At 43.4% G+C, this 144,179-nt stretch overlaps 1 protein-coding gene and 1 long non-coding RNA gene across 2 annotated transcripts; one reads left to right on the top strand and one right to left on the bottom strand.

The window, feature by feature from the left end:
* Positions 1-52,554: 52,554 nt before the first annotated feature.
* LOC307103374 lies at positions 52,555-97,287 on the top strand. The gene is made up of 3 exons (XR_013813812.1): positions 52,555-52,665; positions 88,942-89,076; positions 95,831-97,287. It is a non-coding gene; the product is annotated as an uncharacterized lncRNA (long non-coding RNA).
* A 10,403-nt stretch (positions 97,288-107,690) lies between these two features.
* On the bottom strand, positions 107,691-128,845 carry MYLIP (myosin regulatory light chain interacting protein). The gene is made up of 7 exons (XM_079777674.1): positions 128,559-128,845; positions 127,237-127,427; positions 115,227-115,412; positions 113,539-113,736; positions 112,878-113,042; positions 111,365-111,785; positions 107,691-110,017 (listed from the first exon to the last, which is right to left on the bottom strand). Exons 1-7 carry the CDS (start codon positions 128,643-128,645, stop codon positions 109,928-109,930), a joined length of 1,338 nt encoding a protein of 445 aa, XP_079633800.1. The 5' UTR covers positions 128,646-128,845; the 3' UTR covers positions 107,691-109,927.
* Between the last annotated feature and the right edge of the window lie 15,334 nt (positions 128,846-144,179).

The following is a 144,179-nucleotide window of genomic DNA, read 5'->3' as shown; positions in this document are numbered from 1 at the left end:
TTTTAGGCAGAAGCATGTCTCGGAGAGAGAGCAAACAGAATGACGAAGGTTCTGAGTAGGTGGCATATGTTTGGTAAACTATGTGAAAGTATTTTAGAATCCTTTCAAATCCAAGGTGCTGCCAGGCCTCCTGGTGATAAGTGCAGGGAGACTGTTTATTCTGTCGCTTAGTGTTTTTCAAAGCTGTGTCCCGTGAGCTATCAGACTCTCCGCATGCGAAAGCGTGGCTTAGCGTTGAGAGCGTGATGAAAGGAATCTCGCCCACTCTGGTTTCCAATGTCTGCTCCCAGCTGGACGCCAGGGCTGCTGCCTTCCTGCCTTCCTGCCCGAGGCTGCCTGGGACACCAGCAGGGAGAGCTAAGCTTTTCACACAGCTATTGTGACGCTGATCATTAACTTGCTTTTTATTCCTTTGAGGTTATGGAGACTTGGGTCCTAGCCGGCTTGGCTCAGTGGATAGAGCATCAGCTTGCGGACTGAAGGGTCCCAGGTTCGATTCCGGCCAAGGGCACATGCCTGGGTTGCGGGCTCCATCCCCAGTAGGGGGCATGCGGGAGGCAGCTGATCAATGATTCTCTCTCATAATTGATGTTTCTACCTCTCTCTCCTCCCTTCCTCTCTGAAACCAATATATTTAAAAACAAACAAACAAACAAACAAAAACTTGGAGGGAAAAAAGGAGAAAGCAAGCAGGGAGCATTTCAACACTCTGTTCTCCTCTCCTCTGCCCTGCTTTTGACGTCTTATAATTTTTAAGGAAAGGGGTCCTTTCCTGAAAGCCCAGCACAGGAAGAAAGTGAACGCTGAACCACGCTGAGCTCCCCAGGCAGCATTTTTTCCCTTCAGTACAAGCACGGGGCAAACTCAAATCAAATCTGGTCTCCTGGCTCCCCACCTACCCCGAAGGGAATCTACACAACTAGCTTCTCTGGACTTTCCAGACCAAGAGCATACTTTCCTCCCTGTGTTCTTGATTTTTCAGGGCTGCACTTACTAAATCGGCTGCAAGAAAAATAGCCCCAAACTCAGCCACAAAAGCAGCTAAATATCTAAATAGCACCTGGTTCCTGCAGACGTTTAAGGAGACTATGATGTTCCCCTCCTGTGTTAGTGCATGAAGACCTCACCACTCAGCTCAGATCAATTCACCTGCAGCTCCTGGGATGTGCGAAATCTGGTAGCTGCTGCTCTTCCACTTGGCTCACTGACCCTCAGCCCGTTTCCTTAATAAGCCGCTTTTGTCTTTGCTTCTTCTGCTTCATAGAATATTTCCCCCTACCTACTACTCCTCAAGAATAAAAAATATCCCATTGTTAACAACCAGTAAGAAATAATCTTCAAGAAACCCAAATCTCTCTTCTTCTGAAATGTTGGGTTATCGTGCATGTATGTGTTCATGTAGCTAACATAACATCGGACATAAAGTAGATCGGCATGAAACAGCCCTGCCTATGGCTAGCTCAAGTGTCTCGTTCTCCATAAGCAGCAAATTCAATGTATACCAGAGCACAGAAACACACATGCGTATCAGGGGCAGGCAGAAGAAATAAATGAGGTAACTTGTCCTGGTATAATTTGCCATTTCTTGGCTACTTCTCTTAAGCTTGGAGGAGAATAGAAATAAGGCTGAGGGGATTCTAGAGTCATTGTCAAAGTGTTCTGGACAACTCCTGACTTTGAATAGAGTGGAAGCAGGAAGACAACAAAAGTGTTTCTGACATAGACTTTCTCACAGGTGAGTGGCTCTCACCTTCGCTTCCCCTGGGGACACTGGGCAATGCCTGAGGCATTTGTGGTCGTCCTAGAAAGGCAGAAATAGAGGCATCTAGTAGGTAGAGGCCAGGGACGCTGCGCAGGGGCTGGAATTATTCATCCCCAAATGTCAGTAGTGCCAAGGTTTAGAAACCCTACACAAAATAGACAAATTGTCACTTTTGAATTTTTTCAAGAATCCCTTGAAAATTTTATAAAACTATGTATTCTCCTGCATATTTTAAATTGATACCTAAAATTTTAAATCATAGGTGTAGTTGCAAAAGATGTAATTCCTAGCTTATTTCAAGAAAAACGGTTATATCATTTTCAAAACATCAAATGAAAACCAACGCCATGACTACTTGTAACCCATCATCGTTTACATGAAAAATACATTTAAAAACTCTACTTTTAGAGTCTAAATTTTATATTGTGACTTTTTGTCCTTGAATTGCTATTTTCATTCCATCTCCCCTCAGGAGTTTGTCCTAATGTAATCCATTTCCAGCTGATGAAGTGAATTGCATTGGGATTGTCAACGTAAGAAACCTTCAAACCTGCAGAGAATTTTTATGAGTTTATTTGAGCCAAATTGACACAATTGCTGGGAAACAAAATCTCAATGGATTAAGAAAATACCCCCAAGAAGGGTGATTTGGCAGCTTATTTTATACATTAAAATCAAAGGAGGAGAGACATAAGGAGGGTTACATGAAATCCATTGGTGATAGATTAAGGAGACAGGAGAAATCAAAGCACAGAAATCTCTGGGATTGGATAAAAAGGTAAAATGGAGAGACACATGCTTCTTTTATATGGGTGGGTACAGGATCGTTAGTAACATTTAGGGCACACAGCGATGGGAACACTGTGGCTATCAATATAACAGTGAGGGTTCTGTGCTCTGGTGCCAGTCGTTGTGCCTAGGGTTCTGAAAAGGGGGATTACACTGATATTTCAAAAGTATGTTATCTTAGATGCAAAAAGACAATAGAGTCCATCAGTAGATAAGTGCATAAAAAAACTGTGGTACATTTACACAATGGAATACTACTCCGACACAAAAAAGAATGAAATCTTACCCTTTGTGACAGCATGGATGGACCTGGAGAGCATTATGCTAAGTGAAATAAGCCAGTCAGAGAAAGACAAGTAGCATATGACTTCACTCATATGTGGAATCTAATGAACAAAATAAACTAACAAGCAAAAGAGAGACAGACTCATAGATAGAGAGCAGGCTGACCATTGTCCAGGTGGGGGCTAGGTGGGGGCAGGGTGGAGGGATTGAGAAAAAAAAGAAAGAGAGAGAGAGAGAGAGAGAGAGAGAGAGAGAGAGAGAGAGAGAGAGAGAGAAAATCTCATGGACATGGGCAACAGTGTGGTGATTGGAGGTTGGGGAGGCTGGGGGAAGGTGGGGAAGAGTATGGGGGGGTAAATGGTGATGGATTGAGACTTGACTTGAAGTGGTGAGCACACAATACAGATGTACAGATGATATGTTGTGGAATTGTGCAGCTGAAACCGCTATAATTTGTTAACCAGTGTCACCCTAATAAATTCAATGAAAAGGAAAAAAATGACAATACACAGGTTCAGTTAAGGCAGTGGTATTAACTCGCGAGCCTTGGTTTGCTGTTGACTAATGAGTTTGCCAACCACTGCTGTAAGGCATTACCCTTACCCAGAAGTTTTGACTTCAGGTTAAAGACATTAGTACATTATTAAAATGTTTTTTAAGTGTTTTTCCCTAAGGCAGTGGTCGGCAAACTCATTAATCAACCGACCACTGATAAGGTAACGGTTGGTCTTTGTCAAGGAAGCTACAAGCCTAGGACATGACTACCTGTCATGACTTGCTCTTAGTTAGGAATTTTTATGTTCAGACCACCCTGTGTGGTTACTTTCAGTCTCTGAGTTTGTGAGGCCCGCCGTGCAGGCCTCCCCTGAGCTTGTCGGGTTTAGTATGTGCTTCCTTTTTCATCTACAGGATAAGAGGCTTTTCCTGATCTCCCCATCACACTTCTCTGCCACTAAATCATATAAATTGAAACTAATGTTTTGTTTTCCTATTTTCATAATGATTTCAGCATTAAAATTTTCTTTTGGGTTACATTTTAAGTTCAACTTTCATTAGACACAATCAATCAAAACAGCTTAAATAAATTGCACATATAAATAACTATTAAGCATCAAAAGTTGCCTGTTTTGTTGAGACTATGGGTCTGGATGGCTAGATCCATTCAGATGCTTAATGCAGCACAAGTGTATTTCTCGCTCGTCCTGCTGTTCCCTCCAGAAAGAGGCCTCACCTCGCTCACGGAGATCACTCTGCAGCTCGGGCTTCGCTTCGGGAGGCTTCAGCTCATCAGGTGTTTCCATGACCGCTGAGGCAGGAGAAAGGAAATGTGGCAAATAGTGCCACAGCTATAAAGTCTCTGCCTGGAAGGGATCTGTGCCCCTTCCATTCTCACTTTATCAGCCAGTGCAAGCCACATACTAGCCACATCTAACTCCACAGGGAGGGGGAGGGGGAAACTTCCACATGGCTGATAGAATTTATTCGAAGGCCTACATAGTAAATGGACCCCCCCCCGCCCCACACACACACACACTCCTATTAATTTGTTGTCTGCGTACAAGTACTACTTACTGCTGGCATGAGACAGAGTTCAGCATTCCTATTATTGTGTTTGTCTTTAAAGACAGAAGTTATGAGAGACTTTGGTCACATAGTAGATGGGAATGAAGGAGAATTGTCATAGCAATGACACTCATTTTTTTTTTTATCTCCTCTGAATTATATGCTAAAAGTCTAGCAGTGATCTAGCACTAACATTAACTTAAAATAATACCCACAAGCTGAAAACTTGATTACAACCTTTTAAATTTTTCTTGAAAGTAAAAACTAAGAAACCAAAGTTGTCAAAGGATTTGTACCCCCTGGTAAGAATTATCCCCTTGCCCAACACCCACATGAACATTTCACAGGGCACCCAGGGCGATACAGCACAGTGAAAACCAGGCAAGGGAGGGGGATGACTTCTTTGGGGAAGTAGGGAGCCTCAGTTGTGCACTTGTGAAAGGGTGAGAGTGGGAAGAGAACCAGACCTCCATCACGGGTGTTCTCAGGCAGATCAGTTTTAGACAAGAGCGTGGAAGGACGTTGAACATAATGATGGAAATGGATTCCCTAGGAATACCTTAGCATGACCCAGGAGCACAAGGACCCCAATGTGAAGCAGGCTGCATTAAAATTCCCTGCTTGAGCCCACGAGAGAATACATCTCCTTCCACTGTTTCATGCACTATCTTACTGTGTATTTGAAGTTCTTATTTATTCTTTCATTTAGTCAATATGTATTGATTCAAAAGACTAGAAATTTAGTAGTGATATGTGGCTTAGGAGACCTAGATTATTTTTTTATATGTTTTATTTTTTTTAATTAAATTTTATTGGGGTGACATTAGTCAACATGAACATAAAGGTTTCATGTGTGGATTACTAAGTCACAAAATCTGTATATAGCTCCATGTACCCACCACCCAAAGTCAAACCTTCTCCTGTCACCTCATATTAGAACCCCTTTCTCACCCCACCCCCCTCCCTCTGGCAACCACCAGACTGTTGTTTGTGTTCATAAGTTTCCATTTTATATTCCACATATGAGTTAAATCATATAGTTCTTAGCTTTCTCTGTCTGACTTATTTCACTTCGCATTATGTTCTCAAGGTCCATCCATGTTGTTGTAAATGATGCTATTTCATCCTTTGTTATGCCCGTGTAGTACTCCATTGTGTATTTTTACCACATATTTTTCATCCAGTCCTCTATCGCAGGGCACTTGGGCTATTTCCATGTCTTGGCCACCATGAATATGCTGCAATGAACATAGAGGTGCATATATCTTTCCATATAAATGATATCGGGTTTTTCGGGTATATACCCAGAAGAGGGATTGCTGGGTCATATGGTAGCTCTATTTTTAATTTTTTGAGGAATTGCCAGACTGCTTTCCATAGTGATCGTACCAGCCTACATTCCCACCAACAGTGAATGAGGGTTCCCTTTTTCCCACAAGCTCTCTAACACTTGTTATTGCTTGTCTTGTTGATAATGGCCACTCTAACTGGTGTAAGGTGTTATCTCATTGTAGTTTTAATTTGCATTTCCCTGATTGTCAGTGAGGTTGAACATTTTTTCATATATCTATTGGCTGTTCATATGTCTTCTTGGGAGAGGTGTATTTTCAGGTCCTCTGCCCACTTTTTGGTTGGATTTTTTTTGTTTGTTTGGTGTTGAGCTTTACAAGTTCTTTATATATTTTGGAAATTAAAAAACCAACATAGTTAAAATGGCCATTTTACCCAAAACAATAATCATGATGTGATTTAATTCAATCCACATCAAAATTCCAATGTCAATTTTTTAAAGAAATAGAATGAGAAATTATCAGATTTGAATGGAACCACAAAAGACCCAGAAGAGCCAAAGCAATCCTGAAAAAAATAAAACACAAGGTATCATGATACCTGACTTCAAAATATACTACAGAGCTATGATAATCAAAACAGCATGGCATTGGCAGAGAAACAGATACACAGATCAATGGAACAGGATAGGGAGCCCAGCTATAAAACCACACGTATATGGACAGATAATTTTTGATCAAGGAGCCAGAAATGCCCATTGGAGTAAAGATAATCTCTTTAGTAAAGAATGCTGGGAAAACTGGAAAGCCACATGCAAATGAATGAAACTGGATTGCAATTTGTCCCCATGTACAAAAATTAATTCAAAATGGATCAAAGACCTAAACATAAGACCCGACACTGTAAGTTACATAGAGAAAAATATAGGTACCAAACTTATGGGCCTGGGTGGTAGAGAACATTTTATGGACTTTCCCCCAAAGGTAAGGGCGGTAAAGGCAAAAATAAATGAGTGGAACTATATCAAACTGAAGAGCTTCTGCACAGCAAAAGAAACGGACAACAAAACAAACAGGCAGCCAACCAGATGGGAGATGATATTTGCAAACAGTAGCTCTGACAGAGAGACCCAGATTCTTATGTGGCCTTTCTTCTATCATGCTTTCTAACAAACCATGTGACCATGAGAAAAACACTTTATTTTGGGGGAACTCAAATTTTATCATCTCTAAATTAAGGGCTAGAATAAATATTTTCTAAGGTCCCTTCTTGCTTTAACATTGAATCCTTTATTCTTTTACCACCTGTCTTAGTTTGCTCAGACTGTCATAACAAAATACCACAGACTGCACTGCTCAAACAACAGACTATTATTTCTTACAGGTCTGAAGTTCTGGAGACTGGAAGTCCAAAATCTGTTCCAAAATCATTGCATTTTCACCTGGTCTCTTCCTCTCCTTCTCGGGGGACTAATCCCATCACCAGGGTCCCACCTTCATGAACTTGTCTAAACCTAATCACCTCCCAAAGGCCTCGTCTCCATAGACTATCACAGTGGGAGTTAGGGCTTCAGCATATGAATTTGGGGAGAGGGGGACACAAACATTCAGTCTATAACACCCTTTAACAATTTGTCATGGTAACAGAATGTAGGAAATGCACCAAAAATACATCTATTTCAAACTCAATGGTTCCACTCCATTTGATTTCTGAGCACCTGGTGAAACATGCCTTAGGAGGATGGCAGAACTGCTTACAACAAACAGAGTCTGACAGCCTAAGGGCAGGAGAAGGTCTCCTTTAATTCACACACCCAATAATTAGCCTCAAAGAAATCAAAAGTTAAAAGTAACTATTTAAAAATTTTAGCATCAAAGCAGGGAGCTTTGCAACATACACCATTTCTTTTGGAGTATTGCTGTCACTTCTTAGCATGGGAATGCTCTGGTTTTATTTTTATGATTCTGTGTTGCCAGGCTGTTGATGCTAGCCAGCAGCTCACTTTTTAAAAAAATTTTCTTTATTGATTAAGGTATACATATATGTGTGTGTCCTTATCCCCCGATCATGCCCTCACCCACCTGGTGTCTGTGTCCATTGGTTAGACTTATATGCATGCATACAAGTTCTTTGGTTGATCTCTCCCCTTTACCCCCACCCTCCCCTACCTTCCCTCTGAGGTTTGATGGTCTGATCGATCTGTCTCTGGATCTGTTTTTGTTCATCAGTTTATGTTGTTCATTATAATCCACAAATGAGTGAGATCATATGATATTTATCTTTCTCTGACTGACTTATTTCGCTTAGCATAATGCTCTCTAGGTCCATCCATGCTGTTGCAAATGGTAGGAGTTCTTCCTTTTTACAGCAGCATAGTATTCCATTGCATAGATGTACCACAGTTTTTTTTTTGTTTTTTTATTTATTTTTTTTTAAATTTCTTTATTGATTAAGGTGTCACATATTTGTCCTCATCCCCCCATTCCCATCCCACACCCCTCCCCATGGATGCCCCAACCCCCTGTTGAACTTAACCATTGGTTAGGCTCTTATGCATGCACACAAGACCTTTGGTTGATCTCTCCCTTCTCCCCCCACCCTCCCCTATCCTCCCTCTGAGGCCCGATAGTCCGATCGGTGCCTCCTTGTTTCTGGTTCTGTTCTTGTTCATCAGTCCATGTTGTTCATCATTTCCCCTAGATGAGCGAAATCATGTGTCACTAGAGATGTACTTATAAGAATTGAATGTGCGACGGGCAATAATAGTTATGCTGACAGGCAAAAAATCAGTCTGTAGTGAGTTTCTTTCTGGACCAACAGTTCTTTTGAGACCCAATATCAATGTCCACCAGTTCCTTATGAGTACATGTCGGCACTGACCCCTCAGCTCTGGATGGTGGACAAATGGTGATAATGCAGGTCCGACTCCCTCTGGTTTGGTCTCGGCCGGACCCAGGGGGGGCACGGCTTCACCCGGACCCGGGACCCAGGCTCACCCGGATCCAGGGGCCCGCGGCCTCACCCGGACCCGGGACCCAGGCTCACCCGGACCCGGGACCCAGGCTCACCCGGATCCAGGGGCCCGCGGCCTCACCCGGACCCGGGACCCAGGCTCACCCGGAACCAGGGGCCCGCGGCCTCACCCGGACCCGGGACCCAGGCTCACCCGGATCCAGGGGCCCGCGGCCTCACCCGGACCCGGGACCCAGGCTCACCCGGATCCAGGGGCCCGCGGCCTCACCCGGACCCGGGACCCAGGCTCACCCGGATCCAGGGGCCCGCGGCCTCACCCGGACCCGGGACCCAGGCTCACCCGGATCCAGGGGCCCGCGGCCTCACCCGGACCCGGGACCCAGGCTCACCCGGATCCAGGGGCCTGCGGCCTCACCCGGACCCGGGACCCAGGCTCACCCGGATCCAGGGGCCCGCGGCCTCACCCGGACCCGGGGCCAGGCTCACCCGGATCCAGGGGCCCGCGGCTTCACCCGGACCCGGGGGCCAGGCTCACCCGGATCCAGGGGCCCGCGGCCTCACCCGGACCCGGGGCCCGCGGCCTCGCCCGGACCCGGGGGCCCGCGGCCTCACCCGGACCCGGGGCCCGCGGCCTCGCCCGGACCCGGGGCCCAGGCTCACCCGGATCCAGGGGCCCGCGGCCTCGCCCGGACCCGGGGCCCAGGCTCACCCGGATCCAGGGGCCCGCGGCCTCGCCCGGACCCGGGGCCCAGGCTCACCCGGATCCAGGGGCCCGCGGCCTCGCCCGGACCCGGGGCCCAGGCTCACCCGGATCCAGGGGCCCGCGGCCTCGCCCGGACCCGGGGCCCAGGCTCACCCGGATCCCGGGGCCCAGGCTCACCCGGATCCAGGGGCCCGCGGCCTCGCCCGGACCCGGGGCCCAGGCTCACCCGGATCCAGGGGTCCGCGGCCTCGCCCGGACCCGGGACCCAGACTCACCCTGACCCAGTTCCCAGCCTCACCCGGACCCAGGGGCGCGCAGCTTCACCCGGATCCGGGACCCAGCGGGGTTTCGTCTTCTTGATCCCATTTCCTGTTGGTCAATTCCATCTCAGTAATTCCTTCGGCCATTTTCTCAGAGCTCCAGGGCAGCCACCGCAGAACTCGTTGGGCGGCGGGCTCGGCGAAGCTCCGGTGTGCCCGGTGCGCGGCAGTGGGCTGGTCCGGGGTGGCTGCGTCGGCCCTTGGGTCTGCAGCGGTGGCCAGTCACCGAGCGTGCGCACCTGGCCGCTTCCGGGGCGTTGAGATTCTTGAAGGACTCGGAGGTCAGCAAGCGCGGAGTCTCCCACCCCATGACTCCCAGGGGCTTGTCTGTCCGTGCTCGGCAGCGAGTGGGGCCTTCCCCTCAGTCGGAGACTGCCGGGGGAACTGCGCCGAGCACGTTCCAGGCCGCCACTGTGTCGTCTGAGCCGTAGTTCTTAAAGTGTGATCTTTGGGTCGCCGGCATCAGCATCATCCCGAGTACCCCTCTCTTTTATTCTAGTTGTAGAGCGTCTGCTCAGTCAGCCCTCCGGTGGTTCTGGATGGTGTCTGCTCCGCTCTCCCGTCGTAGACTCAAAATTGTTGTGGTAGGCAGCAATCAGGCTTCCGCCCTATGCCTCCATCTTGGTCTTCCTTTGTATAGTTAAGTCTTGATTGTTGTTGGTGTCGCTGGGAGGAATTGTCCTCCAGGCCAATTGGCCGTGCAGATCCTCTGTGTCTATAAAGGAAGAGTTGCTGTGTAGGAGACAGATTTATGGGCCGGGTCTTGGTGCAGCAAGGCTTTGGCGCTCATTGATTCTGCCTCTGGAATGTGTCCTTTATGCGAGTGGTTGAAGTCTGGTGTCATCTCACACCGACCACTAGATGCCCTCGTTTCTGGGTCTCCAATGGTGTGTAGGTCAGCTACTACCTGAGACCACTCAGCAGGACTTACGGCCAAAACTGCAGTTTCCTCCTCCTGTCTGAGCGTCCCTAGAGCAGTCCGACTAGAACCGCAGTTTATCTGGTCAAACTGCCATAGGGCAGGCCACCCACATGCAAAAGCCGTTGCTTGGAGCCCAGGTGTGCCTGCAAGACGTGCGGGGCGGACCTGCAAAACGAGCGGGGCGGGTCCCAGGGCGGGGCGGGTCTCAGGGCGGGGCGGGGCCTCAGGGCGCCACCAGGCCATGGCGAGGCGAACCGCACTGGCTGCAAGTCTGCTTTTTCTGTTTTCCACGTTTCCAAGCCCCCTCATTCCGCACTCCAGCGCAGCAAACACTGATTGCTGGGCGCACCTCCACAAGGAAGTCACTCCCACTCTCCGACAGGAAGGCCGAGAGTCCAGCCTCTTCCCGCAGGCGTCTGGGGAGCTAATCTCCCCTAGGGTTGGAACAAAAGCCACAAGTCCCTTCCCCCGACCCACGCGCCTCCGCACCTCAGCTTCTCCAGAGTTCGCTCTTTCCTCTTCTTTCTTAGCTGTAAATCCACCATTCAGCCAGCTCTCCTGTGGTTCTGGGTGGCAGACGCTCTGTGCGCGGCGAAGTTCCTTTGTTTAACTTTGAAATTGCTGTGCGCGAAGTTCCTTTGTTTGACTTCGCTGCCTTCTTAGTTCTCCTCTCTCAAAATGGCTAGAGGACTTGAGTGTAAGACAGGAAGTCTTAAGAATCCTCTAAGTCGGTGTTGGCGGTCTCCGGGGCCCCGAGGATCTCAGTGGGGAGCTGGGCCAGGTCGGTGACGCGGGTGGGCCCGTCTCGCAGAAAGATGGTCTCTTCCTTCACCGAGAGCCGCTGCGCCGAGTCCGCGGCCGCCGCCACAGCAGCTGCCGCGGCGCCCACGAGCTCATGGCCCCGGCTGCGGTGCTGGCTGAGAGGAGCCGCCGCCCGGTCTGGGGAGACGCGAGCAGGAGTCGCCGCGCTCACCAGTCCATCTTTTAGTTGTTTTTCCAAAACTGCCATGCGAGGCAGCAGATCAGCCGTTCACCTCCGCCGCCATCTTGGCTTCTCTCCCTGTACCACAGTTTTTTGATCCACTCATTTACTGATGGTCACTTAGGCTGTTTCCAAATCTTAGCTATTGTAAATTGTGCTGCTATAAACATATGGGGTGCATATATTCTTTCTGATTGGTTTCTGGTTTCTTGGGATATATTCCTAGAAGTGGGATTACTGGGTCAAATGGGAGTTCCATTTTTAGTTTTATGAGGAAACTCCATACTGTTCTCCACAGTGGCTGCACCAGTCTACATTCCCACCAGCAGTGCATGAGGGTTCCTTTTTCTCCACATCCTCACCAGCACTTGTCATTTGTTGATTTGTTGATAATAGCCATTCTGACAGGTGTGAGATGGTACCTCATTGTCATTTTGATTTGCATCTCTCAGATGATTAGTGACTTTGAGCATGTTTTCATATGTCTCTTGGCCTTCTGTATGTCCTCTTTCAAAAAGTATCTATTTAGGCCCGTTGCCCATTTTTGATTGGATTGTTTATCTTCCTTTTGTTAAGTTGTATGAGTTCCCTGTAGATGTTGGAGATTAAACCTTTATCAGTGATAACATTGGCAAATATATTCTCCTATGCAGTAGGCTTTCTTGTTGTTTTGTTGATGGTTTCTTTTGCTGTGCAGAAGCTTTTTATTTTGATGTAGTCCCATTTGTTTATTTTCTCTTTAGTTTCCATTGCCCTAGGAGCTGTGTTGGTGAAGAATTGCTTCAGCGTATGTCTGAGATTTTGCTGCCTGTGGATTCCTCTAAGACTTTTATGGTTTCCCATCTTACGTTTAAGTCCTTTACCATTTTGAGTTTATTTTTGTGTATGGTGTAAGTTGGTGGTCTAGTTTCATTTTTTTTTTTTGCATGTATCTATCCAATTTTCCCAACACCATTTATTAAAGAGACTGTCTTGACTCCATTGTATGCTCTTGACTCTTTTGTTAAATATTAATTGAGCATAGTGGTTTGGGTTGATTTCTGGGTTTTCTATTCTATTCCATTGGTCTATATGTCTGTTCTTGTGCCATTACCAGGCAGTTTTGAGGACAGTGGCTTTGTAATATAGCTTGATATCTGGTATTGAGATCCCTCCTACTTTGTTCTTTCTCAGGATTATTGCAGCTATTCGGGGTCTTTTTTTATTCCATATGAATTTTTGGAGAGTTTGTTCTAGGTCTGTGAAATATGTCATTGGTATTTTAATGGGGAGTGCATTGAATCTATAGATTGCTTTGGGTAGTATGGGCATTTTAATGATGTTGATTCTACCAATCCATGAACATGGTATGTTCTTCCATCTGTTTATATTTTCCTCTATCTCTTTTTTTAATGTCCTGTAGTTTTCCAAGTACAGGTCCTTTACCTCCTTGGTTAAGTTTATTCCTAGCTATCTTAATTTTTTTTTTTTGGTGCAATGATAAATGGGATTGTCTTCTTAATCTCTCTTTGTGTAAGTTCACTATTGATGTATAAAAATGCCATAGATTTCTGGGCATCAATTTTGTATCCTTCTACATTGCTGAATTCATTTATTAAGTCTAATAATTTTTTGATGGAGTGTTTAGGGTTTTTTATGTACCATGTCATCTGTGAATAATGACTGTTTTACTTCCTCTTTTCCAATTTGGATACCTTTTATTTCTTCTTCTTGTCTAATTGCTATGGCTAGCACTTCCAGTACTATGTGGAACAGGAATGGTGAAAGTGGGCATCCCTGTCTTGTTCCTGTTCTTAAGGGAAATGGTTTTAGTTTTTGTCCATTGAGTATGATGTAGTCTGTAGGTTTGTCATATAAGGCTTTTATTATGTTGAGATATGATCCCTCTATTTCCACTTTGCTGAGGGTTATTATCAAGGAAGGGTGTTGGATTTTGTCAAATGCTTTTTCTGCATCGATTGATATGACTATGTGATTTTTATCTCTCAAATTTTTTTATGTGATATATCACACTTATTGATTTGCGAATATTGTATCATCCTTGCATCCCCGGGATAAATCCTACTTGGTCATGGTGTATGATCTTTCTGATGTACTGCTGGATCTGATTTGTTAGAATTTTGTTGAGGATTTTGGCATTTATGTTCATGAGGGATATTGGCCTGTAAATCTCTTTCTTTGTGTTGTCTTTATCTGGTTTTGGGATTAGGGTAATGCTGGCTTCATAGAATTGAGCTTGGAAGTGTTCCTTCTTCTTGAATTTTTTGGAATAATCTGAGGAGGATAGGTTTTAGTTCTTCTTTGAATGTTTGGTAAAACTCTCCTGTGAAGCCATCTGGCTCTGCGCTTTTGTTTGCTGGAAGGTTTTTTTTTATGACTGCTTCAATTTCCTTCTTAGTTATCAGCCTGTTGAGATTTTTTAATTCTTCTTGATTGAGTTTTTGAAGGTTGTATTTTTCTAGGAATATTCCATTTCCTCTAGGTTGTTGAGTTTGTTGGAATAGAGTTGTTCATAGTATTTTTTTTTTTTACAATCTTTTGCATTTCTGTGGGGTCTATTGTTACTTTGCCTCTTTCATTTCTGATTTTGTTTACTTGGGTCCTCTGTCTTTGCTTCTTGGTGAGCCTGGCTAGAGGTTCATCAATCTTGTTTATCCTTCCAAAGAACCAGCTCTTGGTTTCATTGATCTTTTGTGTTATTTTTTGGCACTCTATGTCATTTTATTTCTGCTCTGATCTTTATTATCTCCTTCCTTCTGTTCACTCTGGGCTTTTCTTGTTGCTCTCTTTCTAATTCCTTAAGTTATAGAATTAGATAATTTGTTACCATTTTTTCTTGTTTTTTGAGGTAGGCCAGTAGAGCTATAAACTTCCCTCTCAGGACTACTATCACTGTGTCCCACAGATTTTGGATTGTTGTGTTTTCATTGTCATTCATTTCCAGGATGTTTTTAATTTCTTCTTTGATCTCTTTGGTAACCCAATCATTGTTTAATAGCATGCTATTCAGCTTCCAAGTGTTTGAATTTTTTTTATTGTTTTTATTGTAGTTTATTTCTAATATTATGCCATTGTGGTCTGAGAAGATGCTTGATATAATTTCAATATTCTTGAATTTGGAGAGACTTTGCCTGTGTCCCAATATGTGGTCTATCTTAGAAAATATCCCATGTGCACTTGAGAAGAACGTATATTCCATGGCTTTGGGGCAAAATGTTCTGAGAATGTCAATTAAGCCCATCTGATCTGGTGAGTCACTTAGGATTGCTGTTTCTTTGCTGATTTTTTGTCTAGAGGATTTATCCAGTGGTGTCAGTGGGGTGTTAAAGTCCCCTACAAGGATTGTATTGTTGTCAATCTCTCCCTTGATATCTTCCAGGAGGTTTTTTTTTTTATGTATTTGGGTGCTCCTGCATTGGGTGCATATATGTTTACCAGGATTATATCCTATTATATCGATTCCTTTAGTATTATGAAGTTGCCTTCCTTATCTGTTATTATGGCCTTCACTTTGAGGTCTATTTTGTCAGATGTAAGTATTGCTACCCCAGCTTTTTTTTTTTTTTTTCATTTCCATTTGCCTGAAAGATATTTTTCCATCCCTTTACTTTCAGTCTGTGTGAGTCCCTTGTTCTGAGGTGGGTCTCTTGTAGACAGCATATATATGGGTCATGTTTTCTTATCCATTCAGCCACTCGATGTCTTTTGATTGGAGCATTTAGGCCATTGACATTTAAAATTATTTATTGATAGGTACTTGTTTGTAGCCATTTTTATTTTTTGTGCCTTCTTCCCTTTTTATTTCTTCTTTTTACACCAGTCCCTTTAGCATTTCTTGCATTGCTGGCTTGGTAGTGATAAACTCCCTTAGCCTTTTTTTTTTTTTTGTCTGTGAAGCTCCTTGTTTCCCCTTCAATTTTAAATTCAGTTTACTAATTTTATGTTCTTATAAATATATCAAAATAAAAAATTTACAGAGATCTATCTAGATAAAAATACCTCAAACTCAGATTTTTAAAATGTTGCCGTTTCTAAAAATTGCATTATAAGAGGGAGAAGAGTGCTTACCAGCCAGGAGCTGAGGACCCCTATGCCCCAGTCTCTTAATCATCCAAACTACAGGCTTTCTCCTACATCTGGGCACACCTGGCAGGGCTTTCAAGCTCGGCCTGTGCTCAGCAGGGGACGAGGCTCAGGGAAGAGGAGGCATGGTGTTGCTCAGCAGATGGGGACAGAGTGGAACTTTTAGATAGAAGGTAGCAAATTTTGAAAAAATTGTTTGAAAAGAGTGCTAGTAACACATTTGAAAGAGGTAACCATATTTGTCTAGGAAGAGATTTTTGCTCTATAAAAGGTTCTGATATTTTCCTGGGAGAGGAAAGCATTAGGATCTCTCTGTTAGCTGAACTTTTACATCTTAGACTGTGTAATGTGGAGACTGTTGATTAAGAGGAAGGGGACTGACCCGCTCATCATATTTCCCCCTTCTGTGGGTGTGCAAAGTGGAAGCATTTATGCTGATGTCTTATGAGGCTGTGCTAGGCTCTTACTCAATTGTCCTCAAATAACTCCCTCCAGTTTCTAACCAGGCCCTTGAGTTTCCCCTCCCCTTTGAAACTGGGCTGGCCCTGGATATTGCTTTCACCTATAGATGCTTCAGAAAGGATTCTCCAGCTCTAAGCCTTCAGGAGGCCTGGCAGCTTCTATGTTGTCCTCTCAAGAGCCTGAGCCTGTTAAAAAAGAACAATGTGGAGAAGTCATGTGAAGAAAGAGAGGCCCTGAGGTTTAACAGAGAAAAAAGCCTAGCAGAGTCCTGCTCCCATCTGACCCACTAGCTGAATGTGGTCATGGGAATGACTGCCGGCAGGCCAGCAGGACTGCCCCGCTGAGCCCAGGCCAGATTGCAGAATCATGAGCAAATAGAATGACTGCTATTTTAAGCCACTAATTTTTGAGTTGGTTTGTTGTGTAGCAATAGATCATTGAAAATAACTATAAATATGCCGTTCCAAGGATTAGAACTGGTCACCACTGCTGGAAGAGACTGTTTGGGTTGAATTGTGTCTCCCCCCACACCCCCACTCTCCGCCGCCTCCCTTGAAGATATATTGTAGTCCCAACCCCAGAACTGGTGAATGTGACTTTTTTTGGAAATAGGGTCTTTGCAGATGCAATCAGGTTAAGATGAGGTCATTAGGGAGGGCCCTACTCTAATATGGCTGGTGAACTGGGAAGAAGAAGAGATAGAGACCCAGAGGAGATGCTATGGGAAGACAGAGGCAGAGATTGGAGTGATACATCTAGGGCCAATGAATGCCAAGCATTGTGAGCTGTTGTGAGAAGCTAGAAGGAAAGCATGGGGCAGAGTCTCCCTCTGGGCCCTTAAGCCAAAGAACTGTGGTTCTCTGTTCATCCTGATCACTGGAAGGGCCTCAGAACTCAAGCAAATTTACTTTATTTTTGCTTTGAAGTTTTAGTTTTTTCCTTTCTACCTTGTTCTCTCGTAGTGGTACAAGTTACATGGTTGATGTTTGCATACATGTTGGAGAATACATCCTTTAAAATGAGAACCTTGGGCTGAATCTATGATAAGAGAAATTTCCTAGCAAGGACATTCTCTATTAAGGAATGACTCCATTAATCCCTGAAAACTTCCTTGCTACTAATACAAGATGTACATCTGTACATTTTTGCCACAGACAAAGGATCAACCATTTTTCCATTCTTTAGTGGAACAGAAATTTTACAGTTGAGTGACTTTTTTGTGGAGTGACTTTTTTCATGGACTATTTTGGTAGAGAACTAGAAAAAATTATATAAATAATATGTTATAGTAATATTATATATTATGTGAAATTATATATTATATACAATTATATATTATTAATGATAAGGTTATATGCAAACATGAACACACCCACTTAAATTCTCAATTTTAGAATTTTTCATTATTATCTTTTATACTAAAAATCTTTATTCTTAAAATTATAAAGATAATTTTTTGTTTTCTAAACAATACAAGAAAATAGTTTCAAATAATAATACAACACAAAGAGTAAAATTACTGACTAAAATGTTCAAGAATTTTTCTGCAATTCTTTTGTTTTTAGGCTGTATCCCACAAAAGATGTTCAAGCAAATTATTTTGTTCCTGAGTCCTCCATAATCACCCACTTTAGATGGCTCTGTAATTACTTATCTGGTCGGCATTTAGTTCAATTGTTTCTGTTCCTTTTCAATGTGAGGGATTGGCATTCCAACAGCTGGCAGTTCCATTTCACAGGAGAGAGAGGCTTGCGGATACCAGGCTGCTAGTTTTTCTTGCTGGAGATAGTCAGCTACTGGCTGAGAGACAGGAGTCCACTCCACCGGTCCATTTGGAGATATATACAAGGGTTACCTTTCACCACCATTTGTTCTTTCTTCAATTACTTAATATAATTATAAATACAAGACTTGCATTATACAGGCATGATTTCTGTTTCAACAAGCCAAAGCTGACAACTATTTTAAACTTTTCTAATAATTTTAGAAGCCAGTATTTTTATTTATTCATTATTATTTTGTAAATTCTACTAAAGTCAGTTCCATTCATAAATATTTTAAATCACCCTTTCTCTACTAAGTTAATATATCATGTTATCCTAAGGTTTGCAGTAGATATATCTAAGGGATTCTCCCAATTAATTTTATCCTGACCCAGTGCTAGTCAATTTTTAAATTTTCCTGTAGGGGTACAAAGGAGGTATTTTGTTGCACTGAATTCCACATAATTAGCAAATAACAATATATAAAAATTCAGCTTTTTAAGTTTTGCCTCAAATCCTCCTTTGATTCATGGGTCAGATTTTACCTTTTATGTTATCTGTGCCCTTATTTTAATTATACACAAACCTAGTGCAGAACTCCAATTTCTCCAGAGGCATTTGGATGAATATAAATATTCATTACTTTAGTGGCATATAATATAAAATTCCTAAAGCCAATTAATAATGCTATAAAATATGGTTAGAGAATTTAAAAATTAAATACAAAATTAATTCAATAACTAGAAAGTGTCAGATGTTACACTACTGAACTAGCCCCAGAAATCTCCCATGAAATCTTTTCTATAGCTTAATTTCTGGATTACCTGAGTTCTGCTAGAATCTTTTCAGATCTAAATCTCCCTCAGAGAAAACGTCAACGAAATGGTAGAGTAATTGCTTTTCTTTAATGAGTAAGCATAGTGATTTACTCCCCTATGGTATATAGCAAACTTTATACAGTGAACCTTAAGTTTTTTTAAATGTCCCAACATCCTATCTAATAAAGAGGAAATATGCTAATTGACCGTCACTCCCTCAGAAAGATGGTATCGCCCACAGCCAATAAGAGGGAATATGCTAATTGACTGTCGCGCCCTCAAAGATGGCGGCACCCACAGCCACAAGATGGTGGTGCCCAGTCCCCACAGCCCTGACAGGGCAGCAGGCACATGGCATGGCCGGGCCCGCCCCCAGGTGGGTCTGGCCGCTCTGTGCACCTGCCTCTGGAGTCCCCCAGTCCCCTCAGCCCCGCAGCCGACCAGGGCCAGCCCGAGGGATGACCAAACAACTGAACAAGCAGGCTGCATGGGGCAACCAAGCCAGTGGGGGGGCCGTGAGGGGTGACCAGGCCAGCAGGGGGGGCTTTTGGGGGCGACCAGGCCAGCGGGGGGGGGGGGGCAATTGGGGGTGACCAGGCTGGCAGGGAAGGGGCAGTTAGGGTCAATCAGGCCGGCATGCAGAGGCAGTGAGGGGCAATCAGGCTGGCAGGGGGGACAGTTAGGGGAGACCAGGCAGGCAGGCAAGTGAGCGATTAGGAGCCAGCGGTCCAGGATTGTGAGAGGGATGTCCGACTGCCGGTCTAGACTGGCAGTCAGACATCCCCCGAGGGGTCCCAGATTGGAGAGGGTGCAGGCTGGGCTGAGGGGACCCCTCCATGCACAAATTTCATGCACCGGGCCTCTAGTCTATCTATATGAAAACCTAATATGCAAATCAGTACCTATGATGTGTACTGACCACCAGGGGGCAGATGCTCAATGCAGGAGATGCCCCCAGCCCACAGACCCTGACCGGCAGTGGTGGTGGGGCGGGGCCACCAAATGGGCAGCCAAGGCAAGTGCCAGCAGGCCCCCTCCCCCCCATTGGCCAGTTGCCCCACAGATCAGCCCTGATCACCGGCCAGGCCTAGGGACCCTACCTGTGCACGAATTTCATGCACCGGGCCTCTAGTTGTTTATAAATATGGTAAGTATTCAACTTAAAGTTACAAATCTAAGTGTGATGAAGACTGTTACTTGTCCCCTAATATATATTTTCCCTTTCTTCTATAGCAGTGGTCGGCAAACCGCAGCTCGTGAGCCACATGTGGCTCTTTGGCCCCTTGAGTGTTCTAATGCCACTTCTTCAAAATAGACGTGCCCAAGCCAAAAACCGACTTCTGCGCTTGGGCCACAAAGTTTCAATTGCATTGTACGTGCGCGCCCACACGTGGTATTTTGTGGAAGAGCCACTCTCATGGGGCCAAAGAGCCTCATGTGGCTCTCGAGCTGCAGTTTGCCAACCACTGTTCTATAGTAATGGAGTCCTTGATTTTTGTTGGGTGCATCATCTCCTACAAAACAGACCCCATTTTCCAACCTCTCATTTACCTACATGTGGCCATGTGACCAAGATCTTCTTATAGGCATTGTTGTGGACTAAATTGTGTGCCCACCCCCAAATTCATATGTTAAAGTCCTAACTCCCAATACCTTAAAATGCTGTTCCCATCCAGATTGATTCCTTGATTTGATTATTTTTCTCTTAAGACCTTTAAATATCTTTTCTGGTAAACTCTAAAGAACTTTGCACTTGATGGAATCCTGACATGTTTTCACCGACTGCCTGCCTCTTAAGACCATGCTGCTCTCACAGATATTGAAATGGTAGCAAATGGAATTTGGGATTTCTCTCATGGCATTATCTGACTGATGAGTCCCAACTTTCAAGGTCATGCTGCTGACAGGACACACCTGGGTTTGAACCCACCTTCATCATTTGTTAGCTGTAGAATAGTTACTAGAAAAGTTCCACATCCATTCTGAGCCTCTTTTCTCATATGAAAGTGCAAAGAACACTAATACATATTTCAAGGAATTTACGAGAAAATAAAATAAAATAATGTATTATATACGTAGGCTTTATCATTGTACCTAGAATATAGCACTTAATAAATGGTAGCTGTAATTATATGTTATTATTAATATTATATCACTAGAGGCCCGGTGCACGAAATTCATGCACGGGTGTGTGTGTCTCTCAGCTCAGCTTGCACCCTCTCCAATCTGGGACCCCTCGAGGGATGTCCAACTGCCCATTTAGTCCCTCTCACAATCCAGGACTGCTGGCTCCCAACTGCTCGCCTGCCTGCCTTCCTGATTGCCCCTAACTGCTTCTGCCTGCCAGCCTAATCACCCCCTAACCACTCCCCTGACAGCCTGATTGATGCCTAATTGCTCCCCTGCCAGCCTGTGTGCCCCTAACTGCTCTCCCCTGCAGGCCTGATCACCCCTAACTGCCCTCCCCTGCAGGCCTGGCCCCCCCAACTGCTCTCCCCTGCAGGCCTGGGTCCCCCCCCAACTGCCCTTCCCTACAGGCCCGGTTGCCCCCCAATTTCCCTCCTCTGCCAGCCTGGTTACCCCTAACTGCCCTCCCCTGGAGGCTTGATCGCCCCCAACTGTCCTCCCTTGCAGGCCTGGTCCCTCCCAACTGCCCTCCCCTGCTGGCCTGATTGCCCACAACTGCCCTCCCTTGCAGACCTGGTCCCTCCCAACTGCCCTCCCCTGCTGGCCATCTTGTGGCAGCCATCTTGTGTCCACATGGGGGCAGCCATCTTTGACCACATGGGGGCAGCCATCTTGTGTGTTGGAGTGATGGTCAATTTGCATATTACTCTTTTATTAGATAGGATATGAAAATAAACTCAGATGAGTTAGCAAGGAGTGTAAAAATGTGTGTACATGTTAAAGATTAAATTAGACTTTCTCGTACATTTCAGTCTTCCTGCCTTGGGCCCCTGACACCCAAACTCCTGAGAAGTGTTTGTCATCCTTGGAGAAACTCTAGCACGAGACTTTTTCTCATGTGAAAATGCCAACGCCTCTGTGAGAAGTAAAGGTTTTTAGTGTCTTGGTCTTCTTCTGAGCTGAGAATGCAAGCATGAAAGGCCTCTGAACGGGAGGGGCTTGGGACTTGGGGGAGGGCAGTTGGAGCGTTATGTGGAGAAGCAGCAAAGACTTGAGTATGTTTCCTACTCTTAGTTCGGCCAAGGGTCTGTTCTCTAATCACTATTTTCTCTCACCTCTTTTGTTGCATTTGTCAAATGCTGTCTCCTTCAAATCCATAGCATTTCTTCCTTCTTTGTTGCCCTGGAAACAGCTCCCCTTATCGAGCCAGGAGGGTTTTATTGATTTCTCTACCTTCTTTCAACCTCTCTTTAAAAATAGAAACATCAAGTTAAAATCCTGCCTTCTGAGAAGTCCTCCTTGAAAAACTTGAACACTTACAAATATGCATATTTGTTCACTTTCTTTTTAGTAATGAAACAAACTCCCATTTATTTTGGTTTGTGCATTGTTTTCTCTCCCTTTAATCAAATTTAAGATGACCTTATTTTTTGTGTGGCATCTAGCATATTTGATTGAATGTGTTCTTTTAGTACAGTTATATTAACATTAAGATTAATTTGTGACATCTTCTCTCTCTCTGACCGATGGCTTCATATAGAAACTTAATGCATGAACGCTGACTACACACCACCCTTCCTATCAGGGAAGGAATCCCACATCTAAAGGAGCTATGCATCTAAAGTAATATTTCATGTAGTAAAATTCTGATGCAAGTAAGCCTAATGTAAGGCCCCACATATAACCTGAACTTAGAAGAGTCTTTGAATAATTATATTTCACATCTGGAAGCATTCTCAGAGGTCACTGAAGCCTTAGATTCTTAGGGGTAATTACTTTAATCAAGAACAGAAATTAATTATATAGCGAAAGCTACTTCCAATTAGAAAGGAAATAGAAAATTCCCCTAAAACATGATTGATTGATTAAAAAGGAATGCGCACACATCCCATCTCCATTATTAATATTACTAGGTACACCTGTGCACAAGAGTTCACAGGCAGCATATTGCTGTTCCTCGCCCGGCTGACTCCCCTTAGCTCTTCTGCAGCCAGGGGAGGGGTGGGAGAAGTGCTCCTTTCGAGCCCCCAGTCCCCACGCTGCATCTATGCCCCACCCCTACTCAGGAGAGACTGTGGGGCCAGGCCTGGCTGGCTGACTGTGCGCGGTGAGTCAGTGTGGGTCCACACCTCGGGGGCTTGTCCTTTTGAGTCCCTTCCTCTCTGGGTCCTGATACCCAAGTTGGAAAGTTCTTCTTTCTTTCTTTTTTTTTAAAATATATTTTTATTGATTTCAGAGAGGAAGGGAGAGGGAGAGAGAGAAACATCAATGATGAGAGAATCATTGATTGGCTGCCTCCTGCAGGCCCCCTACTGGAGACCGAGCCCACAACCCAGGCATGTGCCTTTGACTGGAATTGAACCCGGGACCCTTAAGTCCGCAGGCCAATGCTCTGTCCACTGAGCCAAACCAGCCAGGGAAGAAAGTTCTTTCTTTGATGTTTCCTAACTTCATCCACCCTGGGCTTTCTTTCTTCTTTCTTTCTTTTTTCATTTGAGCACCTTACCACTTTATCTCCTCTTTACCCAGCCCCTGTATTTTCCAGATTCAGGGAGAGGGAAATAGGCTCTCTAGGCTAGCATGCTGAATTTTGGTCTCACTCTTAATTCTGCTGGTTCTTTTCATTGTGGTTTCCGCTTAGGATTGGGCTAAGAGAGGCGGGGTTGATGAAGAAAATACACGCACGAAAACAAATGTTACTTTGAATATATCTCTGTCAAATGATTTTTATAAATTAGATCATTTTAAAACTGAAAAAAGATAAGTTTTTGGTCCAGTTTGTTCATCTCATACTTTCAGGCCAGTATTGTTTCCAGAACAGTGTGCTGCCTCTTATGTAAGAGCTCCATTATGATGGTAAAAGTTCCTAATCAGCCATAAGTAAATTATACTGGTTTTTAGGATATTAATGAAAACGGTACTATCTTGGGTATTTGCCTTCTTCTTGTACCAGAATTGTTTCCCAGAGAATTCAGAAAGAAATATTTCTTGGTCATTCCAGGTAGTTGGTTATTTGTCACCAAACTGAAGAAGTGGCTTAGCAGAGATGCCCCCTCCGGGTCAGTGTGTAATAAAGCAATCAATCATTCAACAACCAAGTTATGTTACTCCTGCTGAAAACTGCTACTGGAGCTCAGTGTTTCTGAGTACACTGGCAAGAAATGCCAAGATGCTTATCCTTAGCATACAATGAAAGCGATTTCATTTTACACAGCTTCTTGGCACTCATTATCTCCTTCTGGTCTAGGAGGCCAGAAACCCTTTTTTAAACCTTAAATCTCCACGTCACATCCTGTATGAACCTCAGGGGGTTCTGGAAGAAACTGAAAATAGAATTCAAATAACCAGGCTTCCAACAGGCCTGTGTCTTTGCAACTTTTATCCCCTTGGCTCTGGAAAGATTCTGTGGGGTAGTGTGCTGTATGCACCACTAGAGGGCGCTTTGACACTTGCTTTTGAAGGTACAGTTTTTTAGCATCCTCAAGTTGCAATCATCTGCATTTGTTGCTGTGCCCCCACATTTAGTAATATTTTGTGGTAGCACCAATGAAATGCTCTCCCTGTATAACAGTGGCTCTCTGCAGTCCTTAACAAATATTGGTTGAGAGATAGTTACAATGGAGTCTAGCTAATTAACAAGAAATGGATGAATTCTAAATGCAAGTATCAGAAAAGGACTCAAAAGAGCTGGTACACTATGGTTTGGTTGTCTTCCTTAGTAGGAAAGCACCCAGAATAATAGTGTGACTTACTAGAAAAATAGGGCAGACATATAGGGTAAGCCCCCCCTTCATAAGTATGTGTCTGAAACAGGTAAATTTAGATTCTACTGAGGAAGAAGGGCAGACAAACACTGGAAGATATATATATTGACCAGGAGTAGAAGGATCAAAAGAACTTGGGTGAAGTAGGTCTATTGAATACTGTAAGGAAAAAAAGAAAGGCAAAGCATTTTAAAAGGTTTAAGGTCAGCAACGTCTTCTTCCCTCCTCACCCTATAGTCTAGAGGTCACTGCATTGAAACACCTGAGGAGAGGACTAAGCAAGTATCAGAAGTAGAGGTGGGTTCTAAAGTCAATTTCTTTAGACAGAATTGGCTAATATTTAAAAGGACAGTGGGTGGAAAGTTGTCACCATGCACATACTGATAAACTTGAACAAATTCCCAACACAATAAAAAAAACCCACAGAAATGGGAGTTGAAAATTTTGGAGAATGGCCATCAAGCACCATTGAACTCTGCAAAAAAAGGTATACATGTATTTTATATATATATATATTGATTTCAGAGAGGAAAGGAGAGGGAGAGAGAGAGAGATAGAAACATCAATGATAGAATCATTGATCGGCTGCCTCCTGCACACCCCCTACTGGGGATCAAGCCTGCAACCCGGCCATGTTCCCTTGACTGGAAATGAACCCAGGACCCTTCAGTCTGCAGGCCGACACTCTATCCACTGAGCCAAACCAGCTAGGGTAAGCTATAGGCGTTTTCATGGTGGCCCAATGACCTTGAATGACCCAGCCTCCCCATTTTGACTGCTTGTCTCACTCCATTCTCTCCTTCCCTTCCCACTTCCAGAACACAAACCTCTTTTGTTGCAGGAATAATCTACCCACTAAGAGTTTCACCTTACATTCTCCTTGACAAAAATTCCACATGTCACCTGTGACTGGGCATTATGGCTATTTTTCAGGTTACCTCCATTCATCGTGATCTCTACCCCCATTCCCATGGGCCGCTTCAGTGGGGGTGGTCTCCCATCTCCAAATGTGTCTGTACTGGCCTTTCGGTGAGACTTTTGGAAGTCAAGGCCACTTGTTTTTGTTGTTGTTGTTGTTGTTGTTGTTGTTGTTTGTTTTTTATATCCCCTCATAAGCTTAGAAGAGTGTTCTCTACATAAAATCATAATATTTTAGAAGTGGAACTTAACTGTCATCTAGTTTATCCTTCTATCAGAGAGTTAGCGTTGAATGCCCAAAGACTGTTAGGATCCCAACAACCTTTTAAATTTCCTTTGTGAGAAGTTTAAAATGAAGCTACTGAAAACATTAGTGTAGAGGTTTTTACATGAACAGAGTTTTCATTTCTTTGTGATAAATGTCCCGGATTGAAATTGCTGGGTTATATGATAGCTGCATGTTTAGTTTTTTAAGGCGCTGCCAAACTTTTCCAGAGTAATTGAACCATTTTATGTCCCCACTGCCACTGAGTGATCCAGTTTCTCCACAGCCTCAGCAGCATTTCCTGTTGTTGCTATATTTTATTCCAGTTATTCCAGTGGGGTATAGTGACCTCCCTGTGGGTTAAGTTTGCATTTTTTTTTTTTAAATAAAAAAGAGTCTCTATGCGGTCTCCATTTCAGTCCTCGGGTATCAAGGTTCTCTCCTGCGAGTTTTCTGTTGGTTATTCAGGAAGTTTTTCTGTGTTTTTTTTTTTTTTTTTTTTTTTTTTTTTTTTTTTTTTTTTTTTTTTTTTTTTTTTTGTGTGTGTGTGTGTGTGTGTGTGTGAGACCTTGACATTTCTGAAGATTACAGGCCAGTTATTTTAGCATGTCTCTCAGCTTGAGTTTATCTGATGTTTCTTCCTTAAGTTTGCATTTTTCTAATGGCTAATGATGTTGAACATATTTTCATGTGTTTATTTTCCATCTGTGTATCTTCTTCAGTGAAATGTCTCTCCATGTCTTTTTTCTTTTTCCCAATTGGGTATGTTTCTTTAACCATTGAATTTGTAAAATTCTTTATATATTTTAAATATAAATCCTTTGTCAAATATGTGGTTTGCAAATATTTTCTCTCAAACTCTAGCTACTCTTTTCATAAGCAAACGTTTTTAATTTTGACAAAGTCCAATTTACCATTTTTCCTTTTTGAATCAGGGTTTTGTTGTCAGGTCTAAAATTACTCCGTCTAGCCTGAGACCCTGAAGACTTTTTCTGATGAGGGCTTATAAAGTTTTCTTAAATCTTTTAAGCTAAAAAAATTATGTTATTTCAGCATGTATTAACTCTTTGTTTGCCTTTGTGTGTGTGTGTTTACTAGGGAATTATAATCACTACACCATAGATGTGTTTTTAGTCCCAGCTTTGTAAGCAAATTCCCACTCACCCCCACATGCTTTCTGGTTGGTTGGAGAGAACCAAAGGAGAATTCTTAAGATGACATTGAAAGGAGTTTCTTGGGTAAAATAGGAATTTTGGGGGGTGAAAAAGGCAGGTTTAGGAAATTTTAAAAATTAAGAGGCCCAAGGGAAAAAACACAGGGCTACAGAGTTGCAAAAGGGTACATTTCCATAAGACAAGGGAGCTGGGAGTAGCAAAAGGTACATATTTACAGAATAAAGGGAAGGAGGAAGAAAGCCCAGAGGGAATAGAGAAACAATAAGGAAGGAGGGAAGGAGAGCCTCCCTGTCCCATGAGAGGTTGGACCTTTGAGCTCAGGAGTTGCTATAGTGACCAAATCAGAAGGGGATAGTGACCAATCAGAGGGGATATCAAGGCACACAGATCTGCAGCCTTTATAAACCGTAGGGAAAAGGGATTCAGTGGGACTCTTTCCCCCTCCCCATGTGGGAGTCTGTGCTGAGGGATTCTTTCCCCTTCTCCACATGGGAGTCTGTACTTGTTCTTCAATAAATTTCCACCTGCTATACCACCTTTTGTCCGTGGTTTCATTCTTTGACTCCACCGGACAAGAGCCAGGGAAGCCGTCCTGCCCAGGGGAATACCGCGTTCCTGTCCAAAAATCCCGTATCAATATCTCTTCCCTTCAGTAAAATGGCCAAGCTATTGTACCTTTTGTGAGGTGGTGGTGACTGCTTTGGGAAGAACCCCACTTTAGACAATGAAAGGTCTAGGAACTCCCAAATGAGGTGGAGAGAATGTAAGAGTTTGAGAACCCCTGACCAGGGATAGAATATCCTTTATCCAGAAGCACAGGCTTTACCCATCCTAAAGACATTTGTCACGAGATTAAAATGCTAATTCAAACACTGCCTATAAAAACCAACATCAGCATATGTTTTCAGAATTTCTTCATCATTCCATTTTCAAGCTCCTATCCCAAACAAGATGGTTTAGTCTTTAAAATTGGCTACATTAGCATGCACAGCAGTGTAAAAATTTGTTCAAATGTTAATGCAAGCAATTGCTGTTAATTTCCTGTTTACCCTAATCCAAAATGTGAAACTCTGTTCTTTCAGCCAGCATTATTCTCTAGCCAAATAGATCTCCCTCCGGGCTCCCTCCCCACCACCTCCCGTGGTTCCAGCCTCTTCCTTTCACTCAGACTCTTATTCTTTTCATTTCTTCGGTACTCCCACTATTGTGATTCAATTATTTACCAATGGCTTCTTCTTTACATTAAAACAAATATAATAAAACTTCTTTACATCAAATTGTCTAAACATTAAAATTTAATCTACATGGAACAATAATTATCCAGTACTCTATTCTATTTCCTAGCTGTGTTTTTCGTAGGGATGATTTTCTTCAATATCATCTAAGTTTTCAAGATATAATTCATGTAACATAAAATTCACCACTTAAAGTTTATAATTCGGTGTTTTGTAGAGTATTTGCAGGCTGTGCGATGTCCATGAAGGGGCTGAGGGGATGGATGAATGAAGGGCTTGCAGGGTGGAGTGTGAGGAAGTGGGCAGCCATTGATGATGTTGAATATTTCTAAATATAGTAATAAATATTTCTAAATATAGAAATGCAGAGGTGATCAAATCATGGGAGGGTGTGATCACCTCAATAACCAAGATGGAAATGAGAGGAGCAGAGGTTCCGGGCAGGTGGATAAAGACAGTCAGTCAGGGGGTCCCTGTCCAAAGCCACTGAGGACCCTGCAACCTAACTGTGCTGGTGAGACTCGGGGTCAGAGACGAGTCCATCACTCCTCCGCTGGACAGTTTGCCCCAGGCCCACGGGCCTCCTCACTGTTGTTGGCACAATCATGGCCTCTCCACCACTGAATTGTTGCTCACCCTGTCTCTCTCTCCTGAATGCACCCTAGAGCTCATCCGTCTTTCATTGCCCCGCTCATGTTCTCTGTGACATTTTCTCCAGCAATCCTGCCTACCAGCGCATTTAACCGAAAACTTATGATGCAGAAGTCATTGTATGCTTGCCAGCAGTCTCACCACTGGGCTGTTGCTGATCTTGATCTTGAAGCCTAATGAATAACCCTGCCTCACCTGTGTCCATCAGCAGCTTCCAAGCGATCATGTAAAGGACCCTTACCAGGTACATTAGTTTGCTAGGGCTACTGTAACAAACACCATAGACTGAGTGGCTTAAACAATAGACATTTATTTTCTCAGTTCTGGAGGCTGGAAGTCCCAGATCAAGGTGCTGGCTGGGTTGGTTCCCGGTGAGAACTCTCTTCCTGTCTTGCAGATGGCTATCTTCTCGCTGTGTCCTCACATAGCCTTTCCTCTGGGTGCACTGGCAAGATAGGGGAGAGGTATTTCTGGTATCTCTTTCTCTTCATATAAGGACATCTGTCCTCACATCTGGCCCCACCCCTATGACATCATTTAACCTTAATTACCTCCCTAAAGGCTCTGTCTCCAAACACTCTCAAATTGGGGCTTAGGGCTTCAAGAAATTAGTTTTAGAGAAACTGATGGGGAAATGGGACATTTGGGGGGTGAGGGGGCTGGCGATCTGAATCTGTGCCAGTAACTTAATGTACATTCTTGGTAGCCTAATTAAGTCACTGCCCCTTTCTCCACAATCTGGTCTGGCGGGACCTGTTTTCCTGATTGCTCCCGATTTGCAAGGGGGCCATAAACAAAGAATGTAAGAGCTTAGCTACAGGGGAGGTCACTGGCACCACCCAGACCCAGCATTTAGATACAATCTAACTTCCCCATTCTCAGGAGGGGCTGTGGAAACCCACCACAAAAGCATGGTAGTTAGGAAACAGATAGAAAACAAAGAAACCAAAGGGTATAAAGGGAAAAGCTTCCTCCATATTCAGGGGCTCAGGATTTGGAGAACTGACCCCGAGTCACTGCACTAGTACATGTGAAACATCTGAAAACAAATGGGTTTATCTTGGACCTCCAAGTACTCCTGTGTATATTTCGGTCGCCTGGTAAATTCTGTAACAACCAATTCAGTCCACAACACTAGGAAAAGACTGGGGATCCCTCCCACAGGGGGAAAAAAAAAGATCTAGAAAAATAAGACTTAACTTTATCCATATTTCCATGGACTTAAAAAGTTGGCTCAGTGGAATAATTACACAGACACATTATAAATCAGTCATCTTCAATATATCATAGTGAAAGATGAAACACACCATTATGAAAGATGAAACAGAGGGCCGGAGACCAGGGACCAGGACAGTCTTTATTGGAGAGAAGACCCTGCCGGCTCCCTTCCAGAGGGAAAAAGAGAGGCTTAGGGCACTCAGCACACGCTGATTGGTGGTTTCATGTAAGGTACATGATTAGGGACCTAGGGACTTAGGAATTAGGGGCTTAGGTTATTTGGCAGGTGCTGATTGGTGGTTCAATGTACAGTCCATATAAAGTGTTCAGGAATGTCCGGCTGCAGGTGGAGTTTACGTCATACTCTGTCCATCAGTTGCGGGAAGGGAGGATCTATCACATTGTAATTTTGACATACTATTTAACTCATTGCACATTTTTTAGACTGACATCTAAAAGTTTTTATCACAAGTTTTAAGTTGTTGCAAAAGGTGAAATATTCAGTCTGGTGTGTTATAAATATTGCAATTTTAAAATAAAACTATAACATCACTCATTTAATCATCACCTTTTTAAAAAATTACAAATCCTTATTTTAATGACCATACATTTCAAATTACTTCTTTTTCTCCTTGAAATTGTATTTCAATTCTACTTCCCCATAGAATTATGTCCTATTATAATAATACATTTTATACTTCAGAGTTTTTTTTATTAATTACCCTATTACATTTTTCAACAAAAAAGTGAACTTAATTTTTTAAAGTGTCCGTGATTAAAGGTTAAGATGTTAAAATAAATCTGAATTGAGCTATTAAGAATTTATTATTGTTATATAATACATTAAAATCCTATCTAATAAAGAGGTAATATGCTAATTGACCCTCACGCTGTCACAAAGATGGCGGCGCCCACAGCCAATAAGGAGGAAATATGCTAATTGACTGCTCACCCTCAAAGATGGCGGTGCCCACAGCCAATAAGGAGGGAATGTGCTAATTGACCGCCCTGCCCTCAAATATGGCAGTGCCCACAGCCACAAGATGGCGGCGCCCAGTCCTCTCAGCCCCGCCAGGGTGGCAGGCACGTGGCAAGGCCAGGCCTGCCCCCAGGCAGGCCCAGCCACTCCGTGCGCCTGCCTCCAGAGTCCCCCAGGCCCCTCAGCCCTCCAGCCACCCAGGGCCGACCCAAGGTGCAGGAAAGCCTCGGATGATGGCTGCCCAGCTGCCCAGGGCCTGCCCAAGGCTCAGGTAACCAGGGTCGGCAGAGGCTTGAGCTGCCGGCAGTGGCAGCAGCAGAGGTGTGATGGGATTCGCTTTCCTCCGATCGCCGGGTCGCCTTTCACCCCTGAGGGCTCCCGGACTGTGAGAGGGGGCAGGCCGGGCTGAGGGACCCACCCCCCCTCCAGTGCATGAATTTTCATGCATTGGGCCTCTAGTAAAAATATAAATAATTATACTTTGAATATGCTAACTCCATATAAAAAGTAAAATTTTTATTAAAAGTTCATTTGTTAATGAGTATTTCCCCAATTGGTCACATATCTATAAATGAATAATAATTATTTATGGAGCTCTGAGACATAATTAACATTAATTCTATTTCTATTATTTTATAAGTAAATGTACTCACTGAAAAAAAACTAGCTCATGTGGTTGGATGAGAATTCATATATTCTTGAATAGTAAGTTACTCAGTGTTTTTAACTCTGAATTATATGCCAAGAATCATGTGGTGATGAACTCTCACCCAAAATTCCTTTCAGTGACTTATTTATCAGCTAACAAGTCCATTTGGTACCCCTTCACTTTTGCTGAAAGCAAATTGGTAATTCAATTGCCAAAGGTTTATTACCAAGTTATTTAATTATTCATATTGGCTCTTTTTGTTGTTGTTGTTTTGGTCGCTCTGAGAAGTTCTTACCCCCCAGCACAGCGTGCCTCCATAGGACTTGGCGTGTGGGAGAGGTAGAGAGAGAAGCCTGCCAGGGTACACAGGGAGGCCTGAGCGCAGGCATGTTCTCAGAGAACTTGTGGGCACTGAGAGGTGGAATGAATTCCCCTAAATAATCACCACCTGTGTATTTCTTCTTGGGAAAGCTGTACCCCAGTTGCGAGATGGAGGCTATAGACAGCATAATATAGAGTTGGGGTTGAAGAGTCAAACAGAAGTTTGAATTCTGACTGCCATATACTGCCAGCGTGACTTAGATTTCCTCTTCCATTCTATAGAGATAATAAATGTACCTATTACTTAGTGTTTTTGTAAAAATATGCAAAATGCCTAGAACATAAAAAGAATAACTGCTCAACAAAAGTCCTCTCTCTCTCTCTCTCTCTCTCTCTCTCTCTCTCTCTCTCTCTCTCTCTCTCTTCTATATGCCAGGTTTTCTTCAAATCATTTTACATAGATTATTATAGATTATCTTATACTAGTGGCCCAGTGCATGAAATTTGTGCACGGGGGAGGGGGGGTGTCACTCAGCCCTGCCTGCACCCTCTCCAATCTGGGACCCCTCAGGGGATGTCCGACTGCTGGGGGATGTCCCTGTGGGATCAGGCCTAAATCAGGAACAGAGGCAGTTGGACATCCCTCTCATAATCCAGGACTGCTGGCTCCTAACCGCTCACCTGCCTTCCTGCCCAATCGCCCCTAACACTCTGCCTGCCCACCTGCTCGCCCTCAACTGACCCCCCCCACTGGCCTGATTGCCCCCAAATGCCCTCCTCGGCCAGCCTCATGGCCCCCAACTGCCCTCCCCGGCCAGAGGCCCTCCGCAGCTGGGCGCAGAATGCTTGCCTCATCGCCAGGGCGACGACACAAGTGTTCTGCACTCAGCCTGGCCAGGAGGCCCTCCCTTTGTGGCCAGGCGTGGAACGCTTGCCTCATCATCGTGGCAACGAAGCAAGCATTCTGCCAGGCCGCTCATGCTGCCCACTCTCAGCAGCTGCCCCCTGGGACCGGGGGACTCTGACGGGGCTGAGAGGACTGGGTGCTGCCATATTATGGCTATGGGTGCCGCCATCTTTGTGATGGATTAATGGTTAATTTGCATATTACCCTTTCATTAGATAGGATAGTCTCCCAGCAACTCTATGAAATATGGACTTTTATTATTCCCACTTTACAATTGAAGAAATTGAGGCATTGATGAGATTAGATCTCAATGTTACACATCTAGTAGATGGTGGACCATGAATTCAAAGCCAGACAGCCTGACTTCAGAGCCTGCTGTCTCAGCCATGACCCCTCACAATAGGTGGCACAAGAAGTCCGATTCTGTCCCAATGCTTAGAGCACATATGTGTTGGCCAGTTCTCTAAGAAGAGTGAAAACTCTTAAAATAGCAAAGTTCCATGAACTGTAGTTCAAAAGTTTGCTCAACCATAACAAAGTCAGCTTTTGGTGGAATAGTTTGCTGTCTCCTGAAGGTTTGCTATCCAGCAGCTCCTAAACAAAAGTCCTGCTTGCCTGATGCATGATCTCTAGAAAGCTAGGTGGGGAAATGGCCATGAACTAAGGTCCTTTTGCAGTATTTTTAGGGATTGTCAGATTTCTCCCCTTTCCATTTTAGCAAAGTACAGACTGGCTCCTGGACAGCCTCCTATGTCCAGGGCTTCAAATTCCCCAAGAATTGGTCTAACTCAGCCTCATCACCTCCTGCTGAGGTTGCTAGGGTCCAATTTCTATGCCAGGAACTACTGAAATGTTGGTTGGTTAAACCAACCCTGTATTAAGATCTTGAGGGACTTGGCGGGGCTCAGTTGCATGGTGTTACGTTTATTTTCATCAGACCAGCCGTTGCAGCATGGGCAGTGTTGATGGACTAGGCTGACTTTGCCTGCTGTTCAAGAAACTTGGAATTGGAGCCTTTTGCAGAGCTCCTATGGGCATTAGGGAGGGGGTCAAGGGTGGTAGGGGTCATGTTTGCAAGTAAGAGGAGCCAATGGGGAAGCTTGATTCTTGACTGTGCCCAACTGGCCAATGAGACAGCCCAGTGTGGTAGCTGGCTGTCCAGGCCAGGAGTCTGGCTAGCAACCATCTTCTACATCTGGCAGCACTGTGGCCTGTCTCTGTGGCAGTTTATTTTGGGCTTCACGGCTATTACCCGGAGTCAGGAATAATGTCTTTCATTCTGAGACGTCTAAACCCCCAACCGCAGGCGTGTTTTCCTCTAGGGCAGAGGGCAAATGCAATTACATCTGTGACCAATTTGCGCAGCTGGGAGCTCAGCCTCCTGACAGAAATATTTATTTGAGATTCAAGTCTCCAAGGAGCTGGGAAACCATATAGAAAGTGAGGTCCAGCCAGCATTTGTTGTCCATGCTCACTAGTCTGAACTTTGAGAACAAAACACAACAGAAAGTGTTAACTTTGTCTTTTATAAGCTAAAAATGTGACCAAGAGGTTTTTTGAGGCTTAGAGGAGAATAAGAATATTCAAATAAGATATGGTTGCCATTGACCTTGTACAAACAGCATGCATGTCACACATAGAACTAGTGAAAGAACTAGTGAAGGTAAAAAAAAAAATCCTGATTTCCAGTTGTGGCTCTACTACCGCTAACCATGGCCTCCTGGGCTAGTCACCTCACTCAGGTACTTTCTCTATTATGTGGTAGAAGTGCAGTATCCAGGCCCATGAGCTTTTTAAGGATCTAAAAATTTGCTTGGGACTGGAAAGAATCACCCCCAAATTCAAAAGAGAAAATTGCTAAACTGAAAAACACTGTCTATTAAACAATGTGTTATTATGTCCAGCTCACTAATTTTTAAGTATACCTTTTTTAAAATGCATTAATTTAAAAAGAGTTTATTGGGTTAGGTTTTCTCACTTTATAAATCCCCAAGTAAGCTGAGAATCACTGTTAATTATAAATGATGTGTCAAATGTTATTTAAAGCAAGATGATGAAAAGCTTGTCATTTTTTAAATTAAACATTAAATTTAAAGTAAGTGCTTTTTAAGGTTTAATATTTAATGTGGGATGGGGCACAAAGGTCTTCCAATATCCTGGAACTTCACCTGTCTAGCCTTTAGTTGCCTGCTCTCGAGTGGATGACCTGTGAGGTTCCCTTCAGCTTTAACATGCATGGAACATTGGCAGAGAAATTGTAATCAGATAGATTCTCAACAAGGTTGAGCTAATCTTTTGGAGGCTAAGCTATGCCAGAAAGATCTGTTAGTGTTGTAACTGCTGCAGATATTCTGGCTGAGAACAGGAGTAAGCATGCAGGTGTGTTTACCTGTGGCCAGCTTTCTGCCTTGGCAAAGAGCTACCAGAATCTTGCACAAACCACAATTTAACTAGCAATATCAAGTGACAGGCCCCTGTGCAGGGAAGCTCAGGTGCAGCAACATCCCATCACCACCTCTGTCCTCATCAACACGGCACTTTATTTTATATATATATATTTTTATTGATTTCAGAGAGGAAGGAAGAGGGAGAGAGAGATAGAAACATCCATGATGAGAGAGAATCATGGATTGGCTGCCTCCTGCCTCTTTTTGAAAGTAAATTGACAATAAATATGAGGGTTTATTTCTGAACTCTTGATTCTATTTCATCCACCTATCTGTCTGCCTTTACGTCAATACCACAATGTCTTGGTTACTGTAGCTTTGTAATAAGTGTTGAAGTTGGGAAGTATGACTCCTCCAACTTTGTCTTTTTTTTTTTTCTTTCAAAATTAGTTTGACTATTCTGGGTCCTTTGAATTCCATACATTTTAAGATTAGATTTTCAATTTCTGCAAATAAATAAGCTTGGATTTTGATTGGGATTACATTGACTCTTTTTTTAAAAAATAAGTCTTTATTGTTCAGATTATTACAGTTGTTCCTCTTTTTTCTCCCTATAACTCCCCTCCACCCGGTTCCCACCCTCCCACCCCCGCCATGCCCTTACCCCGGCCCCCATTGTCCTCGTCCATAGTTGTTCGATTTTTGTCCAGTCTCTTCCCGCACACCCCATACCCCCTTCCACCTGAGAATTGTCAGTCCACTCCCTTCCTATGCCCCTGATTCTATTATATTCACCAATTTATTCTGTTCATCAGATTTTTTATTCACTCGATTTTTAGTTTAACTTGTTGATAGATATGTATTTGTTGTCACTTTGTTGTTCATAATTTTTATCTTTACCTTTTTCTTCTTCTTCCTCTTCTTAAAGAATACCCTTCAGCATTTCATATAATACTGGTTTGGCAGTAATGAACTCCTTTAGCTTGTTCTTATCTGTGAAGCTCTTTATCTGCCCTTCAATTCTGAATGATAGCTTTGCTGGGTAGAGTAATCTTGGTTGTAGGTTCTTGCTATTCATCACTTTGAATATTTCTTGCCACTCCCATTTGGCCAGCATAGTTTCTGTTGAGAAATCAGCTGACAGTCGTATGGGTGCTCCCTTGTAGGTAACTAACTGCTTTTCTCTTGCTGCTTTTAATATTCTCTCTTTGTCTTTTGCTTTTGGCATTTTAATTATGATGTGTCTTGGTTTGGTCCTCATTGAATTCCTCTTGTTTGGGGTTCTCTGTGCATCCTGGACTTGTAAGTCTTTTTCTTTCACCAGGTAGGGGAAGTTTTCTGTCATTATTTCTTCAAATAGGTTTTCAATATCTTGCTCTCTCTCTTCTTCTGGCACCTCCATAATTTGGATGTTGGTACGCTTGAAGTTGTCCCAGAGGCTCCTTACACTATCTTCATATTTTTGGATTCTTTTTTCTTTTTGCTTTTCTGGTTGGGTGTTTTTTGCTTCTTTGTATTTCAAATCTTTGACTTGGTTCTTGGGATCCTCTAGTCTGCTGTTGGATCTCTGTATATTATTCTTTATTTCAGTCAGTGTATGCTTAATTTCTAGTTGGTCCTTTTTCATATCCTTGAGGGTCTCACTAAATTTCTTGGAGATTTCTAGAATATTCTTGAGTAGCTTTATAACCGTGGTTTTGAACTCTATATCCAGTAGTTTGCTTTCCTCCATTTCTTTCATTTGTGACATGTTTCTTTGTCTCCACATTTTGGCTGCTTCCCTGTGTTGATAGAGTGGCTTTATGTGCTAGGTGTCCTATAGGGCCCAGTGCTCAGCCTCCCCAGTCACCTGAGGTGGACACTCTTGGTGCACCCCTTTGTGGGCTGTGTGCACAGTATTGTTGTAGTTAAGCCTTGATTGCTGTTGGTATCACTGGGAAGAATTGACCTCTAGACCAATTGGCTGTGAGGATCAGCTGTGTCTACACTGGGAGAACTACTGTGCTGGAAACACCTTTATGGGGAAGGACTTGCTTCAGTGGGGCTTTAGTGCTCACTGAGTCTGCCCCCTGAGTGTGTCTTTTATGGATCTGAAGAGTTGTAATCTGGTATGGTCTCACTTTGACCACTGGGTACACTGACTCTTGGTTCTCCAAGGAGGTACAAAGTCAGCCACTGCCTGATGCCACCCAGCAGGAGCTACAGAGAGATCTTCAGATTCCTCCTCTTTGTTTGGGGTTTGGAGGTGCCCAGATGAGGCGCAGCTGTGAAGCAATGCAAGCTGCTGATGAGCCTTAGGCCTTCTTCTGGAAGTTCTGGGGCTCTCTGACCCAGCTGCAGTTTGTTAGGTTAGGTTGTAAAAGGCTAGGCCATTCATATGCAAACACCTCTACGCACAGCTTGGGTGGGGTTGTAAATTGGGTGGGGCGTGGTCTCAGGGAATCACGGGGTGGTGCAAACAGCAATGGTTGCCATTGGCCCTGCCCCGGATAGGTCCCTGGGTCTCTGTGTCCCGCGGCCCCTGTGCAAGAACAATGAATGCTGCGACAACCTCTGAGAGAAAGTCGCCCTTTTGTTTCAGCCAGATGCCAGACAATCCAGTTTCTCCCCATATGAGTCTGGGTCCCCAGAGTCTCGCCCAGTACTGGAATTCAGAGCAGTCGGGAATTTGTATCTCTCTCCTGATTGAAAAAGACCACAGCATACCCAGTTGCCAGCCTGTTTCCGCATGCGCCTCTGTACCTTCACTCTTCCACACCTCTGCACCTTCTACCAGTCTTTTCTCTTTCCTTCTTGTTGTAGAACTTCCACTCAGCCAGCCTTCCCGTGGTTCTGGATGGTATCTGTTTTGTCTTTTAGTTGTAGTTTTGATGTGGTTGTGCGAGACAGCAAGTTCAGGTGTTTACCTATGCTGCCATCTTGGTTCCTCTCTGCATTGACTCTTTAGATCAATTTGGGAGTATAGTCATCTTAACAATATTAAGTCTTTTGATCCATGAATATGAGTGTCTTTCCACTTTTTATATCTAATTTAACTTTTTTCAACAATGTTTTGTAGTTTTCAGAGTGTTGGTTTTATTACTTTTTTGGTTAAATTTATTCATAAGTATTTTATTCCTTTTAATGCTATTATAAATAAAATTCTTTTCTTAATTTCAATTTTGATTTGTTCATTGCTACTGCATAGAAATATAATTGGTTTCTGTATTTTCATTTTTTATCCTGTAACCTTGCTGAACTCATTTATTAACTTAACAGGTGTTTTTAGTGGATTCCTTAGGATTTTCTATATATAAGATTATGTCACCTAAAAATAGAGATAGTTTAACTTTTTCCTTTCTAATCTGGATATCCTTATTTTGTTCTTGCCTAATTGCCCTGGCTAAGGACGTAGTTTTGTATCTCAGTTATCTGAGAAACTGAATTTCTGTTACTAGCCTTCACAGAAGAATGAATTAGGTGCCCCAGCTCCTTTAACCAGGCAGTTACTTCTTCTTGTTTTAAAATCCTTATTGGAGGATATATTTTTATTGATTTTAGAGAGAGGAAAGGGGGGAGAGAGAAACATTGATGTGAGAGAGAAACATTGATTGGTTCCCTTCCATACATGCCCCAACCAGGGATCCAACCTGCAACCTAGGTATGTGTCCTAACTGAGAATCAAATCTGCAACCTTTTGGTGCATGGGGTGACACTCCAATCAACTGAGCCACCCAGCCAGGGCCAGGTAGTTAATTCTTAATATATAGTCTACAACCCAAATCAAAAAATATATATTTCCCATGGCATATTTTCAATAGAGCTATACAAGTGTCCAGCACTAATTAGGGGTGTGCTTGTCCAGGTTCTTCCACTCTTTCCAGGTTGGGGGTTGGGACATTAGGAAAAAAAGAGAAGGGGTTTTAGACATGAAACCCTTTCTGTCAGGGCTAATAGTGATATGGAGGAGCTCGGAGAGGAAGAGATTGGGACTCACACATAGACAGAACTGCAGCCATGATCGGAACAAACCTCCCAGCTTCTTTCTACCATCCATATTTGCCACTGCACATTGAAACAGAAAAGAAAGAAAGAAAGAAAGAAAAGAAAGAAAGGAAGGAAGGAAGGAAGGAAGGAAGGAAGGAAGAAAATCACTGATTTTCAGTCTACCAACCTAGTGAGCCATTTCTTTTCAGACTTGGGGTCAACAATTTCTGTAAGCCATCCTGATTGATGAGGGAAGCTCCAAGTCAGGCATGTTTTTCTGGTACGTTCCAGCACTTTATGCCTCCAGCACATCTCTGGTTGGCTGGAGTAGAGAAGATATCCGAACAGATCTCTGAATTTGTGCAATTTTGTGGTGGCTGTTTGCTGGGAGGTGGAAATAGACCCTGCTCCCTCATTGGGAGCAACATCATGGCATCCATGACTTCAGGAACAAGTTGAAATAAACATCTTGGTTCATGGGCAAACTGTGCAGAGCAGGCTTTGTGTGGGAGCCTGCAAAGGTAGAAAAGCTATTCAAAGGTTGCCAGAGCCCAGGAATAGACTGGCTTTGATGAGGCTTATGGACATGATCCAATTCTTAGCAAAATCCATGCCCAGCCTCCCTAAAGTGCACCATTGAGAAAACGGCTTGAAAATAGGTTGAATGACATGGGGAGCAACATTGGTAGAATGGCTTTAATGAGCCAAAAAATGTGATTTCAAATGCCCCTGTCTCTGAGTGCCACTGCCTGGCTTGAAATCTGTTCATTGGAGCAAACTCAGAGACACGACGCCGTGCGTGTGCAGACTGTAAGCCAGTGAGTCACCGTCACATCCAAGTCCAGAAAATTACCCAATGTGAGGAAAGATATGTCTGAGCTGAAGCGGAGTTGTTCAGAGAGAGATCTTCTCTCGTGTCTCCCGCAGGGACAGTTTTTGGCTGGGCCTTGCTGTTTGCTCCCAGGGAAGGGAAGATGCCGGGGAGGGAGGAGTTGTTTACACTCTGATCCTGACTATTCAGGGCTGATTATCCATTTCATGGATTCACTGGCCTTGTGCCTCTCTTACTTCTTAAGAGATTTCTGACTTTTGGTGATGTTGTTGTTCAGCTGACACCAAATTCTAGAAAGAATGAAAAGTGAATAAAAATAATGTTACCATATGTCAGCAATTCCTATTAAATTATCTGATCAGGGAAAGGGAGCAAGCTGTGTGACTAAAATAGAATCTGGGACTTTCGAGGGAGCTTTCCTTTTCTGCTCTCTGTACACAGTGTCTGGGGCCCTTACTACTGTCAGGTCTTCCTCGCAGATTTCCTGAGAGAGCTCCATAGGGCAGGCTCCCAGAGAGAGCGCAGCCAGCTGGGCTCACAGGAAGGAATGTTGATTACAGAGAGCGTCAAGAAAGGCAATGCGCCCTGCAGAAACATCTGGCCTCTGACTCGGCTTGGAGGAGAGCTGCTTATGGATCATCAGTAGGCTGCAAGCCCCACCTAGTTCCTAGACCACCAAAGCTGATCAAACACTTTGTAATGATGACTTGAGGGGGCCAGTGATAGATGCCCAGAGGGAAGAAGCAAAACACAGAGCTGTGAGGACATTTGGTAAGGCCAAGCCTCAAGAAAGTCATGGAAATGGAAAATGAACATATTATTCCATAGAAGTTGGTTTAACCATTTGGGAGGGAAGTGGGGTGACCTTTCATAAAGTTGGTGGCAGAAGAGTCCTATGACTTAAAAAAGTTTTTTTTATAAAAGTTTCTTAGAAGGAACTCAATTTTTTTATATTAACTTACTAAAGGCTTAGGACAGATGGATTAATATCATTACTTTGAATTGTAATCTCTTCATTAGCTTCTCTCACTTGCTTTTCTTGGTGACCTTTTGTATTTTAAATTTGTGAATGCAGGTAATAAATGATTGTAATTATGTTTTAAGTTTGTAATTAAAGTCTTTAAGTTATTAAAAAAAAAAAGAGCTTTTCAGACGTAGTTCTTTACTGCATTTGTCCTGTCTTCTAATCTCACCTCTTAATTCAAAATTAAAGAGTTTTTATTGCAATTGAAACAGAAAAGGAATTATATTTCCATCTTAACTCCTTAACCTTGCTCTTGAATTTTTTTCCTTTGTTATCAAATTCATGGAAGTTCAAGGCTTTTAGTTCAAATATCTCTCATTGTTACAGTTGAGGTTGACAGAAGCACCCGCCGAAGACAAGATTTATTGCCAACTAGAATAACTGGTCCTAAAAGCCCCCACGTTTCCAGGATGTTGCAGGAGAAAACAAATTTGACAATAATAATAGTCCTTAAACTTTGGTCCCAGATGACATTGAGATTCTAATAAAATTAATGGTCCTTCTTCCCAGAAAATTCCACATAGCCCAAAAGCACAGATTCCTTACAACATTTCTATCCTAGTTAGAGTCTCCTGAAGCAACAACTGTGGTCTACAGCAACATCCTTGGGAAATGAGCTTTAAAGAGGATTTGAAAATCTTTTCTTTATCATTGACATAAAAAAATGAAGGACTGTCAAAAAAAAATAGGAAAGGAAGGCAGTGGGAAACGCAAACAAAAAGGAAGTGCAAAAAGTAACAATAAATAAAAATAATTGGGAAAAATGCAAAGAGAAGATTGTGGGAAACCTCTTGTGGGAGTTTATCCTGTTTTAACCTCAGCAGCACCTATGGAAGGAAGGACCTTGAGTAAAATGGCTGCAAAATTGCTCTTGGGAAGCAATGCAATGATGCCAATAACAGTTGGAAGCAAACAAGTGAGTTGACAGCTGAGAGGAGAGTGTCTGGATTCAAAGGCCCCAGCGGGAGTTGCTCTGTGACAGAATCAGACTTGACAGGCAGAGGCGTCTACTTCTGCTGTCATCTCCAAACAGAGATCTTGAATGACATATTTAGTGTGCTCCTGAGATGCCACCGTGTGTCAAAGGAAGAGCAAGCATATGTTCAAGCCACAAGGGAAAAATTACCCTGCGTGGTCAAGATGATGCAGACTTCTTTCTATCCCTGATGAAACAGGGGCAGCTTTTCCCTGCTATGGAACGGTTTGGTGAAATGCAAATTGATTACATATGCATGGAAAGTGCCTACTGTATTTAGAGACACTGGACCTTGGGCACTTGCCACAGAACTGGCCACTGACCTAGCAATAGCATATATTAAAGGGGTTGGCAAAATACATGTCTTTAGTCAAGCAGTTTGAAACGGGTAGATTCGTGTGGAGGAGTCTGTTACTTGATGCTTCCTAAAATAGCAGCAAATGAATCAGGAGCTACTAACAGTTATGCCTTGCTCCAAGTGCAGGGCGTTGCTGCAATGATGGAGATAAAATTCACAGACACACATTACTATGAGTTTTCAATGACAGCACCATCTCACATTTCTGTCTGATTAATACTTGCCTTGATCAGAATTAGAAAATGTTATGTGGAGATTGTTTAAAAGTGTGATCAGAAATGTGGCGAACATGCCCTTATAAATTTATTCCCTGAGATATTCCTTCTTCTCCAAACACATAGCAATGATATAGAAAAGAAAGAAGGAACATTAAAAATATATAAGTCTAAAAACAAAATCAGAAAGGCATTTCGCATTGTTAAGGGAGATGCCAGCTGCTGTCACAGACAAACTGAAATCTCGGTGGTATAATACAGTAAGAATGTATTTCTCACGCCAAGTAATTTCACCCAGGTGTCCAGGGGACTGCCTTCCACCCAGTGATTCAGGGACCCAAGCTCCTTCCATTTTGTGGTTCCTTCGTATCTTAAGATCTCAGAGGCCTTCATATCCAGCCAATGACCAGGAGGTAAAAAAGAGCGTGGAACGTGACATGGAAGGTTTTTTGAGACAGGCTAGAAATGCCATGTATCACGTCTGCCCACATTTCTTAGCCGTAACTCAGCCATATGGCCAAACCTAATGCAAAGGAGGTTAACAATGTAGTCTAGTTTTGTGCCCTGGAAATAGAAGAAACAGATTTTAGTAAACACAAAAATGTCTGCCTATATAGTCAGACTTGTTTAAGGTCCAAATATCTCCATGGAGATACACATCTCCATAAACTAGCAGCAGAACATAAACACAGAACAAAAAGCAGGAAGTAAAGCCACTGGCCACTGCACTGCAGGAATGTGCATATCAAGGTTGCCAAAAAGATTCAGCTCCTGAAAGGTACACAGGACTAAAAATATGTCACATAAATTGAGGGGATGGGGACAGGCTTGCTGCTTGAAATCTGACTGGGGCTCTCTGACTCAAGAAAAAATAGACAGGAAAATACTGCCTGGTGAAACAGCATGTAAAATACTTTATATCTGGGGAGGTGAATGAACATGGACACAGCCTCTTAATCAGAAATTGAGGCCAGTTCCCACCTTCGTCTGTGCCTTATCACTCTTATCAAGGGCAGGACTGGCACATTCAGACTTGCAATGACGGAGGATGGAGGCCGTTGCAAACCCCTTAGACAGGGAGGGGTCTTAGAAAGAATGATATGGGGAAAAATTCACATGTAAACTTAACCTGCAAATCAAAAATCAAAACAAATGGAGGAATTCAACAATGAAAAGAAAAAAAAAAAAGCTTCCAAAATTAACAATCAGAAAATAGATTCTGGAAAAACTTGTAAAGTACATTCTGAAAAAGACCTTAAAATAGTTACGCCCAGAACACTTAGATAAAGAAATTATATCCATCCCTAACTGGTTTGGCTCAGTGGATAGAGCGTAGGCCCGCGGACTCAAGGGTCCCAGGTTCGATTCCAGTCAAGGGCATGTACCTTGGTTGTGGACACATACCCAGTAGGGAGTGTGCAGGAGGCAAGCTGATCGATGTTTCTAGCTCTCTATCCCTCTCCCTTCCTCTCTGTAAAAAATCAATAAAATATGTTTAAAAAAAATAGAAAGAAATTATATCCATGACATAGAATAATAAATTATACTTCTAGAAATCAGACAAATCTAAATAAAATGGGAAGATACGAAAAAAATCAACTAAAAATCTTAGAAATGTAAAACATTAATTTAAACAAAAATTATCACTGAAAATTTTAAAATATTTGAAGTTTGAAAAAAAGTGAATTACTGCATATTAAGAACGAAGGATACACTTTAAGTGGTGGACATAAATCTATTAAAAACTAAGAAAGACCTAAAATAAATAGGTTAAGGTTTAACTCTGGAGGCTATAAAAGCAGTAATAGAGTAAACCAAAGCCAGCCGAAGAAAGGAAATCATCAAGCTGTGAGGGGAAGTGAGGATTGCCACCACCATGTCATGCTGGCTAGAATGTGGGAAGGGTGAGAGCTGGATAAACCACCTGAGAACATGGAAGAAAAGCAGTCAATTTCAGGATGACATAAACTCTGGTTCTTGACACCACGAAGCCACCAAATCTGCCTGGACTGCTTGAATTTTTAGGGGAGGGAGAAATACACTTCTGTCACTGTTAAAACCACTGTTCTTTTAGCCTTTGTACATCTAACATGTACAGAGCTACGTCCAAACTAAAAAAATTATAAAGAGTCAACTCAGAAATATAAAAATATGAGGGAGGATGGGTGCACTATTGTTTATTTTATTGTAATATTATAGCATTGATATGAACTTTAGTGCCCTCAAGGATGGCTTTCATATACAGAACTGGTTGAATGTTATCCCATGCACCGAGAGGTCACTGATTTGATTCCTGGTCAGGGCACATGCCAGGGTTTCAGGCTTGATACCCAGTAGGGGGCCTGCAGGAGGCAGCTGATCTATGTTTCTCTCTCTCTCCCCACCTCTCTCTTCTGCTCTTTCTAAAAAATCAATGAAAATATTAAAAAATATATATGCAGAACTGATCATTCAGATTTATTTATTCTTTAATGATTCATATTTAATTATGAGCATTATAATTTCAAAATCCCAGTTTACCTTAGAAATTGTTTTATTCAAGTCTAATTCATTTTGCTACAAATTTAAGACACCATACCAATAGAGTATATCACTCTAATAGGCCAACATTTATAAATATGTTGTATTTTGTTTTCTTTCTAGTATTTTTGTGCTTAGACTTAACAAACAAAATGGTCTCAAGTACTTAAATAACTCTTAAAAATATTAAATTGAACTTGGAAATATTGAAAAATGTAAGTTTGAAAAATGTCTTCAATACATAAAATGCCAGGTATATGTATATATTTTATCTTTCTTTTTCTTTTTCTTTTCTTTTTGCCTTTTTTCTTTTTTAGGGTATTAATGAAAGCATACACAAGAAAAAAGGAGTAGAATACTCATCGCTAAGATTAAACAATAATTAAGGGTTTTTTTGCCCTTTTGGTTCACCCAAGCTCTTTCTGTTTCTTTGAACCTGCCTATTTTGGATATTTCATAAGAATGGAATCATACAATGTGTCACTGTTTGTAAGTGGCTTCTTTCACTTAGTATAATGTATTCAAAGATCACCCATTTTGTGACCTATAGCAGTAGTTCATTCCTTTTTTAAAAATATTTTTATTTATTTCAGAGAGGAAAGGAGAGGGAGAGAGAGATAGAAACATCATTGATTGGCTACCTCCTGCACACCCCTCACTGGGGATTGAGCCTGCGACCTGGGCCTGTGTCCTGACCAGGAAATAAACTGTGACCTCCTGCTTCATAGGTTAATGCTCACTCAAATCACTGAGCCACTCCGGCCAGGCCAGTAGTTCATTCCTTTTTATTGTTGAATAATACTTCTTTGTATGGATTATCATACTGTTTATTCATTCATTTCTCAATTGATGAATATTTGGACTGTTTGCCACAAATAAGTATTCTTTTTTTTATCCAAATATATTTTATTGATTTTTTACAGAGAGGAGGGAGAGGGAGAGAGAGTTAGAAACATCGATGAGAAAGAAACATCAATCATTGCCTCCTGCACACCCCCCACTGGGGATGTGCCTGCAACCAAAGTACATGCCCTTGACCAGAATCGAACCTGGGACCCTTGAGTCTGCAGGCCGACGCTCTACCCACTGAACCAAACCAGTTAGGGCAAGTATTCATTTTTATGTGTATGAACCACCTTAAAAACATGCTTGTAACATAGATTATTTCAAACATATGCAGAAAAAAAGAGAATAATATAATAAATTCCATGTACTTAGCACCCAGCTCAACAATTGTCATTAGTTATTTCTTTTCTTTATATTATCACCCATTTCCCCAATTGCATACAATTATTTTGAAACAAATCCTTGACATCATATGATTTCATTTAAAAATATTTCAATACTAGTATTTATCTCTAATGACAAAAACTCTCCTTTTACAACACAATTATAATATCACTAGAGGCCTGGTACATGAAATTTGTGCACAGGTCGGGGGGAGTCCCTGAGCTCGGCCTGCACACTCTCCAATCCGGGACCCCTCGGGGAATATACAACTGCCTCTCGCAATCTGGGACCACTGACTCCTAACTGCTTGCCTGCCTGCCTGCCTACCTGATTGCCCCTAACCACCTCTGCCTGCCTGATGACCCTAAGTGATCAGTGTTCCTACTTTTCTGATTATAGATATTACTAGAGGCCCGGTGCACAAAATTCGTGCACAGAGGGGGGGGTGTCCCTCAGCCCAGCCTGCACCCTCTCCAATCTGGGACCCCTCGAGGGATGTCTGACTGCCCGTTTAGGCCCAATCCTAGGATCGGGCCTAAACGGGCAGTTGGACATCCCTCTCACAATCCAGGACTGCTGGCTCCCAACTGCTCACCTGCCTGCCTTCCTGATTGCCCCTAACCGCTTCTGCCTGCCAGCCTGATCACCCGCTAACCACTCCGCTGCCAGCCTGATTGATGCCTAACTGCTCCCCTGCCAGCCTGTTTGCCCCCAACTTCCCTCCTCTGCCGGCCCGGTCACCCCTAATTGCCCTCCCCTGCAGGGTTGATTGCCTCCAACTGCCCTCCCTTGCAGGCCAGGTGCCTCCCAACTGCCCTCCCCTGCTGGCCATCTTGTGGTGGCCATCTTGTGTCCACATGGGGGCAGGATCTTTGACCACATGGGGGCAGCCATCTTGTGTGTTGGAGTGATGGTCAATCTGCATATTACTCTTTTATTAGATAGGATAGAGGCCTGGTGCACGAGTGGGGGCCAGATGGTTTGCCCTGAAGGGTGTCCCGGATCAGGGTGGGGGTTCCCTTGGGGCATGGGGCAGCCTGAGCAAGGGGCCTGTGGTGGTTTGCAGGCCGGCCATGCCCCCTTGCAACCCAAGCGGCGGCCCTGGTATCTGGAATTTATTTACCTTCTACAATTGAAACTTTGTAGCCTGGAGTGGAGCCAAACCTCCTGTTTGCTCTGTGGCCAGCAGCCATTTCTGTTGGGGTTAATTCACCTTCTATGACTGAAACTTTGTAGCCTTAAGCGGAGGCCTGGGCCCGGCCAGGGTGTGCGAAAAGCTTTGCTTTCTCCGCTGCAGCGGGCAACCTTGGCCTGCTCTCTCCAGCTCCGTGGCTGCCGCCATTCTGTTTGAATTTGTTTACCTTCTATAATTGAAACTTTGTAGCTTGAGTGGAGGCTTAGGCCTGGCAAGGGCATGCGGAAAGCTTGGCTTCCTCTGTTGCCTGGGAAACCTTGCTCTCTGTGGCTGTAGCCATCTTGGTTGGGTTTATTTGCATACTTGCCCTGATTGGCTGGTGGGCGTGGCTTGGGCGTAGCGAAGGTGTGGTCAATTTGCATATTACCCTTTTATTAGGTAGGATGATATAGATTTTATAGATATGATTTTAGTTTGTTTTCTTGTGTTTTATGGTCTGTTTGAAATAGAATATAAAAAGGTCTATATATTATCATTGATTAATAATAATTTCTTAAGTGTCTTTAATGTGCAGGTTTTCCCTTCTTACACTTCAGCTATTATTATTGTTATGTGTGTTTTTTAAAACTGGTCCTTTTGTCTGATTTTCCTCTAGTCTGGATTGCATCTCATGGTGTCACTTAGCATGTGCCTCTGTCCTCTGTATTTCCTGTGAGAAAAAGAAGATTAAAGAGTCTAGTTGGTTTCTTCAGCACCCATTATATACAGGTAGCTGGTGTGGAATACTTCTACCAAGAAGAGTATAATGTTTCATTTTTTATGTCATCAGCCGTGTTGATCATTGCCTAGAAACACTAATTCATTAAGAGTTTCAAACTGTGATATTTATATTATTCCTTCTTCATTCATTAGTTAGATTACTTCTGTAAAAAAGAAACTTCCCATTGTTGAATATTTGATTACATGAGGTACAGTTTTTATAGAAAAAAAGGGAAAAAGCTTGATTCTTTTTCTCTACTGACCCAATGCATTACATAATGCATTGGTTTCCTAGAATCTTTAAAGAATTATCAGTATGTTGCTGTTTTGATATTATTATGTAATGATGGATTTAGAAATATTTTATGTGTTTAAATAAATATATTTTATGTGTTTAAATCCATTTTAATTATCATCCTTATTGATTCTCAAATTTGTCCCTCTTTACCCAATAAGAACTCCTGAGTCCCTTGGACCCAATCCCAATAGTTTTTGATATATTTCTTGCTATTTGGTAAGATAAAATGTCCTAGGCTCATCTTGTACATTTCCAGCACCAGACCTAGAATGCTCTTCATTTCTTCATCTCTTGTTTTCCTTTGTTTTGTTTTAAGTGGGAAAGTGGTATTTGGAAAACATGATCTAAATATTACCTTTTTGAACTTAATCCTATCTAACAATGAGGGAATATGCTAATTGACCATCATGCCCTCACAAAGATGGCAGCACCCACAGCCAATAAGGAGGGAATATGCTAATTAACTCCCACGCCCTCAAAGATGGCGGCGCCCATAGCCACAAGATGGCGGCTCCCAGTCCCCTCAGCCCCACCAGGGCAGCAGGCATGTGGCGCAGCTGGACCCGCCCCCAGGAGAGTCTGGACACTCTGCACGCCTGCCTCCAGAGTCCCCCAGTCCCCAGGGATGGCCCAAGGCTTGCCTGTGCTTCAGATGGTGGCTGCCCAGCTGTCCAGGGCTGGCCCAAGGTGCAGGTAAGCCTTGGATGGTGGATGCCCAGCCACCCAGGGCCAGCCCGAGGCGCACGAAAGCCTTGGATGGGGCTGCCCAGCCGACGCCCTAATGCAGGCAAGTCTTGGATGGGATGGTGGCTGCCCTGCTGCCCAGGGCCACCCGAGACTCAGGTAACCAGGGCCAGCCGAGGCTTGAGCTGCCAGCAGTGGCAGCAGCAGAGGTGTGATAGGGACATCGCCTTCCCCTGATCGCTGGATCACCTCCCACCCCTGAGGGCTTCCAGACTGTGAGAGGGTGCAGGCCAGGCTGTGGGACCCCCCCACCCCTCCAGTGCATGAATTTTCATGCACCGGGCCTCTAGTATAAGTATAATATCCTGGGGCATCAATGAAATATTTCATGTGACTAAAACATTTATATTGAATTTTGCCAACTTACTCTCTGAATCTCAATCCTATCTAATAAAAGAGTAATATGCAAATTGACCACTCCAACACACAAGATGGCTGCCCCCATGTGGTCAAAGATTCTGCCCCCATGAGGACACAAGATGGCTGTCACAAGATGGCCAGCAGGGGAGGGTAGTTGGGAGGGACCAGGACTGCAAGGGAGGGCAGTTGGGGGTGATCAAGCCTGCAGGGGAGGGCAGTTAGGGGTGACCAGGCCGGCAGAGGAGGGAAGTTGGGGGCGACCAGGCCTGCAGGGAAGGGCAGTTGGGGGGTACACAGGCCTGCAGGGGAGGGCAGTTAGGGGTGACCAGACCTGCAGGGGAGGACAGTTAGGGGTGACCAGGCCTGCAGGGGAGGGCAGTTAGGGGCAAACAGGCTGGCAGGGGAGCAGTTAGGCATCAATCAGGCTGGCAGGGGAGTGGTTAGGGGGTGATCAGGCTGGCAGGCGGAAGTGGTTAGGGGCAATCAGGAAGGCAGGCAGGCGAGCAGTTGGAAGCCAGCAGTCCTGGATTGTGAGAGGGATGTCCAACTGCCCGTTTAGGCCCGATCCTACCGGGATCGGGCCTAAACGGGCAGTTGGACATCCCTCAAGGGGTCCCAGATTGGAGAGGGTGCAGGCTTGGCTGAGGGACACATACCCCCTGTGCATGAATTCCGTGCACCGGGCCTCTAGTTTTCTTATAAAATGCAGACTGTAATAATCGTTATTCATAGGTTTCTGGTGCAGATTAAACAAGACAATACATGCAAGGTATCTAGAATAGTGCCTGAGAGTGAACATTTAGTAAATAAATGTAAATTATAATTTAACATCTAGCCTTAGCTTTATATGCATATTTACATATATGGCAATTTATCTTAAGATTACAATATTATTCTTTGACAGCTTATTGCTCCTTTTGATTACCTCTCCTGACACTCCAAATTTCCCTGACCTGATTCGAGCACTCAAACTCTCATACAGCAGGGCTCAATTATGGAAGCCAGGAGAGAGAGCAACCAACTCCAGTGTTATTTTTTGTTTTTTGGAAGGCCATCTGCTACCATGACCCATTTCACAACATGCAAATTCATCAGCCGAGTGCAATTTCCCTTCAATCAGTGGCCCAGTAAATATAATTACAGTGCTAATTTTAAATTCCAAATGGTCAGCTCAGGTTAAAGAATGCCCATTCATCAGTCAAGATCCTACAATTAATTGAGAAAACAAAGGGTCCACATGCCAGGGTTTTGACAGAAAAATCAAAACAAGTTTGTTTCCCCTCACCTCTTAGGCCACGGCACATAACAAACAGATGGTTCAAATCTTTCCCTTTATTTATTTATTTATTTATTTATTTATTTATTTATTTATTTGTTTATTTTTGCATTGAAAAGAGCAATTTGATGCTGCAGCGAATGGGTAAGGAAATTTACCTTCACAAATCTGGTCCTTTCAGGACTGGGCTGATCTCTTTAATGGGAATGGGTTGGCCTATCTATGAAAAAACTTTATGTAAAACCCACATTAAGAATAAAATTACTTTGTGATAAATAAATATTTTCAAAATAATGTATTGGTTCCCTACAACCTCTAAAGAATATCAATGTGCTGTTGGATTGGATAATGTACCAAAAATTGCTTTGCGAGGTATTATCAGGACAATTGGTGGAATTGGTGTATGATTGATTGTACATTAAAGTATTTTGTCAATATTAAATTTCCTGAATTTGATAACTGTTTTGTTCTTAGAAAATAGATATTTAGTAAAAGGAGTAAAAAGATATGATGTCTTCAAAATACTGTCAAATTTAGAAAAAAAATTAATGTGTGTGCGTTTGTGTGTGTGTGTGTGTGTGTGTGTGTGTGTGTGTGTGTAGAGAGAGAGAGAGAGATTTCCAAAAGCCAACCTCAGAAACGAGTCAAAGGGATCTCTTGCCTCTTCCCAGGAAGACATGAGCTCCTTGTGCCTCAGGAGCCCTTACAATTAGGAAGCAACCATGGTTAGGAGATTGCTGCTAACTTTCACCATGCCTGCTACAATTGGTACCAGTGAGATGAATGCCCCATGCCCTGCCTGATAGCACCATGTAGCAACGACGGATGCCAGTGAAAAGCATACAGCTCCATTATCCTATCGCCAGTGAAAACATCAGCAGTAAGGCCTCTACCTCATTTCTGCCTTCCAAATCTCATCTAACTTGGGAATCACAAATCCCAGCCAGAACTCCAGATATAAGGCAGTCTGGAAAATGTAGTTTTTCGGTTTCTAGCCTCTATAGTAGAGAAAAGCACACCAGAAGGAGGTTGGAATAAAGGTTAAGTGCTAATATGAGTACTGACTGTCTTTTAGAGGTAGGAGGATTAAGTGAGATAATATATCAAATACATAACAGTTTCTGCACACAGTAGTAGTCAATAAATAGTATAAATATTAAGTCTGCAGAACTTAAATAGTCATCTTTGCGCTACAAAGCTGTACTGCTACAGTTTTAAAAATTAAATAGAACAATATTTTTTCCCCATCATTCATGGACTTTCATGAGAATGGAATATGAGAGTGAAGGGTATTCCTTATTCAAAAGGTCATTAACATTCACAGGTGGCCTGCAATATTCCAGGTGGTATGTTCCTAATTTATCTTCTTTTACTCACGTGTTCCTCACCACTCCATTAAGATCTTGTTATAGAATTTCATGTGGAAGCTGAATAACTTGCTCAAATCCCGTGACTGGTAAGAGGCTGGGATTTGATACAGACCCGGATCTGCTGACTTCAGAGCATGTGACTTCCATTAAGTCATAGAAAAGAGCATGGGTGTTCCTAAGGGGCCAGTAGGACTGGCTAGAGAAGATGAGGCACAGAACTCGGTACTGATCTACAGGATGTAGACTATCAGCAGTGTTTCTTCATGCGTGGTTGGGTTGTTTAATGGAAAGGTAAGTAAAGGGCTTAGACCCTTGCCTGACCTGTGCCAGAGTAAGTGGTCCGTAAATACTAGCTAGTATGAGTCTTGTGAAAGGATGTTTAAACATTGACTGGATGGTAAGATTAGCTGGCTTGCATCATACAGAGCATCCATTTCTAAAAAAAAAATTGTAAATGACTCAATAATAATAAAAGGAGTTCTCTATGTGGCTCGACATTGCAATGATAGAAATCTCTAGCTTCTAGGTATTTCACCATTTACCAGCATTGTAACTTTGGGTGAATCACTTAATCTATCTTGTTCTGTTTCTTCATTTGTAAGTGGGAATAATAATTCTATGAACATCATAGGGTTGTTACGAGGATTAAGTGTTTAACATATACAATATGTGCTTTGTTCTTACTTTGGTTACTGTTTGCTTTACCAAAATGGGATACTACATATAATTTTCTTCATCTTCCTTTCCTTATCCATTAATATCTCATGAAAATAATTTTAAATCATTTGGCATAATACCAATTCACTCGTCTAAGTGGCTGTATAATATTTATAATATGGATACATAGTAATTCATTTAGAACCTCAGCTTTATTTATAGTTTGTCTCTAAGAACAATGCATTAAAAATCTTATGCATGTGACTGTTGTTTGAAAACAACAGTTTGGTGCACAAATTGGAGGTCTACAGCTCCGTGGATCTTTAAAGACAGAACATACTCATATAATTAGCACCCGGGCCAAGAAACTGAAATCACCAGCCCCCAGAAGTAATGGGCCTCCTCTGGTCACTGACAGCCAGCCTCCGACCTCCCTGAATTGTGTGTGTGTTTTGAACGGTATATAAATGTAATCATAACCTTGTACTCTCTCATGCCTGGCTTTTTTATGTGAGGTTCATCCATATTGATGCGTGGAGCTATAATGTGCTCATTCTTATTCCTGTACAGTTTACTATCACATGAATATGACAATTAACTTGTCCATTCTACTCCTCATAAGTGGTTGGATGCCTTCCAGGTTTAGATTTATATAAATGGTACTTCAGTCAACATTCTTCTACATTTCTTCTGGTAAACATATATGTCTACATCTCTGCAGGGCATACACGAAGAGTGGTATTGCTACATCACAACGTATACATATGTTCAGATTTAAAAGACACTGACAAACAGGTTTTCAAGGTGATGGTATCAATTTACACTTCTACCAGGAGTGTATGATAGTTTTGGTTCCACACTCTTGCCAAAACTTGTCATTTTTCTTGTACATAAGTTTTTAATATCTATGGGATACATGATCAAAAGTGGGATTGCTGAATCAAAGTTTATATGTAGTTTCAACTTTAACAGATGTGGCAGATTTTTTCCAGAAAGTTTGTGACTGTACATTTTCCCCAGGAGTATAAAAGAATATTCTTCTCTTTATGTCTCCATCAACAATAAATATTATTGCTGTTTTTAATTTTTGTCATTCTGATGGATGTAAAATAATATAACACTGTTATTTTAATTTGCACTCTCTACTATTAGTTCATTTTTATATTTGTTGGTCATGTGGGTTTGATCTATGAACTATATTTTTTAAAATTTATTTTTATAAATTTGTTTTTAATTCAATTTATTGGGGTGACATTGATTTTCAAAACCATTCAGGTTTCAAGAGTACAACTCAATAAAACATCATCTGCACACTGCATTGTGCTCCCATTGCCCCAAGCAAAGTCTCTTTTTGTCCCTATCTTCCCCTCCCCCTTTGCCCACCTCCACCTACCCCTCACCCCCTCTGGCCATCACCACATGGTTGTCTGTATCTATGTGTTACTATATATGTTTTTTGGGTAATCCCTTCACCTGCTTTCTTTATGATAGAGGGAATGTCATTGAGTTTGTGACCTATAACGAAGGATTGAAGGACTGACTTGCTCAGAGAAGAAACGGCCTAAGGGAAATTCTTTTAGCAGTCTGAATATTTAAAGGCTCATGTTCTGAAGGATTCCTTGTATTCTACCTATCTTTTGAAGGACAGAATTGAGACCAATGAATGGAAGTTATGACATATTTTAAGTTAAATTAAGAAAAACCTTCAAAACAATAGGGTCATCACATGAAAAAAATAAAAACAAACTTTCTCTGAGGCTGTAAATGATCTGTTCTTACACGTGTTTATAGTGACGCTATCTACACGTGTGTATGTGTGTGTGTGTGGAAGGGTGTTGGAGGGGACTTTGCTGAAGTAGAGATGGACTTGGATGAATGGTTCCAGAGCCGGTTTATGCCTGACAATCAAATGAGAAACTTGAAAATGCAGATTCTCAGTGTGCTGCCTTGAAGATTTTATTAAAGAAAGCCTAGGGAGAGGCTTAGAAATCCGTAATTTTAAAACACTAACCATGTGATTCTGATGTAGTCTGTATACAGATCAACATTTGAGAAACACAAGACTAGATAACCTCTAGAATCTCTTTGGATTTTAAAATGATCTATTTTATCAGCTCCTGTGTTAGTGATGTTATTTACACAAAACGTGATAAGAGGCAGGTAACAAAGGAATGTAAACAACCCCATCCATAGCTCTTTGCCCTTTCGGACTAGCAGCTACCCAAGGAAATATGAGAAATATATTTCCCCCTACAAATGAGTATGTCTTAACTATAATCCTCATACAAACAAAACTTCCTGTGAAATTATGAGTTGCAGGTTAATAATTTGTAGGCAAAGCATCTTAGGAATTTTGCAGTTGTGTGTGTGTGTTGCGGGGAGGGGGGGATTGTTCATTATCTCAGATGTTACTTCTGTAAGGACACTACTCAAGCCCCTATTTAAACTGAGCGACATTAAAAAGAATGAGCGCTATGGTCATGGGTCTGATGTGGGCCTCACCTCCGTCTCCTTATCTCCAAAGTTCCGACAACAATAGAATATTTACTCTGCGGAGATTGCCTCTCAGGATTAAATGAGATGTCAGATAACGTGTCTAGTGCAGCACTTGGCACATACACAAAAGTACTTAGTATCTATTACTTCCTTTCTGTTCTTTCCTTTATAGTTCCAGCAAAAGTCACTTTATTTTTAATACAGCTTTCTCTCTTCTTTCTACAATTCAGGAAGTCAGAAAGTACGTTTGTTTTTTTGGCACAGTGGTTTAAAAATATTACAAGCATTTAAAAATATTTGGCTTCTTTTTTTTGATAATGAACGAAGGTACATAGTGTTTTAGCCCTAGATGTTGATAAAACATTTCAAGGATATTTAAAGGAAAGTATTTATATTCAAGGAAGAGAAATATTTGGTCTTAGTAGGAACACTTCAAAGGTCATAAAAGGAGCTATTTTCAGAGTATCCTCATCTATCCCAAAAGTACTGAATAAGTTAGACCATTTTTTAACTTTCAACTAATTATTTTGGGTTTCAGCTATTTCCTTAGGTCTAATATCCAGTTTAATATGTTTAATTTTATTACTAATTTATCCTACTAAAGTAAGACACTTAAGCCATAGTTTTCCCAAGTGTCTACTAAAAGCATAGAAATTTGGACCTTGGTCACTGAACCTTGGGTTGTAGTAGGGGCAGCTACCTCTTAGTGTAAAAGGAAACATCCAGAACTATTTCCTTTAGACCAGGTGAACAAATAGGTAAGTCAGGCTCAGTTTCAACCAGGTTCCCAATGATAAGGGATCTGTCTGGTTAGTTTTGTAAAATAAGTGCATGGCACACAGTAGGTATCTCAGATAAACAAATGAATGAATAAATACAAAAGAATTAGGAGCTACAATTGAAAACAAACAAGACTGAAGTGAAAGAGTTAAAAGTTTCTGATTAGTTTGGGTCTAGGAATATGGAAAACCAGAAGATCCCAAACAGGCTTCTTATATCTTGGTTCAATACAATGGCAGATTGTCCGGCAATGAATGAAGAAAACATTCTTTAGAATTCTTCTTGCAAAAGCACTATATACATCTGCAAGAAATACTTTAATAAGCCCTTTGAGGTAATAAGTGAGACCCCAAGGGACCTGGTGTGGGTATAGTTGCCAGTATAAGGCAAGGGAGAAGGGATTTATTTATGCTTCCAGAATGATGAGGGGAAGCAAAAATGGAATGGTAGAGGAGCCCAAACTTGCCAAAACACTCCTGTGCTGTGATATGAATAAAGTCTAGTAAACCATCGCAGATGCTTGCTGCTCTAGTTGAACTTCTTGCTGAAATGAGAGAAGAGATGGTTTGACAAGCTGTTTAAGGTGACAAAAAACAGAGGCAGTGGGCCTGGAGGCAAGAGAATTGAGGCTGAGAGATGCAGGAGGAAACTTGGTACAAGAATTTGCAGAATTTGTGAGGAGGGTTTTGGATTATCTCAAGCAATAGAATTAGGATTTAGACACGATTATCAGATCTCTGGGTGGCAAGGTGCAGTGAGACTCTGCTGACATCTTGATTATATGAGTAGTCTTCAAGAAATTACATTCTTAGAGGGAAGTTGAATTTATAGGTAGGTCTTTTCCTGTCCCAGGCAGTGGTGCTTAGTTTATTGAATTAATATCCAAGCATTTGACATCCATTGTGGTCCAGAGACTATGCCAGGCAAGGGAGATTCAAATAGTCATAATAATAACAATACTAATAATAAACATTACTATTAACATGCATTAATAAGATATATGTACACACATTTTTTTCTTAAGAGTTTACAATCTAGTAGGATGAATAAAACAAGCTTACTAATAATATCAGTGCAAAGAAATACCCAAGTACCCTGAGACACAAGGGCCCAAAAGAAGGAGAAGTAACTTCAGGCTGGGAAGAACTCATGAAGGAGGTGGCGTTTGAGTGGATAGTGAAGCATGAGTAGGGAGTCAACAGGCAGAGGTCTTAAGTGAGGGCATTTCAAGTATCTCAGGTAGCAAAAGTAAAGAAACAGAGATGAGAAGAGGAACAATATTTTGAAGAAAGTAGTACAGATCCATTAGGCTGAGCAGAAGGAACACAATTTTCTTCTTGTGGTTCTTGACCCCAGGAGTCTATCCATCAAACTATCCCTATTTCTCAGAAGAGCCCAGTCACATTCTTTGCCAAATTATGACCAACATTTGACAGTTGCTGAGAATATTCACTTGGTGACTGATCTAGACCCAGTACTTTTATTTTTGGCTCATTTTACTTGTGTCCTGGGATAAGACAAATTCAACTTAGATTTGTTACCTAAGTGATTATCATACCCTAAAACTAAATGCCCTGGGCCTTTGGGCTTACTGTGTCTCTCTGTACTGGAATTTTCAGATATTCGAAGTTTACTGATGCAGGGATATCCTTCCCCTTCTCCATAATATCCCAGACACACAAGAAATGGACATTGCTTCCAACAAACAAAAACAAAAACATGGTCTTAACTTTTGTGGGAATTCTATTGGAGAAAATCAGCAGAGTATCAAAGCAGGTCTCCCATCTGATCTTTCTTTCTGACATCTGCACCAAATAAGCAGTTGTTCCTTTGGACTTTTGGATGGTGCCAGGATTTAGTAAATGTTGCTAAAAGCCCCAAATTAAGCTGGTTGGTTGAGGCCAGATGGGTAGCTCATTCCTCTGCAGGGCGATGTTATAGCACACTTACTTTTACTTCTGGCTAGAGTACCCCAGTTTCCTACCCCAGACCTCTGAACACCCATGGCTTGTCCCTGGAAAACTTGAAGTTGGGCTTAAAGCCTTGTTTGTTTCCTTTCAAGTGTATGTTCTGGACTGAGTAGTGAAATCTACTCAAAGTCCATACTGCTGGAACTCAAGCTTGTATTTTATGAACTCGAATGGTCTGTGTTCCTGGAAATGATTCCACCCAAAACCAAAATGAACAGCCTACTCTGGAGCATGCTTTGCTTTCAAAAGCCTCAGTATTTTTAAGCATTTCTCCAAGAATGTAGCCCTTTTCTGAAATCCTTTGCACAGAAATGCAAGCCTCTGAAAAGAAAATAAAAACATTTTCAAGGTGCTAAATTTTAGATGTAGTTTTTCATTGGTTCCAATATGGTTCCCTCTCTATTGCTATGGTAAGGTTAACCCTGTCATTCTTATTTGGCAAGTTTGGGCTCTATATTTTTTGGATTTCTATATTTTTTGGATTTCTTTCATCCCCACTGTATATTAGGATACATTTTATAAAAGACTTTTGTTTGACCACGCACTTACGATGACAAAATATTCTTGCATGAATAAATTTGAATAAGTAAATGTTTGTTCCCCAAGCATGAAACAGCCATCATTGTAAACATTTCAATTAAATTCATTTCGAGTCACCTCAATTAAATCTTAATTATTATAAACCAATAAAAAATAAGAAGCTGGATAGAGAGACCACACTTTTCTTTTGCTCCACAGGTGTCCTTCTGGTGGGAATGTTGGACCAGAAGAGCAGGTTGGGTCACTATGAATAGCCAAGCATATACACTTAGGGCTACAGGAAAGACAGGACAGCCTTCAAGCTGAAAACGCTTAATTCTAAATCAAGGACTTGTTCTTTCTTATCAATTTTCAACTTAAAGAACTTATACCTCTTCATGGTTTCTGTGGTGGAGAGATGAAAGGGGAGACTGATCTTTTAGAAAGGGCAGTTAAATAATAAAATGAAAAACCATCAAGGAATCCAGTCTTTTCAGTGATATGGGAAGTGTGGTCATAGTCGGCAGTCTCTCCAGGCAAGTCCTCCCTCTCCAGTGACATTTTTATCTCCTATAAGTTCAAGACCAGGCCATTTCACTAATGTGAGGTTAGCATAAACTCAACCAAGTGTAATTAAAACTCTGCAGGAAAGCTAGGCCTCATTAACAGATAACCACTAGAAGGGGCAGGGCTGGCAGAGAGCTGTATTCAGTGGTGTCTTGCAACAGGACAGAGTCATAAGATGATGTACCCAGTCACTCTGGATGCCATTGGCTCTCTCACTTGAAAATGTATGTCTTTGTTTCTACACACATGACAGTATTTCTGATTGCATGTTATATAGGGTGTCTAGGGACTTGGTGCAGTTTGAAGTACTATGACATCATAAGAAACAACTAAATTCCTTAGAACCAATGCTTTATGTTGCGCCTAACCATTTCAATAAATGGTTATAATCCTATATAATAAAGAGGTGATATGCAAATTGACCATCACTTCACACACAAGATGGCCGTCCCCATGTGGACACAAGATGGCCACCCCAAGATGGCCAGCAGGGGAGGGCAGTTGGGGGGAACCAGGCCTGCAGGGGAGGGCAGTTGGGGGGGGGACCAGGTTGGCAGAGGAGGGCAGTTAGGGGCAATTGGGCTGGCAGAGGAGCAGTTAAGGTATCAATCAGGCTGTCAGGGGAGTGGTTAGGGGATGATCAGGCTGGCAGGCAGAAGTGGTTAGGGGCAATCAGGCAGGCAGGCAGGCGAGCGGTTGGGAGCCAGTAGTCCTGGATTGTGAGAGGGATGTCCGACTGCCTGTTTAAGCCCGATCCCAGGCAGTTGAATCTCCCTCAAGGGGTCCCAGATTGGAGAGGGTACAGGCTGGGCTGAGGGATACACCCTCCCCCTGTGCACGAATTTCATGCACCAGGCCTCTAGTTAGTCATAATTCTGATCACCAATCACCATCATCCTTAGAGAAATATAGGTTTTCATATAATAAAGTTAACGGTACTTTTAATGAGTATTTCTGCTTTTACCTACCCTCAAATCTACAAGAAAAAAAAATCAATTTCTCAGGCATTTCTGTTTGTAATCACAAAACCTAACCCTCTGTAAGTTTTAGTATGGGGGCCCCAGGTTTCACAGTGTAATTTAAGTAGATTCTGAGTTGTAGTTTTCTTAATGAAAAAATAAACAGTCTGGATAGCCCTTTAAGGATGAAAGGAGTTATGTTAGTTAGGGTGTGCATCTTGAAATTGGCACCAGGGCAGTGGACTCTTTTAATGCCAGTGGTCTTTTTTGGCATCTGCAAGGGGGAGTTCAGAAATCTGGAGAAGGGGCTGTGTGTAAATTAAATAAGAGTCCAGAGACAAAACATAATTTTGAAAGACATTATAGGGAGTCAGATGAGACTTAGCTAAAGGAACTAAATTCTCCTTGTCTCAGGACCCCTTGCTTTTTATTAATACAAATTGTCCTAAGGCAAGGTGGAGATATACACATCAAAGGGTAGGGTTAGGTACAGAATCCATTGTCAGATTGTCAGGTTTGGGAGAAACTGCCTTTGGCTGTTCAGGTGTTTGGCCAATAGGAGGCAATAGCATGTAGATTGAGATGCCCTCAGCTGTCTGGCAGCAAGCAATCAATTTATGTATCCTTTTCAGGTTTGGGAAAATGCCTTTTAGCCATTCCCAGATGATTCAGCCCTGCTGACAAGCTGGAATTGGCTTCCGGCACTCTTTGGGCTCTAATGCTCTCCTACCCACTCGCTTCTTGCTTCCCTTATATGTTACAAAGTTTCCTTTAGGTCGAACAACCTACACTTCAGTTTGGTGCTCATCTTGGAGTATCTATGGTAGAGGAGAAATCTTGAGACTCTCTCTTTACATAGCACTTATATTTCTGTAACTGTTCTAGTCTAGGCTTAGAACCCGCAAGTGTGTCTCAAGAGACCCTCACCTTTGCATGATTCCAACTCAATCAATCTAATTCTCACCCATTTGGATTAATTTGACACTTTCTGACATCCACATGGCAGTGTCTTTTCCCCATATTATCTTGGATATTACTGAAAGCTGGTTTGCCGCAAATATATAGCATGTCCAAACTTCTCCCATTGCATTTTCCTTGGCATTCTCATTTTGATTAATTTGAAAGAGATGTCTCAAACTTACTTTTGGCTCTTGTTTTTAAAGGTACTAATTTTTTCCATGGGCAACTCTGGTTGCTTTAATCAAAAGAAGTCTGAATGGTTTCTTTGTAAATGAAAGAAGGATGCCAAGCTTTCATCTTAGTACTCTGGGCCCCAAGGCAGTTAATTACAAGCAGAGTGTCTCAGTGAACTGTATTGTCCTCATGTTTCAAAGAAGCTCATTGGGTGGAAGACACTTTTCTTGAGTGGAAGGATGAAATGCTCTGAGATTCCTGAGGCCAACTTTTCTCTGGCATCACTATAGAGAGACAGAGCTTCTAATCACAGAAGACCATTTGATACCCCACCACACTTTCAGACACAAAAATGGGCAAACCTGAAAAAAGCACATACTTTCCAGTTACATGTAATGAAAACCATCTGGACACAGTTCATTTTTAAATCATCCAGTTGGGAAGGGAATTGGTTCTGTTAATTTTTCTCACTAACCTCAACTCACATTGGCTGTCAAGCAGTCATTCATTATACCAAACACAGCACATGGAAGACACGAGGAAGTCTGCTTGCCCTCCCCTTCCTCACTCTCTACATAGCCTACGGGGATAGCTCCATTCAGCTCCACTCACAGTAGGCTGTTCTGGGCAAGAGTTTGGACCACTAGGTGGCACTGTAATGATTTGGCCCTATGATGGTGATTTATTTCATCTTTTTATGAAATACTAGTGGCCCGGTGCACAAATTCATGCACATTGAAAGGAAATTAGTTAGAAGAAATATTTTAATATCGCTATTTGCCCTTTCTCTATAATAGAAGTGTCAACCAAATTCATGATAGAAAATGACAGATCAAAACACACATGTGCGATTGGCACCAGCAAGAGCTTTATATGTATTGCGCATGCAGGAGTCAACTTAGCCTTTTATAGATATAGAATAAACTTGCTTAATTAGACCTGCTTTCTGATGTAACTAAACTTTTTCCAGCCCAGTGAAGCACCCCAACTTCTCTTTCAGGTAATTGTCAGTAACACAGCAGTAAATATCAACATAAAGCAGATTATTATTATAGATCACGCAGGGAGAACAAAGAGTGAAATATTTAACTGCAGCAGTGTTTGACTATATTCTACACAGTGAGAAAACCTGAAGTCATTTTCAAGGTCCACCATATCTTATTTATTTTCAGTAGGGTCAAGTTTCTAAACTTACTAAATCTCCGTTTTCCAGCTAATGAAAAGAAAATAGGATTCCACTGAGTCTCCTAGCTACCTACTCCAGGATTTCTGTGAGGATCAAATGAGATGAGACACGTGAAAACACTTCACAGACATTTGGTTAAAGTGTGAAATGTTCGCACCTGGCTATAAAGAAAATTGTAGTCCTGGGATGAAGAAACTGCAAGGAGGCTAGTCGTCGCTAGGGACAGGAAGCCGGGCATTGCTACATGACGTCATTACCTGGCGCCCACAGCCTCCATTTCCTGGGCTGGGCTGGACTGTGGCTGCATTTTGCACCATGGGGTCTTGGCCGCATCAGCTGCGATTTGGTGGGCTGTCACTCTGGGGTGGTGGTGGGGCCTGTATTCTACTTGGGGGAAGCTGACTGTTGCTTTGTGGGCACCAGATCCGCGATGCCATTTCTCTGTGTGCATCACAGCAGCTCCTGCATTGAGTGTCTGCCCCTGGTGGTCAGTGTGTGTCATAGTGACTGGTCAGGTGGTCGGACACTTAGCATATTAGCCTTTTATATATATATATATATATATATATAGATATAAATATATATAGATCTTATATTGATAACAGTCTATTTTAAGCTTATAACAACTTAACTTAAAATATATACAAAACTCTAGATATGTACATTCTCCCCCTCCAATTTATGGCTTTGATGTCACAATTTATATCTTTTTACATTGTGTGACAAGTTATTATATCTACATGTTTTTTAAACATGTTTTTTCTTTTAACCTTTTATACTAGAGTAACCTCCCAACATTACTACCTTAGAGTATTCTGAATTTAACTATATATTTACCTTTATCAGTGAGTTTTATACATTGGTATATTTTCCTGTTACTAATTAGTGTCTTTTTGTTTCTGCTTGAAAAACTCCCTTTTACTTTTTTTTTTTAAAAGGTCAGTCAGCTTTTGCTTGTGTAAAACTCTCTGTCCTACAATTCTGAAGGACAGCTTTGCTGGATAGAATAGTCTTGGTTGGCAGTTTTTTCTTTCAGTACTCTGAACATGTCCTGCCACTCCCTTTTGGCCTGCAAAGTTTCTCCTAAAAAAAATCTGCTGATAGTCTTATTGCGGTTATCTTGTATGTAACAAGTTCCCTTTTCCTTGATGCTTTTAAGATACTCTTGTTATCTTTAACTTTTGACAATTTAATTATAATGTGTCTTAGTGTGGGTCTTCTAGGATTCATCTTGTTTGGAATTCCTTAGATTTCTGGATCTGGATGTCTATTTCTTTCCCCAGGTTAGGAAAGATATCAGACATTATTTCTTTCAATAAGCTTTCTGCCCCCCTTTTCTCTCTTTTCTCCTTCTGGGACCTCTACAATGCATAATAGTCTCAACTTATTTGTGTTTTTGCTTTCTGTGGTTTCAGTTACCACAGTCAACTACAGTCTAAAAATATTAAATGAAATATTCCAGTAATAAACAATTCATAAGTTTTAAATTGTGTGCCATTCTGAATAATATGATGAAATCTTGTATCATCCCACTCCATCCTGCCTGGATATAAATTATCCCTTTGTCCAGTAGTATATCTATCTGTATATACTATCCACCTATAATCACTTAGGAGCCATTTTGGTTATCAGATTGACTTTCCTGATTCCTGTGCTTGTGTTTGAGTAACCCTTACTTAAAAATGGCTCCAATGTGTAGTGATGCTGGCAATTTGCATAGGCCAAAGAGAAGCTGTAAAGTATTTAAGTGGAAAGGTGAAAGTTCTCAGTTTAACAAGGAAAGAAAAAGTAATCATATACTGAGGTAGGTAAAATCTATAAGAACAAATCTCATCCAACTGGCATGGCTCAGTGATTGAGCATTGACTTATTACCAGGAGGTCATGGTTCGATTCCTGGTCAGGACACATGCCCGAGTTTTGGGCCTGATTCCCAGTGGGGGGGGGGGGGGGGGGTTGTAGGAGGCAGCCAATCAATGATTCTCTTTCATCATTGATGTTTCCAACTGTCTCTCACTCTCCCTCCTCTCTGAAATCAATAAAAATATATATTTTTCTCTTCTCTCTGTCAAACTGTGAAGATGGAAAAATAAATTTTTGGTAGTTTTGTTGTTGCACTTCAAACTGTAAAAGTTATGACCACAGTATGTAACAAGTGCTTATTAATATGGAAAAGGCATTAAATTTGTGGGTGGAAAACATAAACAGAAAACATTTTCCATGTTTGGTACTATCTGTAGTTTCAGATATCCACTGGGGTCTTGGAATGTATCTTCTGTGAATAAGTGGGGGACTATGTATATTGGTGTGCCATAAATTTCTTAAACTTGCTTCACTCTTTTTTATTCTTTTTCCTTTTTGCCCCTCTGACTGAATGGATTTCACTGCCCTGTCTTTGAGTTTGTTGATCCTTTCTTCTGTGTGGTCTAGTCTGCTGTTCAACCCCTCTATTGAATTTTCAAGTTCAGTTATTATATTCTTCAGATCTGTGATTTCTGTTTGGTATATTTTAGTATTTTCTATTATTTTGTTTAAGTTCTCACTTTCCTCATGCATTGTTCTTCTGACTTCAGTGAGTCAATCAATCTGACTCTTAGTTTTCTCTCAAACCTGGAAAACACCTTGTTCTTGGTGCCATCCAAGAGTTGAGGGTTTATGAAACCTATCAGTGTCCCAAAGGGGAGGATTTCAGTCAGCACCCAGATGCAGATTGATTAGAACCAGACCTTCAAACAGCAGCTGGAAAAGTGTGTAGTTAGGCCACTTCCAGGGAAAAACTGAAAGATGGGCATTTTTGCTTGCTTTCTCTGGGCCTGGTCCAGGTATTATGCCATGAGGGTACCCCTGAACCCATTAAGAACTGCTTCTTTGTTTGCTACTGTCCTGTAGGATTCAAGAATGCAAGCCCTGTTGGCTCTCAGAGCCAGCAATTTAAGGCCCATCCCTTGGGTAACAACCACTAAAGGTGTGGCTTCAAACATGTGTACAAGCTCTTTCTAGGGAGATACTTGTGACTTGGAGAGGATTAGAGGGAGGGGGCAGGGGAGGTGTCCACAAGCTCCCCTGGTCTCCAGGGAGGATCTTGATTAAGTAGTTATGGATTAGTGAGGTTCCCTATAGACTAGATAATAGCCTGCTCCATTGACCACAGGTCCTAAACCCCATTGCAGAAAGGAATCAATTCTAGAACCTCCACCAGAATGTCTAATTGGTTGTGGGAAGGGCCTTGGAATCTGGTGGCTCAGAACTAACCTTTTTGCCAGTGTCCCACAGAGAAGAAGTCCATTCAAACCCTGAGTAGACCTACAGTGGTTTCAGAGTCACCAGCAACTTTAGTTAAAAGTGATGGCTGTGTACATGCCAATGGACTGAGATCCTTACTGAGAGGCAAAGTCTAAATCATAGAAGTCTAAATCATAATTCCTTTAAAGTAGTGCACAGAAGAAAAAGAGATCCTTCTTATTTTTTATTTCATTTTCTTCCTCTCAAATGTCTGATGGGAAAATTTTTTAACAGTGACTGATAATTTTTATTTTTTCAATTACCACTGACATACAATATTATATTTGTTTAAGGTGTACAAGATAGTGATTAGATATTTGTATAACTTAAGTGCTTACCCCAATAAATCTAGTACCTATCTGATACCATACATACCAATTACAATATTATTGACTATATTCCCTATGCTATACTTTATATCCCCATGACTATTTCAGAACTACAAGTTTGTACTTCTTAATCCCTTCCCCTTTTATCCATCCCTCTAATGCTCCTCCCATCTGATAATCATCAGTTTGTTCTCTGTGTCTATGAGTTTGTTTCTGTTTTGTTTGTTCATCTATTTTATTTTTTAGATTTTACATCTAAGTAAAATCATGTGGCATTTGTCTTTCTCAGTCTGACTTATTTTACACAGCACAAATACCCTCTAGGTTCATTTGTGTTGTTGCAGATGGCAAAATGTCCTTCTTTTTTATGGCTAAGTCATATTCTCAGGTGGGAAGTTTTTTATCTGTTCCCTAAACAATAAAAGAAAATGCTCCTTATTTTCAGGAAATAAAATCCTGGAAGATGTATTAAACTTGCATCTTTTGACTCACTTTTGGTCTTGCCTAATTACATCAGTAATGACCAGGACTAGAATATAAAGAATTCTACAACTATAAAAAGGTTGAATCCCAACATATTCATTTCTTTTTGCTTCTAGTGCCATTCTCCACCAGGAAGCACAATGATGATGTTGATGGCTGACCCCCCAGAGCAGGAGTTGAACATGTATCTTCAAATTGTAGTTGCTGCTATAAGAAGTGGCAACTTTAACTTAAGTCAGAAATATTCTTGGAATAACTTCTTTCCCAGTTGATCTTCCTCATTCCTTGACCTGCTTTATGTGTGGGAGGCTGGCAACAACCTCTTTTCTGAAGATCATTTGTTTCCCCAAGGGACTAAATATATATGTCAGTTCAGTCTGACATGGAAAAACCATAATATGTCTGGGACTTCCAAGTCACCTTAATAACATTTTTTTTCCAGTTCAGTTCAATGACCTCTAGGTGGTGGTAAAGATTCCAACCAATTTTTCTGACCAGAATAAACAGCTAATCCTTACATTGCTTTAAAGGATCTTAAAGAGTTAATTGACAGGACTCAGAGGAAGTTGACTTTTTTTGTGTTGTTTCAGTATCACCAGTGTCCCCCAGGATCCTCACTAAAAGGTGTATTGCACATGTCAAGGAGCTCTGAAAGCCAAGCATGAGATTGAGAGCAAGGCGTAGAAAATGCTTGGTTTTATTTAGATCTCACTTGAAGATTTAGGCAACATATTTTAAATCCAAGTTTTAATCAAGTGAAAAACAACAACACATAATTTCCTGTTTTTAATGGCAAGATATTTGGTCATCAACTCCAACTAACGGGCATTAGTTTGATGAGTAAAGGAAACAAGCTTATGTTAAATTTCTTTCAGAATATGCTTTAAAAATGTTAAGAGGGAAAAAAAAACATGTTTAAGGAACATCTCTTAAGCTAAAAAATGTTTTGCACAGAACAGGTGATATTAGTTCATAAAAACTGGTGTCCTAATTTGTTCTTCAACTTTAATTTAGGAATTTAGGAAAGGAGTACACATAAACCTTGCCTTTCTGGAGCTCAGCTTGTCAATTTCCAGACACAAGCCCTAGATACCTTGGGAACTTCTACAGATTATTTTTCACTTTCCCCTCTTACTTTGGTGGTGTGAGTAACTAGACTCTGAATAACATTTCTCAGTGCGTCTTAAGCTAACTGCTCAGAAGGGCCTGGCCCAGGGCCTTTGATAAAGGTTTCAGTTCACCTCAGGAATTAGGACAAGGGACACGCTACACTAACTATCAAGCTTTACCTGCTATTCTTATTTGTTGACTTAACTAGACTACAGCAATATGTATTCCTTCCAGCCACTTTCATTATAAAAAAGCAAATGCTGTAGTCAAACGCATGCATGACAAGCTGTAACTGCTAAGAGAACGGCCAAGTTGCCATAAGTCATTCGGCAGATGTTTTTGAGCACCTATCATGTGCAAAGTTCTCTGCTGGGATTGCTGGCCAGGCTGCTGCTTCCTGCTGATAGATATAACGACCCTTCCAGATTTTATCTCTTCCTCCCAAACAATCTTCTGCCTCCATAATTTCAGTTCTCTAACTACATCTACTTGCTATTTGGGGGGGGGGGGGGGGTCTGTAACACTCATTTTCCACTTTCATATAGACCTATTAGATGTAGTTTATTTTTCCATTTAGCCCTTAATCTTGAATCCTGTGTGTTCAATTTAGTGTGTGTGTGTGTGTGTGTGTGTGTGTGTGTGTGACACTCTCAGAAAATGCCTTGCCCCTCTCTAACTCTGTATCCTTGCAGGTAGATGCTTAGAACCTCTGACCCTTAAATTTTGGTGGAGACCAGGCACTGACTAATATGATGAGCTGCATTACAAGTTTTGAAGAGAGAGGATTTAAGAAAACCAACATTCACTAAATGCCTACTAAGCACTTTCTCACATGTTGTTCGTTTGTTGTCACAGCAAAGTGGAGCATTGCAATAAAAAGAGCATGGACTTTGGGACAGGCAGACTGGAGTGGGCCTCCTGGTTAAGCTACCTCCTTACTTACTGACCTATTGGGCAAGTTACTTATGGACAGAAGATTCCTCAACTGAGAAACGGAATCCCTACAACAACTCAATTTAAATTGTTGTATGAAGAACTGAGTACTTCAGGGGCACTCAATTTGTTCTTATTTCCTTTTTCTGATGCAGGAAAGTAGAGAATGTGTTATAGATTCAATATGTATTTTTTATAAAACCTACCCACAGCTTTAATGAGACTACAAAAACTAAATTGTATATTTCAACTGCTTCAGTAAAACTGGATTCCAATATATTTCTACTTTCATGGAAATAAATTTAGGTTAATTCCCTTCTCCCATTTTTGCCTGACGGGTGCAACTTTATATATCCTCAGGATGAAATGACATTTTCAAGGATGTTTATCTGGGTCCCTTGGAAGAGAGAACTCATTTTTCCTAGAGAAAATCAGGTACAGATATTACATTTCAACCTGTAAGATTTTGATGTTGCCATTTTTTATATAAAAGATTCATTTGGCTAAGAAAATTAGTTGAAACTTTTCAAACCTCTATCTTACATTGTCTTGAAAATGGCAATAATATATCAACCAGAGTTATTTTATCTTTCTCACTCATGTGTAATTTTAAAGGTCTCCAAAAAGGTAGACATGAGGTATGAAATCAGAACTGGCATGGGGCAAATGGCCAGCACAGAGGACATTTACTTTTGGTGGGTTCACCTGACTTAACTTCTATGCCTTTCTCTCTGCTCTTCTATAGTCTAGTCCTTTTTTGTCACCCTCTATTTTTTTTAATCCTTACTTGAGGATATTTTTTCCCCATCAATTTTTAGAGAGAGTGGAAGAGAGGGAGGAGGGGGAGAGAGAGAGAAAAATCAATGTGAGAGAGACATATTGTTTGATTGACATATTGTATGTGCCCTAACCTGGGCTGGGGATTGAACCTGCAACCAAGGTACATGCCCTTGACTGGGAATTGAACCTGAAACTTTTGGGTCTGAGGGCTGATGCTCTAACCACTGAAAAAACTAGTCAGGGCTTGTCATCCTCTATTTTAAAATCCCTATAAACCCAGGGAGTGCCTATCCTTTAGTGCTGTCTCCCCAATCTTTTCCCCTGACAAAATCTATTAATTATTTTATTTCAGCTCTGTTCTACTTGGAACAGCTATGGCAAACTAATTCATCTTATTGATTCAGAAACAGTTTACTGTATTACCCCTTGGGGGTAGAAGAAGGAAGGAAATTTGAGATCTAATATAATTGATGTAAGTTGGATATGCTATCTCATTTTTATCTGACAACAGCTATGTGAGGCATATATTTTAATTTCCTTATTTACAGATGAGAAACTTGATTCCTTGAGAAGCAAAGTTGCCCCAAACGGCAGGGGTAGAATTTGATTCCAGGTTTTTAAGATTCCAGAGCATGTACACTGTTCACCTCTGTACTCTCTGAGGGGTTTGCATTTTGCCTGGAATCAAGTTCTTGATCACAAAGGTCATAGAACCCTCAGCAGGAAAGGAATCACCCTCTTCATTGAGCCCACTCCCCTGAGCTAGCCAGATCCTAGTAGAAACCCTTTCTTTCCGTTTATTCTAATTCAAGAAATGCCCCCCACCCCCGCCTTTTAAGAAGCAACACAATGAAAGAATCCTTGGCCTGCTATTTTTTTCCTTTGAACAAGAATATTTAACGCAAGTGCAACCCGGTGGGGAGAGAGAGTGGACACCCTGGGTGTTGAGCAAGATGATGAGGAAGAGCAGAGTCTCCTGTGGGGCAGCACAGAAGCTCCCAGACCAGGCCCCTTGGAGACTTAGGTAAGCCTGCTTCCAAGTGGGTAAAGCAGAGGCTCTGCAAAGTGCCCTGGAAAAGCTCCTCTTCCAGCTGTTTCTTCAGGCTCTCATTGGCCAGAACTTGCTTAAGGAGGAAGAAACAAATAACTCCCTAGAGTTCAGAAAACTGAACCGACTATATGTCCCTAATGGGATAGGAAACCTAGGGTGTTTAAACAGCAGTCCTGTTTTGTTTTGTTATAACTGAATGAACTGTCCTAATTCTTTGAGGTCAGTGTTCTGTCAGGTGATTGCTGGAGAGTGTGGACCAAATGGATCTGAACCAAATCACCAATTGGGAAACAGCTCAGCATTTTCTTCTAAACAAGCTAGTGGATTACTTTTTAATGAAACCATTTGTGGATTGAGGGGCCAGGTGAGACAGGAAGGAAAAAGAATAGAGGGGCATGGAGTTTTGAAGGAGCTTGTGCCATTTTAAAATCAACACTGTAGGATGTTTGTGTTAAGATTTTGTGAAATGACTTAAACCAACTCATGGGGTAACATACTAAATATTTAAACTTTTCTTCTCTTGTTGTTGTTGCCCTTCTTCTTCTTCTTCTTCTTCTTCTTCTTCTTCTTCTTCTTCTTCTTCTTCTTCTTCTTCTTCTTCTTCTTCTTCTTCCTCTTCTGGGTATATAAATGCTGTTGTAAAGAAGAGTGCACTTTGTATAGACAAATGCTGCCTGTTCTGACACTCGAGGCCTGGGTGTTTATAGTTAACACTCTGGAAAGTAAATAGGCTTGTGTTCTGGAATTTATTGCTACCCTTTCATCCCTCCAAACAAATTGGGGAGTGTTATGGACACCTGCTGGACTGGCAGGATCTGTAGAAAGAAAATGCAACACCAGAGACAGTCACCTTTCAAAAGAGCATATTCAATCTAATATGTAGTCCTTGAGTTCCAGCTCAAGATCTTGAATTCATCTCATCCATGTCAAAAAAGGAAAAAAAAAAGTGGTGTGTGTTTGTGTGTGTGTGTGTGTGAGGGGGGGAAGTGGGGTGGGCGCTGATGATGTAAAATGTTAAATGATATCAAGAGAATATATACAGCAATCTCTAGACTATAGAAAAATTCCAGTTTGTCCAGACTATGAAGAAACCCACGTTTCTTTAAGAAAATAAGTTGGGCATTTGCGAGATGAATACAAAGAGAGAACTTTAAAAATTAAAGAGACTTAAGAGACATGTCAACCAGTGGCAATGTATGGATCTTCTTTTTATTTTTTAACATTTAAGGAACCATATTCTTTTTTTGATTTCAGAGAGGAAGGGAGAGAGATAGAGAGATAGAAACATCAACGATGAGAGAGAATCATTGATTGGCTGCCTCCTGCACATCCCCTACTGCGGGAGGGGGCGGGGGGAGGATTGAGCCTGCAACCCAGGCATGTGCCCTTGGCCAGAATCGAACCTGGGACCCTTTAGTCTGCAGGCCGATGCTCTATCCACTGAGCCAAACTGGCTAGGGCTGGATCTTCTTTTGATCCAGATGAAAACAAAATATAAAAATAAATGAGTAGCCCTAGCCTGTTTGGCTCACAGTATAGAGCGTCGGCCTGTGGACTCAATGTTCCCGGGTTCAGTTCTGGTCCAGGGTACATGCCCAGGTTTCAGGCTCAATCCCGGTGTGCAGGAGTCAGCCAATCAATGATTCTCTCTCATCATTGATGTTTCTCTCTCTCTCTCTCTCCCTTCCTCTCTGATATCAATAAAAATAAATAAATGAGTAAATAATACAAAGAAATATTTATGAGGCAATGGGAAAATTTGAATACTGACTATTTGAACATACTAAACATTGCTGATCTGTTAGATATGGTAACAGAATAGTGGTTTTGTTTTAATAAAGAGTCCTAATCTTTTAGAAATGGATATGGAAATATTTCTAGGTGAGCTTAAAGTCTTAGATTTGTTTGAGAATATAGTAGTGTGATATTTAGGGTGTAGACTAAAGTATATGTCCAAAGAGATTGGCTTAAGGGGATAATTACTGAGGCTGAGGGTTCATTATACTATTCTCTCTACATTTGTATACATTTGAAATAGTACATATTAAAATGTTAAAGGGAAAAGGCCATTAAATCATGCTGTGACCTGTTGAATGACAGAGCTACCCTCTCTAAAAGCCTGACAGCATTCGGCAAGTACATGCCCCTGAAAGACTGAGAGAATGTACCCCTTTTAAAATCATTTTTGTTATTCACACAAACTCACTGTCTTGCACCAGAATCAAACCACAAATGGTGTTTTGTTTTGTTTTGTTTTAATTCAACTTACAGAAAATATGGTAGGAAGTAACTGAACAGAATCTGGATGTAAATGAAAGGGAACTAAAACATGATAAGGACTTTCTATATAGCCAAGGCTAAGATGCCAAGTGAACTGAGATACACAGCCAGCATGGGGTAGCCTGCTATGCCCCAGGCCCCACAGCTATGTCAACAATGGCCAGTGTTTATGACATCCAGGCCCCGGTGATGTTTGTGTCTTTTGATTTGTGCACTTTGGTATGTCACAAAACTATTCAGGATAGTTTTGCTTTCTGGTTGAAAAAAATCAATTCTTTTGCAATGGATTTTATTGCAAATTTCTTGAGCAAGCTCCCCATCCTTAAATAGCTTTGTAGAACACAGCAAAAATGCCCTTCATGTCTTTCAAATGTATCTGAGGAATTGGTCCTGGTTCCTCTTTATAGAGGGACATTTTGAGGAAGATTCAGTTACATCTTCTGGGTGGTGATTCCAAAGAGAGGGCTTTATCTCCATGTTGGACAAGCAGAATAGCAGGGCAATAAAGGCTAAGGCTCCTAGGAGGTCCCTACTCATGGACCAATGTTGATGATTGAACCAAAATGTTTTCTGGGGCAGACTGTGGAAAACAGGGGCCAGTGACAAAAGGAATCTGACGAGTGTGTCTCGACCTGGAGCCACCATAGGCTGACCAGAAAGCAGCCTTCCACAGACCAGCTGAAGAAGCCTCATGGTAGTTTCTGTCTTAATTTGCAGGTGTGGCCCATCAAGTCCCCAAAATAAAAAAGTAAAATAAAGAGGGAGAGACAAAAACAAGCAAAGGAAAGGAAAGGAAAGGAAAAAAAAGGAAAGGAAAGGAAAGGAAAGGAAAGGAAAGGAAAGGAAAGGAAAGGAAAGGAAAGGAAAGGAAAGGAAAGGAAAGAAAAAAGAAAAAAGAAAAAGAAAAAGAAAAGGAAAGTGGGCTGCTAACCAGAAAATGCTCGGGAAAGAAAGATAGTGTGTCCTGGACTCTGCATCTGCACCTTTTTTTTTTTTCCAAACAAGTTCCCCATTTCACTCCACCTACCACTCTTCCTCAGCAGAACAAGCCTAAATATACTTCTAAATGAAAAGACAAATTTTTTGAGCTAACACCAGTGAGTAATTTGAAAAAACCAATAGCGAATTCCAGGGGCCGCAGGCCATTGGCTGGTCAGCCCCGCCCCTGATTGGGGTGGGGGGCGGCTTGGGGGAGGGGCCACGGGCAGTTGGAGATTATCAGGGCCATTATAATATCCCCTCTCTATATAAAATGCAAGCAACCAGAACACCAAAACAACCGAAACAACCAATTGCTATGGTGCCCACTGCAGCCAGTGAACCGGCCGATCGGGGGATGGGGCCGGCCGGCCAACCTCCTGCAGCCCTTCCCTCTGGCTGGCCCCACACCCAATGGGTCCCCACCACCCCGATTGGCCGCAGCCCCTCCCCCTGGCTGGACCTGCCCCTGATCACCCCCTCAACCCGACCAGGGGCAGGGCTGGCCAGGCAATGGCCTGTGGCCCCTTCTCTCAGCTGGCCTGGTCCCCAATGGGCCCCCACCACTCCAATTGGCTTGTGGCCCCTCCCCCAGCCAGCTCTGGCCCTGATCGGCCCCCCCCACTCTGATCAGGGGCAGGGCTGACCAGCCAACCACCCATGGCCCCTCCTCCAGGCTGTTGGCCCCCAATTGGCCCTTCCCACCCCAATCGTGAGCAGGGCCCACCAGCCAATCACCTTCAGCCCCTCCCCCCCAGCCAGCAGGGCCCTGATCAGGCCCTAATTGGGGTGGGCTGGCCAGCCAACCTCCTGCCATCTCCTCCTCCTGACAGGCCCAGCTCTGATCCGCCCCAATTGTGGCCAAGCCAGTTGGACCCAACCCATGCACGAATTCATGCACTGGGCCTCTAGTCATATCTAATAAAAGAGTAATATGCAAATTGACTGTCACTCCAACACATAAGATGGCTGCCCCCATGTGGTCAAAGATGGCTGCCCCCATGTGGACACAAGGTGGCCGCCACAAGATGGCCACCATAAGATGGCTGCCACAAGATGGCCAGCAGGGGATGGCAGTTGGGAGGGACCAGTCCTGCAAGGGAGGGCAGTTGGGGGCGATCAAGCCTGCAGGGAAGGGCAGTTGCGGGGGACCCAGGCCTGCAGGGGAGGGAAATTTGGGGGGGGGGGGACCAAACCAGCAAGGGAGAGCAGTTAGGGGCAATGAGGCTGGCAGGGGAGAGCTGTTAGGGGTGACCAGGTTGGCAGGGGAGGGCAGTTCGGGGGGACCAGGCTTGCAGGGGAGGGCAGTTGCGGGTGACCAGACCAGCAGGGAAGGGCAGTTAGGGGTGACTAGGCTGGCAGGGGAGGGCATTTAGGGGTAACCAGGCCAGCAGGGGAGGGCAGTTAGGGGCAATTGGGCCAGCAGGGGAGCAGTTAGGCATCAATCAGGCTGGCAGGGGAGTGATAAGGGGGTGATCAGGCTGGCAGGCAGAAGCAGTTAGGGGCAATCAGGAAGACAGGCAGGTGAGCAGTTGGGAGCCAGCAGTCCTGGATTGTGAGAGGGATGTCTGACTGCCCGTTTAGGCCCGATCCTACTGGGATCGGGCCTAAACGAGCAGTCAGACATCCCTCAAGGGGTCCCAGATTGGAGAGGGTACAGGCTGGGCTGAGGAACACACCCCCATGCACGAATTTTGTGCACTGGGCCTCTAGTATATAATAAAAGGCTAATATTCAAATTGTCCCCTCACCAGGAGTTCAACCAGGGGGTGGGGCCAGCCAGCCAACCGCCTGCAGCCCCTACCCCTGGACGGCTCTGCCCGTGATCACCACCCCCTGATCGGGGGTGGGGCCAGCTGACCAACCACCCACAGCCCCTCCCCCCAGCCAGCCCCACCCCTGATAGACCCCCCAGTTGAGGGGATAATTTGATATTAGCCTTTTATTATATAGGATATTATAATGGCCCTGATGATCACTTTTAGGTCAGTATGGCTGCTGAATCTGGTTGAGACCGGTTTTGTTTGACTCAACTACAGCAAATTGGGAGGGGGGAGTAGAGGAACAGAGAAGGTCACATCAGAGAAGGTCACATTTGGGATGTTCCAGCTAAAATGGAAAAGGGGAGGGGTAGAGGTTGAGGCCTTTGTTCCTGGTCCTAACCTGTCTGCTTCACTGTGACTTCAGGCTTTGCCAAACAGGGATAGAGTCAGTAAGAAAGATTTTGCATGGACACTGGAGTGTGAAACCTGAGGCCATTAAAATTGTGGCATTATTCTGAATCCAATGCAGACTAGCAGGAAACCCATCAGATAGTTTCATCTCAGCTGGCTTTGTTCTATTTATCTCTGGAGAGCCATATACCATGAATTTATTTGGGAAAGAGGGGCAGTGTTAAAGAAGGCATATTGTTGACTGCCCTGTTTTGTAAATATTCTTTAATATTAATACACTTTTGAAATAAACATTTCCCATAAAGGCAATTAAAAGGCTGAATTTCTAAATGGGGAAAAAAAAGTTGTTTTAGAACAGACCAAGTACATTTATTAAGCATGTATGCATTCATTCATTCATCTATTAAATATTTTTATAGTACCTACTATCTATACTAATAAAAGAGTAATATGCTAATTAGACCAGGAGACCTTCCAGACGTCCTTCCAGACAAAGCCTGCAAACCGCCGGCCTGCAAACTGCCCCCAAATGGCCCTCAGCCCCTCGCCCAGGCTGGCCATGCCCCCCAGCGGGGACCCCCACCCTGATGTGGGTGTAGCCCCTCGCCCAGGCTGGCCATGTCCCCCAGCGGGGACCCCCACCCTGATGTGGGTGTGGCCAGCCTGAAAACCGCCCCAGAGCCCTCACCCACACCAGCCCCACCCCCCAAGGGGACCCCCACCCTGATCCAGAACCCTCTTTAGTGCAGACCAGCTGGCTGCCACCTGTGCACCAGGCCTCTATCTATACTAATAAAAGCGTAATATGCTAATTAGACTGGGAGACCTTCCGGACATCCTTCCAGACAAAGCCATGGTGGCAGGGCCGAGTTAGAGGCAATTAGGGGTGATCAGGCCAGGAGGAAGGGCAGTTGGGGGTGAGAAGGCCAGCCCAGGGGGCAGGTGGGGGCGAGCAGACCAGTAGGGGGGAGCAGTTGGGGGCGAGAAGGCCAGTGGGGGGGCGGTTGGGGGTAAGCAGGCTGGCAGGCAGGTGAGCAGTTAGGAGCCAGCCATCCCAGATTGTGAGAAGGATGTCTGACTGCTGGTTTAGGCCCTGTGGGATCCAGGCCACTAGACCTAATATATAAAAAGCTAGGGGCCGTCATGACCTAAATGACTGGATGGACAACCAAACAGCAGTCTGATGGCAGGAGGGAGCTGTGGGTTCACGTCCAAAACGTCCAAACAAAGGTCACCAGGAGGTGCATGAAGGCGGGGTGCCTTGCATGTGCAGTGGGAGGCAGAAGGAGGGAGGTGGGGCGTCAGTCTGGGGAAACTTTCTCAGACTTGCTTGGTGTTGGGACTGGGTGCATCCGACCTCATGGCAGGCTCCACGGAGTTGCCTGGTGGCCGAGGGTGCAGAGCCGGTGTGCGGGCATGTGGGTGTGTAAATGAGTGTGGACCCAAGCGACACACACTCACACACACACACTCACATGCCCCCACCCACACAGGGCCCTCAGCCATGCCACCTGCACCTCCCTGAACTTCACCTTCCAGCCTGGATCCTCCTGGTCCCGCACCTGGTGGCCTGTCCCTGCCTAAGTTTTCTCAGTAACACAGCATGCGGGATTTGGGAGTCAGGACTGGGAGCAACGGCATGGTCTCCCCACCACCCGCTGTCCCCATCCGCCCGCCCAGGGAAGGGGACAGGGAAGGGCGCTGGGGTCTCTTACCACTCAGGGTTGGCAGGGACACAGCCAGAGGGGGACACGACCGAGCTGCCCCGCCCCGCCCCGTGGCCTGCCCAGGGCTGGCTCCACCCCATGTGCACTGCCCCAGCCCCAGAGCGCAGGGGGCATCCAGGCACACCCCTCCCCCAGCAGGGAGGGTCCCCGCTGCACTTCCACCTCCTTGGGAAACTTTGCCTTTCCAGCTCTGTCCCTGCAGGAGAGCTGTAGGGGTACCGGATCCCTTTCCTTCCTTCAAAAGTGCCCTGCAAAGCGTGCAGACAGCTGTGCCGGGAAGGGGTCGCTCAAGTTCAGCAAGAGTTTGCGATTTGCCAAAGGCATGTTGAACAGTTTTCTCTTACCCAGTTTGTGGGAGTGTAATCTGATTTAAAACCAATGGACTAAACAAACAGAAGCACTTTCTAGAAAGTCAATTTGGAAATGTGGATCAAAATTCAAGTGAATTAGCTTTGGGCCAGGAGTTCCATGTCTGTGAATGTGTCCTAAGTAAATAGTCAAATAAGCAATTATGTTTGCTGCAGTTGTTGATGCCAGGGGAAACTGGAAACAACCTGCCCCACAATAAAGGGTTAGTGAAGTAAACCATAGTAATGTCAAACAGTCAGGGATAACACTGTAGCCATTAAAAATTATGTCTGTACATTCAATTTGTTGACATGAAAAGAAGGCCATAGCCAAATATTAAGTGGAGGGCAGGGGAAGCTCAGAAGAGGGCATGTATATTTATATGTATGTATATTTTATATATATACATACATATATACATACATATAAATAATAATGGGAAATAATAGTTTTAAAAACAGTGATTCTTCCTGAGCTCTGCAATTGTGAGTGTTAGCAAATTGTGTTTCAGGTGTGACAGGTGTCCTCTGGTGTCCCATACACATAGACATCCTTGCCTGTGGGACAGCCTGAACCTTTGCCTCACCTGCCCCTTTCTGCTGTGGCAACGGCTCAATCAGACATTCCCTTTTATAGGGCTGGTTTCCTTTTCTCTTTTGCCCAAACCACGCCTTTCCAACAAAAGAATATTAACCAAGCAATCCTAACAAGTTTGTTGCCAACTGCAACTTATGCCCTTTTATGCAAATGTTGTTGCTTTCAAGCCTACCAGGTTGTATTTCAAAACTTTTATTTTTCTGCAACTTGACCATTTTTTATTTGCTTAAAATATGATGGAGTAATTTATTTTTTTTATTTTTTATTTTTTAAATATATTTTATTGATTTTTTACAGAGAGGAAGGGAGAGGGATAGAGAGTTAGAAACATCTATGGGATAGAAACATCAATCAGCTGCCTCCTGCACACCTCCCACCGGGGATGTGCCCACAACCAAGGTACATGCCCTTGACCGTAATTGAACCTGGGACCTTTCAGTCTGCAGGCCGATGCTCTATCCACTGAGCCAAACTAGTTAGGGCATATGATGGAGTATTTTAAATACATATAGAAAAGTAGAGAATAATATGACAAATATTTATCGATACTAATAAAAGGGTAATATGCTAATTAGACCAGACATCCTTCTGGAAAAAGCCATGGTGGCGGGGACCGAGGCAGAGGGGGGAACCAGGCCAGCAGGGGAGGGCAGTTAGGGGTCATCACGCAGGGAGATAGGTGAGCGGTTAGGAGTCAGCAGTCCCAGATTATGAGAGAGATGTCCGACTACTGGCAGTCAGACATCCCCTGAGGGGTCCCAGAATGGAGAGGGTGCAGGCTGGGCTGAGGGACCCCCCCCCCATGCACAAATTTTGTGCACCAGGACTCTAGTCCTAATATATAAAAACCCAGGGTCCGTAACATCCAAAATGACTGAAGGCTCGACCAACCAGAAGTCAGTGCTGGGTTGCCATGGTGACACAGCACTGACTGCCCACCACTGCGGGTGCTGCAACCCAGCATTGACTGCCGAGGGGGCTGCAGATCAGGCCCAAAGTGAGGCCCGGGAGAGAGAGGCAGGGTCTGATCCACAGCCTCCATGGTAGCTATTGATCAGCCCTTGCCTCTCTCTTTCTCTCGGGGCCTGGCCAGCAGCCATGCTTCTCTTTCTCTTGGACCTCAGCTGGGGCTGCTGTTCAGCCCCACCTCTCTGATCAGGCCCGTTGATAGGCCTGGAGACGCTGACTGGCATAGAAACTGACCAATCAGAACCAAATCTGGGTGAACTGCGAAGGCAGAACCTAAGGTGGGGGCTGCAGAGTGGTTTTAAGGGCAACAGCTGTTTGGTGTAAGGTATAAGAAAGCAGTTCAATTTTTTAATGACCAGTTTGGCAGTATAGTGCATATGGCTGGCTATCAGTCCAGTTATAGAGATTATGTATTTTTGTCTTCCAAGAGCATCTCCTCCTGATGAAAAAGTCTTCCCCCTTTATTTAAGCAATCCTATCCTATATAATCTATCTTTACTACTAAAAGGGTAATATGCTAATTAGACCGGGCCGACCAGCCATCTTCCGGACATCTGACTTCCTTCCGGACAAAGCTATGGTGGTGGGGGCCAAGGCAGAAACCGTTAGGGGTGATCAGGCCAGCAGGGGAGGGCAGTTGGGGGCGAGATCAGGCTGGCAGGGGAGGGCAGTTGGGGGCAAGATCAGGCTGGTAGGGGAGGGCCATTGGGGGTGAGATCAGCCTGGCAAGGGCAGGCAGTTAGAGGTGATCAGACAGGCAGAGGCAGTTGGCGGCAACATCAGGCCGGCAGCGGAGAGCAGTTGGGGGTGAGATCAGGCCAGCAGGGGAGGTCAGTTAGGGGCGATCAAGCAGGCAGGCAAAGGCAGTTAAGGGTGATCAGGCAGGCAAGCAGGTGAGCAGTTAGGAGCCAGCAGTCCCAGATTGCCAGAGGGATGTCCAACCACCCATTTAGGCCCGATCCCACAGGGTGCAGGCTGGGCTGTGGGAACCCCCCCCCCCCCCCGCCCGTGTACAAATTTTGTGCACCAGGCCACTAGTCTATATTTATAAAAGCCTAAGTGACCAAATGACCAAACGACAAACAACTGGTCAACCAGTTGCTATGACATGCACTGACCACCAGGGGGCAGACACTCAATTCAGGAGCTGCCCCCTGGTGGTTAGTGCGCTCCCACAACCAACCTCCCACAGCCAGCCAAGCTCCTGCAGTCCCTCCCCCAGGCAGCCAGGTAGTCAGTGCACTCCCACAGCCAACCTCCTGCAGTCCCTCCCACTTTCTGGCCGGCCCCGATCAGCCCCGATTGGGACTGGGCAAGATGGCTCCGATAGGCCCCAATTGCCGGCCAGGCTGAGGGACCCCACCCATGCACGAATTTGTGCACCAGGCCTCTACTGTTCTTAATAATGCTGCCAGGTTCTGAGGTTACCTAGAGGACACAACAGCCACTTACAAGGAGAGGCACTGAGTTAGGATGTGCTAAGGTTTACTTCCATTAAATTAAATTAAAAACCCATTGTTATTTAAGCATTTATATAATTATAGGCAGCCATTATCTGGGTTGTTTTCCAAAGGCCAAATTTGACTCACTGAGTCTTTGATTACTGAGACAAGGCAGCAGCACGGCAACATGAAACATCTCCACAGAACAAAGCTCACCAAAGAAACTATTACACAGGAGGTTTAGCTCAGGAAAGAGCAAGGGAGAAATAGCTCGGGGTACAAAGCTCTTTATCTCAGTTTCCAAAGTGCAGTGATTTAACATTTTAAAAGGCTGCTCTGGGGAACAGTTTTCCCTGAAAGTGTCATTCATACATTTATAGTCAGAAAGTACAACCGAACCATGAACATCTTCCACGCTTGGAGAGGATTTTTCTGCTTTTACTTAGGTATTAGATTAAAATAGCATTTACCTCTCATCAAGCCTGCAGACAGGATTACATTTGAGCCTGGGTCTTTTATTTTTAAATGTGAATTGTTAACCAGAAGAGGAAACTGTTGTGAGATTTGGCAACTTTTGTCCATGATAAAATGAGCACCTGAGGCTCATTATGAGGCTAGCTGTAAATATTAAGACTGTCACCTCTGTCCCTTGCACTGACAAACATTTTAGTGGTTGTTTTTTCTGGTCAAATCCAGCTGCTCAAGAGGTTTTAATATTTATTTCTTTACTTATTTCTCTCCTGAGTTTCCTGGACTTTTCACTCCTTAAAAGAAAAAGAGAGAGAAATAGACTAAATCAGAACCCTTTAGATGCTTCTCTGTGCTATAGAACAGAAAGAGTTTGTCCACCCCGTGCTAGCAGAGCCAAATACTAAACACCCAGAATTTCAATGGAGAAATAGCTGGCTATTTTATTACAAATGGCACTGTCCAGGAGAATGATGCCACATATTATGAGAGCTCTTGTTTAAAATCTCTCTCTCTCTCTCTCTCTCTCTCTGAATGAAGTAGGCTTATAGTTGTGAGCTTGCAAAACACAGAGTTTATTCTTGCATTATTATTTACTAGAGGCCCGGTGCACGAAATTCGTGCACGGAGGGGGGTTGTCCCTCAGCCCAGCCTGTACCCTCTCCAATATGGGACCCCTCAAGGGATGTCCGACTGCCCGTTTAGGCCCGATGGGATCGGGCCTAAACGGGCAGTCGAACATCCCTCTCACAATCCAGGACTGCTGGCTCCCAACTGCTTGCCTGCCTGCCTTCCTGATTGCCCCTAACCACTCTGCTGCCAGCCTGTTTGCCCCCAACTTCCCTCCTCTGCCAGCCTGGTCACCCCTAACTGCCCTCTCCTGCAGGGTTGATCACCTCCAACTGCCCTCCCTTGCAGGCCTAGTCCTTCTCAACTGCCCTCCCTTGCAGGCTGGGTGCCTCCCAACTGCCCTCTCCTGCTGGCCATCTTGTGGTGGCCATCTTGTGTCCACATGGGGGCAGGATCTTTGACCACATGGGGGCAGCTATATTGTGTGTTGCAGTGATGATCAATCTGTATATTACTCTTTCATTAGATAGGATACCTCCAAAGCACAATGAGTAAGAATCTGAAGGTTTATGTGGCTTCTATTTGGTTTCTAGGACAAAGTTCTTTCCTTTACCCACCACTCACTTCTCTCCTTTTACTCTTGAATGTTAATTTCAACATAATTTTTGTAACACCTCTTGAAAAGGATCCCACCAAGTTTTTGATAGTCCACATGATAAAACTTACAGAATAATACAGCATGAGACTTTCATTCTCTCACTAACTTCTTCATATAACTGTAATTCCTCAACCTCTAAAGAATGAAAAAGGAAAATAAAAGTGCCTTCTCTCATTCCAAGGCCTTTCTCAGTCAGGCAACCACAAAAAGAAAGAATGAGCCTACAATTCATGTCATGAAATCTCTATCAGGCATAATTTAAATCAAATCCCATCATGCAAAGTCTGGGATACTTAAAATGTATAAGAGAACAGTGGTGACCTGGGGGAGAACTTATGAAACCTTGTCTCCTGCTTTTGCTGACTATTCTTTTCCTTATGCTAGACTCCAAGTCCCTATCGGGGACTTGGTCAGGCGGCTGTGGGTGCTAACCCACGCCACCTGGATCCGTGATCCGGTACCTGGGCAGGCCTCTGCGGGTGCTAACCCATGACGCCTGCCATGGTCTGTGATCCATGATCGTGGACCTGGGCAGCCTGCTGCAGGCTTTAACCCACGCTGCCTGCCCTGCTCTGAGATCGGTGATCACGGACCTGGGCAGCCGGCTGTGGGCTTTAACCCACGCTGCCTGACCTGGTCCATGATCCCTGATAGGGGCTTTAAGTCAGCTGCCACTGGCAATGGCTGACTCGAAGCCCTTATCCAGGACCTGGTCAGGCGGCTGTGGGCGCTAACCCAAGCTGCCTGCCCTCGTCCGAGATCGGTGATGGCGGACCTGGGCAGGCAGCTACGGGCGCTAACCCTCGCCGCCTTCCCTGGTCCGTGATCCCTCATCATGGACCTGGGCAGGCGGCTGCAGGCCTTAACCCACGCTGCCTGCCCAGCTCTGAGATCAGTGATGGACCTGGGCAGGCAGCTGTCCTGGTCCGTGATCTGTGATCGTGGACCTGGGCAGCCGGCTGCCGGCCTTAACCCACGCCGCCTGCCCAGGTCCGCGATCGGGGATGGCGGACCTGGGCAGGCGGCAGCGGGCGTGAACCCACGCCGCCTGCCCTGGTCCGCGATCGGGGATGGCGGACCTGGGCAGGCGGCTGCCGGCCTTAACCCACGCCGCCTGCCCAGGTCCGCGATCGGGGATGGCGGACCTGGGCAGGCGACAGCGGGCGTGAACCCACGCCGCCTGCCCTGGTCCGCGATCGGGGATGGCGGACCTGGGCAGGCGGCTGCCGGCCTTAACCCACGCCGCCTGCCCAGGTCCGCGATCTGGGATGGCGGACCTGGGCAGGCGGCTGCCGGCGTGAACCCACGCCGCCTGCCCAGGTCCGCGATCGGGGATGGCGGACCTGGGCAGGCGGCTGCCGGCGTGAACCCACGCCGCCTGCCCAGGTCCGCGATCGGGGATGGCGGACCTGGGCAGGCGGCAGCGGGCGTGAACCCACGCCGCCTGCCCAGGTCCGCGATCGGTGATGGCGGACCTGGGCAGGCGGCAGTGGGCGTGAACCCACGCCGCCTGCCCAGGTCCACGATCGGGGATGGCGGACCTGGGCAGCCGCCTGCCGGCCTTAACCCACGCCGCCTGCCCAGGTCCGTGATTGGTGATGGCGGACCTGGGCAGGCGGCTGCCGGCCTTAACCCACGCCGCCTGCCCTGGTCCACCATCATGGCTTGGATCTCACTGACATGGGTGCTGCCCTTTCCCCCGCCATCTTTGCTGGTTTAACGTGTATATTTGCTCCTGGTTGGCCGGTGGGCGTGGCCGGTGGGCGTGGCCGGTGGGCGTGGCTTACGGGTGTAGCGAAGGTGCGGTCAATTTGCATATTACTGTTTTATTAGATAGGATTAACTAGAGGCCTGGTGCACGGGATTTGTGCACTGGTGGAGGGCGTGGCCTGCGGGGATCAGCCCACTGTGGGAGCACCACTCATCCCAGTCAGCCGAGTGGCTGTGGACGGGCCCTCACTGTGGGAGGGCACTGACAATCAGGGGGCAGCTCCTGCATTGAGCATCTGCCCCCTGATGGTCAGTGCACACATAGCGACTGGTTGACCAGTCATTCTGGTTGTTCCACCTTTCGGTCACTGGGCTTTTATTATATAGGGTTATTGTATTACTTTCCATATGAAAAACTGTAAACCTTTTTGCAGATAGACAGATAGATGTAGAGATTTTTTAGAGCTAGAATTTAAAACTGAGTTTAATCAAAGTCCTAAGGACCTTCAGTTTCAATTCTTCCCTTATGATCATTTTTCAATCTTCAGGGATAAGGGTTGATGACAGCTCTATCTGAGAAGGGACAGAGTTTTGGGGATTAGAGGAATGAAACTGTTTTACACATAATTGGAAACAGTCTTGGGTCCCAGGCCGAGAGTCCTCAGTTTGAATCATCATCAGGTTGCTAGTTTTAGCTGCCCTCAGGCACAATTGTAAAGGCAGAAATATCCCATTAGTATCCTGATGCCACAAAGGAGTAAAACTAATATGGGCATTCCCTAGTAGCCGGGAAGAGAAGTGAGCCAGTGGATGAATGCATCCACATATAGAAGGTTATCAACCTGTTCTGTGGCTGTACTCATGTGGGTTAACAGATCATAATGTTAGTCTCATAAGCAGAGATACATGAACAACAATCTTATCTGATGAGGGCATATTTTCCCCTAAATGTGGAGTAGGGGAAGAGGAACCCCACTTCCCTTGGTGACTTGCTCCATCCATTGTTCCCAGTCCGAGATGTTAAATGGGTGTATAAAGGCATGCCTGCTGCACTAGATACAGGTAGTAGTCCACAGTCCCAGCAATCAGATTGGTTATACATTTTTACATAGGTGGTAGCCCATAGATGGCATTCATTACCTGTAACAGGTGAAAATGGAAAGAAGAGAAAGTTAGAGATTACAAAACAAACAATTATCTTGGATATCAATCAGAGGGTGTTCTTCATTTTGGAGAAGTCTAGTCCAGGTTTTCAGATGTTTTCCTTCTAAAGAGTATCTTACAGTCTGAGATGGCCTTGTAGGAATGCTCAGGTGGTTGAGCAGCAGTTTCTGAGGGTATTGTCTCTCAGGTGAGAGGTCATAGGTATGGAGCAGGCTTAACTTCAGTGACAGTGGTGAGAATTCAGGGCTTGACTCTTTCTAGTTTAACAGAAGAATAAGTGGTTAGTAAAATCTGATAAGGTCCCACCCACTTAAGTTCAAGTTTGTCATCAGGATGTTTATTTTTCCAGAACTTTAAAAGTACCCAGTCTGTAGGGTTGAAATGGTCTAATGAGACATCTGTGGGGTACTTCATCCTGTTGGAAGCAAACTTATGAATAGTAGTTAAAGTTAATCCCAAGGACTGTACATACCTTATAGTGTCCAGTTCTTTAATCTTTAGGTCATCAACATTTCTAAGATTTTCTCTAAGACATAGAAAGGGCCTCCATATAATATTTGATAAGGACTTAATTGAATCCAGCTTCTGCGAGCTACTGTCATCCTCAGCAGGGCAATAGGCAATACCTTATCCCATTTTAGGTTAGTCTCTTGGCACCATTTAGCAGTGGTTTTTCTTAACATGTGATTCATCTTCTCTGTTGTTTTTTCCCCCAACAGATTGTGGCCTCCAGGAATTTCCATTGTGTTTCTAATTGTTGAGAAACCTCCTGGGTCACCTTGGCAATCAAGGTGCTCCCACTGTCACTGGAATAGAGGAGGGCAGTCCAAACCTAGGAACCATTTCTTTTAATAAGGCTTTTATTACTTCTGAGGTCTTCTCTGACCTGCAGGGGAATGCTTCGACCCATCCCACAAAAGCATCTACACAAACTAGCAGATGTCGATAATTTCCAGTTGTTTTGGTCATCATAGTGAAGTTAATTTGCCAACCTTTTCCAGGGCCCAATCCTTGGCGCTGGACCATCTTGTCTTCTCAGTGAGGTCCTGTTTGAGGATTATTTCTGACATAGATAATGCATTTCTAAGTTATTTTTTGAACAGTTATTTGCGTATCTGGCCCAGTAATGCATTTCTACATCCATGGGAATGAGGCATCCCATCCATAATGGGTGCTCTGGTGGATGGTGCTGTTTCCCCCATCAGGTGTTTTGGGATCAAAGTGATCACCTGTTCATTGCTCATCCATTCCTCTTTCGGGTTAAGTAGAATAGCCTCATTCTTTTGTTCTTTCTAAGTCTTTTAAGGAATATTCAGGTGGGGCTAGCTTTAAGGCAATGTCTTAGCTTTAAGAATAAAGGCTGCTGCCAGGGATACTGGAATTTTAGTTTGGCACAACAGCTTGGCAGCTTGATCTGCTTTATTATTTCCTTGGGGAATTAAGCCATTGGTCTGCTGATGATTTGGGTAGTACATGATGATGGCAACCTACTTAGGTTCCATAATGTAACTGCCTTTAGGGGATCTAATATCTCCTGAGAATGTTTAATTTCTTTTCCTCCTGATGTAAAAAGTCCTCTTTCTTTCTGAATTGATCCACGGGCATGTACTACCGTAAATGTATATTTGAAATCAGTGTAGATGTTGACTCTTTTACCTTTTTCCAGGTGTAGGGCTCAAGTTGGGGCCAATAATTCAGGCTTCTGGACTGAAGTACCTGTCCCTAGGTTTCCTGAAGAGTCACCACGCATATCCTGTTTTCCAATTTCCCATGTCCGTAAAGCTGCTTCCATGGGTAAACATCTCGAGATCAGGATTCTTTAGCAGCAAGTCAATCAGGTCTGATGGCTAGAAGAGACTTGTGCAATTATTTGAATACAATAATGTTTCAGTCTCTCTGGCTCAGAGGAAAGCACGGTGGCTGGGTTTAGAGTGAAAATAGTCTTGAGAATGACATTAAGATTGTCTAAAAGAATGGCCTGGTACTTTCCCGGTCGACTGGAGGTCAGCCAGTATCCTATATTTTTTGTGCTAGTAAGGGCAACACACTGTGTGGAGTATGTACTGTGTTGGGTGGTCCCAGGGTGAACTCCTCAGCTTCCTGTAGAGGGCCAAAGGTAGCAGCCATGGTCTTCGGACAAACTGGTTATCCCTGAGCACTGTGTCCAGCTGTTTTGAGAAATTGGCCACTGGCCTTTAATATTTTCTAGATACCTGTCTTTCATGTACAAACAAGTCAAAAGGCTTTCTTAAGTCTGGGAGGCCTAGGGCTGGGACTATCAAGAATTTTTCTTTAACAGCATTGAAGGCCTTTTGGCATTCCCCAGTCCAGTCCAAATCAAAGGCTCTTGATCTTTTCCTTTCAGTGCCTCATAGAACAGTTCTGCAATCAAGCCAAAGTTTGAAATCCAGATCCTACAAAAGCCAGCCATTCCTAGAAATCTCCTTAGCTGCCCGAGGGTGGAGGGCATTACCATCCTGGCTAAGGTTTCCTTCCTGTCTGGGAGAAAGTTTCTTTGTCCTCAGAGGACTTGGATATTTGGACTTTCTTTTTTTTGGGAAACTTCATATCCCCATTCAGCCAGGAAGTTCAAGGTTAGAATGGTATTTTTGTCAGAAGCCTCTTTGCTGAGATTGGCAATTGAGAATGTCATCAACACATTGGATCAGTGCCCCATTATCTGGCCAAAGTTCCCTTAAATCTCTAGTTAAAGCCTCTCCAAACAGGGTGGGGAGTTTTTGAGCTGCTGGGGGAAAACTGTCCAGTAGTTCTGTTGTTTAACTTGAGAGTCTGGGTCCTCCCATTCAAGTGCAAACAATTCCTGAGACTCAGGGCTGAGAGGAATGCAAAAGAAGGCATCTTTAAGTCCAGCACTGTAAGCCAACAGAATTCCCCAGACAAGGTGGTCAGCAAAGTGTAGGGATTAAAGACCACTGCGTGGATGTCTTTCACTCTCTGGTTAATGGCCTCCAAGTCCTGAGCAAACCCATATACACTAGTGCCTGGTTTCTGCACTAGTAAGATGGGAGTATTGTACAGTGAATGACAAGGCCAAATAAGCTGGTACTCTAAGAGCTGCTACCTGCCTGGCTGGAATGGCTCAGTTGGTTGAGTTGTCATCCTGGGCACCAAAAGGTTGCCAGTTCAAGTCCAGGTCAGGATACATACCCAGGTTGCAAGGTCAGGGCACGTATGGAAGGCAACCCATTGATGTTTCTCTCTTTCTCTCTCCCTTCCTCTCTCTAAGCATGTCCTTGAGTGAGGAGATTAAGGAAGAAGAAGAAGAAGAAGAAGAAGAAGAAGAAGAAGAAGAAGAAGAAGAAGAAGAAGAAGAAGAAGAAGAAGGAGGAGAAGAAGGAGAAGAAGAATACTGACATTTATGGTTAGATTTCACTCTTAGCTTGTTCTTAGAGAATACTGTTTACGTGTGTGTGTGTGTGTGTGTGTGTGTGTGTGTGTGTGTGTGTGTAGCAGGGGGGGAGGGGGGTTGTTGCTCATGCCCTCAATTGTATGTGGATTGGGGCTGTAGTTTTTGCCTTTCTAGGTCAGCCCTTTGCCCGTACTTCCAGAGTTACTTTTAGAATCTTTTAGGGATCTCGGCCAGAATTTCTTTCTTGGTTAAGGTCAATAAAGCTGACTGCATGGCACAAGCTTTATCTAGAGGCACCTCAGTGTCCAACTGGCAAGGGGCAAAGGTTATTTTGGCATTCATTTTAGTTAATAAGTCCAGTCCTAAAAGTGGCACCGGTCAATGAGGCATACTATTCTTCCAGCTAAATGGTCCAACATCAGAAAAGGAGTATGCATCCAGACCATCCCTGTCAGTTAGCCATGGACATGAAATCTTCCTATTGGTACTTGTCTAATTGGGAATTGCCCTGTCTGGATTGGAGGAAACTCTTGACCAAATCTAGTACCCCTTCAGGTGCGGGAGCAATGGCCATTCCTGGTCCTGTCTGGTAGAGGCCCCTCTCCCGCGGGAGGCTGTGGTGAGGAGCTGCAGCTGCATCTTCCACAAGGTGGTGGAGCAGAGGCAGCCTCGGGGCATTATGCTGGAGTCAGAATGAGTCATCCTCATTCTCAGGAGACTCCAGCAGAACTGGCCTAACCAGTTTATCTGTTTGTGTCATAACTTTACTAGTACATTTGCTCATTTGAACAGACCTATGCTGATATAAAAGCATAAATGCTTCTACATAGGAGATTTCACCTCATTTTTCTCTCTTTTACAAAATAACTTAAGTTGCATTATGGTACTATAATTTAAGGAGCCGTTTTCTGGACAATGTGGCCTGGCCACATTGCAAAGGAAGAGCATTCTCGTGGCCCAGTTTTGTAAGATGCACCCCAGGGGGTAGACATAAGTTTTCCCATGACAAAATTTTTTCTCACAATTACTTCTACCACTTCCTGAACTTTTCTTAGTTTTCTCCCTTGCTATCCATTCAGAGTTTATCAGCTTTTTTTAAGGACAAAATTATCATCTCTGATTCTTTCAAAAACTATATTTTCAAACCTTATATCCTTCTAAAGTCTGTCTCTTGACAAGTCAGACCCAACAGACAAGACAATTGGGTGGCCCAAATTTCCCGCTATTCCTCAGACCCAGAGTATTATTATCCCCTGGGAACAAGGGGTAAACATGAGATCTGCTCAGTATTGTCAAGATGAAGTGAAGAACTAGCTACCTTGAGTTAGGCTTGTCAAGCTTCCGCTGCCCACTCCTCCAAGGTCTGCTGAAATGCTCTTGGCATTAGCCCCCTTTCCCATCAGACAAGACACAAACTCAACAAATAATAGGTACAGTTATAGTATTCAATCCTGCTAACTGTAACTTCTCCTAGTCCTTCCTAATACAATCAATAGGAGAAGCTCCAAACCAAGTGAGTCCTTTAAGGACGTAACCAAAAGTAATAGGGGGATAATGGGTATCCCTAGGGTTGTCACTCATCAGGTTACTCATCAGTAGACATCTCCTAAACCAAGTATTCAATTTCTCTCACTGCACAATGAAAGTGTGGTAAGTCAGCCATGCCTGGTCAGCAGTGAGCACTGCAGGTCCGTCCCTGGAACAATTAGTCCAGGCAGCTGCTCGGACAGAAGATAGAGAGACCACCACTAGCCTGCTGAACTGTGGGCAGAAAGCCCACTCAGAGCTGAGTCCCTACATAGTCACCAATTTTCTTATAGATCAAAATAGAATTCATCCAACCTGTGCTTGCAGAGTCAAATACTGAACACTGAGAATTGCAGTGGGAAATAGTGGCTGTTTTTATTATGAATGGCACCACCCAGAACTGGAAACTAATGCTCAAAAGTCCAAACTCCTTGATGGTGTGTAGGTTACAGATTCTGTAGGCCAAAATCACAAGACACCGTGGGTTAGAGGTCTGTGGTCTTACTGAGAGCTGATTGTGGTAAGGATAATGAATCTTTCTTCAGGTCTTGAGGACAGTTCTGAGGTATTTTCTGGCATCCCTCTGTCTGATCTCATGGGGAAATAGCCAGGGAGTTGTTCCACTTTAGGGCTCAGGACTGAAGCATAACTTAGGTCAAGATGTTATCTTTAGCCCTGGCCAGCATGCTCAATGGTTAGAGTGACGGCCTGTGAACCAAAGAGTTGCTGGTTGGATTCCAGTCTAAGGCACATACCTGGTTGCAGGTTCCCCACCCCAGTTGGGTTGTGTGTCAGAGGCAACCAATTGATGTGACTCTCTCACATCAATGTTTCTCTCTCTCTCTCCTCCCTCCTTTCCACTCTCTCTAAAAGCCATGGAAAAATATCCTCCAATGAGGAGGATTAACAACAACAATAAAAAGATGTCATCTTTAGCCTGCCAGAGGTCCAGATCTTTAGTCACGTCCAGTCAGGTCTGGGCTACTGTCTTCTGCTGCCTGAGGGGTAGCTAAGTATCCAGGAGAAAGAGAGAGAGAGAGAGAGAGAGAGAGAGAGAGAGAGAGAGAGAGAGAGAGAGAGAGAGAGAGAAGCTAAATTAATCAAAGTCCTAAGGACCCTCAGTTTCATCTGGTTTAATTTTTTGACAATCTAAACCCAATCCAAGTTATGTTTCTAGTTATTGTCTATCTCATCAACAGGTCTGAATCATGTTTCATAATTCATGAAACTGGTAGGTTTGCCTCAACTTCTGTTTAAAGAATTTACTAAACAAAATGATCTGATAGACAACATTATTTTAAAAGAGTATAGAGCACTTAGATTTCTGATATTTTAAAAAAAAGATCTTACCTGTTGGAAAGTCAAATAGTAGCTAGAGAGATTTCTTACATGTGTTCTCTAGAACATAGGTTCTGATAATAACATTTTCTAATGTTACCATCATTAAACATTGTAAAGTTCTAATAATCTTTTATTATATAATTAATTAAAATAAAATAATATTACAAAGCTCTAATAACTTTCACAAAGTGTTATAATTTCAGGGCTACTAAGAATCTCATTTATTATTCAGCCTTCTTATTTTGCTATCATGAAAAGTAAGGACCAGGGAAGTAAAGAGAGTTTCCCAATATCACATCACTAGACTCTAGTTTTTTTATTCCCTGCTGCAAGATACTAATATTAGAAAACAAAAGAAGGAAATATCTGAAGAATATCTAAAAATAAGAAGTCTCCTTGCCTTAGTTCTCCCTGACCAGTGTTACTCTGTTGGTTGGAGCCTCATCCATACACCAAAGGGTTGTGGGTTTGATTCCTGGTCAGGGCACATACCTAGGCTGTAGGTTCAGCTCCCGGTCAGGGCATGTGCAGGAGGCGACCAATCATCATTTCTCTCTCACATCGATATTTTTCTCTCTCTCTCCCTTCCTCTCTCTCTAAAATAAAAATAAAAATAATAAAAAATAACATAAAGCCTTAGTTCAAATGGCACCTCTTCGGAGAGGCCATTCCTCAACAGTTTCTTACTCAGCCTCATTTATCTTTAAAAATTGAGCTCTCCCTGAGTTTATGGATTTATTATATTCTAATGTCCCTTGCACTAGAATGTAAGCTCCAGGAGAGCAGGAGTCCTCTGTTTTCTTCACTGATATATCCTGAGCACCCAGAACAGTGCTTGCCCCCAGGTGATGATTAATACGTGACTGTTGAATGAATAAGTGAATGAATGAGAAAATGAATGAAATGAAATCTGGCTGCCACCAGAGGTGAGAACTGAGGACTAACGATAGAAGAAACAAAAGTTAGATGTGAAAGGCTGTATGTTATCATACTACAATTAAAAATAATAATAAACTGAGTGGACATTTTGAGAATCTTTATACAAATTCCATCTTCCCTCCTGCTCCACAAAGGTTAAGAAGATCCTAGACATTGCAATCTCTTTAACATCCCCAGACCTTAACTCATTAGGGTTAAACTCCTGGCATTTAACTAATTAATGAATTTATGTGCTAGATATTTTATGATAATATTTTAGATATTAGAATGAAAAATGTCAGGTGTCATCAGGCAGAAGGTGAATCAATGGACTAGAACTAGATAATCCACATAATAAATATTCAGCTCTTGACTGTCTTGAGTCGCTCGAATATAGGTATTAGAATCTCAAGATGTTTCTATTATTAATGTCCTTTTCTATGTGTTTTAAAGCAGCCAAATTCGTGCATGTTGCCTGTCATCTAGTAGTAACTATAAAAATTCAATTTGATTTAATTCAAAACAATTTAAGTTATTGAATGTCTACTGGAATTATTACACAAGGCATTTTAGGGAGCAATATATAAAGAAGGTCAAGTTCTGATAAATTTGGCTGCTTGATGTATTGCCTGTTTGACACATTGCCTGCAGGATGCTCATGGCAGATAATTTTTTATCTTACAATTGTGGGCTGGAAGGATATGGGAGGATTCCTTTCTGTTGGATTAATAAGGAGATAATCAAATCTGAGTTAAGAAAGGACAAAGATGTTGAATCTGAAAAAGAGTTCAATAGCAATAAAGAGGCTTCCAATGACCTGGATGACAAGCATTTCAATCAAGAGAAAAATATGAAGAAAAACAAACAAACAAACAAACAAAAAAATTAAGGTGATGAAAAAGTGGTTTTTTAAAAGGAATAGAGATTTTTTTAAACATTGATTCATAAACATACATCTCAGTGGACAACCTTGATTTTATGTCAGATCAAGAAAAGAGGGAAAGGAAGAAGAGTTTTTAGATGACGATAAAAGCCAAAGAAAGATGAAGCTTTAGACAGATGAAGACAACAAAAGTTAGCAGGAGGCCCTGCTGAGAGCAGACACAGCAAGAGTCTGCATATATGAGGAGCTAAAAAGGAAGTTTCCAGCATCCAGCAGGACAAAACCTAGAAAAAAAAAGGAGAAAAAGGAAATTTATCATAAAATTAGAATAATAAAATAGAAAACAAGACAAACTTTGATAACTTTAAAGGCACCGTTGGCTTAAGTTTCTAGCATTTGTTATTGGTTGAATTAGGTATAAGTGGCTCCTTAGGTAGTCCACCTATAATCAAGAGACAATTTCTGCAACAAAACAAGCACACAGTATGTTGGCCTTGGTATAACAGACACCTATTGTGTTTGTTGTTGGCCTATAGGATGCCTGACCCATTTCTAAGAGCATGGGACCAGTGTATTAATCATGATGCTTTTGGCTGTAGGTAATAGGAAGACCAAATAAACCAGCTTCAACAATAAGAAAAATATGTATCACCTCCCATAGCAGAAAGTCAGGAGGAGGTAGGGATAAACTGGTCTCCAAGATCATGAACTCAGCTGCTCAACACTAGCAGTATGACCTGGATTCCTTTTGTCTGACTGATCTGTTGTCCTCTGCATGTGTGCTAGCTCCCCTTACTCACAAGATCACTCTACCAGCTCTAGGAATCACATCCTCACACAATGCCAAAAGCCAGAAAAAAAGAGGCACAAGACTATCCTGAGGCCCCCTTTTAAAGAGAAAACAGAACTTGAGCTGAAACTTTCAGACCCTCACATATTGGTTGGTAAAGATCCCATGAAATGTCATTCTTAAACCAATCAATGACAAGAGGAATCAGGTTACCAATTGGCTTAGCTTAGCTTAATCAAGATGTATCTCTAAGAGGCTGGACGGGCCAGCCTCCCCTAAGTCAGACCGATGCCTGAATAGAATCAGGGTTTTGTTAGTAAGGAAGTGGCATTTGGGGAAAAGGGTGTTGGGTAGGCAAGAGTGGTGTCTGCTATAACCTCTCATTCTTAATCAATACACAATAATATTCACTTTTGTGATGTACAGGTCTATGGGTTTTGATAAATGCATAGAGTTGTGTAATACAATTGAGATATAGAAATGTGTATTATGAAAGTGGGTGGATGAATTTATGATCAACCAGCATGGACTTACTATCTATACTAATAAAAGGGTAATATGCAAATTGGTCAGGACACCCTCACAGTAACAACCGAACAGCAGGCTTTGTGGGGCAACCAGGCTGGCAGGGGGGGCAGTTGAGGGCAACCAGGCCAACAGGAGGGGCATTTGGGGGTGACCTGGCCAGCAGGGGAGGCAGTGAGGGGCGACCAGGCTGGCAGGGGGGGCAGTTGGGGGTGACCAGGCTGGAGGGGGGGGCAGTAAGGGGTGACCAGGCTGGCAGGGGGGGCAGTGAGGGGCAACCAGACCAGCAGGGGGGGGGCAGTTGGCAACCAGGCCTGTGGGGGGGCAGTAAGGGGCAACCAGGCCTGTGGGGGGAGGGCAATAAGAGGCAACCAGGCTGGCGGGTGGAACAGTTAGGGGCAACCAGGTCAGCAGGGGAGGGGGGCAGTTGGGGGTGACCAGGCTGACAGTGGGGGCAATTAGGGGTGATCAGGCTTGCAGGCAGAGGTGGTTAGGGGTGATCAGGCTGGCAGGGGGCACAATTAGGGGCAATCAGGCAGGCAGGCAGGTGAGCAGTAAGGAGCCAGCGGTCCCGGATTGTGAGAGGGATGTCCCTGCAGGATCGGGCCTAAACTGGCAGTCGGACATCCCCCGAGGGGTCCCAGATTGGGGATGCAGGCTGGGCTGAGGTGACCCCCCTGCCCCCGTGCACAAATTTCATGCACCGGGCCACTAGTTGTGGTATAAACAAGCAAGAGAGAGAGAATCATGGCTCTTATACTTTGTATCTTTTGCCTTTATAGACTTCCAGGAGGACAACCAGGCAATGTCTAGGTCCGATATAGGAGGTACAAACAGCACATTATGGAGGCTTGAAGAAGGAAGAAACTCCCACTCTGGAGCTATGACCAGTCTTGTCCTGGTGACTGTTAATGATTCCCAGGTACCCACGCAAAAGGCCACCTCTGGTTGCTGCCCTGCAATTGACCTGAGTGTTTCCTTTGCTCCCCAGGACTCATTGCCCTTGCTTCATTTTGCCCATGCTTCTTGTCATCTCTCAGCTAGCTGGCTGAGGCTGTGCAGGTCCTATCCAGAGTCAGGTCCTGTTTTCAGCCTGAGTCTGCAGAGGGCCCCATTCCAGGGAGGACCAGAGTGCTTCCAGATGGCGTAGTGCTCACTTGGGTTTGCCTTTTGATTTTTATTATGGCAGGTACATGATGCTGACAGGCTATTGTAGGAGACAGGCATGGCCTCTGGAATGAGGTTGAACACTAAAATAATATAATAAAATTAAATGAAGAGTATAATAAGAACAGCAAACACAGTGGCTAACATTTACAAACCCAAAGACTGTCTAGCCGAGAGCAGCTTTTCAGCCCCGTTCAACAATACTTACAGTGTTTAGAGTCCCATGAATGAGCCCAACTGTGGCTGAAACCGCAGTCATCTAGCCCGGTTGCTTTCTCCCAGGGAGCTGGCGCCAGTGCTTGTCTTTAATTGCCCAGGGCCAGCGCTTGCCCGTATAGTGCCTTTGTGCAAAGTAGAAAAAGGCTCCTCTTCCTCCTAATCCTGATTCCCATCTATAAGAAAACCATTGTTATATGCAGTAAAATTGTAATAGTCAGCATACAAATCCTTGGGTCATGAACCTTGAACAGTGGCCGTTAAGTGGCAGCCAGTGCTGCTGTAAACAGTAGTTTCAGGACCCAGTTGTTTGGGGGATGAGAAAATTCCTATTGTGTCAGGAGTGTAGCAGGGCTGAACCAGTAGTTTGAAGGTGTCTGACAGTATATTAATTTATCCATTTGTCAGTTATGGAATGGTTTCTATATTGTGGGTGTAGTACTAAGTGCTATAGAAGAATTATCTCATTTAATGTCCACAAAATAACTGTGGACAGGTATTATTTTTTATCTCTACAGACAAGGAAATAAAAGTTTAGAGAGTTTCTATCACTTGCCCTAATTCCTATGGTTAGTAGGTGACAGAGCTTGCCTAGAATCTTGATCGGGCTGACACTAAGGCTATCACACTGCTTCTGAACACACACGCACATGTGTGTGCGCATATATAAATTGTTTTTGTTTACATATAACAGATCTGTTGGAATTTATTTTGGTGATCCTAGTGGATATTCATATTATCATATTTCTTTCTTTTAATATATTTTTGTTGGGTTTCTCAGAAAAAGAGAAGTGGGCCCTGTGATACTTAAGATGCTACAGAAGATGATGTAAACACGTCAAAAACTGCAAATATTAAGGGGAAAATATCTCTTTTTAGATGAAGTGATTGAAGACAATACAAGTAGCTGCTTTACCCACAGAGGTGAACTGAACAGTGCTTCTGTCACTTGCTCAATTAGCAGGATCAGCTCTCAAACTGGAAGCAGTTGGCATAGATTCAAGCCTCAGAGGCGGATCTTTTGCAGGGATAATCCTTAAGATCTCAGAGACAACGTGGCGGCTTCCTCTCAAACAAATGCCAAAGAGGAACTTGGTGGCCAAGGACCAGATTTTTCTTTCTTTTTGGTTTCTGTAGTCATGGGAGCATAGCGTTGGGTCCAATAAAACTTGCTAAGTGCTGCTATCTCCCTGTCTTCTCTGAGGAAGCTGATTGGAGTGCGGAATGAAAAATTTTATCCAACAGCTTTTTATTTGGTTCTCTGACACCAAGGATTCTTAATGTAACTGATTTCCTCTTCCTAACTAGATGTAGCAATTAGAGTTGCCTATTAGAGTTTAGCCTAGAGTTTTCTTGTGAGAGTGTCTGCCTCATGTGTCTGCCTGCCTCACAGCACCACTGCTGTGTAACTGCAGCGAAATTCACATCTTTTTAAAGCAGAGGAGATATTCACAGCCAGATGCACGTAGCTGGCTCTTCAATCCCGCTGGATTCAAGAAGTAGGTGCCAAGCACTTTGCCAGCTACTCTTGGGTGGTAGAAAGATGAGCAGGACAGTATGGCTGGGACTGCTAGACTCCTGTGAGTCATTCAACAAATATTTATTGAGTACCTACTCTTTGCTAGGCACTGTTCTAGGCATGGGGCATAGAGCAACAAGGTAAACAGACAAAGTCCATGTACTTTCTGGTTGGGGAGACAGACAATGAAGAAAGAAGTAAAATGTATAGTATGTTAGGTAATGATAAGTATGATGCAGGAGTTATTGTAATCTAGGAATATGTATTAGAAACAAACAAACACCCTCTGATGCCACATATTGCTGCAAAGTGCTCTGGGATTATAATGGAAGAAATTCGTTTTGATAGAGGAGGGGGGATTTGTGAAAGAATTTGTACAAGTGGTGAGATTTAATCTGGACCCTGAAGGAAGTTTAGGCCAGATGAATATAGCCACAGTGCAGGGAGGGAAGGAGGAAGCCTCCCCATTATGAACATCTCAGCACAGGTCCAGGAGAGACAAGAGGAGATAAAAGCACATTCAGAGGAGCTGAATAGCTTACTACATCCTCAACAGTGGGTGGGACGACACGTGGAACAGGAACCTGGTCTGGAAAGGTATTTGGAGACCAAGTGATAAAGAATTTTGACTAAAGAGTATGGGTTGAGCCCTGCACACAATGGGGAGTTATTGAGTGTTTTATGTGGGAAGTGGTCTGAGCTGATGTGTTTGTGGATGGCAATGTGTCAGCTGGACGCTTTGTCCAGGTGCAGGGCGATACCTGGGGTGGTGCTGGTCCTGGTGGCTGGCACCTCATGGGATTGAGAAAGAGTCTTTGGTTTCTCTTAAAAAGCAAGTGGCACTCATATTACTGAGATGATTTCATAATAACAAAAATGTGTTCTTTCTCAAGCCACTGACATTCAAGTTCAAGGGCAGTAAATTGAGGCTCTGATAGGTTCACAGATGCATCCTTTAACAGCTGTAGTTGAGCAACTTGGGAGCTGGAAAGCTTGAGAGTTATCTTGTATCAAACTTCAGTGAAGGCTTATGCAGACACACCTTAGAGATATTGAGGGTTCAGTTCCAGACCACTTCAATAGAATGAGTATCACAATAAAGCAAAATCTTTTTTTAAAAAAATATATATTTTATTGATTTCAGAGAGGAAGGGAGAGGGAGAGAGATAGAAACATCAATGGTGAGAGAGAATCATTGATTGGCTCCCTCCTGCACACCCCACACTGGGGATTGAGCTCACAACCTGGGCATGTGCCCTGGGGCAGAATCGAACCGGGGACCCTTCAGTCTGCAAGCCGATGCTCTATCCACTGAGCCAAACCAGCTAGGGCAAAGCAAAGTCTTTTTGTTAGTGGAGTGTCTTGCCTTCAATTTGTAAAATAAATAAATAAATAAATCTATATAATAAAAACCCAGTGATCGTAATGCTGCAACGACCAAAGACCAGTTACCAGGAGGGACTTGATGCTGGGTCCCATGACACGCCAGGTCTGGGTCTTGCGTGATTTCGTGCACTGAGCCTCTAGTAAATAAATACATAAACAACATCTGTAAAGTGCAATAAAGCACAATAAAATGAGGTATGCTCGTATAAAGAGGTGTGTCTTCTCTTGACAAATTGCATGTGGATAATCAGATAACTTTTGGAAAGGAATGAATTCCACCATCTTCACTCTCCTGATATTGTGATTTAACCTCATACATCCATAAGTATTACAGAGCCTCAAAGATAAGAGAAGCAGCAAATACTTCAATTTCACTGGTTTATTTCACTATCATTCCTCAGTTGACTCTCCTTTGCTAACTCAGCCAACAATATTTGGTTCACTTGAGTTTAAAGAAAAAAAAGAAAAACATTTTCCATTTCCTTGTTCTTTCTCTTCTTCCACATTTTCCTTCTCTACATTTATTAGGCTCATTTCCAACTCCTCTCTTTGTTGGTGTTTAATGGAGATGCTTACGTGGCGGGGGTGGGGGGTGGGGAGGGGGAGATTTAGACACTTTTGCAAATTGGGTATATAATGTGATTCTCTCTCCATCTTTCATCAAAGTCTTGAGTGAAGCGTCCATTTCTCAGAAATTCGTGTGGAGTTGGCTGTAGTATCTTAGCCTATTTCCTGGTGGGTGTGGACCTGAAACAGGGCTGCCCCTGGGGTTACAGAAAAAGGATGCTATGCACTTTGTTCTCTCCCCAGGGATTAGTCGTAGACATTTGAAGACTGGCAAAGAAATGGGTGTTAACATGGATACTTTGAAAGGACGAAGGCTTGCCAAGGCTTAAGTCTTTGAGTTGTTTTTGAGGATTGTTTCAGTCAGTCACACCCACAATGCTGGAAATCCCAGAATCCTAATGCCATGTGGCTCTACCTGCATACCTTCTCACACTTTGTTTAAAGTTTTGTTTTCTTTGTTTTTCCCCTTGAAAAACAAGTGGTAGTTAAAAAATATGTAAAATTGCTTCATAGGGTGGAATTAGGCTGCTTCAAAATGGAACTGTAAGACCCATAAACAGTGAGGATTATTGCAACCAATAACTGCACCCTCAAACTCAAGGGCACTGGTGGAGAGAATTTGAGCTGTTAGTCACACTCCTTAACACAACAAGCAAAACAGTTTATTTGCTGCTCTGTTCCTTCAGATGTTCTGCATGAAACCATCTGAGGCCATGTGTGATTTTGAAGCAGCATTCGGTGAGACTCAAGAGCTCCAATGGCCTGTGTTTGTAAATTTGCCCTGGTACCAATTCCAATGTGGATGTTGGGGTGGGGGGTCTTCCCATACAACACTGGGCAATTCTGACACCGTCTACCCAGAGAGAGCATCCGATTCTGCTGATTAAGGGTTCAGTCCTACAAGACTACCCCTCTCCTCACCCCCAGCCTCAAATACCAGTCCAAGTCCAGGCTGTGACTTATGCTTCTGACTGACTGGCTATAAACCAAAGGTTCCCATAACCTCTTCCTCAGGTTCAATTAATTTGCTAGAGTGGCTCACAGAACTCTGAGAAACATTTTACACACTAGATCAAGTATGTCAAACTCACGGCCCACAGGCCGCATTCAGCCCACAAAGAATATTTTTGCGGCCCAGCCAATATAACAGTATGTAAGAAATGTTTTAATAAAAATTTCATAACTTAATTTTTACAATATCCTGTTATACATAATTATTAATAATGAACTACATTTGCTAATGACTACTATAATCGTGTTGCATTCATTTCCCTTATGCACCTTATGCACAGGCGCACCATTTCTCGCCACTAATACTAGCAGCAAATATTTTAGCAGCCAATTGACACATCATTAGTCTTGGACTGACTTGTTTGGTGTGAGCAACAGGAAATATTTCGCTTTCTGAGAACAAGAAAAATAGGTTTATTTACATTATGCTTATTAATTTGTGCAGTTATTCAGTGTCTGTTAAGTTAATGTTCAAGAAAAAATATTTTTATTAAAATGTTCTATTATTTTAATGATTACTCATTTATTTCAGCACTTTATAGTCAGCATGTCTATCGAAATAAACCTATGTTTCTATGAAAATTGAATCTTTTGTTTTTTTTGTGGCCCACATAAACTTAAACCTTGTTTATTTGGCCCGTGTTAGCCTTTGAGTTTAACATGCTAGCACTAGATCACTGGTTTATTATAAAAGGATATAACTCAGGAACATCAGGTGGAAGAGCTGTATGAGCAAGATATGGGGAAAAGGCATGGAGCTCCCACACTTTCCCAGCACCTCCCTGTGTTCACAAACCTGGATGCTCTTTGAACCCTCTCCTTTTAGGGCTTTATGGGAGCTTCATTACATAGACATGAGTGGTTAACTATTAGTGATTAATTCAACCTCCAGCCCTTCTCCCTTTCCTGGAGTCTGGGGGATGAAACTGAAAGTTCCAACCCTCTTATCACATGGTTGGTTCTCGAGGCACCAACCCCCATCCTCAGGCTCTGTCCCAAGTCACTCATTAATATAACAAAAGACACCTTTATTACTCTCATAATTTATAAAATTCCAAGGGTTTTAGGAGCTCTGTGCCAGAAACAGGAACAAAGACCAAATATATGTTTATTATAAATCAAGACGGCACAATTTGACTCCTGGCTCTCCCTCTCTCTGACTCTGTGACCTTGAACAGTCACTTCACCTCTCTGTGCTTCAGGTTCTCATCTGTAAATGAGGTCAATAAGAGCACCTTTGTCATAAGCATGTGGTGAAGATAAAATGAGTTAATTCCTGTAAAGCCATTAGAACAGCCTAATATCTAGTGCTGGACTTTTATTAACAGCGCCGCTTAGGGACCCTAACAGAGTCTTACGTAGTGTTATAAAACAAAATTCAACTGAGTTAATTTGAAGATCTAATTGGATTTATTCAGTGATTCATAAATTGGGCAGCATCACATTTAGCAAATAGAAAGGAGCTCTGAGGAGCTGTACAAAATGGAAGGCATGTAGAGGCCGAGGGGAGGAAAGGAGAGTTTCTAGAAGAGTGGATTATTTCAGGCAAGATCATCTTTCTTTGGGAAAGGGTGGGGGGGTCTACTCGGATTACCTGACTAGTGCAGACCAGGTAATTCCAGATTGACTGAGTAAAGGTCGCATTTCCAGGGGACTAAAACTGCAATTAAATCTTAGTTTGCTGATGTAGGGCTTAGCACAAGTGCTCCATCTTGGGCCTGTTGTTACTTTTTTAACAGTCCTGAGTATAAATGTAGGTTAAATAGCAGAGAGGGAAAGGGAAGCATGGCTTCTTTTCTAACGGAAACAGAGCTTTCAAGCATAGGGGTGATATGAAGAGGGGAAAAGCTTTCTAGAATCAATTACTGAAATGGGGGCTCCCACAGACTTTCTCCTTTTTCACAATGATTGATTCATTTGTGTTACACTTGCTTTTTGTAGAGCTTATAGAACTCAAACCAAAAAAGTAATGGTTATACATTTGTGGGGACTTGGGCTTGACTAGATAACCCGAATGTCATTTCAGTAGGCACTGCCTAACTCTAGGGGTGTCATCCACAGTCCCCACCTATGACCAATGAACTGCATGTGTAGGATGGCCTTTGGAGAAGCTTAGATATGGTAGCTTTGTCTGTCTGTCTGTCTTTTTTCTACCCCCTAACTCTCTTCCATGTTACACTCTCCTGCCCCATATCAGCAGCAGCCTCTGGTTTTGAACACAAGGACTTGTGTTGCTTGCAATCATTTTATAAAGCTGCCTGATTTACATTATAAATAATCATGAAATTGGGGGTGAAGGAGAAAGGTAACCCACATTTTAAGCTACAAAAAGGTGGTGATTCAATTTTGTTCTCTTTATTAAGAAGCCTAGTCTCAATCAGATAATTTGCAGGTAAGTTTTACCTGGAGCATGCTTCCTCAGTCATGTTAAATTCATGGGGCAAATCCTCCTAGGACTTAGACAGTTTTAATAACAGAAATGCTGATATAAAGAGCAGGGAAAGGCAGCATGTTCCAACCATTAAGGAGAAAAATGGGTTAAGATGTTACTAATAAGCCATGCTATATTTTTATCCTACTATTTTTCTTCATCTGAAGGAATATTGAGATGAGATTTTAAATTCTGAATGATTATCTGACAGCTCCTATCTCTAGGATAAATTATTAGCAAGGGTTTTATTTTGCTATTAACTTTACTGAAAACTCAAAGAGGACACAGGTTTACCAGAGCCCAGAGGAAAAAGTGAAATCTACAGGCAAGAATGCCACGAACATAATGCCATGAACTTCTAGCTACTTCTAGATTCCCTTTCCTAACCTGTGTGGACATTGACCTTCAGGGGGGCTGGGGTAGAGATTGGCAGGGCCCCTAGCACCTTCCTGGATATGGTCCCGACCTACGTCTCATCTCCATCCTCACCACTCCACCCCGGCCCATCTCACCGCATGCTCAATATTCCAGTTGTGCCAAACCACCCACTGGTGCCAAATAGGCCATGTTTCCTATTTGGGTAAGCATTGACTCATCTTTTTCTTTTCATAATGTTACTTTATTTTCCTTTTACAAAATGAAGCATTAAAGCCACCCAACATGTATATATTCCTATGGTTCCTTGCACATTTATTCTACCTAAAGTTAGGTGTGAACATATGGAACGCTTCATGAATTTGTGTCTTATTCTCGCATAAGGGCCACGCTAATCTTCTCTGTGTCATTCCAATTTCAGCATAGGTGCTGCTGAAATGAGCATGACTCATCTTTTAAAACTTACCTCCTATGTGACTTTATTCCAGAACTTTTTCCAAGAGAAGTTAGTGGCATCTTTTTCTGCCTTTCCATAGTAGCCAATACGTACTTCATTGTGAAGTTTGGTCTAATGCAATATTAGTTTAGTGTGTCACCTCCCCTTGGTAATCCAGAGCGGGCAGGGGCTTAATCTTGAATATCTGTATCCACTAGCCCAGGGTTTCTCAATAGCAGCAATATTGACATTTTGGGCTGAAAAATGTTGTTGTGGTTGGGTCTGTCTTGTGCACTGTAGGATGTTTAACATTACGTCTGGCCTACACGGCAGTGTGACACTTTGCAGACATTGCCCAATGTCTCCTGGGGGAGAAAACTGCCCCTGACTGGGAAGCACTGCTGTAGCCCTAACACAGCCTGATATATAGTAGGTGCTTAATAAATATTTGCTGGTTAATAAATCAATGCCCAATTAATGAATAAAAAACTGAATTAACAGATGAAAAAAAGACCTTACTGTGGCTTTTACACACTCATCAAACTTTAAACTGTTATGCCAGCAGTCAAGTCTCTATGAACTGGCTCTACTTCCTTTCTCGCTCTTCTCTCATACACTTTGCTCCTCACCTGTAGGCTCTTCTGCATTATCATGCTTTGTTTTCTTCTTGCCAATCCAAACCCTGTTCTACCTTTAAGACAAAGAACAACTTATCTATTCCCAAAAGCCTTCCCCAGTTCACCTAATCCAGTGATCTCCTTACTTCACATTCTCTAAATATTTATGAATAGGGTCTCTGATGGAAAATTACAATACATACATACATTTTATATATGTACTAGAGGCCCAGTGCACAAAATTCATGCATGGGGGGTGGGCGGTGTCCCTCAGCCCGGCCTGCACCCTCTCCAATCTGGGACTCCTCCGACATCCCTCTCACAATCCAGGACCGCTGGCCCCTAACTGCTCCCCTGCCTGCCTGATCGCCACTAACCACCTCTGCCTGCCTGCCTGATCACCCCTAACTGCCTCTGCCTGCCAGCCTGATCGCCCCCAACTGCCCTCCCCTGCCAGCCTGATCGCCCCCAACTGCCCTCCCATGCTGGCCTGATCGCCCCCTAACTGCTTGCTCCCCTGCCGGCCTGATTGCCCTAACCACCTCTGCCTTGGTCCCCGACACCGTGGCTTTGTCCAGAAGGAAGTGGGATGTCTGGAAGAGGTCCAGTCGACGCAGTCTAATTAGCACATTATCCCTTTATTAGTATAGATTATCTGTAATTTATATGCAATACATATATATATGTACACACATCTACACATTTACATATACATGTATACACATACACATGCTGTATTGTTTTGGTCTTAAGACTATTTATATTTTTGTTTCACAAACTTGTGTAGAAATTTTCCTCTCAACTAGAAGAGTCACCCCTTGATAGAGGCTCACTGGTGCATATGAGGTCTTTCTTCTCTTCGCATCAGCACAAGCTTTATGAACAACAGATGTTGAGCTTTTACTTGAATTTTTTCTTTAAGCAACTGGCAGGTGTGATAAATCTGTGTAATTTGTGTGGTCCTGACATTGTTTTGTTTTTAAAAGACATAGGGCTTTTTAATATCTTGCAGTTTTTAAACAAACTCATTTCATGGAGATGCAGCAAATATGAAAAAGAGTGATTTGCCATGTTTTTGGGTTTCTGTGAGAAGGCACCATATATGATAAGCAGAGAAAGACAGTCTTAAATTCTGACTGTGGTCCAACTCCACTGAGGCTTTTTTCATTGCTTGATGAAACTATTAAAAATGTTGACCTGCCAGGTTGACTCCGAGCTCTCTCAACACCAAGCATCCCTGCACCCCTCCTTCCTCAGGCATGCTTGCAGCGACCTGTACGTGCAGCTTCCACCATGCTTGTGCTTGGGAATTTGCCCAAACTTCTGTTCTGCAGGGTATTTCTTTCTCAAGTTTATCTTGGAGAAGTTCATATTTTACACAAGAGTAGTCTCACTGGCAGGGGTAAGGGACAACCCCAGAATTTATCAGCCTTGCACTTGAGCGCCTACTGTGACAGGATAGAGAACAGACCTAGTGGGAGGGGTAGAGTGGGGTTAAACAGTCCTAGCGTCAGCACTAATTTTTAGAACCCTTAAAAAAAAAGAGATAAAAGAATGTGGGGGTTTTTCAAGTCTTGTAAATTGTGCCTTTTGGGAGAACAGCCTCTTGAGGCTTCAGGCTCTCCATGGATTCCTCTCAGCTGTCTTTTGTGACTCACCCTCTCCATGGCTCTCTCCTCCATGCCCACCTATGGCCTCCCACTGAAAATACAAAACCAAAACATTTCTCTTGACCATGTCTCCTCCTATGATACATAAATGACAGAGGAAGGGAGAGGGAGAGAGAGATAGAAACATCGATGATGAGAATCATTGACCGGCTGCCTCCTGCACGCCACACACTGGGGACTGAGCCAGCAACCCAGGCATATGTCTTGACCAGGAATCGAACCATGAGCTCCTGGTTCATCGGTTGATGCTCCATCACTGAATCACGCAGGCTATGATACAACCTTTATTTACTCCACCTCATCACCAAACCCATATTGGCACCCATTTTTCACTTCCACAACCTCGTCTCACATTTGTATTCAGCTCACCACAATCCCCACTTCTCATAATGCACTCACTTTTTCTTAGAACCTAAGACGTCCTAATACTGCCACGTCTATGGCCCTTCCTCAGTATTCTCGGTCTTTGACTCTGCTTCAGTCTTTGACGTAGCTGACCTGCTTGTTTGAAGTTGTCTCCTGGTGTAGCTTTTAGTCTCTTGATTTTTCTTATCCCTTTTTTTTCCATCTGGTAAAATCCAACTAGTGTCAGGGCTCAGCTCAAAGCTCCTTTGTAAAGCACCCTTATCCTTGGTCTGTAAGCAGAATTAATCTGTACCTCCATAGCACCTTCCTTATAGTTTTTTTATATCATCTTGTAATATGATGGTTTTCATGTTAGCCACTAAGCTTAAGGAGTCCAGGGTCTAGTAGGGTTAATAATATCTTACCCATTTGTTGGCTAGCCATCAACCTGGCTAGCATTTTGAAACTTACACACTCTAGGTCTCCCCAGTGCTAATATTCTATGACTTTTGAATATTACTTAACTTTTCTAAATATAGAAAACTAGAGGCCCAGTGCACAGAAATTTGTGCACGGGGGTTTAGGGGAGTGCCCTCAGCCCAGCCTGCACTCTCTCCAATCTGGGACCCCTCGGGGGATGTCTGACTGCTGGTTTAAGCCCGATCCTGGCAGTCAGACATCCCTCTCACAATCCTGAACCGCTGGCTCCTAATCGCTCACCTGCCTGCCTGCCTGGTCGCCCCTAACTGCCCCTCCCTCCCCTGCCGGCCTGATCGCCCCCAACTTCCCCCCCTGCCAGTCTGGTCACCCTTCACAGCCCCCCCCACTGGCCTAGTCGCCCCACGCAGCCTGCTTGTTCAGTCGTTTGGTCGTCCCTCACTAACCCCCCTGCCGGCCTGGTTGTAGGCAGCCATTGTGAGAGTGTGATGGTCAATTTGCATATTACTTCTTTATTATATGGGATAGTGTATGTTACAGGTTAAGTACATGATACCAGCATTGTGTGTCATTCATGTCTTGACCACTGTTCAATTTCTAGTGCTCAATAATAACTTACTTAGTAGGGGCTCAATAAATGCGTTGAATGAACAAATGAGTCAATTCCTAGAAATTGATGAAAGACTGACTTAGGTATAGGAAAAGTAGAGAACAAATCCCTGTCTTTCAATTTTTTGAAAATTCTGTCCTTGAAAAAACTGTACGTGTACTGAACCAACCGTTTGTAGCAATTGAAATTACCTTCTTCAACTGCTACAGGTAATTATCCTTTACGTCTGTTATATGCAGTGTTCTCTACTCCACAAAGCATTTCCTGAGCAACACAAATTAACACACACTGGCATGTGTAGAGCAGTTAGGTCCTAGCAGCAGGCTAGTCGTCCTGTACGATACGACCTAGTAGCCTGTGTAGAATAGGTTCTGCAGTAGCCTGTGACCATTACTGCTAGACTCTGGACAAGTACTTACCTGTCCTGACTAGGCAACTAACCAGCAGCAGCAGCCTATAATCAGAAAGCATAGAAGAGTGAATAACTGAATGTTCTCTTTGATTAGGGCCAATACCTGAAAGAAATTGTCCATATAGGGCCAAATTAGATATAAACTATGATATTATCAATACTCTTTTAAGTAAATTAAACTGGCTTAAATAACAGTAACTGTGATGATACAAACACCGAATTTGCTTTAAAGTCTTTATTATCCTGAATATAAAAGACAGAAGTCCTCTTAGGATATAACAGAGTTCTTTATGTGGAAACATTATTTTTTTTTTACAAGTGAAAAAATAAATACCTTTTGGAATAAAGGCTTATATGCTAATATGTGCCATAAAAAAGTAGAGTTTTAATATCTGACAAAATGTCTGTGCAAAGAAACAAATGCATAAACACATTACTGCTACATTAAGGCAATATGAAAAGTATACTCAGAAATCTCAGTAAAGTGACAGTGTAGCTTTCTAGCTTTAACTCAGCTAGTATTGCACCCAATACGGTCATCTAGGTTTCCCGACGTCCTAGAGAACCTACAAGCTGACCAACGTCCAAAATGCCCAAGTGGGAGTGGAAAACATGACTAAGAATATAGAAACAAAACACCTGAAACCCCTCTAAGACCTATAGAGGGAACAACCACAAGTTAATGCTTAAGCATTTACAAAAAAAAAAAAGCATACAATATCTAGATACTTATTATAAGGCTGTGAAAGGCTTGATGGCTCAAGCAAAAGTGACCCCTGGGTGAAGCTGGGGTAGAGTGCTTGGGAGAACGGACGAACACCCTTGTTTGTATTCCACAAAGCTTCCTCTCAGTGAGCAACACTCTCCTTCCCCAGGAACACGCTCCCTTTCCGATCTTCAAATAAAATATTCCCCCAACTCAAGAGGCCCAAGGAGTGCCGATTCCTCCACTGAAATCTTTTAGCCAAATTGGTAGCATTTTATATTTGGAAGCTGGTGGGTAAGGAGGGGTGGGAAAGGGACAGGAAGCCACCCACACTGAGTTATCTGTTTTCTACTAGCCAGACTGGTTTAAATCTGACAACTCGGTTGTCAACTTTTTAACAGTCAGATGATTTTTAAATGTCTGCCTTCTAATCACTCTTGAACAAGTTACAAAAACAGAAATGACTTTAAAACGATGACTATGTCTTTAAGAAAAAATTTCCTATTAAAACTGTTCAGAGCTCTGTGACCATACCAAAAAAAACAAAACAAAAAAGCCCCCCCGAAGTAACCAGGTCAATTCTTAAAACCAATTCTTACAAAATTGGCTGCAGGTAGGAAACTTACCTTGGGATACATTAAGAGACTTACAACATCACTTCCTAAAAGGTACCCACTTTTTGGCTATGTTGCCACCTAATGACATCAGAGGTTTTACTTATTCCTTTACTTGATCATAAAAAGAATGGAAGTCCGAGGAATGTGTCCATGTTCGAGCTCTCCCTGGTCCCCACCACTGGAGCTGCTGATGGCATGTTTTGGTGGTGAGGAGTGTTGTATTCTTTTTATTCTTCCTTTTTTTAAAAAAGGTTGATGGGTGTTGGAGTATTTATTTTCTCCACAGTCTATCATCCTCCTAGTTTGTAATAGTGCAGCTCCTGGAAGCGTGGCCTGTGCGGTAAGTGCACAACAGATCAGATGACGGTGAGGTTGAGGAGACTGGTGTGAGTTGGAAGATAGACGTGCTGAACATGTTCTACCCGCGACCTGCAGACAGGACACGACTGCAAAAGAGAAGCCAACAGTACCTGTTAGGGTACCTCCCACCTGCATGTTCACAGTGTTCACCTGTGGCCCCCAGTACATTCTGTTTCCTAAATAAGCTGCGGTCACAATTGTTTCTAGCTTTCAACTGGTAGAGATCTTAGCTTTCCAACCAGTTTGAAAGTTTATACTTTACAGGGGATTAAATACAAATATTATGAAAAAGGATAAACTGAAGGAAATGAATGAGGTTTTTCGTCAAACTCTAAGCAAGGCACAATGAGTCAAGTGATTTCCAAAGACTTCTTGCTGTGCAACGAGGCTGCGGTCCCCACACGGGCAGACTGCCCCGCCCCTCGCCTCAGCAGTGATATCTTCCAGACTGTGCTGGCTCGGCTGGCTGACGCAGGCCAGCGTCACTGGCTTGATGCCACCTGGCCAGCGAGTGTGGCTCCGCTCCCAGGCCCAGGCTTCTCAGTAAGCACGGCCCTTCCTAGGCCAGAAAGGGAGCCTTAGGCACGTGGGCAGAAAAAGACAAATCCAGGACCACTCCTGGGGAAATAATTTGTCACAGCAGCACTATCTACTCAAGGACACAGGCATTCTGTTGGCTCATGTAACTCTCAAAACAGCTCTGAAATGAGCACTTTCTGAAGGACTAGCCGTTATTTAGGACTTGTTTTACATAAAACCATAGTAAAATTTAGCAAACAGTTCTGAGAAATGAAAAAAGTTAAAAGAAATTATCCTAAGAGGAAATGTAAGGTATAGGAAAGGGAAAAAAAACAAACTATATATGAGTTGCTTTTATTTTTTGTATTAATACTAAAATTAGTTCGACTTGCTAAGTAAGAGCCACTCCAAGGGGTCCCTAGAGGCAAATGCAGTAATAAGAATAAATAAGTTATAAATAATCACAAAGTAAACAACCTACCCATGGATAATTGAGAGTTAACTATAACCCAAAACTCTTAAGTATTCTTTCTCAAATATTTTAAGTAAAGACCATCCTCTCAAGTGTCAGCAAATGGGGGGCAGCGTGACACAGAAGGAGAAGCCCTGGGCCAGACCTCCAGAGGCCGGATTCCAGCCCTCAGCTGAGCACCTTGTGAATCTGAGCTTTGCTTCCAGCACTTGAAAAGAGTCCAGGGCTTAGAGCAATCACACTGTGGAAAACAGTACCCTCATCCAAAATGTTTCAAAAGGGCAATGCCTTTCAAGTCCCCGAACACCAAGACCCGTCCAGGTGCAGGTGGACATTCCCGGTTTGTATGTTACCCAGCCAGCACCTGGCAGGTCGCAGGGGCTCACTATGAACCAGAGGGGTAAGTGAGGCTGTGGGGAGGGCAGGCCGACGGACCCCTCACCTGGAGCTGGGCTGCGCAGCTCTCACAGCACACAGTGTGGCCGCAGGGGCAGAAGGCGGAGTTGATCTCCTCCTCACAGCACAGCATGCACAGCATGGCCTCCTTCAGCTTGCGCAGCTTCTCCTGCAGCACCCGGGTCTGCTGGCAGCTGAGGCCCTCGCAGCTGCTGCAGTTCAGGCTGCTCTCCGAGGCCTTCAGGGGCGAGCTGGGAGGGCTGTGCTCGCTCCTGGAGACCAGGTCCACCACGCCGGCATTGTACAGAGCCCTCCTGGCGTGGTCATACACCTCCTTCGATGTTCTTTTAATGTCGAAGACATACTTCTTGCCGAGATTAATGTTCTCATTCAGAAACAGAGATGCCAAGTGGCCCTTCAAGTCTCGACTATACTGCATCATGACGGCACTGGTCACTGTGTCACACCTGCGGGGAGATCGAACAGCCACTTTAGCACAGACAAGCCCGCCATTCCTGAGATTCAGACCGTCAGGCATTGCTGAGACGCAGAATTTTCGTGTCAGCAGACATTCAATATGCCTACTTGCATGCTTGAAAGTATATACTTCCAGTTTCATGAGTGCTAAGGATAAAGCAGCCATAAACGTCGGGGACAGCGAATGTCCCCTCCACCTGCAAGGACATGAGCGATGGACAAAGCAGCTTGTGGCAAGAAAAAGGACATCTTTCTTTGAAGTGTTGGTTTTATGTTAAAAATTCCTACAAATTTTCCATCCTGTTCCACAATTTGCATGTCTATTTTAGCATTAAAAAAAAAAAGTTCAGGGTGCCTGCCATTTAAATTTCTTAGCTCTAATTTCCCAAATATTCGTGTGAAACTCTACTTTAAATCACCCTCTGTAATGAGGGTATCAAAATTGTTATTAAAAACCCTTTAGGATCACAGCTCTGCCAGAAAGGAGAGGACTTAGGTCAGGGATGGCGAACCTATGACACGCCTGTCAGCACTGACACGCGTAGCCATTTCTGATGACACGCGGCCGCATGCCGAGGATGAACCATTTGCTGCTCCTGAGGATGAAACATTTGCGACTAGAGTCTTGGAGTTAGTTTTTTCCTCAAAGTGACACACTACCCGAGTTATGCTCAGTTTTTTGGCGAAGTTTGACACACCAAGCTCAAAAGGTTGCCCATCACTGACTTAGGTCATCCTGCTGGCAAAGGGCAAAAGGCAGCACCAGGGCGGTGGGGTGGGGGTGAGGGGTTGGGGAGGGTGTGGGGAGGGGGGAGTGCTGGGAGGAGGTACTGGGAGGAGGCAGGAAGAGGTGAGCTGGGGAAGGGAGTCTGTAGTGATACACATGCACTTTCTGTGGGAAAAGCGGGACGAGGTTGCTAAGGACTCCTCTGCTACAGGAGAAGTGAAGTGTTCCACAGCAGCTGATTTCTTAAATCCGGTGCGCGGTTTACTGACACAACAACACCAGAAACTGGGAGTCTCCCTGCCGCCTGCCAGCCTTAGCGCTGAGGATGGACGCTAAGGTTAACTGCGGTACGTGCCTGTAGAAAGCATGCGTCTCCGTGATTGCTCGGTAGAGCCCGCTGGCAGCCCTGGTGCTGATCATCTTAAACAAGAGCACGATGCTGTTCCCGGACTCCTTGGTGACCGTCAGGTACACATTCTTTCCCGACTGGGTGGCCATCTGCACCACGGGGTACGCTATCCTGGGGGACAGGAAGAGAAAAGTGAGCAAGCCCAGAGGAGAGATTTGTCATCGCGTGCACCTTCATAGGATTCTCTCTCTGTGCTCATGCCCCAGTAACAAAATCAGGTGCTCATTCAAGTACTCGATTCCTAGTTAGGAAGGCAACTAACTGTGGGTCAGTGAGAGAAGTGGTGGAGCAATTTTTTTTTTGGCGGGGGGGAGAGGTGTGTGTGTGTGTGTGTGTGTGTGTGTATAGATGAAAGTGAGATTTTTATAGCAGTGAGCAACTTATTTGAAAAAAACATTCAGCCTGTCACATCAATACACTTGAGTTAGTATTTTAAGAAATAATTAGTTATCAAAGCCTGAGTAAAATGAATGCTTGTACCAAAATGAAACACTTACGTTCCTAAAGGATGACGGTTCAGTAAATCCCACTCCATTTTCTATTTTCATGGTTAGAGCTATGACTGTATACATATATGTAGGTCTGAAGAATTCAAGACTTGGATTACCTATTAATTGGGGTAAAGTCATCTTTACAAATTGAGATTCCTTCAGGTCCAACCCCAATGAGGAGCTTCTGCCCTTCGCTGTCCCTCACAGAGTGCCATTCGATGCCGTAGTTTTCCATCGCCGACACGATCTGCAAGACCTGGTATTCCGCCGAGGCCTGGCTGGTCCCCTCCAGCTCCTTATGCTTTGCAACAATGCTGCAGGCCACCAAAAAGGCAGAGAGGTACACAGAGAGATTAACTTACGCAGCCTTTAGAGAAAAGTCTATCATTTTCATTAGTGAATTCTACTGACACTGTCATTTGTGAATCACAATAACTTAAAGCTGTATGTTACTGCTGTTTCTTTTATTTAGCAAATTTACTGTAAAATACCTCCAAGACACTAGTCAAGATCTTGGCTATTAAATATTCAGTAGAAAGACTATTGGGGATGTTGGATGAGGGTGAATTGGAAGAATTATGAAAATCTCTAAAAATACATGTAAGAAATGTCTATGTAAGAACTTCTTATGCATTTGTCTACATCAGTGATGGCAAACCTATGACACGCGTGTCAGCACTGACACGCGTAGCCATTTCTGATGACACACGGCCGCTGAGGCGGCCGCACGCCGAGGATGAAACATTTGCTGCTCCTGAGGATGAAACATTTGCGAAATAATGTTTTTTCCTCAGAGTGACACACTACCCGAGTTATGCTCAGTTTTTTGGCGAAGTCTGACACACCAAGCTCAAAAGGTTGCCCATCACTGGTCTACATTTACTTTGTAAATTTCACTAAAACATAGCATTGTAAGGGATTGATTAGATCGTTTGCGACTGAAAAAAAGACAGGATTTATTTGATATACTGTGGCGGACACCCTCTAATCTAGATCCCCACCTATGGGTGCTCTCCCCCTTGGAAATGTCCTTCCCCTGAGTGGGGGCTAAATCGATGACTTGCCTCTAATGAACAGAATATGGCAGTGATGGGATGCCACTCACTTCTGAAATTAAGCCATAAGAAGACTGTGACTTCCACCTTGGTGTTCTCTCTTGCTCTAGCTCGGGTTGCTTGTCCTGCGTGAAGCCAGCTACCCCGTCATGAAGAGGCCCCGTGAAGAGGCCCGTGTGGCAAGGAACAAGGCCTGCTGACAAGCCACCTGAGTCCGCCTGGGAGCGGAGCCCTCCCTCCTCCACCAGCAGCGTAGCCGCAGCCTCATGAGGGATCCTGCGCCTGAGAACCCAGCCATCCAGGACCAGATTCCCGACCCACAGAACTGGGGGATGTTTGTTGTTTTAAGCCACCAAGTTTTGGGGTAACTTGTTACTGAGGAATAACTAAGACACCTGTGTTAGGTCTCCTGGTTTAATCCTCGCTGGGATGAAGAGGATTCCAGCATATAGGACAGGCTTTTGATTTTAGGAAATTTGCAATCTTAAAAGGTCAGAGATTTTTTTTTAAAACTCCTGTGATATAGCATTTTATATAAGGGCATTTATTTGTGTGAATTATGTGCTGTGTTTATAGGTTTCTCAAACAAAAGGCTAAGAATCTTTTGAAAATAACTGGTTAAATTGGACAACTGTCTAGTCTTAACCTCACAAATTATCTATACATACCATAGATTCATTTTCTCCTGGAAATGCGTATACAGTTGATAGGTCTACGGGCACAAACACCAGCCTTAACTGCAGGCTCACCTGTTCAAGGCTGCACTGGAGAGCTCCCTGGCACACAGCTCCTCGTAGCTGTACTTGGCGGTGTTCTGGTTGTAGTCTCCAAACTTGGTCTGGGCCAGGAGGGCGCTGAGCTCCACTGCCTGCTCGGGGGAGCACTGGAGATGGCCGGCCAGGAGGGCCTCCTTGATGTGTAAGAAAAAGATATGCCTACGAAGCAATGCAAGAAGGAGGTTATGCTGGGAACTTTATATCAAACTCAACCTGCTTAGCATTTTCACAACCACTTTTAAGTATGGAAAACAGCAATTTAAAAAGCCACCCTTAAAATGCTTACATTGAAAAACTTGTTAAATCACGAGTATCCAGGTACAATAAGTCTAAAGACTAAGTTCTCTGGAAGAAAAAGTATAACCCAAACAAAGACAAATCTAAGACATTTCGGTAATATTCAAGTTACAAAATGTGAAATAATTACACCCAAGTTTCTGCATTATAGTTTTTAAAAAGAAATTACTGTAATAAGAAAAAACTTTATCTTGATATGGAATCAGTATCTTAAGATCCTCACCTTTATTGAAATGACCCCCACATCTCTACTTTTAGCCCAAACATCTCTCCTAGGAATCGGATTAAAATGTCCAGGTGCCTGTAGATTTCTCCACTGGGATGCTCCCCAGTCTCCCAATTTTAGCTCATTCAAACCAAACTCACCGTCTCCTTTCCCAAGTCTGCTTTTTCTCCCAGTGGAAGCCACAGTCTGATTTGCTATTTTTCCCAATAAACTCACTTTTGACTATTAATCTTATTTCCACCTACTTGCTATTTCTGAAAACTCTTTAAATCCAGCTCTATTCTTCCCACTTTTACCTCCCCTGCCCTACTTGCACCTTTACACCTTTAGAGACTTTACAAATCCAGATCTTGCTTCTATACTCTGAGCTGATCCACTTTCCAAGCTGCTTGCTCTGGCATGTACTTGTCATTTCTCTGCTCAGAATTCTTCCAGGGGTCCCACGGTTTCCGAAAAAGCACGCTGTCAGCATGGACCGAGGCTTCTCCACCCTCCTGCCCCACCTTCCTACCCATATCTCCTGTCATTCCCTCCAGCCACTCTGCCCAGGGAAAGAGATACTTCCTCTCCCTGGAAAACCCAACATGTTCATGCCCCTATGGCCGGTCTTGCTGCTCCCTCTGTCTTGAAGGCCATTCTTTCTTTCCCCTCATTTAGTCTATATCACTCGCAAACTATTTATTCCTCTATTACAGCATTTGACATATTCTAACTTCTTAAGTACCTCTAATCTCAGAGAGCTCCATAAAGTGCAAGTAAAACTGCATATAGTCTGTAATTAGTTTACATTCATTCCCACCTAAATTTCATCCCATTTGACCCGCCCTAATTCTATACAATAGTACCTTCTCCACTTACTAAAAGGTCTGCCATACTCAGAAACTCGTGTGAAACTTCAGGTATTGTCTGCTAATCCACACTGCCAAAGATTCTCAAGAGAGTATACGAATGTCCACAGACAGATTGGCCTAGGTTAGTGGTCGGCAAACTGCAGCTCGTGAGCCGCGGTTTGCCACTCAGTTGACTAATGAGTTTGCCGACCACTGGGATAGGGGCTTAATCACAAGGAACAACAACAGCCTGTAATTATTGGAATCGAGAGTCTAGGTCAGTGGTCGGCAAACTCATTAGTCAACAGAGCCGGTTTGCCAACCACGGGCTTAGGTTATAAAATTGGTCTCTGGCAAATGTGTAGGTATAACCTCCCTTTGATGACTTGTTATAGCCTCTCAAACTAAGGAGTTGTGACCACTGGCAAAGCTCTGAATCCTGTTCAGAACCGAGCTCAGATCAGCTCCCACCTCAGCTGGATACCCCATTCCTGCCCTCAACACTGCTTTTGTTCATATACTAGCCTGTGTTTGATGTTCCAGGAAGAGGGGGCAACATGAGCTATGCAAGAAGGTGCGACTAGAAATATAAGGAGGAGCTTTTCTGAGAGTCTTGTCAGGTTGACAAGAGCCATTAATCTCCCATTAAGAACTGTTTAAGTTTAATATTCCATGCCTTCTATAATGACAGAGAAATGTTTAAAATGATCAGATTCTGCCAAATACTACAGTTTTTTCCCTTTGTTCAAAGTCCCTATGAAGAAGTCACAGTAAGAATGCGTAATAGCAATGAAAGAAGATAAGCATGGTTTTTATTAACCCAAACATCTGCTAGTCTTTAAAGTATTTCTGACATACTGCTAAACTGAGAGGGGGTTCCCTACTGGGGCAAAGAAATAACCACAGAAATAACTTGCTTTAAAACAGCTCTCTGAGGACTGAGGCCCAGCAGCCCCATAAACGTCAGTGTCACAACACAATGTCAGCCCTCTGAAGGCTTTCAGATGACGTTCAGTCAACTTCACCTTGGCTCATGCGCCTCTGTCTCTGTACTCATCGGGGGCATGTTAGTAGAAATGAGATCTGAATATATGCTTATATTAAAGACGGAAAGACGTGCTGGAAGGTTGTAAGGGTATCACCACAAGCTAACTCTTTCAACTTAATTACCTCTTACGTGAAAGTGTCTTTTAAGGTGTTTACCCAGTATCAAGTTAGAGACTCATTTCTGCTTTATTAAAGAGCAGGTATAGCTTGAAAGAGTTTCAAAATCAGTCCAATTTCTTTTTCCAAACTATGCATGCCTACTTCTGAAGAGACCGCTGCCAAGACCAGAGGCGAAGCAGCAGGCACAAAATAGTAACAGGTGGTCGGCAGCCCGAGCGTCATGCTGGTCCTCTCCCGGCGTGTGGGTCGGAATTAAAAAAGGGGGCAGGACAAGTGGCCTTTTCTACACACTCCACATTCCAGGCTGGACGGCAGTCATTACCCTGTAGGCAGAACTCTCCTTGCTGTTGACATAACTTTCCGACAGGGCCCTGCCTGCATTTTTCAGTTTCATGGCTACAAAGCAACCTTTCATTTCAAGTCAACAAATATTTGCTGTGCATTCCCTCTGTGCCAAGCCCTACGCTGGGGTTACAGGGTGAACAAGTCTGACTGTTCCTCTTCAGATGAAACTTGCAGCCTTTTAGTGTGAAGGAACACATTCTGGCTTTTGGTGGCCACTCTATGCTGTCCAGGAGAAGCGCACAATGGAGCAGTGACAGCAAAGGTCACCAGCTGTGAGGAGCCATCAGCAGACTATTTAATGTGCTCTTTCCCAGGGGGAGGATGGCAGAGCACGGAGACATGTTTCCAATAAGGAACCAGTGATGGCTCAATAGTTAGGGACAGTTCTATTAGTTCATCTCGAACCATCGGGCCTGTAACTGTCTGGCCCATGGATTTCCCCCCTCCGTTTTTCTGTATTGTGTGAAAAGTTACCAATAACAACAATAACAAGCAGATGTGGTCAAAGAAGCCATGCCTGCAGTGAATTATTTTTACCTAAAGGTCAAAAGTGGTTAGCATATCTAATTTAATTTAGGCTACATTCTAGAATCACAAACAGAATGAAAGCTTTTGGAAAAAACCCTTTTCTTTGTCTTAGCAAAGGTCTATAAATATGTCCCATAGACATAAACTCAAAGTATATTTTCTAAACATTCCCTGGTTACATCTTAAAATTCTTGATTCTTCAAGTTTTACCCAGTTACTAAGAAAATGGATATGTTCAATATATGGATCACATTTTGGGGGCCAAAGTGAAACATCCTGGATAACTCATATCTCTGCATCATGGGCACATATGAATTCCTACTTACTGTAGCATTATGGAAGATTAAAAAGTGAAGTGAATATAAGGATATACCAAATTTTAATTAAATAAAAGAATCACATATTCTTGATATATTTTTGTTTCAAAGTACTTCAAATTTCCTCTGTTCTAAAAATTAATTTATTTCCGTAGCTTTAAGGAATTAAGGCATTTATCTTTTACGAATTGTAACCAGAGAATCTTCCTCTAAACACTGGCTTGACTGATAAAGAAATCACCTAAAAAGCAAAGTAGAACTTTCTGCAGACCAGTTGGGAGTCGTCTATCTGCTCATCACGGATGGTTACTCTCAATTACTGCCCTCCAGGCATCTTTCCAGTTACATCATTTTAAAGAGCTTTTTGTCACACAAATATAAGATAACTATATCTCTGCACTATTAAACTCAAAATTTAAGTAACTAACCTAAAACATCTTTCAAATGGCTAACTAGCTATTTTTAAGAACTCTCTAGTGCCAATAATTGAACTGTATTTTTGCCTCCAAAGACCTGACTGACCCTGGCCATCTGTTATTAGTGGTTGGTTTGTCCCTCACCTAGTTAGACCCCAACTGAGATCACCAGTATGCCTGCCTCAGTCCAATGAGTCGCGTAACCACCATCAGCTTATTTTAAACCAAAGACTGCCAAGTTATACTTTAAAACCATCAAATCAAAACAGAATTGCTGTAAGAGTTTTCGTTTTGTATCTTAAATTCCAGGGAAACAAAAATCATTCCAAGAAGGACCATAGGCCTAAACATAAAAGCGATAACCATAATGCTTTAACCGTTTGCACTCGGATGTGGAGTGTGACTCGACACGGTTAGCATCGGTAGCAGCTCGTATGTCGAATTGTATTGAATGTATCAATAATTTAAAATATAAAAAAATCCAAATAAATAAGTTTGTATGAAAAGAAACTCCAGTTTTTTATTCTACTGCTGCGCTTTGTAAAATCTGGGGTATTTAAAAAATTAAATCCCGAGTAGAATAAAGGAATCGAGAAAAAAGCAAGCGAGTGCAAAGGGTTAAAAATGAAACAGAGGAGAGCATCTTCACGACAGGGGGTAGGCAAAGGTTTCTCATGACAATCAGCAAAAATTACAAAAGAAAAAAATGGATAAATTAGACTTTACCAAAATGAAAACCTCTACTCATCAAAAGGCATCAATAAAAGAAAATATAGTATTTACAAAACACTTACCTGACAAGCATCTGGTACATGTAAAGAATTTGCAAAGCTCAAAAATAAAGGCACCCAGCCGGCATGGCTCAGTGGTTGAGCGTCGACCTATGAACCAGGAGGTCAAAGTTAGATTCCTGGTCAGGGCACATGCCCGGGTTGTGGGCTGGATCCCCAGTCTGGGGCATGCAGGAGGCAGCCAATCAATTATTCTGTCTCATCACTGATGTTTCTATCTCTTCCTTCCTCTCTGAAATCCATAAAAATATATTTACAAAAATAATAAATAAGGCAACAACTCAAAAATGGGTAAATGACTTAACAGATAATTCACAAAAGAAGATGTACAAAAGGCCAAAAAGCACACGAAAAGGTGTTTACTACCAAGAGAAACATACAAATTAACACTGAAGGCTGGGAGGGATGTGGAGGCACTGGACTCTCATACATTCTCAATGGAAGTGCAGAATGGTACATACAGGGTTTTGGGAAGAGGTCTGGCAGTCAGTTATACAACTAAGCGCCTGCCTCCTGTATGATCAGTTATTTCAGTCTTAGGTATTTACTCCAATGAAAACACATGTCTACCCCAAAGACTTGTACTTGAATGTTTGTAGCAGCTTTATTCATAAGAGCTAGAAAACAAGTCTTCATCAAGAGGAGCATAAACAAACAATAGTACATTCATACCATGGAATACTATCCAGAAATAAACAGGAACAAACCACTGATATATATACACTGGCTTGACTCATAAAGAAATCACCTAAAAATCAAAGTAGAACTTTCTGCAGACCAGTCGGGAGTCGTATATACAATGTGATAGATCGCACAAATTTATGATGAACAAAAAGGCAGACACAAAAGTGTGCACACTGCATGATTCCACACATGAAGCAGAACAGGCATAATTAATCTATGCTAGAAAACCATACCACCTTGGTTGTACAGCCGGGTGGGTGGGGGAGGGTAAGGAGGGTGGGGACTGACTGCAGAAGGGCATGAGGACACTTTCTGGGGTGATGGTAATATTCTAAATCTTGATAAGGGTGTGGACTAAACAGGCACATCCATTTGTCAAAAACCCATTAGATGGTGTAATTAGAATTGATACATTTCATCCTAAGTAAATTTTATATCAAAAGGGAAAAAAAGAATTGTAGGCAAATATTGAGGTCTAGTTAATGGTATGCATACTGAAATATTTAGGGGGAGGTGTACTTACACCCAATTTATTTTGAAAAGCACCAGAAAGAGTGATAGAAGGTAGAGGGGTCAATAAATGGATAAAAATGCGGTAAGGCAAGTAAACTGTTGATAGTAAAATTTAGAGTATTGGGTGTTCACTGTAAAAATCTTCAACTTATCTGTACGCTTGAAAATTTTCATAATAAAAGACTGAGGGAAAAAAATACTAGCGAAAATCCCTTAGGGTCTAGGTTCAGAATTCAAATGAATAGCTAGCGATACCTAAAATGAACCATCCAACCTACACTTCATGAAGGCTTGCAATTGAGAAACCTGTCACAGCCAAATAATTATGAAGTCAGGTCTCCATTCAGGCTTAAGGAAATCCTTCTCAAAACCCAAAATGCAAAATGGGAATCACTAATAAATTTGCTCCTCCTTGAGATCCAAGAAGTTAAAGGATACGGAGGTGGAGGGGTGGTGCTGGTGGTGGGAGACATTCCCAGCTTCAAAAGTGATTACAACCCAGACCAGAAGAATACTATTACTTGGAAGCCTAAAATCTGCTTTTCTAAAGAGTATGATTACTCACCATAGATACCTGTCCTTGACAAGCAACAACCCAGGCCCCCCTACAATCTCTGTAACCCTCTGGATTAGTGGGGGGTGCTGGCAGGTCCAGGAGAAGCTTGGCATCAGGCTGCAGTAGGGTACAACTAGAGATAAAGACACCCGGTGCCCCTGGAGCTAGGCACCTCTGGGCACCCTGAGTCTGACGCTAAGTGCCACCTAAACCTTCCAATTTTATTTACAAATTATATGGTCAAGATTGAAAGTTCAGTTTGATTACATAAACCCTGATTCCTCAGTGTTTTTTGGAGACTTCATGTACATGTACTAGTATAAGTATCAGAAATCCGTACAGAGACTGACTGAAGGTGCCCAGATGGGAGATCTGTGGCTAAAATAAACATATAGTAACACAAACATCCTGTATTCTGAGCAAGAAGAAAAACAGAGAAGTTAGAATCCAAATTAATACTTTCTTTGGCAATACCACACATGTCTGTTTTTACTATTTGTGCTTTCCTGGAGCCTTTTTATGTTTGGGCATAAAAAAAAATACCACCCAAAGAAAACAATAAACAAATGGCCTCTAGGGTGAGGTGAAGGGGGTGAAGGAAGCAAAAGAATGCTAAACACAGCAAATTCTTAACAGAGAACAATCACTACAAACATATTTTAACGGGGAGATTTCTTTTAGTCTCAAACTCCTCAGTTTACAGAAGCAAAACATTTTAATTTCTATAAGAAAATGTATATCAGCAGTATAAGTTAACCTGATTTTTATTTATTTCCAAGTTCTGAATTCACCGACTCAACAAATATTTAGGCACCTGCTAGACTCTGGGGATACAACGAGGATCAGCTTTCATGGAATTTAGGTTATTAGAGTGGCTGACAATAAACAAATTGTCACATCAGTAAGTGCAGCATTATACACTCATTAAATGCTATAAAGGAAAGTTACACAACGTCTTGGGAGAGTTTAGCCTCCTGAACGGGCCTGGAGGTGGTTTTCCCGAGGAGTGGTGACGAGCTGAGGTCTGGAGGCAGGTGGATTTAACCAGGGACAAGTCACTCATCACTTGCCCTAATCTCTGGTTTTGAAAATGTTGACAAAATCTGGTCTGAATTGCTATGAATACTCTAGGGCCTCTGAAAGGCAAGAATTTCAAAGGTTATTATTTCAGACCTACTTCCAGAATACATTAGTTTCACTTTTAGTTTGAATCCATAGCATGGCAAACATCTGCTGAAAATACCTGCTGTCTCCATCTCTGGAATGTGCCAGCTGAGTCTAAACAAGACTCTCTGGTTACTTTCCAGATTCAAGAGCAAACATAATAATCTGTGTAAAGAACCAAATCTAAAATTAGGCCAAATCAGAGACCAATGAACTCTATGTATCAACCGCATAGAGTTTTTTTTTTCTGTTTTGAGAGAGATGTATTGGGGGAAATTATATAGAGAGGAAGCAGAAGCAAAAACAAAACAAAATAAAAACACACAAACCAACAAATCCATTGCTAGAAGAGGCTTTAGAGACAATCTAGTCCCAGGCTTTCAACTGAGATAAAGAGCTGTCTCAGTCTTAGGAGTCTGCACACACTGGTAGTTGGTGGCAGAGCTGGGCCTAGAATGCAGGGCTTCTGCCTGGACCCCAGTACCCTCCTATTACAAACAGGCTTTCCAGCTGTCCGGCTCACAGCAGCCTCCCTAATCCAATGCAAATATATTAACTGGCCCCCAGTCAGGCCAGCTCTATTATGAGCAGACTACTTTAATTGTCCACTGAGGACAACTCAGCCAGGATATTTCAGTACCACTTAATAAACAGGCCAGACACTTTCAGTACACTAAGTGTACCCTGATGACTTGACTTGGAGACAGTAAACAATCACCTCTCATAACTGGACTGGTAAAACTGAATTTACTCACTACATAAACACATCTATTTCATTTTTTGTGTCATTTTATATATTTTATAATGAATAATTAAACAGTGAAAAGTTTATCAACCAGCTTTATCTTGCTAACATAACATTAGGAGAAATAAGTATTTTTGTTCTCTAGTATGATGCACATAAAAACAATGCTAACTGCATGTGCCCTGACTGGGAATCCAACCATAACCTCCTGGTTCATAGGTGGAGGGTCAACCACACTAGCCGGACTAAAGATTTTTTTAAAATTGACTTTTAGAGAGAGAGGAAGGGAGAGGGAAAGAGGGAAACATCGATGTAAGAATGAAACGTCGATCGGGCATTGAGCCCTCAAGCTGGGTACGTATCCCAACCTAGAATTGAACTGGCAACCCTTCAGTGTACAGGATGATGCCCAACCAACTGAGTCAGAGCCACCAACAGTTTAAAAGTAAGTCAAAAGCCTAGGTCACACTAATCCCATATAATAAAGAGCTAATATGCAAATGGTCATCACGCCCTCACGCTGTCACGCCATAACCGCTCAGACACTCAACACTGGGGAGAGAGGAATGGGGACCAGCCAGGCACAAATGAGCTCGCAAAAGAGGAATGGGGACCAGCAAGGCTGCGGCCCGGGAGAGGGACAAGCCACCTGCCCTGCTGTCCTGCCCGCAATCCCGGGTGCCAGCGGCTGTGCCTGTGGCCCAGCCCGTGAGAGGGACAAGCCGCCTGCCCCTCAGTCCCCAGCGCCAGTGGCTGCGCCTGCGGCCCGGGAGAGGGACAAGCCACCTGCCCTGCGGTCCCCGGGTACCAGCAGCTGCGCCTGCACCTGCACCTGCGGCCTGGCCCGGGAGAGGGACAAGCCGCCCGCCCCGCGGTCCCGGGCACCAGTGGCTGCACCTGCGGCCCAGGAGAGGGACAAGCTGCACGTCCCGCAGTCCTGGCGCCAGCGCCTGTGGCCTGGGTGAAGCCGCCCGCCCAAGTTCCCCTGCAGCTGCAGCTGGCCCGGGCAAAGCCAGCCTGGGTTCTGGGTGCCTGCGGCCGGCCAGAGGGAGGGAAGCCCAGGTCCCGGGTGCCTGAGACTGGCCAGAGGAGGGAATCCTGGGTCCCAGGTGCAGGGTGAGGCAGAGGCGTTTAGGGGCGATCAGGCCAGTAGGGGAGCAGTTAGAGACGATCAGGCTGGTAGGGGAGCAGTTACGGGCGATCAGGCAGGCAGACAGAGGTGGTTAGGGGCAATCAGGCAGGCAGGCAGGAGAGCGGTTAGGAGCCAGAGGTCCCAGATTGCGAGAGGCAGTCAGACATCCCCCGAGGTGGAGAGGGTGCAGGCCCGGCTGAGGACCCCCCCACCCCTGTGCACTGGGCCTCTAGTCTATGTATATAAAAGTCTAATATGCAAATTGTCCCCTCAGGAGTTTGACCGGGAGTTCAATCACTTGCTATGACCTATGCTGACCTCCAGGGGGAGGCGCGGAACGAAGGAAGGCCCGGGCTGGCAGCTGGCAGCTGGGGAAGGAAGGCCCCAGCCGGCAGCCAGAAGGCCCCGATCGGCCCTGATTGCCAGCCAGGCCTAGGGACCCTACCCGTGCACAAATTTTGTGCACCGGGCCTCTAGTTTTTTCAGTAAGATTCCAAAAGGATCTAAAATCAATTAAAATGACATAGTCTAACTAGGTAGGTACATTCTTTAGATATTAGGCATGAATCTCAAGAATCAAAGTCAATTGAGTCAATAAAGTAGGAAATTTGATTCCAAGTCTAATTCACAAACTGTCTCTATTTCTTGTATGAATAAAATAATTTGATAGTAGCTATTAATTCAAATATTAGAAAGCATAGGTAAAGGCCATTTTATAGTAAAATTTAAAGTCTGTAAGCATTCATTATACAAATGTATAATGTACTACAACTACAGTCATTGTTTAAATGATGTATTTGTTCCTCCAAGCTCCTGCAGATTTAAAAAATAAATCTGTGTCATCAAAATAGATTTGTATCTGGAGGCCCTGAAATGATTACAAAATCATGATAAAAGTACACAATGAAAATAGCAAAATATTGTGCTCTCTCTCTCTCTCTCTCTATATATATATATATATATATATATTTTTTTTTTACTTGATAGTTAGCACATTGAAGTGAAACGTAGACGTTTTCACAACCCAGCTTTTAAGTAAACACACACACAAAACCATTCTGATTCACATAGCCAGCTAAAACATCCTTAAACATGCAATCACTTGAATATTTTGCAAGACATTTTTAGGAGCACTAAGAATTCCAATATACCAGTTACTTCAGAAACAAAATTAAACATTTATCTTACTCTTTAAAGCTCCACAACAAGGCAAAACAGAGATTTCAAATGCAAATGAATAGTATTTCAAAATATGTTTCTATCAGTCCTTGGGTAAACAAACAAAAATATGACATGTTAAAAACTCTTAAGGTAAATTGCTTATTCATCATTACTCAAAGTTTTCTCACTCACATTTTTCATGTGCATGGCAAATTTCCAAGCCAAAGGGTAATGAAAAAACATTAGAACTTAGACCAAAGTTTGCCATATTTAGAATTAGTTTTCTTTTTCCTTTTTCTTTTTTTTTGACATGCCACTATAAGATTTAGGTCTCTTGCATATCAGCAATAAACATGAAACACTGGTTCCCAGTTTGGCTCATCCTTCAGAAAAGCATTCCAGTCAGCCCAGAGGAGAAAACATTTTCAGATTGAGAGGAAGCCACATGCTCCAGCTGTCTACCACTACTGGTGGTTTTCTAGAAGTAAACAATCTAAACTCAACAATCACGTGTAACATATCTGTGGGTCAAAGTTGGGTTACACTGGCCTTAAAAGAGTTTCCTTACTAAGTTTTCAAGAAACTTCAAAACTTTAAAAATTCTGCATGAAGTGGGACAGAGCTCTTTACTATACATTGTAATCTGACACTAGGTTGAAGAAGTTGACTAAGTTGAAGTAATCCAAGAGGAACTGTTTCCTGCTTTCAGTTAGAATGTCCACAATGACCTATAGTAACCTCTGAGGCAGAGGTTACCTGGGGGTATTAGATGCTACTGTCTGGAAATCAATTGGGTTCTCTCTCTCTCTCTCTCTCTCTCTCTCTCAGCACTAACCTCAAGTATTTGTAAGCATTCACCCCTGTTCTTGCATTGTGTATAAAGGCAAGAGAAACCACAAGCAGAGTTGGAAAATGTACCTCAGGCCAACTATATAGCTCCCTCTTCACCTCAATAAAAGGGCTGTGCCACAGAAAACTTTTAAGTTATCACCCAATTCACCCTCTATCAAACAAATGTGCCTGTGAATGAACATCTCTGGGAAGGCACAATGACCTTTTCTAAGAGAACCAAAGGTTTATTTGACATTGGTTTATTTTAGCATCACTTTACCGAGTCTGCTCCTGTAAGATGAGATGAGGCTCCACGAAGAACTTGACTCTCAGTTTAAGCCGGTAAGGGGCTAGCCCGTCCATCTGCTGGGAGATCCGGTTTCTCAGATTTAGCCATAAACTTTCACCTTTGCTACCCGTAAACTGCAGTCCAAAATAATCCACTTCTATAATTCCCAACCGCCTGCACACCTAAAACAAAAATAAATGCAGCATGGATGAGCACATGGTCCATGTAAGTCAAAGCAAACCTAAGGACTCCAGGTGAGTCTAAGATTCCTGCCTACTTTTGACAGAGGTCAACAGTGTTACAATTTCTGTGGTAAACTGGAAGAACCAAGTTCTTCGGCTCCAGTTAGGCCTAACCACTAGGTGAAGTAGACAGGCTTGCCCTTCCTTTAATTAATAGCTATGATGGCCAATGGCAGTAAAGAAAAATGAGTCCTCAAAAGTAGTCTTTCAGAAAAGCTGAGGATTACCATTTTCCTTCTTATTCCAATCATCAGAATTCCCTTCACCAGCACAATTGACACAGCTGATTTGGCAGCTGAGTATCTGGGCAATTTTAACCATCTGGACTCAAAAGAGAGAAAAAAAAATGAGGAAACACGCCACAAGTGTCACTAAGCTTTACAAGAGGTTCCCCAAACATCTCAGGTCTAGCAGGTTTCAGGGTACAGCGTTTCACTTGAGATCAAATCTGCTTTCTGCCATGCCAGTATCCACTGTTTGGAACCCTTCCTCACTCTTAAGGAGGCGCCGCGTGCTTCAAGACAACTGCGGAGTAGATGACCAAAGCCTACGCTACGGTCCTCGAATCCCCAGCAAATCCCGAGGTGCAGGTGAATGGTCCATTAGAGAAGCAGCAGGACACAAGCGCCTGGCTTGTCTGCCAGGCAATCCGGGACCTGAGACCGCATCTTGAGACGCAGGTGTCATTGCCAGGCCCCGCGGGGGACCAGACAACCGGCATCCTGCACACACCTGCGGCAGGTGTGCTGGCCCGCCTTCTTCTGGGAAAGTGCCGAGCTGGAGGACTGGGGGGGCTGGATGGCCCGCCGCCGCATGCGTCCTCGGTGCCCCCCACCATGCGCTCCCGGCGCGCCGGGATCTAGGCCGTACGCCCCACGCCCGCGGGGTGGAGGGGGCAGGAGCCGGGCGCCTGGGGGACTCTGTCCCGCGCCGCGCTCCCCCCACCCCCGCCGCCGCCTCCGCAGCTCCGCCCGGCCCCTGGCAAGCGGTGCGCCCCAGCTCCTGGCGCCGCCACGAGGCCCCTCCACCTGGGAGGACCAGTCAGGTCCCCTCTTGGCCCTTCATCCTCACCTGGTTGAGGCAGTCCTCGCCGTTTGCTTTCGCTTCCACCTCCACCTCCATCAGCACCGCGTCCGGCCTCGTCACATAGCACAGCATGGCTGGGGCCGCCGCTGCCTCCACAGCCGCCTCCTCTTTGGTGTGCGCCGGGCTGCCGCCTCGCCACCAATCAGACCCAGTTCCGGGCTCGGCGAGGCTGGCCCTCGGGAGGCTGCCGCCCTGCAGACCGCCGCCTGCGCCCTGCGGCCGCCGCGCCCTCCCGCCAGCTGGCCGTCCGGGTTTCCGCGGCGGCGCCGCACTCCAGCAGCCCGACTGCCTGCGCCGCGACAGGGACTCCTCGGATATAGCGGCCCCGCCCCCTCCGGCTGGGGGCCCCGCCAATCACGACGGCTCCGCCCCGCCTCCGCCGCCCCTCCAGCCAATAGCGGCGCCCGCTCAGCCGCGGCCTCACCTCCCAGCGCCGGCTGAGTTCCCGAGCCTCCCGAGGAGCTGGCAGCTTGCGGGCGCCGAGGGCTGCGGGAGGAGGGAGGCTCCCGAGCACACCCGCCGCCTCTGCCCGCTGGGCGACGCTGCACCGAGCCAGCGACCGCCCTGGGCTCCGAGGCGGAGGACGCCTTTCTGTTGGGCTTGAATTTACAGTGATTGCACGCCTCCAAGCTGCCGCGGTTCTTCAGAAACCTTGGGTCTCTCCCCAAAAACGCATTTCGAGAGGTGAAAAGGAGCAACCCCAAGGCCCAAGGAAAACTATTTTCCCCTGGGATTTGCCACAGTGTGTGGTTGAAGGCGGCATGTTCCTCATTTCAGACTTCGTCATTGAAAAAGCAATCTGAGTATAAAAGTTTTTGCAACTGACCCATGAGCCACGGAGCTTGATCCAGGGCTTCTGCATGGATTCTCGCCAGCGTCTTCTCTTTACCTGTTGTGCTGAATCAGAACACCTTGTAGGGCACCAAGGCCCTCTCTCAGGTTGCCCATTCTAGCTCACGTCTTATCTCCATTCATTAAACATTCATTAAGCACCAGCTGTGCTGCCTGACCCTTCTCTCCTGCACCCAAATGTTATCCTCTTCTTAAAGACAAGGGACTCAACCCAGCACCTAGCAGGTGGTATAACCTCAGTAGTAGCTATTACTAATGAAAGGTCTGCAACTCTTCCCTCGTTTACTGTTTGTTCTTCTCTGCCAACACAATGCTTAGCCTGGCTCGTTGGTTTCTTTAAAGGAAAGGAGAGCAGATGTGGATGGACCCTTTGAAAACTTAATTCATCTCTCTGAAGCTCAGTGTCTTTAACAGTAAAATAGAGACCATGATGTCTGCTCTGCTTTCCTCCCCAGCCCCCAGCATTGCGTTTATTTCTGAAGTAGGGAGGATCCTGTCCTGGAGATGGACATGTGCCCTCTCACCTTTCTATGTCTGATAGATACACCTCACAATATTGTGCTGCTGAGTGGCCCCTTCTGTATCAACTGCTGTTCCCCATTTCTTCAATTTCAGCTTACTGACCTGGGAAATTTATCTGGGAGATAATATTTGGATGACTGTTATCTAATGTATGCTTTATCACTAGAAAATTTAGAACAGGGAGAAGAGGTAAGGCAAGGTGCAATGGTTAATATTTTTGTTTATTGAGAGACTAAGCTGGCTAAACCAAAGCCAGCTAATTAAAAGCTGGCTAACTTAACCAAAAAGGAATTTAGGGCACAAGTTTGGGGAGGTCACAGAATCAGTGGGGATTAGACAGGAAAATGAATAGGAAGGAAGACTTATTGGTCGGCTGAGACCAAAAACAAATAAACAAAAATAAAACAATCAAAAACCAAAGCCAAATACTTGTTCTGTGAAGAAACTACTTTAAAAATAAATTATATTTTTTGTTTTGGCAGGCATGTCTTAAATCCAAGCCCAGATTATGCTCCTGGTATAGGATGGCTGGTCCAGATTTTAGTTGTTTTTTTTGAAATTAAGAACTATCAGATAAGACTGAGGAGAAGGATTTCTTAAAACAAAAGAAAGCAAAACTGAAAAAAGAAAAAGGAAAATGGCTTTTTGGAGGGGAGAGGAATCCTGATAACAGAGGGAGAAAGAATACTCCTTCTACCAGCATATATGGGAAATAGGGGCCCTAGTTAGTTAAGGAATGGAAAAGCTAAGTTCGCTGCTGACTGGGTGGGAAAGCAGAGTGCTGCTCCAAGACTTGATTGGGAACTAGAAAGGCCACAGTAGAATTACTTCCTAGAGGATCCCACCATCTGGTAATGCTGCTAGACGTCTGGAGCCAGTTTCAAGCCCCAGCTGGGCCAAACTCCAAAATAAGAGACTCTGAACTCAGCCTGGGGGGTGGTAACTGCATTGCATCCAGAGTGACTGAGGCAGTTCTGAATTAGCCAGAGGGACCTGGAGGGTATTATGCTAAGTGAAATAAAGCAGTCAGAGAAAGACAAGTATCACGTGATCTCACTCATATGTGGGGTCTAAAGAACAAAATAAACTGGTGAACAAAATAGATCCAGAGACAGAAACATGGAACAGACTGATGAATCTCAGAGGGAAGGTGGGGGTGGATGGTAGGTGGGAAGAGATTAACCAAAGAACTTGTATGCATATACTAGTATACAAAACCCATGGACACAGACAACAGTGTGGTGAAGGCCTGGGGCAGGGGGAGGGAGCGGGCTAGAAGGGGTCTATGGGAAAAAATGGGTACCTCTGTATTACTTTCAGCAATAAAGATGAATTTTTACAATTAACCAACAAAGTACAAAGGTCAGCTCATGAAGGTAAATTTTTAAAAACAGAAATCATAACTAAGTGGTAGAGTCGGCTGAGCCAGGTCAGTGCTGGCTGATCAAACACCCCCAAGCACCACAGTTGTTCTCTACGTCTCGAATGCTAGGGCTAAAGACTGAGCACTAGATGATATTTGTAGAATGTGATGCGATGATTGTCTGGCTTAGAATTTTTTCTCCTGCTTGAGCCCTCGGTCTGATCTGGCCGGCTGGATACCTACCCTTGCTCATTCCTCTCTCAACACGGCACACACTACTGCAGAAACCCTGTGCTGGGTCCAAGGAAAGGCCTTCTCTTTCCCTCAGTGTTCATTTACAAGAGCATGGAGGGAAGAACACTTAATGACTGTCTGAACAACTCTGTCTGCTTTCACACGCTATGCAAGCTAATTATTCGCATAAGCAATGTTTCATTTTGCACAAATGTGTAAGAATGCGTCCAGTGAGCTGAAATCTCTCATTTTTAATACTGGACTTGTGAAATTCAGAAGTAATTTCATTTGACCCTGGCCTACCATCAAAGTAGCGTGTCTCATTTTCAAAACTGGCTGTTTGAAGAGTGAAGAAGGGATGGAGAAAGAATAGGCAAACTTCAGAACATTCAAAACAGCATTGTCTTCATTAGCAGACAGTTTAAATGATTTTTTTCTATCTGTGAGAACAGTTCATGGCAGACTACTTGGAAAAGACTGAAAAATACAAGGGAAAAATGTACCTGTAATTTCATCAGGTATTTCTAGTTCATATTGATATTTTACTTTTGTACTTTGCATGCAGTGCTCTTAAGTTTTTTTTTTAATATATTTTATTGATTTTTTACAGAGAGGAAGAGAGAGGGATAGAGAGTTAGAAACATCGATCAGCTGCCTCCTGCACACCCCCTACTGGGGATGTGCCCGCAACCAAGGTACATGCTCTTGACCGGAATCGAACCTGGGACCCTTGAGTCCGCAGGCCAACGCTCTATCCACTGAGCCAAACCGGTTTCGGCAAGTGCTCTAAGTTTTGATTGTGATATAAACAAATACAGCACATGAACTTCTGGAGACATATCAAGACAGCAAGAGTATTATGAATACTAGGAAAGAGTGTTATGAATACTAGGAAAATTATAAACAGAAAGAATGATCACCACAAAAAAATCCAACTAGTACTGTTTCTCAACTGTCTTTTTTTTTTTTAATTCTGAAATACCACTTCCCTCTGTTTTTCTTCTCACTACCTGTATGCCTTGAAATGTCAGATTTTGCGATATGCTTACTTCTTTGGCACATGTTACTTAGTTGAGAGATGCTCAGAGCTGGGAAATCATTTCCAACTTGGCACATTTTGTTTAACAACAAAACAATTTTGTTTAACATTTTGATACCTGTCTTTTGCTTATAGAGATGATCAATAATTAGGCCTGTGTTGCTACAGTTGCTTCTCAAGTCTGGTGATATGCAGATGCTGATCCACCCACAATAGGGTTTGCTATCATTCTCATCTTGAATGAGGTTGGGTGGATGCTGGGGATGCAATCGGGAGCCATGGAATAGAAGATAGACTCAATCTGCCAAGCTCAAACTCACAAACCTGTCCTAATTGGTAGGTGTCCTAACCCGCTGATCTGTGTGACACCTCTCCCTGCCCCTCACACCGTGTCAGAGCATGCCTTCTGTAAGGAAAGGTGGGGCCAACATGATACATTGTGAGGATGGGTGTATGACACAGAACTTGGTGGTGGAGGTGGGGAGGGGGATTTGAACATTTTTCAAATCAGTGGAACATTATGGAGTACCAACTTTTCAGGGAGAAATTGAACAACTGTTAGAAAGGCTGTAGCAATACCAAAAGGACATGAAATCAGCTACATATGTAGGGAAAACCACAAGCTTTAAATAAACAAGATAGAACAAGATAAAACCATGAGTGTTTTGGAACGAGGTAACTTCTCACTAGACTTGACTTACATAATTTCTGCCTGGCTCATTTGTTGTTGCTGACATTTGTAGAGTTTGTATCACTTGATGTGAAAATCTTACCCCTCCTACAGTTATTCCATATTTTGTCCTTGCTGTGTGCTCCGAGATTATGATTCTGTGAAAATGACTTGACAGCAAAAGTCGACTTTCTTCCTGGCACTCTCTCTGGCTCTAAGTACCCTGTGCTCTGTCAATTGCTCTCTCCTCCTTCTTCTCTCACCTGGCTCAGAATTCCTGGAAGAGGTTCATCAGGGAGCCACCTGCACCCAGTGTGAGAGAGGCAGCCTTGTCTCTCCCTACTTGCCCTGACGGGTCTGGACTGAGACCCTCGCCCGATGTTTCTGCCCATGTCCAAAATGTCCAGACATTTCAGCTCCCAGAGTCCAGGAAGACAGCAGTGATTAGGTGGGGGTTGTGGGCATTCCCCAGATGGACACAAGCAGGAGATCCTGCTCTTCTTTGGGCCCAGACTTCTAGGAGAAAAGAAGTCTGAGCATGTGGTCCTCAGTAGTTGGTATGAATCTGGTGTCCACCAAGAGTTAGGCCCGCAGGGGCACTGGAAAGCCAGGGAGCAAATCAGGTCTTACGCTGACATACTTAGTGTTTGTGTAGTTGCCCAGGGTTACTCCTTAGTCACTTGCAAACACTTGCCCAAACTACCCAGACCTGTCTTAGCTTTCCACAGAGTTTGGTGGGAATGGCCTCAGGACCTCACTTGGGTCTGAGTTTTAAAGTAAATAGCCCGGGGAGAAACCAAGAGGGCGGCATAGGTAAACACCTGAACTTGCCGCCTCACACAACAACTTCAAAACTACAACTAAAAGACAAAACGGACATCATCCAGAACCACAGGAAGGCTGGCTAAGTGGAAATTCTACAACTAGAAGGGAAGAGAAAAGCACACTGAGACTCACAGGAGCTGCGGAAGTAAAGCGCAGAGGTAAGAGGGCTGGCAACTGAGTACGCGGCTGGCTTTTTCAAGCTGGAGGGAAACACAAGCTCCCGACTACTCTGAACTCCAGCTCCGGGCGAGACTCTGGGGACCCAGACTCATACGGGGAGAAACTGGACTGTCTGGCAGTGGGCGGAACTCGAGGGTGGCTTTCTCTCAGAGGTGCTTGCAGCAATTATCAAGGGACACTGAGACCCGGGGGCCTCTTAGGGCAGGGCTAATGGGAAGCCATTGCTGTTTGTTCCGCCCTGAGACTTTGCCCCATCCAAGCTGTGTGCAGAGGCTTTTGCATATGAATGGCCTAGTCCTTTGAAATCTAAACTTACCTATCAAACTGCAGCTGAGTCAGAGAGACCTAGAACATCCAAAAGAAGGCCCAAGGCCCCACAGCAGCTTGCATTGCTTCACAGCTGGGTCTCATCTGGGCACCTCCAAAACCCAAACAAAGAAGAGGAATCTGCAGATCTCTCTGTAGCTCCTGCTGGGTGGCCTCAGGCAGAGGCTAAATTAGCACCTCCTTGAAGATCCAAGAGCCAGTGTACCCAGAGGTCAGAGTAGGACCATCCACATTACAACTCCTCAGATCCATAGGGACACACTCAGGGGGCAGACTGAGTGATCACCAAAGCCCCACTGAAGCAAGTCTTGCCTCATAAGGGTGTCTCCAGCACAGCAGTTCTCCCATCGTAGACACAGCTGATTCTCACAGCCAATTGGTCTGGAGGTCAATTCCTCCCAGTGATACCAACAACCATCAAGGCTCAACTACAACAAGACTGTGCACACAGCTCACAAAGGGGTGCACCAAGAGTGTCAACCTCAGGTAATTGGGGAGTCTGAACCACTGGGTCCTATAGGACACCTAGCATTTCATATAATATTGGTTATATATGAAAGCCACTCTATCAACACAGGGAAGCAGCCAAAATGCGGAGACAAATAAACAGGTCACAAATGAAAGAAATGGAGGAAAGCAAATGACTGGATATAGAGTTCAAAACTACGGTTATAAGGTTTTTCAAGAATTTTCTAGAAAAGGCTGATAAATTTAGTGAGACCCTCAAGGATATGAAAAAGGACCAACTAGAAATTAAGCATACACTGACTGAAATAAAAAATAATATACAGAGATCCAACAGCAGACTAGAGGATCGCAAGAATCAAGTCAAAGATTTGAAATACAAAGAAGCAAAAAACACCCAACCAGAAAAGCAAAAAGAATCCAAAAATATGAAGATAGTGTAAGGAGCCTCTGGGACAACTTCAAGCATACCAACATCAGAATTATGGGGGTGCCAGAAGAAGAGATAGAGCAAGATACTGAAAACCTATTTGAAGAAATAATGACAGAAAACTTGCCCCACCTGGTGAAAGAAATAAACTTACAAGTCCAGGAAGCGCAGAGAACCCCAAACAAAAGGAATCCAAAGAGGACCACACCAAGACACATCATAATTAAAATGCCAAGGGCAAAAGACAAAGAGAATATTAAAAGCAGCAAGAGAAAAACAGTTAGTTACCTACAAGGGAGCACCTATATGACTGTCAGCTGATTTCTCAACAGAAACTATGCAGGCCAGAAGGGAGTGGCAAGAAATATTCAAAGTGATGAATAGTAAGAACCTACAACCAAGATTACTCTACCCAGCAAAGCTATCATTCAGAATTGAAGAGCAGATAAAGAGCTTCACAGATAAGAACAAGCTAAATGAGTTCATCACCACCAAACCAATATTATATGAAATGCTGAAAGGTTTTCTTTAAGAAGAGGAAGAAGAAGAAAAAGGTAAAGATAAAAATTATGAACAATAAATACATATCTATCAACAAGTGAATCTAAAAATCAAGTGAATAAAAAATCTGATGAACAGAATAATCTTGTGAATATAATAGAATCAGGGGCATAGAAAGGGAGTGGACTGACAATCCTGGGGGGGAAGGGGTGTGGGGGGGTGCGGGAAGAGACTGGACAAAAATTATACACCTATGGATGAGGTGTATGATTTGGGGGGGATAAAGGCATGGGGTGGGGTGGGAACCAGGTGGAGGGGAGCTATGGGGGGAAAAAAAGCGGAACAATTGCAATAATCTGAACAATAAAGATTAAAAAAAATAATAATGAAGTAAATAGCCCTACCCCACCCCGAACCCCAGGCCAGTATGGGGACAATAATAATTACAAGGAGTAATTCAGGAGAAAGGTGAGAAGTTCATCTGTCTACACTACAAGGAATATTTACTTATTTCTCATTTTGGAATATCTGGCTTTTAATTTTACTCTATGTCTTAGCCTGCCCAAGCTAACAAAATAACCATAGACTGGGTTTAAATGACAGACATTTGTTCTCTCACAGCTCTGGCGGCCAGCAAGCCCAAGAGCAAGGTGTCAGCATGGTCAGTTTCTGATGAGGTCTCTCTTCCTGGCTTGCAGATGGCCACCTTCTCCCTGTGTCCTCACATGGTAAGAGAGAGAGAGAAGAAGCAAGCTCTCTGGTATCTCTTCTACAAGGATACTCATTCCATCATGAGGGCCCAACCCTCATGACCTCATCTAAACCTAATTACCTCCAAAGGTCCCACCTCCAAATACCATCACATATGAATTTTGGGGGACACAATTCAGTCCACAGTATTCTGGAAGGCAGCAGTTTCGTATACTCTTAACTCATATTTCACATTTAATATATTTTCTATATAATGGATAAGTTCAAATATGTATTTATTATTGTTGACCTGGGGAAGGAACTATTAATAACTCATTAAATGAAGCTCAGTTCATATTTTCCCTGAGCACCATAGTAATTTATTAGCCCAAATCAAACTCTTTGCAGCACATGCTACTCCTCTGACATACATTTACTGGATATGCAAGTGTTGACTCAGGTGAAGATCTGCTTTGGGATTCATTAGTATTGTGAATTTTTTCTCTTTCTTTTTGTTTAGATTTCACATATAAGCAAAACCAGATAGTATTGTCTTTATTCTTCAGACTTATTTCACTTAGCATTATATCCTCAAGATCCATCCATATTATCACAAATGGCAGGTTTTTATTCTTTTATATGGCTGAGTAATATTTCATTATACACACACACACACACACACACACACGCACACAATGTCTTCTATATCCATTCAACCATCAATGGACACCTAGATTGTTTCCATATCTTGGTTATTGTAATTAATTCATCAATAAACATAGGGGTGCAATATCCTTTTAAATTAGTATTTTGATATTCTTGAAAGATAAATACCCAAAAGTGGAATAGCTGGATCATAAGGTAGTTCTATTTTTAATTTTTTGAGAAATTTCCATACTGTTTTCCATAGTGGCATTCACTATTGTGAAATTTGAACATACTGAAAGAAATAAAAAAGTAAAGATAAACAAACCAGAAAACAAAATACTTACAAGTAATTGCTTTGGCAGTGCACAGTTCATAAAGTTGCCATTACTATTAATATTATTTATCATTGCTGATAGATCCTCCCTTCCCCCAACTGATGGACAGAGTATGACGTAAACTGCACCTGTGGCCTGGACATTCCTGAGCACCTAACCAGGCACCTCATATGGACTATACATTGAACCACCAATCAGCACCTGCCAAATACCCTAAGCCCTGGATTGTATCCATTGTTAAAAATTACTGTGTTTACTTTCCACATGTTTTTGTAGATGAAGTCCAGTTAGATAATTAAACATGCGAATAATTGACAAACTGTCTCTTAGAAATCCTTACAATTGAACCTACCTCCCCTTCAAAATACTAGAAGTTAAAAATCATTATCCCTCCTCCACCCGCCTCCCCTACTTCTACTAAGTACCTAAGTGCCTAATCATGTGCCTTATATGAAACCACCAATCAGCACGTGCTGAGTTCCCTAAGCCCCATCCCTTCCCATTCCTCCCCTCAAAAGGCGTCTTCACTCCAGCACCTGTGCTCTCTTCCTTTGCAAGGCAGCCCGGCAGGGTCCTTCTCCTCTAATAAAGTCTGTAGTCCTTGTTTTCGGCCCTCTGTCTCATCTTTCAATTGCTATGAGACTTTATTAGGTCTTTCATTTACTCAAAAAATAAGTGACATGCCAGGCAAGTATTAGGAACTGGTGATAGAGCACAGAACACAACTGCCTCATGAAACTTACATTCCGGGAAAGAAAACTGACCATATACAAGATCAACAAGTAAACTGTAAATGCTAAGCAAAATAGTAATAACAATAAAACAGGGACGGGGTATATATAGGAAGTACAGGAATTAGGGGTGGGTATAATTTGCAGTTTTGGATAATTGGCCATGGAAGGCTCAAGGCAAAAGTTAGAGAAGCAAGATACAAGGGACAGACAGATGGCAAGCTGTGAGTGAATATCTGTGCGGAAAAGGAAATTGCCAACACAAAAGCCTCTGAAGGTGCCTTTTGGCTGCTGCAGGGGTGGATTTTAACTTCTAGGGGGTGGAGGAAATGAGCTTCAAGTAAGGGGAGAGCTAGGCAGAGGAGTGACATAGGAGCCTGGATTGTATCCATTGTTAAAAATTACTGTGTTTACTTTCCACATGTTTTTGTAGATGAAGTCCAGTTAGATAATTAAACATGCGAATAATTGACAAACTGTCTCTTAGAAATCCTTACAATTGAACCTACCTCCCCTTCAAAATACTAGAAGTTAAAAATCATTATCCCTCCTCCCCCCGCCTCCCCTCCTTCTACCCCATCAATCTGATAATACAAAGTTCTAGTTAGCTTCACTGTAATAGATTAGGGCAAATTTATACTCATGAAAATAAGATTACATTTGGGTTAATATCATTGTTCTTGTCATGACTAAAGAATAGTTTGGTTTATTATAGACAGATTGCCCAAGACGGGGTTAGGTTTCAGGATTGTGAAAGGTGCTTTGAGAACCACACAATCCTCCTTCCTCTCCCCTTTCTAGCTCTGATTCAGTCAATGAATCTTTCTCAGACTGTAGTTGTTTTTAATCAGCTTCAAATATATATTTTTAAACAATCCCATCTAGCTGTGAAAATGTTTGCTCGAAAATAAAGCAAGTTCAATGTAGTACTTGAATGCAAGGTATAACATGAGATAACAGGCAAAAATACTTAGGAAAGAAAAAGTGATATTCAAATATACAGTGGTAAAGGCATGCTATTCCTTTAAATCACGCGCACCTATGTTCTGTGGCTTTGTCCCCCATTTGGGGCCCTGCTGTGTAACTCAGTCCTCTGTGAGGACAATTCTTTTGGTGGATGAGGATGGGATTTGCTGCTCCTGGGATATTCATATAGTAAGATCAGTTAGATCATTCCTTATTATGAATGTAAAATTGTGTTTTGCCATTACAATTTTAGTGTATGCCATGAAAAAAAATGCATATGATCAGTAATTGAACTATTCTAAGTATTTATGATGGTGCCTCGAAATATTTGCATAATGTTGGTAAGACCAGGTCAAACATTTTTTTAAGATTTAAAAGCTATCTTTTATTATTTAAATTTTACTTAACACAATTTTAGACTTACAGGAAAGAATAGTGCAAAGAATTTCCATACACTTCCACACCAAGATCCTCAAATATTGACATTTGATCACACTTGATCTCACTCTTTATGTATATAATCTTTTCCTGAACTGTTTGAGAATAAATTGCAAAAATGATGCTACCTTTAACCCCAAATACTTTCAGATAAGTATTATTCCAAGTAAATATCCAAATATCTCTCTATATAAAAGGCTAAATGACCAACCATGTGTCCATCCGACCGTCCTACCAACTGACCAGCAGGTACATATGACACGCACTGGCAATTTAAAAATAAATGTTGACTCCCACATGCACAATACATTAAAGCTCTCGCTGGCACCAATCGCTCGCATGTTTCAATTTTATAATACTATATTATATATACTATTTTGACATGTAATTTTTTGCAGTAACATAATTACTGCAGGAATCTTTCTTCTAATTAATTTCCTTTCAATGTGTATGAATCTGTGTACCAGGCCACTAGTCCAAAAATAAGGATATTTCCGAAACAAAAGGTCCTTAGTAGACTCTGAATAAATTTGGCTTTAAATCCTAGCTCTAGAAATAATCTCTCTCTATATATACCCCTCAGAGACCTAGCCTTTCCCCTGGATAAGAAGCAACCCCGAGGCAGCAGAAGACAGGAGCCTGGTTCTGACTAACGATCATAAGCTTCAGACCTCTGGCAGGCTAAAAATAACATCGTGACCTAAGCTATGTTTCTTGAGCCCTAAGGTAGAACGACCCCCTGGCTATTTTCTCATAAAACTAGACAGAGGGACACCAGAACAGACCTCAGAGCTGTCCTGAAGACCTGAATAAATGATTTATTATCTCACCTCCAACCAATCAAGTCCTCGCATGACCCCAAACTCCTAACCCATGGTGTCTTGTGATTTTGTCTTATGTAATCTATAACCTACACAACATTGGGGAATTCAGGCTTTTGAGCATTAGCTCCCCATTCTCCTTGATGGCACCATTCATAATAAAATAGCCAATATTTTCCCACTGCAATTCTCGGTATCTGGTGTTTGGTTCTGCTAGCGCCAGGTGGACGAACTCTTTCTCTTCTGTAACATTGCCTTACATATACAATTATCATAATCAGGAAATTAGCATTGATGCAATACTATTACCTAATATCCAGACCTTATTTGTATTTCACCAATTGTTCCATTAATGTCTTTTATAGCAAAAGAAAGCCTCTGCCTCTGGATTATGTATTGCATTCAGTTGTCACTCTTTACCCTCCTTTGATCTGGAATGGTTCCTCGTCTTTCTTTGTTTTTTTTATGACATTGATATTTTGAAGAGTACAGGTCTTGTAGACTATCCCTCAATCCTATCTAATAATAGAGTAACATGTAAATTACCATCACTCCGTTACGCCCACGATTGAGCGGCGGGAGCCGGGGGGGCGGGACTCGGGGTGGCCTATCCGGCCATTGAGAGGCACGGATCCGCTGCCACTGAGGGGGGCTACGCTGCTGTTGAGAGGTGCCTGTCAACGGCCAGATCCGCGGCCGCTGAGGGGGCCTGCCGCGGACACCCAGCTGCACCTCTCAACGGCAGGGTAGCCAGGTGTCCGCCGCAGCCCCTCTCAGCGGAAGTTGAGAGGCGTAGGGGGCGGGAGTCCCGCCCACCGTCCCCCCGCGCCTCTCAACAGCAGGGTAGCCCCCCTCAGTGGCCGCGGACCATCAAAAGTGGGGGAGCTGGGTGCCTGTCTGCTCCGGCACCAGGCCTTTCAGAAGCCTCTGCTGAGCCGGAGGCTTCTGAAAGGCCTGGTGCACCAGCGGACAGGCACCCAGCTCCACCGCGAAAAGCGAAAGCGTGTAGGGAACCCTACACGTGCATGATTCAATCATGCACTGGGCCTCTAGTTTGAGAATAATCATTTTAAGGTAAAAACAAGTAGAACACAAAGTAACACACACATTCCAAAGAAGTGCAAAAGTTTTATTAAAAGCCAGACCTTCACCATGACATCCCCCACATACTCTTGCTGGTTTCTAATTCAATTGTCATATAAGAGACTTCCACACCTGGAATCTTATGTGGAGGTCATAAAGAGAAAAGGCTAAGGCATGTGCCTTTAGTTATTATGACATTCTTCTCCCCCTCCCCCACCCTGCCCCCATCAAATTCCAATTAGATAGTTTGAAAGTCAACTTTGTTAGGGGTTGGCCATTCCTCACTGGCCTAGCCTTCATGTTGCAGGCTTTTCAAAGCTATGCAAGCCCTCGCTGGATGGTGTCATCAAGCGAAACTAAACTATGAAGAGTTCACTGCTCAACATTCCTTCCCTGATCCACTGGGACTATTAGTTCCTCTGGCCTGCTTACTGGTTTGCAAAGCCTTTCTACCTTCCCTAACAATGAGACTCTGGTCAGTCGATGATATCGCTTTGCTGCCTCTCAGCTCTCCTGCTTGTGCCCCTGTTTTCAGCTCTCCTCCACCTCATTGTGCTGATGGAAGATGCGTGTCACATTGACCTAAGTAGCAAAAGTATGTCAGCATCAAGTGGTACATAGCAGGCAAGTCCTGCGTATATGGTTTTAATACCTGAGCCCACACTGACCCTTAAGTGCTTACCTTCAAGGTACTTCCGGCCGTTGTCTCCATATGTCATCCAATAGGAAAGAAAGATTCTCCTGTAGGCCTCTGAGAATGAGCAGCACCCTAGGGCTCAGCATCCTCCATAGTCAGCAAAAACAATATAAGAGAACAGAGAGCAGACAGAAGCCTTTAGAATCACACCATGGCTCCTCCTCTTCCTCCTACTTCACTGCCAATTGAAGTTCAAGAATCAGGGGAGTAATACTACTAGAATGTAAAGTAGACACCAAATCTATGCATAAAAATGCCTGGAAAGAAATACACCGAAACATTGCCTGTGATTGTTTGGGTTGGCAGGAATTTATAAAAAGAAATATTATAAGAGACACTTAATTTTCTTTATTTCAGAGCTTTATTTTAAGGGGTAACCATTGCTTTTATTGTCTAAAACTAATGCCTCAAAATGGTCAAGTGTTTTGGTTCCTTAAAACATTGATGAGGAATTTTAAACTAACCAAAGAAATAAGAGTTTGCTATGAACCTCCACTATGAATAGACTGAAACTTCAAAGGATAAATGTTAATATTATTCTACTCACTCTGTCAATTCAAATTACTAATTAACTATTCAGGTTATTTCCCAAAATAATATTTAGCAGGTATTTATACTTAAGACTAGTAGGTTACTGGAAAAATAGTAGGAAGTTCTGGTAGTCTTTAAATTTTACTAAACCCACATTTCTTATTTTTCAAAATACTATAAAATATAATTACTTGAAAATCCTTTGAACCTTGTTAATATAACCAAGGAAACATTAAGGCAGAATCTTTTCAAGGTTCTTCCTTGAAAGGAACACCAACATGTAGTTTCAGGTACAAAGAAAGAAACAAATTTAACTTGAGAAACAAGCTATATCGTGCCAAGAGATGTTCTTATAGAAAGATGTGTCTTTATGTATACACACACCAAGTATATATTTTAATATGACAATGTCTGAGATCTTTTCAGAGAAAAATAAAATGTTGCTTTCTTAGTTTAACATTTGTTACCAGCCTCCAATATTTCCCATTCCTCCCTTATAAGATTATTCTGCTATAAGTTCTCATTCAACATCCACCCAGGCAGAATGGAAATGTGGTCGGTGAAGTTACCAACCTTCAGTTTGATAGGCTAGAAAAGTGCTCTCATGTGGATTTTAATGCTGACCTTGCAAGTCATATAAGAGTTACAACTGAGGCTCAATTTTCAGAGCTGTAAAATGGAATACCTGTCCTCTGTACGCACTGAGTTGCTATAAGATTTAAATGAAATAAACGAAAGCACTGTCAAAATATAAAGCAGATATGTTTTCCTAATGTACAATGAGGGATATACTTCTTTTTCTGTTTCTTAAAGTTCAGAGGATTATTAAATTATATAACACTAGAAGCCCAGTGCACGAAATTCGTGCACGGCGGGGGGTTGTCCCTCAACCCAGCCTGTACCCTCTCCAATCTGGGACTCCTGGAGGGATGTCCGACTGCCCGTTTTGGGCCTAAACGGGTAGTCGGACATCCCTCTCACAATCCAGGACTGCTGGCTCCCAACTGCTTGCCTGCCTGCCTTCCTGATTGCCCCTAACCGCTTCTGCCTGCCAGCCTGATCACCCCCTAACCACTCCGCTGCCAGCCTGGTTGATGCTTAACTGCTCCCCTGCCAGCCTGTTTGCCCCCAACTTCCCTCCTCTGCCAGCCTGGTCACCCCTAACTGCCCTCTCCTGCAGGGTTGATCACCTCCAACTGCCCTCCCTTGCAAGCCTGGTCCCTCTCAACTGCCCTCCCTTGCAGGCCGGATGCCTCCC

The sequence above is a fragment of the Cnephaeus nilssonii genome, assembly GCF_951640355.1.
Source record: "Cnephaeus nilssonii genome assembly, chromosome: 7".
Classification (NCBI taxonomy): Eukaryota; Metazoa; Chordata; class Mammalia; order Chiroptera; family Vespertilionidae; genus Cnephaeus; species Cnephaeus nilssonii.
This window is presented reverse-complemented; position numbering and strand designations above follow the sequence as displayed.

Bases quoted from the DNA above. Each gene is read 5' to 3' on its own strand.
- MYLIP (XM_079777674.1), bottom strand. From the start codon at position 128,645: ATGCTGTGCTATGTGACGAGGCCGGACGCGGTGCTGATGGAGGTGGAG. The intron at 113,737-115,226 runs GTGAGCCTGCAG...GGTGGCCTGCAG, and splicing joins TCCAGTGCAGCCTTGAACAG to CATTGTTGCAAAGCATAAGG. The intron at 110,018-111,364 runs GTGAGGGGTCCG...TCTCTTTTGCAG, and splicing joins GCTGCGCAGCCCAGCTCCAG to TCGTGTCCTGTCTGCAGGTC.